Source organism: Uloborus diversus, chromosome 1, assembly GCF_026930045.1.
Source record: "Uloborus diversus isolate 005 chromosome 1, Udiv.v.3.1, whole genome shotgun sequence".
Classification (NCBI taxonomy): Eukaryota; Metazoa; Arthropoda; class Arachnida; order Araneae; family Uloboridae; genus Uloborus; species Uloborus diversus.
In genome coordinates this window covers 31386578-31530756 of record NC_072731.1, presented here as the reverse complement: position 1 = coordinate 31530756, position 144179 = coordinate 31386578, and the positions used below count along the sequence as shown (strand labels likewise).

Here is a 144179-nt window from a genome sequence, read left to right as displayed (position 1 = left end):
AAAAAATATGGAATGTTGGGGGGAAATCTAAAGTCTTCAAAATGCAATGCTTTGGAAGCCCCTCCCCTAGCCAAAACTACTCGAGAGTGTCTCAAATCTCGTTTCCAGGGCTTCAATTTCAAAATTCCAGGGGACCTTGCCTTATAACAATATTGAAAATCGTTTAAGACTGCTTTTTTAAGAAGTTTTGGAAAAATGCCGAGCCTTAGACCTTACCAAATGTGGTCTATAGTAAAGTTTTTTATACTTCAATATTGGAAAAATTGCGAACAAGACCCTTAAACCTCCTTTCTCTAATACCATCGAATTCGACAAAAATTGGATTTTTGAAAACGACAATTGATTAAGGAATTTAGCATGCAGTCCACTATAAATAGAGTGAACAGATGCTCCCGTGTAAAATCTGAAAATGAAAAAACTACAATTACAAAATAAAAAAAAATAATAATAATAAGGGGGAGAGCTTTAAACCCCTCATCCCAGTATCAGTAAATACTGCTCAAAAACCTTGTCTTTTAGGACTTCTATTTTGGAATGTTTTTTGGGGAGAGCCTCAGAGCACCCCTTTAACATCATCAAAGTTTGTCGGTAACTACGTTTTGGAATCTCAATTTCAAAAAGTTGGGAGAGGGGTGATCGATTTCGCTCTATTTTTTACAAAATTAGATTGGAAATGTCGCTAAGTCCCTTCCCTTACCCAAAAGTCAAGAATTATGGCCTATAATAACTTTTTTAAGAGTTAAGATTCTAAACATTTCCTCAGAAGTCGTCACAAAATATTTCTCCCCGTAACATCACCAGAGACGGGTGCCCACCTAGGGAATGGAGAGGGGGTCATGGTGCAGACTGCAACCTTGAAATTTTTAGAGGAGGCTGTTTTGCGGGGTATCTTACTCATATTTAGGGGGAGCTCTTGCTTTCGGGAGGGGGGTCCCGGCAATATTTAGGGGGGTGCCCTTGCCCTTAGGGGGGAGGCACCCTTGCGAGAGACACTCTGAACCTGTGTTCTTAAGACTATAATTTCAAAAATTCTCCGAGGGAGAGCCCCCAGACCCCCCTATCAGAGGGAAAATTTTAAGTGTGTCCTCTTAAAATTAGTTTCTGGTTGCGCCAGACATTGACTTCAAATGTGCCAACTCCTCCTGAACTTGTAGAGCACGTGAAGAAACCTCTTGCTCTTTCTGCAAGTGTAGTAGCAAAGGTTTGCAACCAACTTGTAACAAAACTTTTAATACATACTTTTTGGATTATATTAGACATTAGATTTTTACTTACCGTACTTTTTAACTTAAATTTGAATATATTTCAATGCATTTAATATCTGTATTCTTTTTTACTGTTTGTAAAGAATAAGTGTAATACAAAAAATAAATATTTATTAATTTAAAGCAATAGTTCAAACGCATCACAGTCCACCTTAAAAACACTAATTGCAACATACTGACCAAATTTTCAATCAAATCATGTAAGTATTATTATAGATAAGGGCCTTTATGAGAGTATACTGCCGCCTTCTTTGATGATGTCAGTCTAGAAAATGTACTAGATGGGCAGATGTACACTCAAAGTTCAAAATACTTTCCATGGCACCCATTAAGCTTTTGTGTTGAAATATTTTTCCTGCTCAAACTTTCTACAGAAGTGTTGAGCATTTATGAGAGCTACCGGCCACCATCTTTGATGACATCATAGCAGAAAAATATACCAGGTGGAAGATGTCCAACCAAGTCCAAAATACTTTCTAGGACACCAATTAAACATTTAAAAAAAAAATCTCCCTACTCAAATTTTCTTACTCCTGTGCTATCAGATCCTTAACTAATTGGCGAAAATTAAAAGATTAAAAGTAAAGCATCCATATCTGAATACTGAATTCGTTTTCGGAAAAAAAGAGGAGAGGTTTTTTTATTGCGATTTGTGTTACGGTATGTCTCCATTTTGACCAAAAAATTTTTTACATACTGACATGTTTAGTATAAAGTGAATTTTATATACAACTCTTTACAGTTTATTGTAAATATGAAAATACAACTAGATAGAAAAATTTAAAGCAAGATGGATGTGTGTGTATGGGGGGGAGGCGGCATTTTGGAGTGTTGCCCCACCACAGAAACTTCCTAGATCCGACACTGCCCCATTGTCTGTTGTTAATCATTCCTCTCACACCAAGGAACATAATAACACTATGACAACGAATTGACATGTAAAATGATCAATAGTAAAAAATGCTTAAAAGAAATGTACTAGAGATTTAGAAAACAGGTATCAAGAAAGTAACACCCTGGCCATTTGGACACTTTTCAAGATGTTTCAAAGATTGATTTAATTATTTTCAAAGAGTCTAGAATAATTAAAATTATTTAAAAGACTTCATTTGCATATTCCAGTCTCTGAAATTTTAATAAATAGTGGTATAATTTTACAAAATTGTTCTAACTATTACAACAATTTTTTTTTTTCAATAACAAGTAGCGCCGAAAATGAAAAAGAATAAGAGGTACATAGTATTTTTTCCCCTCTTGCTAAACAGATTGAAAGTATGCAGTAGAAGTAAGAAAAAAGCAAGCAAAAACAAGAAATTACAGAATACTGAACTTGGAAATAAATAAATGCAAACTGTGAAACATTTGAGTCACATAAATTTATCTTTAGCAATGCATTACAGAAACCATGATTTTTAAATTTTTGACATTGGATGCAGCCAGGAGCTGAATTTGGCACCTCCCCCCTGTATTTTTTAGAAATGCTAAAATTCGAGATAACTACATTTTAATAGATTTTTCAAAATGTACTTGAAAGTGAAATTTATTTTTTATGTACTTTTCATATTGAATCATGCAAGTTTAAGGAGTTGGGGAGCCCTCAACAAAGTAGGAGCCGTAAACTACATTAGCTTGTTTAACTTAAGTGTAAATCCAACACAAGGTACATTGGACCATTTTTAAAAAACTCGCACAAAAAGAAAAAACTTTGAGTAGAATTACAAAAGCAATATTTTAGCATTAACATTATTTTAGTATTTTAGCATTTAGTGAAGTTGATGAAGACTTAAGTTGTATTGATTTTTCAGAAAATCGAGATGGTTCTGTTGTAAATAACGTAAGAGTAGAAATTGTTTAATTTAATATTTGGTTTAATTTAATATGTGATATTGATCTCTAACCTTAATGTTTCTTCTTCTAAACAGCATAAGTTGGTTACAAAATTGGATAATATTCTTTTTAAAATACTTGCAGAAGTTGTTTTCTTAATGTAGATTGATGTACCCCGGGCCCGTGGCACATTGGTCCACTTCACAAAGTTTTGTTTAAAAAGTAATTTAATAAAAATTAATGAAGTAAACGTTTAGAAACAAATCTGGGATGATGAGAAATATTTGACAAAACTCATCAAAGAAAATGGAAATGCTTTTTTATTTTATTGGTGAGATAAAAAATAAAAAGTAGAAAAGTAGACCAACGTGTCCTGACCTATACCATGAGTTCAAGCCTAAATCTAGAGAGAATCCTGAAAACGTGGCATGTGCTTATATATATTTTTTGAAGGGGAATTCAAACTAATTTTTAAATTAAGATCCCAAAATCTAGTTGATTGTTTTGGTACTGCTCTCAAGACACGTAATTATGATAAAATATGAAAATTTGAAGTTTCTGCTGAATTAATAACATACATTTAATAGCAATTTTCAAAAAAGATACTTGACCTACATTGTGATTATAAGAATAATTCATTATCTCTTCCAACATTTTTTGTACGTGTAACGAAATTATTCATTCATGAAAAGCTTTCTTTTTGATTCAGTTCTGAAATTTTAATGTGCCTCATGCATACAATTCTGGTCCATCCCCATTTCCCACTGCTGGGGACATTCTTTAGGAAATCTTACTGTCTCAGAAATTGTTTTATTGCACCTGGTGACCCACTTTTTTGATAAGTTCCCTGAGTAACGGTTGCTATGTTGGACCGTTGCTAGGTGTTGCTCTTGAATTTTCTAGCATGCATGTTCCTTAAGTGAATGACCCTTTTTGTTTAAGAATTCAGAATGTGTAAGCTTTGCTCCATTTGATCAGGCTGGGCACTCCGGGCATTTTAGATTAGATGTCGCGGGTGGAGTTGTTTGACGTACTCGTTCGCGGTTTCATTTGAGGTGGGACGGGCTATGAAAGAGGAGAAACCAGAGAACATGTGAGCTCTTTTGAAAGCCGTATCTGCTTTTGGACTGTTGTTTCACTTAGAAATTTAATTTACAAGTTTGAAAATTAATTGATTTTTTGCTTTAAGACATGCATTTATAAGTCTTTTTGTTATTATTATTATATTTTTTTTTGCATTTTATGTTCAAGTAAAAAATGATAATCTTAGTGTCATCTTCTGTAGCACATTTGTGAGCTTTTCTTCTATTTTTTTATTGTTAAAATAATGTTTTTGAGTTGGTGCTTTTTTATGTTAGCTCACTAGAGAAAAAAAGAAAGAAAGTTAAAAATATGTATTTTGTGTGGCATTTCCAACTGAACTACACATTTAGTATGATGACTTGATTCTACTGCAGGTTTTTCGCTTCTGTTGCGTTTTTCGCAAATTGCAAAAACACTATCTGAAGCACGAAAATGAAGCAAGTCATTTTTACTGTCTTGCTCAAATAATAAATAAAGAAATAAACAATGCACAATCCAAGAAAGGAAGCAGATGCTGTGATAAGATTTTCAACTAAATCTTATTGTAAATCTTAGCTAAGATGTCTAAATTGCTATATTAAGTTCAGAAACACTTGGTGTTAATGTGCATTATGTCCCCTAAATAGTGCATTGGGGGAGTGGGGGGAGGAGTTGTTCAGTTTTTAAAAGAAAAATATGTAAGTAACTACTGTGTATTTATTTCTTGAAAAGTGTTGTGGATGAACTTTGACTTTAGTTTTCGACTGAAGATGAAACTCATTGAAGCATTTATAAATCTATGTGAACATATATTCCTTAATCTTCAAAATTTAAAATTTTTTCTAAAACTATTTCTTTCTAATTTTAGCTTTTTTGCTGAAAAACTTTGGAACTTGGCTAAAACCCTTTTCTACTGTATTTTGGAAATGTACAGTCAAACCATTCTTTTTAAAGGTCTTATTTAGAATGTATTACTAAATTATGATTATTTTACACTAAGAAGAACATATATTTATGGGTTGGCATTGAAAAGGTTCAAGTTGTAAATTTTTGATTAGAGCAATTTGGTTTTTTGATATATTTTGTAGGTAGTTGAGAAAAGTCAAGCAATGTATGATTTAATGATTTAACTGTTTAAGCGTGTTTTTGCTGATGTTGATTTCAAAGTGTTTGCATCCAGTTATTACAGTTAACTGGATGCCAAACACTTAAATAGGAATTGTTTGTATTCTTTTAGGATTTAATGTTTCATTGCTCTAGTGATTTAAAGACAAAGGTCCAAGCATTTTCCTTGAGTGGGATTGGCTTTTGTTTTTTCTCTTCCCTTTTAAGGGATTTCTTTTGCAGTTTTCATTTTGTGAAGTTATTTTCCATTTTCAGCTGTAGCTGACTTGCTTTTTTTTCTCTCTCCAATCTATATTTGATTCCTGTAGGTGCCATCGTTTGCTTCTCAAAAGGTTTAATTTTTTTTTTCTTGGGTAGGTCAAGTTTGTTTGGATGTAGAGGGAACTGTATGAAAGTAATAGGGAAAGTTTGATTGGAATTGAGTTTCTTTGGAAGTGCTAACTTGTATTTAATAGAGAAGAGTTTAATGCTTTTGGTCTATTTTACAATGGTACAATTGTTTAAACTAATAAAAATACTTTGGTGACTAGTTCTTTCAAAACAAGAATGTTTCAAAAGCCATTTTATGCTCAATTTTTTTATAGACTGAGAAATAATTTGTCTATTCTAATAATTTTCTTTTCCTGGCTCCTAAGATGTTACAATTTTTGTCAGTCTCCAGTCATGGTAATTACATCTAGAAAAAAATTTCAATGCAAAAATTTGAATATATTTTTGTAAAAAAATCTTCTCTTTTTCATTGTCTTATGATTATCATACAATGATAAGTGAACCAGCCATCTCACACTAAAATTTCTTTAAAATCAACTCTGAAAAATAATTTGTCATCTGTAGCGCCTAAAAATTTTATCTGCTGCCAGAGATTTTATAATTTTTGTCGGACTGGTGATAACAATTGCACATTTTTGCAATAAATTTCTTTCTTTATTCTTGTTATTTGTATTTTATTTTTAAACTAGGGTACAAGATAATACAAGAAGAGAAGTATTGGAAACTTTTTGGCATTCAGGGTTGACTGGCTTAGTTAGTATTTCTTATTCAAGGATATCAAGTTCACTTTTACCTGAAAATGACCCATAACTTGAACGTCCTCATATCTCAGTAAATATTTTTTCCATGGTTAGCACAATGCTATTTGTGTAGAACCATACTATGGATAAAAAAAACTCTGTAACTCAATGTGTGAATGTGGAAAGCCAATTAAGTTGACTACTATTTGAGTTATTCCATGACGGTTGATTCTAATAAATTGTCTGAGTTTTTTCCATTTCTCCAAATTTGACTTTGCTGTTGTACTATATATGAAGCAGTATGAAGCAAAGGGATGTAAGTGGACATTTTCAAGTTTTGAGTAAAACGCGTTTAAAGATAACATCCTTGGTAGGCTTTCATTGAAATTGTTTTCTAAATCATGCTGTATAGCAACAACTACCAGGGCTACTAGTACCATCTCTTGCCCCAAGATAGAGGAGGGGTTCACCTACCATGTGTACTGGTTATCTCCAAATTTTTAATTTTGCCACTTTCATCCCATTGCTTCTCACTGCCTCATATGTTATTTCTTTGTTATTGATATAGTTGGCTCTTAACCAACTGCAAATAAATCCATGGAGATCTGGTAGCATATTACTTGGCAAAGAAACAAGGAACAGAAATCTAATGGGTGAAAAAGGTAAAAATAATACATAGAGCACAAACAAACAAGAAAGTTGTGTTGAATCAATAAGTGTTCATTAGAGTTCTGGCAGTTCAATATAGTTTTTGTATTTCACCAAGTGTCTGAGCCTCAGGATCAAAACCTGGGCACTTAAGAAAGTGTTCTGCATCCATGGAATCCACTTTGCAGATTTGACAACTATTTGAGAGTAATATACTTATGAGAGGTAATATAGTGAAGAAGTAGTGCTGATCCTCCAATAACTTCTCTTACTGTCATTATTGATTGTCATAATATGAGCAATGGCTGTGATTTTTCTCTAAAATCCAAGCTTTTAAAAAAAAAAAAAAGAAAAAAGAAAAAAAAAACTTAGAAGGTGAAGTGCAAGCTAAGCTTGCCAAAAAAGGAAACTGTGCAGAAACCATTTTTAAACACTAAGTGTTGTATCTTAGTTACTGTACTAATTTTACTGTGGTAAGTAGTTTTACTTTCTGAAATGTGAAGTTCTGGTTAGTCTTCCTTCATTTAAATCAATTTGTGTTGTTTCTCCTTGTGATGTTGAGCTATTGAGGTTTTACTGTACTTGGCATTATATCTTTAACATACTAACTTATGTACTGGACTGCAAGACGCCTCATGTTTGAAAGGAGGATGGCAGGCGTAATTTAAAAAATGAAAAAAATATCTAACAATGTTGCGACTTTGTAAACAACATTGTATTTTTCATCTAGTCTCAAGCTGAAAATTTTCCAGTACAACTCTTAAATATAATGATAACATTCTTGCAAAAAGAAAAAATCAACTGAGTGTAAAAGTTGAAAGCTGTCCTCCAGTTGATGTCCTGCCAGTGTGCAGTTTTTACTGTTGTTTTGGACACTCAAAAGATGTAATTTTAGACTTATGGGCCACTGACTGTCTGATATCAGAAATGTCACAGATGAGAATAGGATCAAATTTTGAAAAAAGAAAAAAAAAAAACTCTTTGTTTTTCCTTTTACATTAAGCTTTGTAATATATCAGAATTTTAGCAAACTACAAGGATTGGTGGTTTATTTCTATCCTAAAAGAAGAGCATAGAAAATGTTGTTTTCAACTATAAACAGACTGTGTAAGGCAGAAGGGGAAAAAAAAAACACATTGATAATGAAATGACATTTACTGCAAAGCTACAGGGCTGTGATATGTTATAAATTATGAGAGAAAAACAATCAAACTATTGAAAAGAGAAGTCAAAACAAATGGATTACAATAAGCCTATTAATAAATTACCTGATCTGCTTATAATAAATGTTGTAAAGCAGCATTGAAGAACAAATTACAGTACAACCTCAATATCTTGAATCTCTCAGGACGGGGAAAAAATTCAAGATATGGAGTTTTTGAGCTATCAAGGTTTTAAAAAAATTACACTAGAAACTCTCCCAATCATACATGAATGCTATATACATTTATATATGTACTATGGGACCACTTTCAATCACGATCAATAAAGTAGTCTTCAATATTTTATTACATTTGAAATTTTATAATTGTTGAAAGTGCATAGGATGAGATTTCGGAATGAACAACAATTTCAACTTGGTTTTTCACCTAAAAACTAAAAAATTCTTATCTTCAACTAGTAGTTCCCCACATTCAAAAAGTTTTCAGTAGCCATTTTGTAGGAGCTAAAAAATTAGAATAATGAAAATGAGGTTTTCACACACATTTTTCGTTTTCGCAAGAAAACTGACGGGCAAAATCTACCGCCTTTCCTCAAAGTGGACACCATGTTCGAGAGAAATGCACAAAGATTCTAAACTCTGGGAAAAACACAGCACCCCTTTCATATCAACACTCCCCTATTACCTTGCTTCACTCTCCTATTCACAAAATTTCCCAGAAGAGAGATGAAAACGTTAAGCTATTGTCCTTGGAACTGTTTTTACTATAAAAATTACCAAAAAAAGCGACAACTGAAACTTGCTTCTGTCAGAGCCGCCAAGTGCTCCGTTTTTCCCGGAGTTTCTCCGATTTTTATTGCGTACTCCGAAAATCCGATTTATTCCAAAAAACTCCGATTTTTCGACTTTTCTTCACTTTTCGTTTTCAGATGAAATTTCCTTATCCTTGAAGGCAGGAATTATGTACAAACTCAACAAAAGAGAAGACAATTTGATGCTTTGGAAGCATTAGTATCAGGATAAACACTGAGGAGAGCGACGGTTGGAGAACATCAGTTTTTGATCGAGCGTTTCAGCTTCACGCGTGTAAAACATCGCCGCCATGTTTGGTCATTCACGAGATGGACGTCGACGGTGCTAAGCGCCTAAGTTTTCAAAGACAGAGGAGATTTGGGTGTTTTCCTTAACTGAAAAATCATTAAAGTAAAGTAAAATGTGCTACATTTTTTTTTTAAAATATTTTAAATAATTTTCTTGAGAAATGAAAAAAATCATTCTATTTAAAATTTCATCTTATCCTCACTGCTTTGGAAGTTATTGTGCTAAATATTCTCAATTAAATTGTACTTTCATGAGGATTTTAAGTTATTTGTATAGAACAAGTTCAAACATTTCTATCCTAATTTTTGACTTAGTCGCCATATTTGGTCATTTTGTGAGATTTAAGCACTTAAGTCTCTTTTAATGACCTAGTTTCCAAAAACGGAATAAGATGCATTTTGCAATGCAAACTATTGAAAATAATTCAAAATGGGCCTTTTTTTTCAGAAAATTCTTAATTATTTTCTTGAAATATTAAAAAAAAAAAATTTCAGAATATTATTTTATCCTCATTGGTTTAGATGCTAATCTACTACATACTGATTATTTCGTCTAAATTATAGTTTTTAAGGATTATTAATTATTTATAGTTACTTTTTTGCAACTAATTCAAAAATCTATTACCCTTTTTTTTTTCGTAGTCGCCATGTTTGGTCATCCGCAAAATGTAAGTAGACGAGACTATTAATCGCCTAAGTTTCCGAAAATAGAATTGTATATTTATCTCAATACAAACTATTAAAAATAACATACAATGCAAAGAAAAAAATATGTTTTTTTTTTAAAGGGAAATTTTATCTGTATTTGATCCTCATTGTCTTGGAGGCTTTGTAGAAGCTATTTCATTTGAACTGCTGTTTCCTGTTGGCTTCTCATTTATTTATTCTTTTTTTGCAGAAAGATCAGAAACCTATTTTAACTTAAATTTTCCATGTGTAAAAAAAAAGCATTGAATAATACTCTTTTAGAATGTGCTAAGTCCTATTCATTTATTTATTTATGAAAGTTGTAACCCCCCCCCCCCATTTGTATTTCAAAATTTAGCGATAGTGTTGGAAACTAAAGTTTTGGGGTCTAGTGGCCACTTGGAAAATTCCTGAGAATTGATCTTTACTATGAAGTTACATAAGAGCTCTACTTCCAAGCACGAGAAGTAAATTATGTATTTTATTCTTCAATATGTTCTTATGCAATGCATTTTTAATACACGTATATGCATTAAAAAATATTTAAAAAAGAGATTGCAGTTTTATTAAATCAAACAGTTATGTTTTTTTACTTTTCATTATGTAGCTACGTGACGATGCTTTTTTTTTTGGTAAAATAATTTTATTTTAATCTTGGTTGTAGCTTTGCTGAAAATCAAACATGAAAATTCAGAAAAGCATCATAGTGGTGTTTAAAACTTATAGAAGCTTGTGGTACAGAAGGAAGGCTTAGCAATGGCCGCGATTTCTTGCTCCTATTTTAACCCTCGTTGCTCCTATTTTTTCCCTTCATTGCTCCTATTTTTTTTATCTTGAGGTTGGCAGCTATGTTCTGTGCAAAAATTTCGACATATCAAGGGTTTGGAAAAATAAATTTCAAAATAACTATGGAATAGAGGTTTTTATAGAAAATTGTGGGGGAAAATGTTTTTTCAAGACATCAAGGGTTTCAAGATAAGGAGGTTTGAGGTATCAAGGTTCGACTGTACTAGTTTTTATTAAGAAATTTTCTTCCTGAAATCTTTGATTCTAGACTATGATGCATTTTCTTATGTTTCTCAATGATTTATTTTCCTGATTTCATTTTTAAGTATGACAAATTCTTTTAGATATCATCCTCTTTCTCTTTCACACATATGTGTGCTTATACAAATTTTTGCTTTGATGATTAGATTATGGGGTCCTATCTAAATGGCTTAAAATCTTTATTAGATTTGTTTTATAGACAGTAAAAGTTACAACAGTAAGTGAAATTTTTTCACTGGAATGTAAAATTACTTAGAAAGATTTATTTATTTATTGTTTTAATTTTTAGGGCTGAGGTTGCTTTGACCAGGGGAGTAGAAGTTCTTCCATCCATCAACTCCAACTCACCTGTATCCAAACTGGAGAAAAGTAAATTAGATTTTTAGTTATATTTTGATAAAATTTTCTTGAAATTTTGTCAAAAATGCAGTATGCTTATCAATTTAATTTAGCAGGTGGATCCCCAACAAAAGCCATTGAGCCACCCAAGGGCTCTCCTAAAAAGAGGAAAATGCTGAGATTCACTGGTTAGTATGAATTAAGGATTGAAATATTTCTGGTTTTATAATGTAACAATTGCTGCTGATCTACGTTTTAGTAATTCTGATGTGTTTTTCTTTTGATTGAAAATAATACTACTTTTATAGTACGTAAAATAATTCCAAGCAAAGAGGTAACAATAGTTTCAGATTTAATTAATAAAAAAAGAAAAATATTTTCTCTCTTTCTACCCCTGCAAAGTCTAACTGTATATGAACATAATTTGTTTGAAAATGATGATTTTATATCACTGTTTTTATTTTTAATTATGAGAAAAGTAAATACATTCATTCTTGTGTTTTCTGGTGTTTTAATTAAGTACTTGTTATTAATAAATTTATTTTATTAACTAATGCTAAGTATTTATTCAATAAATTTTTTAATGTTTTTTGTTGCCGGCAATTGATAAAATCAAAAGAATATGTTTGGTTCAAGAATAGTGGACTTCGATCCTGGGCCCTCTTTAAGAAATTGCTATGTGCGCCATTGCATGGAAATATTCATTCATATTTAGCAGAGTGATGTCCTTATGAGGGGCACTTGTGATCTGGAGTTTTACTTTTACTCCAGGTTTTTGATTTTGTCTGATCAAATCTGAAATTTATGGATGCACATTTATGTGTATGTATCACACGAATGTCCTAAACTGTTTTGAAAGGTCTAAAACTTTTTCCACAAGTGTTTTCAGGATTTTTGAAATGGGATGTAAATCAGCTCTGATAGTTCAAGGGCAAAGAAGGGCAGCTGTCTACTTATTTTTTTTAATTTTTTATAATATGCTTTTCTCTGTTTAAAAAAGAAAAAGACACCTAAAATAATCAAATAAAAATAAAAGGTTAAATTAAATTATGTTTGACTATTTGAAATTTTTTGCTGCTCTTATGGTATGCTATACATTTTTCTAAGCTTTATTAATAAATGATTTTTTTTGAAGGTGTTCCTAGAGCAAGACCTGATGTATCTCCAAGCCGGTCATTGAAGCCTCTGCACAACGACAGAATCAACGGACTTGCTCAGGCAAAGAAATCCACAAGTCGAATTTTAGATCGTGCGGATCACTTCAAGGCTGTCACTCACTCCAAAAAAGAGCTTGCTTTGCTTTATCAACATAAAGTGATATGGGAGCAAGAATATATGCACTTACAGTACATGGAAGACAGACTTCAGAGAGAAATTTACAACCATTTAACAATATTTGGTCAGTTGGGTTCAGATCAACTTTTGCTGGCTGATAATATAAATTTCATTTTAGAAATAGAAGAAGAGAGAGCTTTTTTCCGAGAAAATGTGGTTGACCCATTGTGGTACATAAGGTAATGAAAAAAATATGTTTTACAGTCCTAAAAAAAATTATTCTCTGGAATTTTTTTAAAATTCAAAAAAAAAAAAAAAAATCCGTTCAAGAGTAAACACCTTGATATTTTAGTAAAAAATTACTATAAAAATTAATTTAAAAAATGTAACTTGCTGTATATTTATAAAACAAAAACTATATTTTTGAGGGAATAAAATTATAAGCTCATTTACATTTTTGTTTGAAATGTAAGTTTGTAATATATTTGACGCTATGTAGGGTCTCCTTTATTCTTTATGAGGCTAGAGCAGGTGCCTTGGGCTGCAACTTCTTAGAGGGATATTCAAGTAAAGTGACTAAGCCTGGATCCAAGTGGGGGTAGTGATGAGAACAAATGCATCTAAAAATTGCAATTTTAAGCCTTTACTTCGAAAATATTCTGAAGGCAAGCGCCTGTCATACTCATGCCCGTATGAGATGTCACCAAAGGTGACTTAAAACATTTTTAAGACTTTAATTTCCAAAAACTTTTGGAAGACAGCTTTTGGAACACTCGAAGCAATTTGTGGCTGGGGGCCCTCCTCTATTGTCTAGCATTGCCAAAGTTAGTGTTAAAACGCATTTTTGAGAGTGAGAGCTCATGAGTTGTCCACCCCTTCCCATTTTTTAAAAAAATCCTAAATTTAGCTAAAAATGCACTGGTAACTGTCACCATAGCTTTGTTTACTTATATTAAATGATATTGACATCCTGATCACTGTTTTCAGAACCTTCCATTTCTTGCTAAACTTGGCAGTGAGTTTTTTCTATATTACTTAAAGTTTTAAATCCAAAATAAAGCCTTATTTTATATTGCTTTTAATAAATCAGCATTGGTGCCCAATAAACTATCATTATTAGTAACTAATACAGGGTGGCGACAGATCAGGGAAATCAGGGAAAAGTCAGGGAATTTTATTAATCAGGGAAAAATCAGGGAAATATCAGGGAATTTTGAAAAAATAACAAAAAAATCAGGAAAAATTGATTTTATGAAGAAAAATTTTTTTTTTGCTTTACAAAATTAAGTTCTCTAATTCCCTACGCATTTTCCGCCAATTATCTGTTCACAAAAAAAAAAAAAAGTAAAATTAATGAGGTGTGATTATACACTGCCGCATATTTGTGCATCTTTTTTCCTCAACGTCAAAGTATTGAATCTTACTTATTAACCACAGGATGAACTTCCTGAGATTGATTCTGTGTCTGTTAGGTTGATTATTTTATCCAGCTTGAAATTTCTTTTTACGCTTTCAATGCTACGTAAAATAAACAACCATACAGGCAAAGAGGAAGCCTTTATTAATGCCTTAGCTCCTTTGCCTTTATTCCATTGTCTCGAAGTAATTAGCATACTGTAATCACGATTTCAAGAAGAAATCTTTGGTTTTTGAATTAATACTATAAAAGCTTAAAAGTTATTACTTCTTCGCGTTTTTAATTTAATTGCTAAAATTGAACTTTCAATAAAAAAAACTTTCTTTTTTTGCCGTTATACTATTTGTTGTCAACGCAGATTATAAAGGTTTTCTTTTCTTCAGACTTAAGTGATTCTTTAATTTTATAACCGAGTTGTATTCTTCTTTTATATATTTTCAAATTAACTAATTGCTTTTTTTTTCTTTCTTTCTTTTTTTTCTTGCATTTCAAAGTTGGTAGTTACAAAAGCAAGCTAAGATTTTTTTCGTTACATACTGAAATCATTTGAAATAGAGTTAACTTGTGTACTTAAGTAAATATCTTTACTTTTTTATTGTTAAAATGCTAACCTATTTTAACCTATGCCTACTATTAAAACCTATATTCTTGATTAGAGAAAAGCTCCCTATGAGTGGATGTCAAATGGTTTTATCTGTTTTGCATAAATATGTCAATTAGTTATATAAGAATAACCACATTACTTTCTATAACTATTCTTTCCCTATTACTTGTTATTCTTGCAACAATTATTATACTGTTTGAAAACTTAGTTCAAAATAATTTCAATTACTTTTTAATTCTACCATAAATACACATACGTTTTTAAGAGTGATTTTAATAGTTTCTTAAAATTCTTATGCTAAGTGGTTTCTGGAAGTAAAGTATCTTTCTATTGTAGAAAAATTTAATATACTGTTTTGTAGTTTTTTCCCCAAAAATATTGACTTGATAAATTTTTTTTTGCCATTTTGTTAAAAAAGTAGCATCTTTTTAAAATATATCTTTAGTTCATTAACTTGACACAACTTAAAACGTTTAAAATACTTCATTTTATACAAACATACAATGGATTTCAAGTAGAGCAAAGAAAGGAAACCATTACCATTGGTAACGTAAATCAGAGAAATTTGGTGAAATTAATCAGGGAAATCAGAGAAAAGTCAGGGAACTTTTTTTTCACAGTTCCTGTCGCCACCCTGTAATATTTGGGTAAAATTTAAATTCGTGATTCTCTATCAGTTTGGTTTGTCTTCGAAACAGAAAGAAAAAAAAAAAGGACAAAACATTTTTATACAAGTTTATTCTTTTTGAAACTTTCACGAAGTATTTTTGAAATTTAGAATGAATTGTTTGAAAATTTAGAACCTATTCTCATGTCAAGTGTTCATTGTTGATGTTTCAAGGATTTGTTCTAGCAAATTTTATTATTTTCATTTTTTATTTTCCAAGGGAAGACCTTCGGGAGTGGGTAAGGCAACATGAAGGATTAAGACCTTTGCCAGAAGCTGCAAGAATTCAGCATTACCAGATACAAAGAGAAGTAAAGGAATTATGGGCAGGTTACAAAGAAATAGCTGATGATTTAGTAAAAGAACAAAGAGATTTGGAACAACAGGTTAAAGAAGGTAAAGTAAATTCATTTGTTACAATAAGGGTTGAGTGAAACCCATTCATATGTTAATATTCTTCTTATCAAAACTGATTTCTTAAGAAAAACATTAGGAGCTGCATTTTCCCTCTAGATATACTTTTCAATCAGCCATATGACAAAAGTATTGAAGTTTAAACAGATTGATCAAAAAAAAAAAAAAAAAAGCATATATATATATATACAAATCCAAATATATATACTATAATTTGAAAAGGTACTCTTTACTAACTTGAAAGGATGCAGCTCCGTTGATCTAGGTTTTAATACAACCATACCGCTCCATTTGCAAATTTTTAAAAAGTCGTGTAATTATGATATATTCCTCTAATTTTGAACAGGATGTCCTTTGAACTTTTATTAGCAAGGGGAAAAAATATTTTTGAATTCTTAATCGAAATATACCTTTTCCGAGGAAATTTTGCTAGAGTCTTAAGATTTTTTGAGAAAATCATATGCTGTAGTAAATAACTATCTACTCTTAATAAAAACGAATCTATTATTTATTAACAATTTCATTTTAGTTCTTTATTATATACAAAACATTATAGTACTATAAAATTGGTTATATCACGTTATGGGACATTTTTGACAGCCCTTTAACTACGTGAGATACACCGCCAGCTCAGTCATTTCCAGCCGAGGACTGCAGTTTCGTGCTTATTAGCACTCATCAACCCGGCATAGGAAAGTGACTGAGCTGGAGATGGAAAACCTCTTAAGGAAGCCAAGAGTGCGAAACAAACTGGTAGCTAATATTGAATTAGCAAACCAGACGAGTGACCAAAGCAATGGTTCGGTTCAACTCGAAGATTGAACGCACGAAACTGCAGTCCTCAGCTGGAAATGACTGAGCTGGTGGTGTATTTCACGTATTTCTGCTTTAGCCCTGGCTAATGGGCGGTAATTTACTGAAAATAGCCCTTTAACTGTTAGTATTTCGAGGAATAATTCAGCCTTCATTGTCCCTAGAACATCATTGCATAACGTTTATAAACATTTCAAACAGCTCTCAACCTCATCTAGAACATTTTGTATTTCTCCCACATAACGCGGATAAGATCAAATGAATCTATATATGCGGTTTCTAACGTTAAGAGCCATGTTTACTACTGCCGAAAATTGTAACACTGAAGGGCAGGTGCAGTCTCACAGACCGCTTCTAAGAATGCAATGAAATTTAAACCAGATGCACTTGCCTAAAGGTACTTTTCTCCGCACACCCCCCACCTCTTAGCCGTAGGCCTTAGGTTCCACCGCCCGGGGGGTCCGCGTAGCGGGCCCCCCGCACGGCTGGGTGCGGCGGTCGATAGTCGTATCATGCTACGGACGTGCTTGATGCTTATTGCGCCGGGGAAGGTCCCCGTGCTGGGCGTTAGCCCAGCTGGGAGTTTACCCCTTGATGTGTGGGTCTTGCTCACCGTGAGATACGGTATATCTCCCCGTACCTCGTTAGTGTGCCATGACCCCCTGCCTAAAGGTACTGATAAGCAAGGGGGGTTTTCAAGATCACAAAACAAAAAGCTATTGCGGAAAAACCATCCATTCGGACTGAAAATAAAGTAGGGGTGATCGGATGAACTTTTGAGTGGTCTGTGAGACCGCACCTCCCCTGGTAAGGGTTAATGAAGAAAGTACTGCTTAAATTTTAGCTAAGCCTAAAAAAAGTTCGAGCTAAAAACGCAAATAACTCCCACCGTATTTAAGTTACAGCATTGAAACAAATTTCCTAGACTGTGGAAAATTCTACCCTTTTCAACGGTATATAATATTAATATGTGCAAGTAATTTTTCACCCCTTTAATAGGCAATAATTGGCAATTTACACGAAATTTGAGCTTAAAAAATTAATTACAAAAAACTAATTTGGATTTTAAAAATAAAACCCTAAGTGCACATTCCCGGGGCTTGAAGTAATTTTGTACAAAATTTCAAGGCTGTAGGTGCTATGGGGTCTCCTTCATGTTCGTTCATCAACGACTTTTTTCCAGAATTTCTTTGAAACCTTACTTTTATTTACTATAAAGAGATATTTTAATATGTATAGTTTTTCTTTAAATTTTTCTGGTTTTAATTGTTCATAATTAGCACTGCCTCCATATATTGCATCAGAAGAGAAGATGATAGCCAAAGGTGTGCCACCTGAATTTCATGAGCTTTATTGCCCTGATCCACAGCTTAAAGAGAATTTAATTGCAGAGCTTACAAGATTAGATGACAGTTATTCAAATAGATTGAGAGACCTTGACAGAAACTGTGATAGGCAGTAAGTTCTCGTTTTTATGAACTTTTACTTGTTTTCCTTTAAAAAAACTATTAGTTATTTATAGTGATATTCCCATCTATTTTTCTGAGAGTATACTCCCAGAAATCCATCACACAATACCTGTATGCGATCATATGCGTAATATGGCATTATATGAAAATTTTTGAAGCTTGAGGGTATACGCTATATGCCTAAAAAATGTTTGAGAGTATACGGCATTTATGGAGTAGACCCTATGGGAACACCACTGATTATTTATACGTCCAAATAGCTTTTTCTGTTTCTAATGACCTTTAGTGCAATTATCTCATGTTAATTCAGTTCCTCTAGTAATAAATTCGAATAAGCTTTGGATTTAACTCTCTTTTAAAAATGAATAAATGTTAAATTCCATTAACTACATTGAAGCACAAACTTTCAAAAATCAAAGTCACTAGGAACTTCTTTTTTACACCAGAAAAATATTCTTGTTCCCAGCTCTAATCAGCACTTGCAAAGAAATATAACAACAATTTCAGCAAAATTTACAATTTTACAAAATTTACAATTTGGTTCATATTTTTGAGAAATATGTTGTTAACTAGAAAAAAGAAAATCTAATATTTACAGATAAAAATTGTGACTTCGGTAATGGCCACCAGCTACAAGCTCAGTTGGCAACCATCTATGGACAGTAGTTTCTAACTCCACTATTTCTTTCGCAAATGACTTTAAAAAATTACAAAGTGTACTTGAAAACATGAATAAAATATCTTCAAAGTTAGAACAAATGATTATTCCTTCTTGGCTAAAACAAATTCATGAATAATATTCAAGTTTCGACTTCCTAAACTGGTTTCCTCCCTCTAAAGCATAATGACACTAATGAAAACTTCAGTTAAAAGTAAATAAATCAATTTAACACTGCTGCTGTAATCATCCGTTTACAAGTAAAATATTACAAAACATTTCTCTGCATTGCCCCCCTCTCTCTCTTCTTGAACTAATGAGAGCACCATCCATGGAATCTTTATTAACCCCCATCAGTGGCGTAGCTAGGGAGGAGCGGAGGGGGTGGTCCGCCCCGGGTGGCACTTTTCGAGGGGCGGCAATTTCACACTTTTGATGCGAAAAAATTTATCCGGTTTCCCAATTAGTGAATCATGCTTTTGATCTTTATATGGAGTCAAAAAAAAAGGTCTTTAAATTCTAAGGTTGTGGTACGACTTTGATAATAAAATTATGCTCAAATACAAAACACGTGTTGGTCTTGTGGACACCTCTGTTTGTTTTTTCTCTTCCTTCATCTGAAGCTACAGACTGAGGGCGGTATCATATTTTTCGGGAAGAGCAACCGGAAGAGCCTTCCTATTCCTTAACGTCACCAAACAGCCCAAAAGTGCAGTTTTAGGCCTTGAGTCTCAAAACATATCCAAAGGATAACGCTCACCACATCCCTTTACATCTCATCTTTTAGCCTAATATTGAGTTTTTAAAATTTCAATATCAACAAACTCCTGAGGACAGTTAAGCCCTGACCCTTCCTTTAACGTGGTTAAAGATAGTCTAATATTTGTATTAAGGACATCAACTTCGAACTTTAAAATCCTCATCGCATCCAATGTCTCCAAAAATAGCTTAGCGTTGGGTTTTAGAAACTGAAATTTCAGACAAATTCTAAGGTAGGGACCCCAAATGTGCATGAACCTAACGTCATCACAGGTGACTCCAAATTTCGTTTTTAGAAATTTCTAAGGGAAGACCGTAAAGCTTTTCTTTTCTCAGAGATGAAGAGCTTAAATGAGCAACAGTTCCAAAAAAGATTTCGAGTGGGAAACCCCCCTCCGAACTCTCTCTCTCATGACGTTGTATGTCAAACAACGGCTAACGTTGCGTTTTTAGGATGTCATTTTCAAAAAGTTTCGTTGGGAGACAGGAAAACCATCTGACTTCCCAACATTTTTGGAAATAGCTGGAAACTTATGCGGTCAAAGATAGCCTACAATTCCATTTTTGAAACTTCGGCATGGTAAAATTTCTCGAGAGCTTGCGTACGTTACATATTCTCTTTGACGTCATCAAATGTAGACTAAAATTGATTTCAAGTTTGAAAATATTTCAGGAGGAAAATCAAATCTTTATTGAAGTGAAGGGAGGCCCTTACACCACTAGATACAGCCCACATTTACGTGCTTTTAAGTTTAGTTGAAAAGCTTTCCGGACAGCACCGCTGAACCTTCCCTAATGTCTTCACATATCCAAAGATAGCCTAAAGTTGCCTTTTTAAGACTTCAGTTTCATAAAATTTCCTGGCGGACTCCCAATTCCCCTAACGTCACCAAAGAAAGCATAAAACTGATTTTAATTTTGAAAAAAAAAAAATCTGGAGTTAGCTCAAAGCTTCTTTTCTGTAAACCGTTACCGAAAATTGCTTAAATTAACAACTTTGACTTCACTTTTGGAATCTTTCGGTGGAGCTCTGAATTCTTTTTTTTTCCCTTCTGCAAGAGAAATAAGAAGGAAAAATTTTTTTTTACATTTTTTCTTTTTTAAAATACTTTTGACTCTTTAATGTATGTACTATCTCCCATCAAAAGGGCGGCAAATTGAGGACCCGCCCCGGGCGGCAGAAAGTGTAGCTACGCTACTGACCCCCATACACACATCTTTTATGCAAACTAAAGAATTTTATTTCTTTTTAGAGCTTGTCCTGGTGGCTGGAATGAACATGACAGTGCAATGTTTGAACATATATTAGAGCAATATCCTTCAGATCTACCTGACAGAAGAGTTTTGTGCTTTGACAGACTAAAAAGAACATTTCCTCACAAAACTTTAGGACACTTGGTTAGTGATTATGTGTGGTTAAAAGTTTTTTTTTTTTACTCATTTTTGAAAAAATAACAATATCATGAAAGAAGTGCAATACCTTTTGGTGTATATGCATAGCTTCTGAACATTTGAAATAATTTTGAGTAAAAAAGTTCATGCTATTAACAGGGGTGCCCACTTCCTTAAGGGCAAGGGTGTACCCCCTAGATATCACAAAGGCACTCCCTTAAAATGAAAAAAATACTCCTTAAAACACCCCCCTAAAAATTTGAATGGTGCAACATGTGCTTTCCCTCCTCCCTCCCCTAAGTAGGCACCCCTGCTATTAAAACAGTTCTTTTTAAAGATAAATCTGATTATTTACTGCCCCTTCAGTATCATTTCTGCAGTTTTTTAGTGCATTTTTTTCTGCATTACTTTAAATAATCTAGAACTAATGAACTCGGCTAAAAAAAAAAAAAACTCCTATTATAATTGATTTAAATCATTTCAAAAGCCAACTGATATTTTAAAAATACTATCACTATCTCCAGCACTGTGATGGCAAATCTTTCTTTACTTTTAAATCTTATTTTTTTCTTGGGTGTTCAGGAGACAAAAAGACGCAAAGGCTAGGTGTAGCATGTGGAACCATAGCCATATATTCTGGGTACTCTTGGCTTATGTAATACATAGTTGAACTGAAAGATACTTTTCTCTTTTAGTCTTTGTGTCTTACAAAACTTAGCAGGTGAAAATGCATAACATAAGGAGTAGTGAGATATAGTCCTGGATCTGACAGTACTTCTGTAGGAAAGTTTGAGTAGAGAGAATTTTTTTCTCCAAAAATGTTTAGTAGGTGTCCCAGAAAGTATTTTGGACTCGGGTGGTCATCAACCACCTGGTTCATTCTCCTGCTATGATGTCATCAAAGATGGCGGTCGCTCGTTCTTATAAATATTCAGCACTTCTGTAGAAAGTTTGTCTCGGCAGAATTTTTTATCAAAAATGTTTAGTATGTGTCCTAGAAAGTATTTTGGACTTGAGTAGACATCCGCCACCTGGTGCGTTTTCCTGCTAAGACATCATCAAAGATGGCGGCCGCGTGCTATCATAAATGCTCATACCTATGTTAATACTTGACCGATTAGCAGAAATGTGCACATTTGGAAATGTTTCCTAAAAATAATTGAAATCATTTTTAAAATTTTTTTTTCTTTCATGTTCAACCATCAACAGCTGATGGGTACTGCTCAAAAATGGTATTCAAGCAGTTGTTTGTGTGAAAAATATTAATTTACCATCCTCACTTAGTCGGACTAACTAATCAACCAGAACATTTGTTATTCGCCCCCAACTATAGCAATAGAGGGTGTTGCTGTTCCAACTTCCAAGTATACATAAGTTATATGATTTGTAGTGAATGCAACAGAGGGTGGATTTTGAGAAAGGTAAAAATGTAAGCATGTGAGGGTATACTAAGCAAAAAGAGTTTGTAGCAAAATGGGAGAAACACAATATATACAGTTTGATAAAATGCATTTCGAGAGCTAACAAATTCTGTTATTTATGTCGAAGATTTAAACATCCACCACACATGATTTTTCCAAGAAGCAAACTCACATATTAGACGCAGAGGTTTTATCAGGGTTTTGATTTATACTATAGAACGGTAACGCATTTGATATGCTTGCTAGTTCATTACACAATGTACTAACAAAGTATTAAACTTATTTAAAACCGGTGAAGGCATGTATTGTACACTTCTCAAAACACAACACCAGTAAAAATCTTAAGTACCATTCATATCCATCATTTCATCGCAACAAAGTACAAAACTTTAGGTGATACGGGGAAAACTACTAAAAAGAAGTCGAACAGTTAATCTCACTACATCATACAAATAGCTCAAGCTAGTTCATATGATATGCAAGAATTATTTCAGTATGAACTATATCTGAAGCCTGTTCATCATTTAATGATAAAACCTCAAATAAAACTGCATTGTGAAAAGGGTTAGAAGCATCTTATGTTAGCACCAGAGATGACAATGACACTTTGTTCATGTCTGACGAAAAAATCTGTTATATAGTGGACGTCGTGAATTCTTTTTGAAAGGTTATGGAAAATGAAAAGAAAATCTTTGATTAAACAGTTTCTGTTTTTTGGTAAGGTGTTGGAAGCATCACAGAAAATATTTTATCGCATTTTTCTTCTTAAAATATCTGAGATAGTGTAGATACAGAGATGCCGTTAAAATCTCTTAAGATGTTCCAATACATGTCCAACTCAGCAGTTTTTTGGGGATCATCAAGAAAGGAACTTATTTCTATTGGTGTTCATTGCCAATACAGGCACTATGTAATACCAGCCACATCATAGATACAAGCACTATGTAATACCAACCACATCATAGATACAAGCACTATGTAATACCAACCACATCTTTAAGACTTTTTATGGTGCTGAAGAAGGTGAGGTATTGTACAACTGTACATCAGGGCTAAGAGCAAATAAACCACCGGGAATAAAATTGTTTGACAGTTCAGGAAGCAAACTTAAAAAAGATGATACATTCAAAACATTTATCTCCAAGTGAGTATCCTAAAATCGTTCTTGTTAGTTCTGATTTGGACAGAATGGTGTTAGTTTATTTTTACTGGACTTCTTTTTGCATTTGAATTTGTGATTCCATGTGACTTTTGGCTGATTATGATATTCACGGAAAAAAGTGATAAAAAGTAATATTCAATGCTTCTAGCCATTCATGTAAAAAAATAATGGCCAAAATCTGGGTCATGATGGCACCTGGCATTAGGCAATTTGACGTGAAATGATCCATTATTAAGACTACAAATTTGAAAATTTTCCAAGCAGCAAACCCGTGTACCCCCCCTTTTTATTCGTCTTTTGCACATTAGCCCCCTTAAAATTTCATTATAACACAAAAGTAGTTGTTTTTGAAAATTGCATGAATTTCTGTTTTCATGTTTGCAAAAAAATTTAATTTTTTTTCTTTTGCGTTTGTAAGGGGGGGGGGGGGGGTGACATCACAAATTACTGTCCCGAATGTCACCCATGCTAGGTATGCCACCTTTTACTTATCTAAGTAAATAATTTGATTTGTCACATTATTCAATTGTGATGGTTCGTTTTTAGTATAATATTGTTTATTTGGAGAAGTATTTTAAATTGCAGAAAAAACCCCCGCTTCATTGGCTAAAGGGCAGGGTTATGGTAAAGTGGTTGCTTGGCACGTTAAACAATGAACTATACAGTTGAAGGATTATTTTTGAGTTTTAAAGCTGCCGTTAATTTTTTATGTGTTTTTGCAAATAGTTTTAAATTCCAAAGAGACTTTAATAGGTTTTTTTTATGTGGATTTTTTAATTCAACAGACTTCTTTAAAATTCTTAGCACAGGCATTGCCGTGCGGGTACTATTAGTTTATTAATAAAACCAGTGTGTAGTTAAGTCTTCTGAAATGACCATTTCTGACTCCTCTGCAGTGTTGGAGAAGGATACAATGAAAAGATAACTAAAATTTCAGAATCTAAAAGAAACTGTGCATCATATAAATGAAATATCTTATCATTGCAAAGAAATTGAGACTGATGTAATGAATGCAATGCAAAAATTTAATGCCAAAATATAGCATTATTCCATTTAAATTATTTTTATTTTCATTGTAAATGAAATAATTCCTGTTTTTTTCCTATCTAGATGTCTTATGAAACTTGGTATCAGAATAATCGTTTTCATAAAGATCGTAGGAAAAAATGCTTAGAAGATTGGGCCCGGGAGAGATGGAGTTGGCTCTTGAGAGCTGTTACAGAAATCTCCCAGGCTCAACAATCTCATGCAGGACACCAACTGAGCAGAGACGAAGCATTAAGGCAGAAATTCAAGTGTGAAGTTCTACGGCAAAGGGTACGTCCAGCTGATATCTTTAACAGTTACAAAGCATGTTTTATTCTCTTTTTTTGTACTGACTTTTTAACATTAACTGAAAGCAGTACAGCAAACTTTTGATTATCGCGACCTTTCACACTTTCAGAAAAATATTTATTTTTTGGCAATGATTAACTGAAAGAAGATAAATGTTCACATTTTAAGCTAACAAGTGCAAAATCTACTTTTAGACATTTTTATTTTTTCTTCCCCTCCCTTCCAAAGACACCAAACACTTTAAAAATATTCCCAAGCCTGTCCAGTTGAAAGTTCATTTTTAGTTTTATGCTACTTACTGCTTTAGATCTACTTTACTTACTAATTTTCAGATCAACACTGCTTAAGTGTGTAAACAAGTGACTAGGCCAGTCTTGAAAGAATCCCCCCCCCCATCCCTTAAGTGTTTTTTGAAGTAACCTAACTTGATCAGTTACAGTTAATCCGATTCCACGATTTGCTCGCGTATGTGTGTCATCCATTCCCAATAATGAGCAATCCTTTTTTTTTTAGCTTTTATGTGCATTTTTTATACACTTTGCTATTGTTTTAGTTGTAGTTTAAGTGTATGCAATTTTTATTGAGTTTTTTAAGCTGTTGCACACAGAAGCATCGTTTTTAAAAAATTTGCAGAATATCCACAATTTTGCCTATCTGCATTTACTTGCCATCCTATTCTGCAGATAATCATAAATTTACTGTAAACTGTAACTTCCACTCATCCTGATCATAATTTTTATCCTTCTCTTAATGTAATCAAAATCTCTACTCCATTGCTTTTGTGATCATTTGAGTGTTGGGAAGTTCCCGCATTTCAGTTAATGAGCTCTAAAAAATTTTATTTTCCTGAAAGTTATTTTTCAAAAACTTTCTTTTTTTAGCTAATTTGTAAAAATATTTATAACTTCTTCATGCAACAAAAATCAACAATTTATGAACAAATTATGTATTTAGGCAAAAAAAAAAAAAAAAATTGAAGCAAATAAAAAGAAAAATTTTAAGGGGGGGGGGGGAGATATGTTTCTGTTCCCTTGCCCCTTAATTGCAAATGATGTTAAATATTTATGTGATTTACATTTACTTATTGTTATTGATTGTTATTTATCAACTGTAACAATGCTGAAAATCCCACAGTAATCACATTGAATAAAGTAACCATATTTGTTACTAAAAGAGGATAGGAAAGAGGTTAAGGGGGAAAAGGGAAGTAAAATTGTATTTCGTAGAGTTTGTGGCATATAAGTAAGGTATTAAAAGAAAATTTGTTCCTCTTTTATGACAGCAATGCTTGAAATAAATTTTGTTTTACTATAAAATTTGGCAAAATCTGTATATTAACTAAAGTAAAATAGTGGAAATGTATTAAAACAACACATTTATTTCTTTAAGGGCCTTCCAGTGCAAAAGTTAAATAAAATGTTCAAATTTTATGTTTTTCTTTATATATATATATATATATTTTATATATATATATACAGTGGCGTATCTAGGGTGGGGCAGAGGGTGCGGTTCGCCCCAGGCGACACACTTTTGGAGGCGGCAATTTTTCACTTTTGACGTAAAAAAAAACCCCAAGTAAGGAAATGATACTTTAAATCTATTACTGGAGGCAAATAAAAAAAACTCCCATCAAACTGTACGGTTTTGGTATGACTACGAGAATAAAAATTGTACAGTTGTACCAAAACATGTTTTTGTTGCCCTTTTTTTTCTTCTTCAGGGCATAATATTAGTACAATAGCTCAATTCTCTCTACCTTTGCCTGAAATTACAGACTGGGAAAGCAGCAGTGAGAAGTCGAGGTGTTTATTTATTTTTTAATAAAGAGGTTACTGTAGATATCCATTTTGGATTATTTATCAAATTTGAGTATGGAGCCCAAGCGCAAATATAAAAGAGGCTCGTGATCCATCTGCAGGAGACCAAAGAGAACCACAAATTATGTTTATAGTCCTTTAATTTAGAAAAATTTCCGGGGGAGATTTTCCAAGATCCGGGAGATTTTTAAAAAAGAGGTTGATATTAGTGATGTGCCAGATCGTTAAAAAAGTAGATTCGCGGATACGGATCCAGATCATTGGTATGAAGATCCGCGGATACGTATACGGATTTCATTTTTTTTAACCCTAATCAACTACCCATACGTAAAATTTGCTACGGAAGATATTCCCCGTTAGGGTAATGGCACTGTTTCTTCAAAAAATGTCATCTACATCATAAATATAATCAAGACTATGATTTACTCTTTAAAGAAATCTCTTAAAGTTGAAGGGGAGATAGAGGAATGGTTCAGCATTACATTAATACTTAAATAGAATGTGAAGAATTATTTCTAGATAGCTTGGTAGATGTAGGATACAGGAGCAAGAGTCTAAAACTGATACTAGAGAGGCTAGAAATATTTTTTCGCATTTTATTTCAGCATAAATGCAGCGCTGACCCATTCCACCTAACTTACCCCGACCAACGAAATAACAGAGCCGGGAACACCTTCCCTAACAGTAAATAGAGAATTTAGCCTCACTTCTTTTGAAGGATGCCGAGAAAACCCAAAAGGAAGAATAACATAAAGACCAAATCAATAACAGAAACCAATTGAAATTAAAAAAAAAAAAAAAACATATCCCAGATTGCCGACCTCATATTGAGATGAATTTCGCAGGACAGAACACACATTGTTACAAATATGAACTGACATCAGACAGAAATTTTAAATCATTGAGCTTTTTCTTCTTGTTTTCTGCCTATGAAATTGCTACCAATCACGAGTATAAAGGTGTAGAATTGCATTTAAAATTTACTGAACAAGATTATAGCTCCTACTGTATATAACTTGGAAGTTCCAAATAAATATCAAACGCAGAAAACTTCATTCTTTCAATTAGGGCCATTATTTTTCAACGTATGGGTTGTTTTTTGCTACCATAATTGTGAAAAACGTTAAGTTGGTTTTTAATTAATGTCTCTGATGATTAAAGTTCTACAAAACGAGGCCAAGCTAAGAACATTTTCGATCAAGTCGCCTTTTCAACGAAAAAAAAGAACTATCAAAATCGGTTCATCTGTTTAGGAGCTACGATGCCACAAATATACCACTTTTAAAACTTATTACCTCTTCATTTTTGAGACGGGGGGATTTGCAAATTGGCTTAGGAAATGATACCTTATAATTTAGATAGGGAAAGAACCTAATTTAAATGGAATTTAAGAGCCTTTTATTCAAATATTCCAGAATTTTTAGAAAAGAAAAGATCTATTTAAGATCCGCTAAAAAAGTAACGGATACGGATACGGGATCTTTATTTTCCCTCTGATATCTGCGGATACAGATATGGATAAATGATAAAATAATTGTGATAAATTGATAAAAATGTGTATTATTAGTTTTTTCAAAAAATATTTTGAAACATATTCATGTCAAATTTAAGATTTTGATAAGTGTCAGTTCTAAAGGACTTGTTTTGCTGATATACTAGATTTTACCAAGAAAATGCATTGCCCAAGTTTCTAGGAATGTTTCTTTGTAACAATGCATCTGTTATTTGTAACAATGCAAATATTGACGCAATAATACAATTCCTGCTACTCTCAAGATAGAACATCCTGTGTTATTTAGCCTGACTAGTCATTAACCTAATGCTCCAAGGACTGAAGAAGTGAGAATATAACAATTTCATTCTGCACCAAAACACAATGTAGTTTTTACTGTACTTCATAGGAATGTTTCAAATCTTTTCCAGCTTTTGATTTTTGACCGGTGTTTATTCTGCATAGCCTTAGGGGGCTAAAACTCAAAATCTATTACCAAATGATGTAATGAAAAAAAGATGGTTCTTTGCCAAACTAAGGAGAAAAGTATGTTATAACAATGACAAAGGATGAAATTTTTTTGTTATTACAATACACAATGAGCATTCTCTAAGAGAGAGAGATTATCATTTGAATAACAATGTCTTTGTTGGTGGTTTCATGTTAAGAGAAGTATTAGCTATTCCTAGATAAAACTTCCATACTTCTGTTGCTATGCTTTGTTTGCATTTTATAATTTTTACTCTGTTTGTCTTGTTCATTTTGAATCACCTAGTATAATTCAACTGCAATTTTACGTAAAAACTTCCTTGGTTAAAAAGTTGTGTACATTTTAGGTGGAACAGTGGAGGAAGGAAAAAGAGAATGAACGTTTACAACAAGCAGAAATGGAAGCTCAGAGAAAATTGGCTCTAAAAGTCGTGCAACAGCGACAAGCTGCCAAAGAGGAATACAGGCGGGAGCTGGCCCGGCAGCGACTGGCGGCTTACTACGAAGAGAGGTTGCGCTTCCAAAAAGAGAGTGAGGATGCTCTTCAACGTCGCATGGAGGATGCGAGAAAGATTACTAAAGATCGTTCCAAGCATGATAAAGAGCGGTAAACAAATAAAGAAAACTTGATTTATTGCGAGAGAGCTATTTTTGAATTTTAAATGATGGGAATTCTTTTAAGTGTTTTTTTTTAAACTTGTTAAATGCTCAATAAGTTTTTTTTTAGATTTTGCAAGAAGTTAGAAATCACAGTTTTTTTTAAAAATATAATATTAAAATGGTGAATTTTACAACTAAATTGTAGTAAAATAAGATCTTGATGAAATGTTTTTTTTTTTTGCTGTTATCATTCAAACTACAGTTGAACCTTCATATATCGAACTTCCACATATCAAAATTTTCTATATATCGAAATGCCAGCAAATTTCTATGTTCTTTACATAGAAAAATTGTTTCTATATATCAAAAAAACCTCTATGTATTGAATTTTTTTTCAAAACATTCAAATATTTTTTTTTCCACTTTAGACTTAGAAAATTATGTTCACTAAAGCTTGCTACGAAACTCATAAGGAATCCGGGGTTGAGGGGTATGTAGATAGGTCGTTGTTTTGTTCTGGAGTTCTTAAATTCCCTCAAGTTTATTTCAAATCTTAGTTGTGACCAGTAACTTTGTAAAATAATTTTCAAGTTATCCCTTTTGTCTCTTAATTATCATTCCTAGTCTTTTTAGCTGCAGAAAAAATCATTCAAGTTAAGCAGATTGATTTTTTTACTTTTCTCTCGATCACATTGTCAAAACGAGATCCCCTAATGTTACGGATCAAGTTGCATTGGCAAGGAATGAATATGTATAAAGGCGCAAAAATGCAATTTCTATTATTTTTTTTATTATTAACTTTCATTTAATCCGATGCTCGTATAAATTAGAAATTAGTTTTCACACAGGAAAATTATTTTTAATTTTAATGTGTTAGGAGGTTTTTAGGATAAAATAATATCGTTTCTATATAGCGAAATTTCTATATATCGAATTTTTTTCCGGTAATTTGCTACTTCGATATATGGAGGTCCGACTGTATTTGCAGAGCCTGGTAAAATTAATGAAAAATAAATGACTTAACTACAATAATTTTTTAATTGAAGATACTGAATTTTGTTACTGAAGTTCTTTTTAGGCACAGAAAAATTACTTCAAGCCAGATTTGATACTTATGAAAAGACTTCCTCTCACAGTCGTAAATTGAAAATCACACTGTTCAAAGTGTCTTTAATAGAGGTGCAGTGGTCATTCATATTTAATATGTACTCTCACCAAAAAAAAAGTGCCTGTCTGAGTGTTGAATAAAGGAAACTTGATAAAGATATAAAATTAATCAATGACAACCCACATCATGTTACTTTAAATAATGCATTGTTTCTTATTTTGATTGTATGCATGCTGAAACTAAAAATCCAGATTTTGAGATATATAGATGAAAGAAATGGCCAGAATCACGAAAGAATGTACATGTGACTACAAAATTGGACCAATCATAGTTTTGCTTTACTATTTTATTTTTTAAACATTTTTTTTCTTCCACGTCTTCTAGGTCATCAAAAAAAAAAAAAAAGCCTGTCTGAGTGTTGGATAAAGGAAACTTGATAAAGATATAAAATTAATCAATGACAATCCACATCATGTTACTTTAAATAATGCCTTGTTTCATATTTGGATTGTATGCATGATGAAGCTAAAAATTCAGATTCTGAGAGATATAGATGAAAGAAATGGCCAGAATCTCGAAAGAATGTACATGTGACTACAAAATTGGACCAATCATAGTTTTGCTTTACTATTTTATTTAATTTTTTTTTTCTTCCACGTCTTCTAGGTTTGGTACCCGTTTTAATAGATCGTATATGTTTTTCTGATTAAGGTCTCAGTCACCCCAGAATCTGGTGGTCACTAGGTTATTGTGTTTGCATATACTAAATACAGTTAGTAACTTAAAAAATATTACTTGTAATGTTCAAAATCTAATGGAATATTTAATTTTGTAAATTAGATTCAAAATATGATATACATGTTATAGGTTTTATACATTGTTTAATTGTATACAACTAAGCCATCTTTGAGCACAGAGATCATGTTCAAATTGTGAATAAAGTGTTTACAATTTTGTGTTAAACAAAGCCACTCTCTCTCTATTAGTAAATTTATGTTACAGAATTTCACTTGTGCTTTCTGCATTTGTAACTATGCTATGAAGCAAATTTGAGATTTTTAGAATCATTTTTATCTTACTCATATGAAGAAAAATTTGGATGGAAACAAATAAATACATTTATTTTAAGTTTTGTCTGTCATCAATGTGTGTTTTTGAGGCTTAAAAATAAAAGCAAATTCACTTGTTGTATTTCTTTAATAAGTTATTGCATAAAAAGTTTACTCAACATTTAATGCAAACTTTTCCAAGAAATAATTATTTTTTCACTGTAATGTTCACTCTCTGACAATAATTCAGGCATAAATTTACCTTTTAAAATAAACATGACTCATTAAAAACAGTTTTAAGAAAACAGAAAAAATCTGCATTAGATTTGCAATCAATAAAATTTTTGTATGAACTTTGTGACTGAATTGTTATAGAAAATAGGTGATGTGTTACATTAAAAAAAATCTTGCTTCTTGGAAAGTATAATAATCTTAAGCTAGAATTTTTATACAAAAATTTAACTATGACAAAGATATATACTATATAACATAAATCTTGCTGCAAAACTCTTAACCGTAAATACTTTTGTAGGATTCTTGAACTGTAATGCCTTGATTTAGGTATTTTTCAGCATATTTTACATGAGGTTTTTTTAAAAAGTTTATATCATCCATTTTTTTTTTTGGAAACATTATTAAATTCAATGTGAAAAATAAATACAAAAAAGTAGAAGTTTATAATTGCTGTGAATCTTTTATAATGCATTTCATATAAATCATCATTTAAAATTTAAGTCTAGTATCGCTCAGATTTCATGCAATGTTTTTAGGGTGCGATATCGTACAGAATTGTTTTACGCAAATCAGAAGGAACGCCGTGAGAGAATGTTAAAGCTTCGTGAAGAAGAAAAATTTCGCCAACAACGTCTTGATCAATTACGAAAACAGGTGGGATAAACAACGTAAGATAATTTTCCTTTTAATAGTTTTTGAAATATAACCTTCAAAGAGTTTAAAGGAATATTGATTTCCAGAATTCTGCATTCATTTATGAAAGTACAAAAATGTTCATATGTACTTTTTTCCATATGGTTATGTGAAAGAGGTTTTTAGATGTATGGCAGAACCTCGATTATTCGTAGTAAATGGGACCAACTGCTTTCAGAAAATCAAAACTTTCAACTATTATGAACTATTTCTTATAAAAAACAGTTTTATAAAAAGAAAACTACAGCATAATAGAAATAATCATTTATTACAATAGTAACATCTACTGTAACCAGAATTCAAATAGAATACCTTAAAAATATATAAAGAAACCTAGAAATTTCATGAACTAAAAGATTGAGTGGCAATTAACAGAGAGTTTTGAAAAAAAGAGAGTTTCGAAGAGTCGGGGCTACTGTATGTAATGTGTACTTTCTTACTTTAAGTCAAATCCATATTTTATTTGTTTTTTCTTTTTTTTTTTGCACAACATGCTATATCTTTAAAAAGTAGAACACAGAAATTAACCACTTTGAATAAAACATAAGGAAATTTTATCTCTAAAAACCTATTAAAGTCAGTCAATTTGATTGAAGAATTGCAAATCAAAATTTCCAAAATTAATTTCTGAGTGAAAGCAGCTTGTTTAATTCTTAACTTGATTTACTTACTAACATATCGGTCATTACATACCAATTGGAAATAATTTATTCTGTGATTTCTCAAAGGAAATCATTTTAAATTTGTCACTGAAAATCAGTTTACCCAATTAGTTTATATATGCACAATGCTTAGCACAGTATTGCTCATTGTCAGTTTTTCTCATAAATGCTTTTCATCACTTACTTCCATAAAAGTGTATTATTTGTTTCTGCTTTTGAAGCTTAAACCTAGTGTGATTCAGAATTTTTGCATTTTTAATGGCCACTTACTATATCTTAGAATGCTATGATTATGTACATCATTGCATTATTAATTGGATATTTCCAATTAATTTTGTACAAAAGAAACACATAGAGGAACATTTCAATTTATAATGTTTTGCATGAAAACCCATTTTATTTGCATGAAATGTTTAGTTATGCCTAGATTTTATGGAACTGTAAAGAATCTGCTCATAATTTGATTCCCTACTATGGTGTTTGTTGAATGGCATTTGAAAAATTGTCTAATGGCTTGAAACATGAGGTTTACATGAGGTTACTTTAAGAAGTTTATATCATCCATATTCTTTTTGGAAACATTAAATTCATTGTCAAAAATAAAGACAAAAAAGTAGAACTTTATAGTTGCTGTGAATCTTTCATAATGCATTTCATATAAATCATCATTTAAAATTTAAGTCTAGTATCGCTCAGATTTCATGCAATGTGACTGATCTTTTGAACTGACCTAATTGCTATTTAAAAAAAATCCTCAAATATTTAATATTTTCTGAACAACTTATTCTGAAACCTCAATATCGTGCAAAATAAGATTTACAGTTCTTAAAAATCCTGATCTTTCATTAGTTTTTTTGTTTTTATTTCGCTTTTGCTTACTTATTTTTTGTACATTAAACAGGTAGAGGTGAGCGATATGCACAACCCCGAAAGAATTCAGCAAGACACTATTGCTTCCCAGGCACGTAAGGAAGCATCCACTGAAGGACTTGCTCTGAAGGCTTTGCACGAACTTCGCACTGTTCTTGATGCCGAGGTAGCTTGCATTTTCAATATCAGTTCATTGTTTTCTGTAGCATGTAGTCCCTTTTGAAAAAAAGAATGTACCGAATATTACATTAATCAAACACTTTAATTTTTGGTAACATATCTTCAGTTTGCAAAGAAAAAGTGAATATTTTTAGAAAATAATTTAAAAATAACTAGTAAAATCTTGTAAATAAATAATAAGAAGAAAGTAAAAACTTTATTCTTAGACAGATTAATAATTTTCAGTCATTGGAAAATATATTTAATTAAATGAAGTTTTTACAAAAGTTTTTTCCCCCCTTGTTTGAAAGCATCTGGTCGATTAATAACTTTTCAACGTAGCATTTACTTTCATGGCAGAATTTACCATTCCAATTTATTCCGAAAATACCAGGGGTGGTAGTGGACTCAAGTAAAATTTTCTGAAGACAGTGTGAAATTATCGGAAATTATAAAGAAGCCCCCCCCTGTAAAAACACTTCAAATGTGCATAGAAAAATCATTCGAATCATTGAAAAAAAAAATCATAAAAAAAATTTTTTTAAAGTAATTTCTCAGTTTTATAATGTGTTGTCAGCCCAAAATTTTTGGTAACCACAATCCAAAATTTTCGAATCACAAACAGCCCTGGAAAATATTTTCCTCTGTAATGCTCTACCTTCAGCATTGCCACAGTCAAGATTTCCCATGCTAGGGATTGCAAAGATTAAGAGCAGCAATCTTATCCAAACTACCACATAAGACTCTTCATACAACACTAATTAGATAGCAACAAGATTAAGATTCCTAACATGACCCTATGGAGAAATTTATCAATTATTTATTTTGGCGACAGGTTTTATCCTTCTGTTGCATAGTTGCTTTTTTTTTTCCTATCATCATCCTCATCAGCCTTCATTAATCCACTGCACGATGAAGTCCTCTACCAAATGTTTCCAATCTGCCTATTTTCTGCAATATTTCTAGCACATTTCTGGCAGAAAACATTCAATAACTCAGTGTTAGCTTTGTCATCTGATTAGGAAACCATACAATAGTGTAATGATGAAAAAATCAAAATATGTTGCAATTGAAAGAAAATAGTCCAACATGTTTCTAAACTCATAAATTTTTTGCATTTGTCTCTCTTTTAGCAAAATATGAGGCTTTTAAAGTTTGCTGAAATTTTAAGAAAAGTAACCAAATTTAGTGGGCTTTGATGAGTAATGGAAGACATCTTTCTCACACTAAGCCGATGGATGTCCTGCTGCATACAGACAGTGAAATCGTGTACCTTCAATGTCTAGCTACGTCTCAAAATTTCAGCAGACTTTAAGTCCTTTTATTTTGATAATTTTTCACAAAGGCAAATTGTGCGGCAACAAAAACCTTCTAAGTGCTTCTTACACCATTTTTGCTGATTTTTATGTGAAATGACCTCCTGAATCTAAACATGATCACCGTTTACCTCCATTACTTTCAACTTTTAAGAAATGCCCCCTCCACCCCTCAATTTATTTCAGTTTGAGTTTCATAGCCCGGTTCTTTTCATTTGGAGGAGCATTATATTGACTAGTAACATTCTTCTAAGGGGCTAAAGAGGTTTTTTTTAAATATTTTTTGTGTAATATCCTTATATATTATTTCTGTAGCCTGTTTTTGGTTTCTACGCCAGATTTTCCTCAATTCTTGATCGATTTCTTTGATTTACGCCTTATTTTAAAGCTTATGGTGCTGGTTACTGACGAAAAATAGACCCACGGTCTAAAAAAATTTTTTTCAGCCGAAAAACCTGTTTTAAAGAACCAGAATGAGGTTTTCGGTTAAACTTATAACTTTAATTTGCGCTATGACCGACAGAGCTGAATAGCTTGATCGGCAGAGCGTTCTCTTCGTAACCAGGAGAATGCGTGTTCGGGCCCACGTCCGAACAATCTGCAGCAAAAAATTAGAGAAATATCGCGCATTACATGAACACTTAATTAAGTGAATAACAACCATGAAGAAATAGAATAAATGAGAAGGAAACGCTCCTTGCTGATATGAAAACTTGAAATGACTTTGTGCGAAATTACTTCTGAGTTAAACGTTTTTTTTTTTCTTTTTAAGCTTTGGCTCTGGTAAGAAAATTAAAGCATTATGTAAGCAAAAATATACAGGTAACAGGTTTAAGATTTCAGACTACAATAGAATTGTTTTTTGTTCAGAAAAAAATAATAAATCGTATATTGAAATATATATTCTTCTAATGAGTTTTTGACTCTTTGTACAAATAAAAAAATTACTACCTCAATTTGAAGGGTAAAATATATATTTTTTCTTCTTTTTGCAAAAAAACAAATAGCCTATCACATTTTTACTACATTCGAAAAGCTACGCTTAAAAAATAGCATAGTTCAATTTATTTTGAATTTTAACCGAGCTGTTAAATGATGAACACGTGCTGCCATCTAAGTTATAACGGTTCAAGGAGCCTGCGGTAACAAATTGTAAAAATTTTCAAGAATAAAAAAATGTTTCTTCAATATCTTATCTTATATATTATTCCCTTCTCATTTTAGAACTTATCAGGCTGGCTAATGAAGAAAAATAGACTTACGGTCGAAAAATCAAGTTTTCGAAAACGCCCCTTGCTGTTTCAAAACCTTGATGCTGCCTGTAGTTCTTAAGCATTTTTTAAAAGCAAAGTTCTAATGCAGTTTTCCATTTTTTACGTCGCTTTCGGCAAAAAAAAAATAGCCTGTGTGTGTGTTCATATTTTAATAAAGCTTAAAAGCACTGGACTTAGTTGTTCGGTTAAATTGATAAGTTTTTTTCGGTAGAGCGTTCGGCTATAAACTATCTAAACTTCGGGCAAGTTTGGGCTGTCTGATATAATATCAAATTTGTATTGGTATTACGCATTACAAGTACTCATAACATACAAACGTAATAAAATAAATGCAGTCTGAATGCTACTTGGTGTTTTGACTCCTTTATGCAGGCTACGGTTATCATTTAGAAAAGTTGACTGTTAATCAAGGGGTGTTCTTCCTTTTTTTTAAGCTTTGACTACATCCAGACCACTCAGCATAATGTAAGCATAAAAAAGTATTAGATTTACCTAAAGGAAATCCTTTTTGTGCAGAAAAACATTTTCATTGTATGCTGAAATGTAGATTTTTCTAATAGCAGCGTTCGACCTTTTGTACAGATGAAAAAATACTACGCCAAATTAAAACTACGAGTTTCACCCAGTAAACCTTTAATTTTTTATTCGCGCGAATACGATATAAAGCATTAAAATTATTATCAACTTCATTAGCAAGAAATCATTTTCTACTCCTCTGCTTTCTGCTGAAATAAAAAAACATTTTTTCTACGTTCGAAAAATTACACTTAAAAAAAGGACTCAGTTCAACTGGTTTTGGTTTTGAATTTTAAGTGTTCGATTAAAAGAGAAACATGTGCAAGCATTTAAGCCATAACCGTTAAAGCAACCTTCTATGTGAAATAGTTCAATATTCAAACATAAAAACACTTATTTTCAATCTAATTTATTACTTCTCTATAATGTTCGTTTCAATCGTTACGTGAGATCTTCGTCATTCTTTAATCAAATTCCATGCTTTGCGAATAATTTTAAATCGTATCATGCTGGTTAATGACAAAACATAGAAGCGTGATCTTATTATTATTATTATTTTTGGCAAAAAGCTTTTTTGCTGTTCTTTACTACGCATTCCTTCAATGAATAGCTTTTGAAAAGGAAGGCGCAATTGCTAGGTTTGTTGGGGTGTCGGGCTGTTAATCAGAATGGCGCCAATTCGAATCCGTGCCAATAAATATCTCTTTACTGTTTCTTTTTTTGCTGTCAGATGCTCAAATGGGCAGGACTGTATTTGCCACAACCTGTTTTTTCACATGCACAATTTTTGCTTTTTCACGAGTCACTACTCAACCACTTTTAATGATATTTATGTTTGAATTGAAAATATGTACGACCAAAAGGTGAGCAATGATCAAATTATCACAACGTTGTATTTAACGAGGTTTTGTTACTGATGTCTTTAAATTACATGCCTTCTCTCTGCGCTTACTTTTTTTTCGGTTCTTCTTCATAATGTTCTTCCTTTGAAATTCTTAAAGAGCGAAATACCTTATGAAACGATTCGAAGCACAGTGCGGAGTTCCGCACGGGTCGACTAGTGTATGATTAAAAGAGTTTAAAACAAAAGTTAAAAATGGTGCAAGTATTAAGAATTGAAAAAAAAAAAGAAAAGGAAGAAATTTTTTTACCAGTTTTCTGGATCCATTATCTAGTTCAAATTCTTCAACTTTTACTTCGTTTGAGGACTCTAAGAGCTATTTTCAGTAGTCACAGGTCTTCAATTGCACTTTTTTCAAAATATAAGTTGTATAAGTTATTGCAATATCAAGATGGTTTTTACTAGTTTTAGTGTTGAACATAGAAATCGAAGACTTAAAAACGCGATTTTTGACCATCTTAGATGGCGTGAAGAGAAGAGATGGGCAACTCTCCCCAGCAGTCATTTTTCAATATCAGAGCTCCAAAAACAATTTTATAGGATCTTCAGTTTTCTAAGGAATGAGAAAGGGAGGTTCGGAGAAAATTTCAGTTTTCGAAATTGAAGTCTTAAACACGCAATTGGGGGCCATATTTGATGATGTTAGGAGAAGACATGGAAATGTAGTTTTAGATGGTCTTCTCTGAAAAAGCTTTGATATTGAAGTCCTAAAACAGCAATCATTAGCCTATTGTTTTAATGATTTTAGAGAAAGAACGGGGTTTAGAACTTTCTCTCGGAAAGTTTTCAAAATTGAAGCTCCAAAAACGTAATTTTAGACAATTAATTGTAATCAGAAATTCATGGGTATTTAACTGGAAAATGTTCTAAATTGTAGTCTAAAAAACGTGATTGTTGATCTTAGGCAGCGTTAAGGGAAGGGATAGAGGAACTTTCCCTCAGCTTTTTGATTTTAAAGTTCTAAAAACGCAATTTTAGGCAAACAACAATGATGATGGGTGGCTTGGAGGCTTTTCTTCGGAAATTTTCCTAAAAAAAGCAATTGTAGACAGTTTTTTTATGACATGAGACGAAAGCATGATGTCCAAACTCTCTCTCAGAAATGTGTTGGTACCGAAATTTCGAAATCGAAAGTTTACAAGGTTTTTTTTTGTGATGTTAAATTAAAGAGAGATGAGGTTCCGTGGTCTTCCATATCTAATTATTCATCGAAAAAAAAAAGTAGCCAAGTTTTTACCTTCACTTTAAGAGGGGAGCTGCACCACTTAGTTGAGGGATTTGAAGTTCCACCATTACAATATTATTTTCACTAACACCCAGGGGTTTGTGAACAACTGGTTGGGGACAAATGATCTAGAAGGTTAGAAAAAACTCATATTTTTGTAGATTTCAAAACTGCTTGTGATTACATTAATAGAAAGTTACTTCTTGAAGTTGGGCAAGGTTTTGTTATCTCTGACAAACTTATAAAGCTTACCATTCTTAAGTTACACACAAGAACTAATATTAAATTAAAAACTGAAAAAAAAAAGCGAATGTGATTGCTGAACTCATATTAAAATGAACTCCACGTGTTAGAACACATAAAATTTAAATTTTTTCTGGATGACATGGAAAAGGAAAGATAATCAGAGCTAATAAAACTTGCTAGTCGAAAAAGCAGAATCAAGATAGAAAATTGAAAATTCTTCTAAGACCGTCATTATATATTGCCAAGGGCAGGTAAAGGGATGTAACTGCAAATATTTCTTTCTTTTTTTGAATTTTTGTCATTCATTGTATGTGAGCTTCATTGTACAATCTTGCGTATTTGGTTTCCGCTGTAAAAAAAAGAGCGATAAAAACATATAATTCCAACACTTTCCTATTATTAGTATTGAATCCAAAACGCATTTCTTCAAATATATTTAAAAAACTAATTTCTACTAATATTTTAAATGTACAATTAAGGTTTCACTACATAATTAAAAAACAATGTTTATTTGTGAGGGTTTTAATTGACACCTTCAATAGTTAGAGTAGCTTCAAATTTCACCTGCGAGTTGAAAGCAATTCAAGAGGCCTAGAGGGATACAAAACTTTGAATGATATAAATAAAGGTGATGGACTGGTGGTGTATCAGGATTCCAAAGCTGTTCTGGAAGCAATTACACATGGGAATTCAAGACTCACACAGGAAATCCACAATCAAAACGAAAAATCATGCACCATGCAATGGATGCCTGCACATGTGGGAGTTGATGGCAATGTGGCAGCAGATAAACTGTCCAAAGAGGCAAGGAATCTAAACAATAATACCAACAACCTGATCACATTACATGATGCAAATGCCATTACCGTATAGACTCAAAGAAAAAAACCATCAAAATAAATCATCAAATATGCGAGATAGATGCTAACAGAGAAATCACAAAGACAATTACCAGATTAAGTACAGGCCACTGTGGCATGAAAATAAATGCAGACAACACCAGGACTTACGTGAAATGTGGAAATTGTCCTGATGAAGAACTTTCTCCAGGACATATTTTCAACTGCCCGGCAATACTGGCACTTCTCCAGAACATTGAAGCTTACCCATTTGATGGAGACCTCTACACTGAGAATTTTGTACTGCTGGCTAGAGTAGTTGCCAAAGCCCACTGATCCATTTGACTTCTTGTTGGATACACCATCACCAGTAGTTAAAGCCATACAAAAAGGAGACCTAGCTAGGAACACTCTGGATCAAGTCTCTTCCAGAAAAAAATAGCAAAATTGGTTCATCTGTTTAGGAGCTAGGGTACCGCAGACATGTCAGACTTATAACCCCTTCCTTGTTGGGGTGGAGGGGGGGGCGGGTAAAAGCTAGGGTGACCTTTCTGAACCAATAGAATTTAAAAATGGGGTTAGACAGGGTGATGTACTGGCATGCCTATTCTTTAGCATTGCTTTAGAAATGATCATTCATGACTCAAAGATAAGCACAAGAGCAACACTTTCTTTAAATCTGTGCATATTTTTGCATTTGCTGTTGAAATTGATAGTATTGCAAGAAATCTTCTGACCTGAAACGAGCATTCCTAGTCCTGAAAAGACAAGCAGGTAAAATGCACCTAACTGTCAACCAGGGAAAGACAAAATAGATAAGTGTGCTAAGATTATGGACTCTGTCACCCACCTACCAATTAGTACTTATAAATTTGAATTTGATGCTTTATTTATTTGTGCACTTCTGAAATACAGAGAATTGGTGCTGTTAATAGATGCTTCTAAGGATTAAAGAAGTGTTTGAAGTCTAATTTGGAAATAGGAAAAGTAAACTAGTAATGTTTTTCATGTTTTATTAGACCAATACTCCCATATTCTTTTTCAGAAACCTGGACAGTGAGAGAATGATTAAAATTATACAGGTGTCTTTGAGTGAGATACTAAGAGCCATCTTTGAAGGATTATAAGTTGATGGTGTTTTTTGGCATATATGCTCAAATTTAGAACTTCGCCATACCTTCAAGGAACATGATGTGATGAAATTTATAAAAGTTCAAAGATTTTTAAATAGGCTGGCCAAAGATTTTTAAATAGGATTAGCTTCAACAGTGAACATTCAACTAGGGGGTCGCTCTAATCTTATATGGATTGATGGCCAAAGGAGGAATTCACCACCTGTAAGTAAATAGCTGGAAGACCATGACAAAGAAAAGATTCTTTAGAAGGCTGAGGCCACTTAGTGCTGTCATGGCAGTAAAGAAGAAGAATTAAAAGTCATGCAAATGTGAACCTGGGCTTAACAAAATCCTTGATCAAATTTAATGGAAACACTGAAGACATGGACAATTCACACATTTAAAAACTGGCATTCTCAACAAGTATGATCAGGGTTTGCCGATATATATCCGATATTTTGATATTTTCAATATTTATTTTTCAAAGTATGACCTTATATAAACATTAGATGTGTTAATCATATTAAAATATTCATTTATTTTTTAAAATAACCAAAAAGCATAAAACTACATTTAGATATCATGTAAATAAATCATTAGGAGTATTCCTTCTTTATTTTATAATCATAAAATTATTAGTAATGAAGCAATTTTATTTTAATATACATTAAAAATACCTAGTTAAAAGTTGGTCAGAAAAAAAGAAAATGTCTTATGGGTGTGTTCTGACTAATGCATATTATTTACTTAAAGTTCATAAAAGTTGCTAACCAAAGAAAAATGTGTGAAGCAGCTACAGCTTAGGTAATTCAATTGAACTTCATCAAAAATTTAAAGTAGTATTTTAACTCTAACATACATATAATCAAAAAATAACATATGCTGCTTTTAAAAAACTTTTTCATGTTTTAATTTTACAAGATGTTTTATATTTATGAAGGTGATACTATGACATTTTTTTGTGATTTTACTAGGCAGATGTATATGTGGTCAGTTTTACAGAGCACATATATATAAAAGTTAGTATACAATGTAATAGCCAGTAACAATACCAGTAATGTTATATGTTATCTCTAATACATTAAATTACCACATTTCAAAAATGATTGTAAACATCATTAATATTTAAATGCCATTCAAAGGTACGTAAATTTTTACATAAAATTTATATTTATGAATATAAATGAGGAAAGAAATGTTAGTTTTAAAATTTATGCATTATGATAATAATATAAGAAAATAAACAACAGTGATTTGAAGAAGCAGTTACTATGAAAAGACTTAAGTTTGCACTGATTGAAAATATCGGATATATATCAAAATATCTGATATATATAAAAATATCGAATATTTTCGAAAATATCATATTTTCGAACCCTGAGTATGGTTCTATTAAGTGTTAAAGATATTGAAATTAATACATTTTTATAACAAGAAAAAAAATTTCATGTAACTCCAAACAAGTGATTTTTATCACAAATTTAGATCAAAACTACGTAAGATTTCTGGTTAGCCACTGCAAAGGTAATCATTTCCATTTAATACACCTTCAACTCAAATTATAAATATTGAAGCATTTAAATTCATTGATAAAGCTATCTGAACTGATATATTTAACTGCTATGGTAAAATGAATTTAATATTGGATTCATTTATATTAATATTTGTTACAGATTTAGGATTTCAAAAGCTTATCCGAATCTAAAGTAATATAAATTTTTTCTCACAGGTGCTTAGAGATCCTCGAGTCAGATTGGAACAACAGCTCCGAGAGGCGGGGCTTCTTAATTCAGAATACGCAAGACATGTTTTATCACAATTGCACCCTCCCAGAGAACCCAGGAAAGATACTGTTTCTTCACTTTTTCTAACAAATGAAGGAAATTCTAGTCAACAATGATATTAAATCTATTTAGTGTTACAAATTGTACAAAGAAATTTAAATATATTTTGTGCTAAATATACAAAATTATCTCAATAAAACTAAAATTTTTACCCTTTGCTATTCTAATTACGTGTTAATTTACCCTAATCATGGTTTTTCTTTCGAACAATTTTATAATAGTTGAAAACAGTATAATAACTATAATAAGTTATAAGAAATACCACCTCTGTAAAACAAGGTACACACAATCAATGCAGAAATGCAGTTTGTAAAAATGCGCTTATAGGAAAGTCAGATTTTTATAAATTAAAAATGTCACTGGTAGATGTCGCCTAGGACCCAAAACATGAGAAACAGGACAGCAGTAAGCTTATTTGTTTCTGCTGTAACAATTGTTCAACATGATCTTCAGAATACGGCATGACACAACTAAGGCAGCTAAATGCAACATGTCGAAATGCATTGGAGAAACTTCCTGAAATAATTTAATTAAATTTATGATCCTGTAAATTTAGAAGTTGATAATTTTATGTTCTATGTAAAGACAATCATCATATTTATTGTTCGATAGGAAGAACAAATAAATATGTTTATTGCTGTCCTGTTTCTTGTCATTCACGACCTCAAATGGCGAAATTTTTAACTCAAAAATTTTTTGGTGCTAAAAAAATCAGACTTCCTAATGAGCCCATTTTTTAAACTGCACTTTAGTATAATTTCTTTGTTTCTTTAAAAAAAATTTTGTGAATTTTAAAAATTTAAATGAACTTTTGTTTTACCTTATGGATACTTTTTTTTCTTCTGATCTTTAGTGGAAAAACCTACTAATAGCTAGAGAGTTGGAAAAATGTGCAAGTAAATTTTGCCCTTTTTCTTATGTGCCATGAGCACACCATATGGTGTAACTCAAAATTGACAAATACAGTGAAACCTGTGTAAGTTGACCACCTGCGGTGCACTACTTTAGTGGTCAACTTATAGAGGTTGAATTATATGATATAGATCTAATTCTGTATCTGAAAATAGCGGTCAACTTAGAAAGGTGGTCAACTTTACAGGTTTTACTGTATGATGAACATTAGTTGGGAGTGTGAAACAAATTAGTATAGAGTGTGATAAAATATATTTTATTAACACAAATACTGTAAAAGGTAAATTATCTATAACATTTTATAAATAATGATTTAATAATAAGTATTCTAGAAAATATCAGGAACAGTGGAATTTAATATACCGAATACCTTTAGTGGAAAGCAAGAAGTTTTGCAGCATTACCAGTATACTGCAATGAGTTGTATCGAGTGGAATGTACATTACATTTTGTATAGTTCATGCTACAGAACTTGAGTCCTATTTTTATTTGGCATATTGTAGAATGAGCAATATATACACATTTATTCCCAATCTAGTCAGAAATGCACCAATTAAAGTCTTGTACTTTGCTCATCACAGATATAATTTTTCAGGAATTTTTCTCTCTCCAACTGTTATGATGAATCCTGCCATTTAAAACTATTATTCATTATCCATTTCTGTGACTGTCGACCATCACATTTTTTTAAGGTTGGAAGAGTGACATCAGAATCGTCTGGTTTGTCGAGGCAGCGCCCACTTTGAGAATGTATAACTGTTTCATCCTAACAATTATAAGACAAATTCAATGTATTAGTAAAATTTTTGAGTTAATCGCAATTTATGATAAAGATAATTCTGATTAATGATAAACATTTTAGGAGAAATGAAAAAATTTTGCATGCTGCACAAGACATTATCAACTCTAATATCCTGAAAAAAAAAACTTAAATACTGCAAAAAGTCAGCAAATTTTACTGAGCTTTGAACAAGCTAATTACCAGAAATGCCCTTTTGAGCATAAGCATTCAGACCAAAAAAATTTTCACCAAGGCCACAGAGTTGGGAAAAAAATGAATAACTCCAGAAATTTTAGAACCTTCGATTCACTCCTTTACTCCAAAATCAGCCTGACTCCGCAAGCACTGGCAAAAGTTGTGGAATTTAGGAAAAAATAACAGAATCTGGAAATTTAATGACTTTTGACTCCCGATTCAGACTCCTTTACCCCAAAATCATCCGGATTCCTTTTCTTCGACTCTGAAGCCTGGATTTTCGCTTACATATCCTAGTGATATAAGAGTGTTAAAACAGTCATCGTAAAACCAGGGGTAAAAAGCTCTAGCTAATCGGAGGACTTTGCGAGTTTTGTACTCATGTCTGTGTTTTATCTGCAAACTTTAATCTACTGATTTTGCTGAGAGAAATGCAAAATGTCATACATCCATTTTTTGCATTAAACCATGGAAATCTTTGAAAATCAAAGTGCCACTTTACAAATAGTACAAAAAACAAACTTTCTGGCTTTACTATTCAAATTGAGACCATTTCAAAGGAATTCACAAATTAATTTCATGTGTATTGTAGGGGTCATTCCATGTCAGTTGATCCAAAGTTTTTTCATCATATTTTTTATTTCTTTGAAATTTGGCTCATTGATTTTACCCTTCAAGGTCATCAAAAGTTCAAATTTTTAGATTTTTAACTCTTTTATTTTTTATTTATAAAACTTTGATTTTAAGAAAAACCCTCTTTTTTTCATGGATGCTTGAACACAAAATGGACAATAACTCATCACCAAATGTAGATAGAAATACTTGGTAAAAAGCATTTTAAAGTAAACTAGTTGCTGTTTAATATATATGATGTGCAACATAACTAATTTTATAAAATATTTCATTTTTAAAAATTTAAATTTAAAATTTGAATTTTTTGGAAAACATATAATGAATTTGCTTAAAAAATTCTCAAAATTTTTTGTGTATTTTATCTTTATTTGTGCAAAATTTTAAGTTGGGATCTCAATGGGATCACATTTTTAATGAATTTTCAAATAGAATTTGACTTAAGAAATAATGATTTTTTCATATTCCATTTAGTTAAATATAGGACTCGACCGATGCATCGGCCTGGCCGATGCATCGGCGCCGATGGTTCAACAATTTAGCCATCGGCATTGGTGGCCGATGCTAACTTGCAGGAAACATCGGCCCATCGGCCTTAAAATACATCGAAAAGCCGATGGAATTGGCCGATGTTTTTGAAAAAAAGGACCTTTGCTGTTTTACTTTTTAATACATAGTAAAGGGAGTTATTATTTTCTTATAAAATTTTTTACTTGAATTTCAGTATGAATATCTATTTTATCACCCCTGAAGGAATTTTTAATTTTGCATTCAGGTACAAACAAGTTAATTATTGCGTCGTTTCTTGCAGCTGGATGTACGTATATATCTCTCATAAGTCATAACTCAAAAATGGTAAACTGTAGAAGGTTAAATTCTCGCATTCGGGGTGTGCGTACGTTCCAGTTGTACACTTCCCTTTTGTTTTCGATCGGGTGCTCTAAAAGCCAGTTTACTCATTTTTTGTGGCTATTAATTACATATTTCAATGCAAAACTACTATAGCGTCTCAGACTGACGATCATTTGGTGATATATTGCCGAATTGGAGAACATGGAAACAAATATGAGATGGCGAAACCGGTTTTTGGGTCATTTTGCTAAATTCCCGTTGAACCGACGGTAATTTTTAATTTTTTGATATTTGTAATAGGAATCACAGTAATGCAGTCTTTTCTGTATCGCTTCGGTGGAGTTACAAGTTTGGGGCCCGTTGAAATACATTTTGGGGCCCTATTTCTCTATCACAGAAGTTGTAAAACATTTATCATAAGCATTTTTGTAACTCCAACGGTGCCCCTATGGTTATGGGGCTTCTCGTGCAATTGCAACATTTGCTAAATTTTAAATCCGCCACTGCACGCCAAAACAAACTCGGGTGCAAGTTTTAAAAGGTTTTTTCTGGCCATGTTTATGATTATTTTGAACTCTATTTTTTACGACTATTTTTTCAATTTCCGAGAACACTTGCGTGCCCCTCCTCCCACTCCCTCAATTTCTGAAATTAAACTCTAGTTGTACTTCTGAGTTGTTTAAAACTAACACCATTCATAAAATTAGAGATTTGTTTTTCAGACTTTATCTATTGGTTTAGAAAGAATTTAGAGCATTAAAGTAACAAACTGATTAAAGACGTTTTGAATGGTGACATAATTCGGAAATCAAAGGGACTTTTGAATTTTTCCTTCGGAAGTGCTGAAGTAGATTCAGAAACTCTTCCGAGGCGTTGGTGGTAGCAGTTCTGTACTAAGAAAATGAGGCCGAAGTTGGTGCCGAAGTGTGAGTTACTCCAAAATCAGAGGGTGACCCCCCCTCCTCCCTCGTCGTTTCAAGCATTTCTTAAATATTTAGCGATTATTTATTTTGGTCAAGAAATGTCATTTTGCGTATTTCTCATACTTGTTTCACCTATATTTCGTAATGCGCCATCTTTTTTGCATCATTAATAGCGATCGATTTTTTGTTCTGTTGTAAGTAACTATTTTTTAGTATTTATAAAAAATCAATGAATAAGTTATTTTCATTTTTTATAGAATAGTTTCAAGGATTTTCTATCATGCAATTTTTTAAATTTCAGAAAATTATTGCTAAATTGAATAATTAATTTGAACTTGTTTGTAAAGCTTCATAAAAGATTAAACAATCATATTGTTCAATATTATGTGCAAACAACAGATCAAGTATTATATTTATTCAGTTATTAACTTAATGCAAATATTGAATTCGTTTATTGTTGCTTCGTTTTAAGAACCTCGCTCTTTTCATGGGTATTTCCTTTTTCAGCAAAACTTATGTCACTGTTATAGATTTTATGAAAAATGCAAACTTTTCTATTCATAAATTTTAAATAAGTACAAAAATATTTCTATTATGATTTAATATTGTAATTTATCTGTTATCTTTTTCGTTTAATTTGATGACTAAAAAATGTCTACGTGCAATCTTTCCAATTTAATTGCGTAATTTGTTGACGGTTTCATAGTTTTATTTTATTTATTTATTTATTTATTTATTTTTTTTGATGGATTAAACAACATAATTTAATGTTTTTTAACTATTTTTAATGTACCTAAAACCATACATTATTACAATATTATTGAAATCTTAGCTAAATGTTCAATTTGAAAAAAAAAAAAAAAAAAACAAATCAATAGGTTATTAAACAGTCTCTTTGTTTTTTTTTTCTTTCTGTTTTTTTTTTTTTGACTGTTGTTCTTTTTCTTTCATCATACAGCTGTTAAAAAAAGGAGAAGCATAACTACACCCTATACAAATTGTACGCAGTACGATCCAAAAGTTCGGGGACAAGCTGCATAAAACCTTACCCAGAATTGTTCACATTACCGAAGCACATCCACCTGCAAAAGGACACCTTGAGGAATTATGTACTTCTGCCAGTGTTCATATAACTTTTGGAATCACTCCTGGGAGCCATTTTTCGCTACCTTCTTATGATGCAGCTTTATCTTCTCCTGACGGAAGAAAGTGGCGTACATGCAAATGTTTTTTTTTGCAGGGAACAGGTAAAAGTCACATGGAGCTAAGTCCGACGAAACCTTATGTAATTTGTTTGCCATATCAGAGTATTGACCAATCGAACCGTGCATCCTCACAACATGAAAGTTGCCTTCGTCCCCACGATGAAGTTAAAGTAGCAGCGCAAGAGGCCTTTTAAGAGGTTGCGAAAAATGTCTTCCAGGAGTGCTTCTAAAAGCTATACGAATGTTGGCAGAAGTGCATAGTCGTCCAAGGCTATTTTGTAGATAATTGTGCTTCGGTAATGTGAACTATTCAGGGTAAGGTTTTATACAACTTGTCCTCGAGCTTTCAGATCATACTACGCACGTATGAGTTTCCAACTTACTATTTCATAACGTTTTTGAGTGAAGAAAGTTTACGCGCATGAAGACATCACAAGGGAATTTGCGATAATTAACTCAGGAGGCGTTCAAAATAGATATTTTGGTCATCTATATATTCTTAGGTACATATGCATGTACAGATGTGCCGAAAAAACTTGTGAAGTTTAAATTGGGTGATCGTAAAATAGAAATTTAGGTCAAGAAATTTGATTTTTCTTTTTGTGATTACGATTCCTTATTCGTAGAAAGGAATTTAAGTGAAATGAATCAATGATCCTTTAAATCCCTGATAATCTTATCAATTTATTTCTGTTTGATTTTTTTTTGCCATCGGCCATTCGGAGGAAAACAATCGGCCATCGGCCGTCTTTGAACAATCCGGCCAACAATCGGCATCGGCCAAAAAATGCCATCGGTCGAGCCCTAGTTAAATATGGGGTTCTCTTACTGGTGATCGTCTGGTGAGTAGTAAGTAAGCATGACTATGCGTGAATTGAGCTGACATGAACTTGTAGAATAGTAAGCCCCGCTCCCTCCCCTGCGTACCACCACTAATTATTTTTTTTTTTTTTTCAAAATTAAAAAAAAAAGTGGTTTGAAAAAGTAATAAGCATAATGAATGCTGCCAAACATCAGTAGTGGCTGAGGCTTATAAATGGGTGGGGAGGAGAGATCACAAACATCAAAAGTCTGGAAAACTTTGACAAATAAAACCAGGGGTATAATCTCAAACATTTTTTAGACATTATGTATGTGATGCATGTACATATTGTGCATAATGGATTACTGGGAACATACCCTTGGAAAAATTGATAAGAACATCACTGAATTGAACCATACTCATTTGCAGCTTTTTTTTTTCAGCAGTGGTAGGGTGAGGGGAAGGGAAAGCAATCTGGAATAAAGCTTAACAACATGGAAAGCTATGCTCAAAGGAGCAAAGTTAGTTTGATCCATTTAATCTGTATAGATATATCTCGTTGCATTATTCTTCCTTACAACAGAAATTTAAAAGAAAACAAACAATAAAGAAAAGAAAAAAACAGCTGCACTCCAGATGTTGTAGTTATGTGTGAACAGACATAATCTGATACTTTGATTTATTTGTAGTTTTGTGTGAAAAGAATGGAAAAACATTAAAACAACATGGGGAAAACACTTTTGCTATGATCTTGGGGCAAACTCCTTTCCTCCTTCCGAAATTGAAGGTAGGTGCTGGGGTAGGGGGATGAAATGAATCATAACTTTCCTTATCAGATATTGAATTAATCAAGTACACTTTGTGAAGTTAGATTTAAAAAGAAACACTTGGTGTGAGAAAAGAAGAAAACATATGGGGTAAAAATAATTCTCAATTCAATCCCCAGGTGAGGCGGGATACTAGTATAGTGTTAATCGTATGTTTGAGTGCATGGGAGGGGGGGGGGATATATTTCGTTTTGTTTTAAAGAACATTTACCACCTTTTAATAAGTTTACTGTTTTGTTTTATTTTTTTACATTTTGAAAACTAAAAAAAAAAAGATTAAAAGTGGTGGTGTGGTGCTGGGGGGGGGGGGGGGCTTACCAATCTACAAATTTATGCCAGCTCATTCCAAGCATAGTCACGTTTACTTACTACTCATTTGACCATCACCCAGTAAGAGAATCCCATATTTAAATAAATAGAATCTGAAAAATATCATTATTTCTTAAGTCAAATTCTATTCAAAAATTCATAAAAATATCATCCCATTGAGATCCCAACTTGAAATTTTGCACAAATAAAGATAAAATACACAGAAATTTTGTAAAAAAAATTCATTATATGCTTTCTGAGAAATTTCAGTTTTAAATTTCAATTTTTAAAAATAATATTTTAAATAAAATTAGTCATGTTGCATATCACATTGAACAGAAACTAACGTACTTTAAAATATTTTTGACCAAATCTTTCTATTTGTATTTGGTGTTGAGTTATTGTCCATTTTATATTCAAGCATCCATGAAAAAAAGAGGCTATTTCTAAAAATCAAAGTCTCATAAATAAAAAATAAGAGATAAAAATCTAAAACAAATTCACTACAAAAATGTGAATGAAAAAATTTGTCAAATTTTGGATCACTTGACATAAAATGACCAGTAGTGTTTTTTTTTTTTCTCAATGTTTAGCAATCAGCCCCGTAAGATGAATTGCAATTCATCTCAAAACAATTCTTGTGATTTTTATTTATTTATTTAATTTTTCTTTCCATGAAAAAAGTTACAACTACATTAACAGAGACTGAAAATCAGAAATATGAGCATCAAATAAATTGTTATTAAAATGGTTCGACAAAGGAAAATAGGTCAAATATGTTGAAAAAAAAAAAGGTGTGACATTTATGGATAGCTCATAACTCCAAAACATGTCAGCAATTTTCCTAAATTTCTACGCTATGATTGTTGATTTTACATCTTTTTAGCAAAGTTCATTCCTTTAGAAAGTTCCAATCCATTTGCTGCTATTTTTGAGAAATAATATTAATATAAATTAAAGCTGGATTCAACAGGGGAGGAAACAAAACCCCGAGAAGCTTAACTTTCATCAAAAAGGAAAAACAACCACTTTTTTAAAATTTAATAAAATGTATTAATTTTGATATGTCTTTTATTTTTACTTTTTTAACGGTTAAAGAAAAAATTTTTGTATAAAAATATCTTTGCAGCATTATTTTAAAGGTAGTACTATTTTATTTCTTGGGTTATTTATTTTTTACGTAAATATTTCATCATATTACAGATGCATATTAGGTTATAACTTTAAATGTTGAAAAGGTAGGTTTGACATTATTTGCAGTTATAGTTATAATTTACAGAATATTGGTTCGATGCTAGAAAGCCGATATTGGTACATGGGAAAATATGCTCATTTAGTTCTGGACAGCACTTCTTGTTTTAGTTTCAAATTCCTAAAAATCTTTTTTTTTCCAAAATCTAGTTTCTTTTTTTCCTTTAAAGCTACAATTTCATTTTGAATTTTCTCAGTAATCTCTTCTATCTCTTTCAATTAAAAAAACAAAAAAATATGAATATGTTGTTTACTCCCTTGACCTAATTTTAAAATTTTGAATCAAATGAGAACAGAACAGTTTGAGTTCTAAACTATTGGTTAGGTGTAATAAATTCATTCAGCATAGTTTCTTGTTCTTAGCAAAAGTAATTTCAATAAAAGAAAAAACAAATCTACCAATTAATTCGCTAAAATTCATTCAAAATAGTTACTTGATCCCAGCAAAATTTCCTTTAAAATAAAAATATTTCATCCAATTAAGCGATTACATTTTCTAATAGATTAATCAGCAAGGCAGCCAATTACTGCCAATTAATCAATGCATTACTAATTTTAACATTTGAAAGTTAAGATTTAGGTCCGTTTTTAAAGGAATTTAGTCCTTTTTTCTTTAGGGACGAACTGAAAACCTGCTGGGAGCAATAGAATTTTTTTTTTAAATCTTGAGACAAAGCAATAACTCAGGAAAAAATTTGGTATATCAGGATAACTACAAAGTCTGCAGTAGTTGGATTGAAACATCTTTTAGAAATATTTATATAGAATTACCTCTTTGTCATACGACCACATTTGATTCCCACCCATTCCATGGCAGCGTAAAAGCTTGACAGGTCCTTCGCTCGAAGCTGCATCCAAACAGTTATCATCAGACATTATTTGCTGTCTCTTAGTATAAGCAAAGACCTGGGAAAAAAAAGTTATTTACATTTGTAATTTCTACAAATTATATATATAAAGAAAGATTACAAAGTCCGCTACTACTTTTCTTTTCCTTAAAAAAAGGTTATGATTAGAATCTGACAAACCCTAGGGGGACTTAAAGAAAAGTGTCTTGGAAACTGATCCTTTCAGAACAAGAATCTTTCAAAAGCTATATTATATTGAATTTTCCATTTAATTCTGAGAAGTAATTTGTCTGGCGCCTACATTTTTTTCTTAGCTTCTAAGATTTTTACTTTTTGTCATCTCTGATTATGATTATTTTTAACAAAAGTTTCAACATCCTACAGCATGATTTTTTTTATTTTAACCATTAAAGCTATTAAAACAATATAAAAGGGTTTCATGGCACCATTTTGTAGCCAATTTTCAACATGGGGTTTGCTTTGTTTTCAACATGCTCATGTACTGCCAAGGATATGAATTAGCCATTTGAAGAAAATATTGTTTATCATTTATTATCTTTTCAAATTAATCTTATAATGAACTTATGATACTGTTTAAAATAAAGAAATCAGAAGATGATAACTAAAAATGATACATTGTACACACTGTTTGAGGGTATAGCACAAGATTTAAAGAAAATATTAAATACTTATCACTGCAATTTTACTTTTTATGTACAATTTGTTAGACTTGTTTTTTGAACACCAAAAATTTAAGGAGGCTGGCAAGATTCCCATTAAATTCTTTAAGGTGTCCTCCTTAAAAACAGTTTAGACAAGAATAATCTCCATTGCAGATTGTCCATCAAAGTCCATACATTGAGCACATAAAGCTGTAAAATGTTTGTTTAGTTTTATTAATTTTAGTGGAATGAAAGTGAGCAACTGGATGAAAAATGAAGCAAGGCAATGAGTGCAAAATTTTAAAAAGTAGGAAAGGTTGAAAGTGTAAAGAAATATTGTTATTTTTGTTCCCTCCCAAAAATTTAATCTCCTTCAAAGCTTAGATAGGAATATCCCAGTTAATAAAAAAAAATATTAGGTACACTTTGATCAAATGTTAATTTAGGTTTATCTGTTTTCTAGTTTTACTTTGAAAGTTAAATATTCTGAAAATTTTTAGCTTTAAATTTTTAAAACATGGAAACAATATTTACAGTTTGCATTCAAGACAGGAAAATAATTGTTAACTTATAATGCAAAGGTTATTGATCATCTTACAGAACTAGAGATATACAGGTAGTTTTTCTGTACTTGATCAATTTCCTCAGACATCAATTCCCTGGTAAAGGAGAAAAAAAGCAATTCCTTTAGTGAAGAAAAAAAGTCCTAATGTTACTTTAGATTATTTGGCTACTTCTATCAAAATTAACCCTCCTGGCGGCGAGCCCGAACATATTCGGAATTATATTTTTATATTAAAAGCAGCAGGATACAAATATGTTCGAAAACTTTTTCGTAATGAAAACGGCAAGCTAAGAATATATTCATGGTGGCTTTTTCGCTTCTCCCCATAGTCACTCCAGCGTGTTAATTGGAGGTGTGGCAGAGTCTCTTGACTTGAATGGGCGGCATGTTGCTATTTGACATTGACGATAGCCAGTGTGGTTTGTACAACCTTGGAATTTTAAAGACAAAACAGAGAGCTAAAAAATGAACTTGAAATCGTTTCCAGTAAAGTCAAGTTTTTCCCATCAAGGATTGCAAAGAGGGGTTTATTCTGTCTTTCAAATGAAATCTTTCTTTTTCAACTTTCTTTTATTCTAAGAATACACAAAAATATAACTAATGAATCGTAAAAAATTATACCATAATACGCGAAATTAGTATCAAGAAATTATTTATGCAGTAAGGAATGCACAAATTTAATTATAGATAAAAATGGTACCGGGAAATCCTGATTTTACGTTTCTCAAGGGACTGGATTAAAAAAGCAGAAAAGGAAACATTTTGCTTATTTTAGAGCTTTTTTTTTATCTCCTCCCATAGAACTCGTAAAATGCAGGAAATTCATGAATAAAAAAAACTTTCTTTCCTGGTTAAATTAACGCTATTAAAATACAGAAAATATGAATAAAAACCCCCTGAAATGGGGGGGGGGGAACGTAGGCTCCGGAGACAAAAGATCGAGGTTTACTGTATAAAAAATTGTAACTTAAAAGGAAAAAAAAACCAAACTATTTTTAAAAAGATGAAACAAAAGTTTAAAAAAATAAAGTAACTAAAGGAGTTCAATTTAATATCATTGGCAGTAGAAGAAGAGACTTTGGTGAGCCCCCTTTTTGATGATTGTTTTAATATTTTAGGGAGCAATACCCCTATAAGTCTCCCTAATTGCTACAGATGTTCATGTCTTTTAACTATTTACTAGTGATGTGCCGGATCGTTAAAAAAGTAGATCCGCAGATACGGATCTGGATCATTAGTATCAAGATCCACGGATACGGATCTCTTTTTTTTTTAAACCCAATTCAACTATCTAAGTGTAAAATTTGATACGGAAGGTATTGCCATCAAAATAATGGCAGTTTCTTCAAAAAAGTTCAACTGCACCAAAAATATAATCAAGACTATGATTTACTCTTTTAAAGAAATCTCCGTTAAAATTGAGGGAGAGTTGGAAGGAATGAGCCAGCGCTGCATTAATGCTTAGATGGAATGTGAAAAATTATTTCTAGCTTACTCGTCTAGATGTAGGATACAGGAGCAAGAGTGTAAAGCTGCTGCAGAACAGGCTAGAAATAATTTTTTGCATTTTATTTCAGCATAAATGCAACGCTGACCCATTCCACCGAACTTACTCTGACCGACCAAATACAGAGTCGGGAATACCTTTACAAATTGTAAATAGAGAATTTAGTCTCACTTTTTTTGAAGGATGCGGAGAAAAACAAAAATGAAGAATAACAGAAACCCCAAATCAATAACAAAAACTAATATTAAATTAAAAATTAAAAAAAACAAAACGTGTCCCAGAGAACCAACCTCATAAAAAGATGAATTTTGCAGGTCAGATTACACATTTGTTAACAAATATGAACTGATAGCAGTAAAAATTTTAAATCATTGAGCTTTTTCTCCTTATCTTCTGACCATGAAATCGCTACCAATCACGCATATAAAGGCTTAGAATTGCATTTAAAATTTACTTAACAAGATTATAGCTCCTACTGTATATACGTTGGAAGTTTTAAGTAAATATCAAACGCAGAAAACTTCGTTCTTTCAATTAGGGCCAACATTTTTAACGTACGGGTAAATTTTTACTACCATAATTGTGAAAAACGTTATGTCGGTTTTTAATTAATATCCCCGGTAATTAAAGCTCAACAAAAACGAAGCCAAGCTAAGAACACTTTCAATCAGGTCAACTTTTGAAAGAAAAAAGAACTATTAAAATCGGTTCATTTATTTAGGAGCTCGATGCCACAAATAGACACACACTTTTAAAACTTATTTCCCCTTCCTTTTTACAACAGGGTGGGGGGGGGAGGGGTATACAAATTGGCTTCTGATATGATACTTTATAATTTAAATAGGGAATAAAACCTAATTTAAACGGAATTTAAGAGTCTTTTATTTAAATATTTAAAAAATTTTTGAATAGAAATGATCCATTTAAGATCCATCAAAAAAGTAACGGATACACGGATCTTTATTTTCCCTCGGATATCCGGGAACATCACTATTTTTTACCTCTCTAGTTCCTCAGAAAAATGTTAATGGCTAAGAAATGCTACATTCCATTCGAATAAAAATAATGACTTTCCATTCTTGGCAAATATATTTAATAACTTTTAAGTTCACTGCTGGCTAATACTCGTTTGATAGAACAGTATGTGAGTACTGCTTTCGTTTCAGAACATTGTTTCTCCAAAATCTAATTAACTTTTCATTTCAACTTAATTAACTGTAAATAACCACTCAAATAATTCAGCAGAAAATGCGTTAGAAGAAAACAACATGATACAAATAGCAAGAATTCCCAACATGTGGGGGAAATTATATTACGTCATTAAATCTGATGAAATATGAATGACATTACATCATATTTCACTCTGTTATTCTCCTACTTTATTACATATACAATATTTTAGTTTTATCACCATTGTGACACATGACAGTTGTCTTTTTAACCATAATTTAGTTTTTAAGTTTGCTTAATTTAAAAAAAAGGCTCCTTAAAATGCAGAAACATGTGCCTGCAACTCCTATTTCTATTTTTGCATTTTTAATATTGTTATTGTGTTTCCCACTTATCGCACAAGTGTAAGCATTTTATTTATAATTCGATGATTTTTGTTTTTCTTTATTCAGTTTCATTAGGAGTAAAAGCTAAAGTTAATATTTTCCATAAAGTTAATATGTTCATATTTAATTACCAAAAAATGTGAATTTTCACCTTTTTCTTTTTATTATATTTTAAAAAATATTTTTCTAGTGTTATTTTGGGGCCAAAATTGAATTTATTGGTGTAATTATTATATTGGCAGAGTATTGATTAATAGTAATATTATATTTCCATGTAAGTTCAGTTTCCTCACATTTTAGTAACTATATAATTTAAAAAAACAAAGTTAAAAAAGGTATGGCATTAATAGGGTTTTGAATGCCTGGAAACTAAAATGCGCATCAAAGCATTCTTGAAAATTGTAGACGCTTTACATATAATGTGAATGGTTACTCACACAACGATTTAGACAGTTTTTTTTAATCATTTTGCAGATACTAGCGAGGGAGTAAGTATAAGGAATAAAGTTATAAGAGAACTGATATCATGACAAGTATGATCTGTACATATAAAATAGCTTGTCCTGACTGACAATCAACGCACAGCCAAAACTACTGAGGCTAGAAAACTGAAATTTGGAACATAGGTTTATTTTACAACGTAAGCACATGCTAAGAAATGATTTCAAGGTCGAACCAGGCATTAAAAAATTCAAAATTTTACAAGGGTCACGAACATCCCAGCCTAGAGATGTAAAATTTCCGGAAATTTTGAAGTGGTGGAAAAAAAAAACGGTTTTCTCGGGAAAAATTGGAAAAAATTGATGTTTTTATGAATAAAAAAAGGATTTCTTAATAGCTCTGTTTCTTGGACCATATAAAGGGTTAAAAGCATTAAAAAATATATGCAATCTACACATCTTCTTTTTCTGCTTGACAGAAGTACACATAAAGGTAAGTTTAATTAGAAAAAAAAAACTTTTTGTTTTATACTGAGAGCTTTCTTGGTTAAACACCAGAAATAAGTCAAGTCATATTGGGTAAGGTGTATCTAATCATAAAAATTATTTTATTTTAGATTGCCTTTGAAACTTGAAATAATAATTGTAATTTTTGACTTTCAAGCATTATTGATATTGCTTGGAAGAAAAATAAGTGTGATTTCCCTTCCTTACAATGTAACTTTACTCTCAATGTAACGTTACTGAAAACGAAAGCAATTGAGTTTTGATTTTTCCAAATTAAAAAAATCGTTTGGTTTTATTTTTATTTCTAACAGAAACCCTAAACCAAAACTGCATAATGGTTTCTAAAGCTGAATCAAACTTAAGCTGGAGTTTCAGTTTATAATTAATAAAATGTTTTAGGGTCATTTGATCAGGAACTTTTTTTTTTAATTCTGAAGAAAAAAAAGGCCTCTGAATCTAATATATGGACGAGCCAAACTTTATAACACAATATCTCAGCTTGAGCTCAGCTGCAGATTCCATTTTTGTGCTTAGCACAGCAGTATGAGGCAAAAAAAAAAAAAAAAAAACCCTCATATAAAGATTGCATTATCGAATGAAGTAAAGTAATTTCATTTAATGAGTGTCTTGTTTATTTTTGTCTCCCACTTTATTAGAAAATAATTTGCAATACATCTCCTAGTTTATGCGTTGTTTTTAGATTTTTTACAATTTTAAGCAAAAGACCTATTTTAAAATTTTTTTAACCAAGTAGAACTACATTTTGTTTGCTTGTTTTGTGCCTCGGCTAAGTGTATTTGATGCCGTATGCAGCTTCAAGTGGCGTGGAAATGGTAGTCGATGTCCGAAAAGCGTACAAAAATGAACAATGAACATTTCAGTAAATCATTAGGTCATCCAAAAGTGAGTTCAATGAAATCCTTTGGTTTCCATTAGAGAATGGGAATTGGTGACAGATAAGTGCGACTAAGGGCAAAAACAGCTCAAACAGTAGTTTTACAAGTTCCAAAAAGTTCAGGCATTCGAATGACTCCAAAGATGCCAGAAATGTTTGAGAGGGGCCGCAAGTCCACGTTCAAAGAGATACCTTTCACTGATTTACCGTTGAACCAGCTCATAACCCCCAGAACAACAGGATTTGGTCTATAGACATTCCAAGTACCTTAGAAAATGTTAAACATCGCCAAAATTCAAAGTCAGGCTTTGTGGAAATCAGCACAAGGGACAAAAAAAATCTTTTTTTTTTTTGTGGAAGAGGAAAATTTCCAAAAAATATTGTTCCAAAACTCAAATGTCTTTTATATGTATACAGTAGAAGACCGTTATAACACCGACCTATATAACGCAATTCTCTATAAACCACACAACTTTTCAGAAGTAAACAACAGATTTTAATGTTTAAAAACTTCTTCTGTTTTATCTTGCAAACATAAAAATTGTTAGGCAAATTAAATTTTGAAACAGTTTTTCATTTTTCCATCTTAATTCAAAGTTTTAAAGTGAAAATTAGTGTTCACAGTAAACAGAAAACACCAGATGGCTCTTGAAAATGCAGCTGTTATGCAAACCATGAAGCTAGCAGAAATGCAGGATAATTCACTTTCTTTTGATTGTGAAACATTTATTTGTGAATAACTAATTGTAATATTGGTGCTTTATTACTCATTGCAGATAAAAACTCATTCTGAAGTGTTAATACATAGAGATATTCTGAATATTAGTTTCAAAATTTGTGAAATGATCTATATAACGCAAAAACCTGTATAATTCATAAGCTGTGGTCCCAAGGTGTGCGTTATAACGGTCTTCTACTGTATTACTCACACAAAGCGCTTTCATAATAGTTAACCTAACGACTTGAACATTAGCACAAATAGCGCAAAGCTTCGAATGAAAATTTTAAACCCTCCCCGAAATTATTTTCTGGTTACGGCCCTGATCTCATTTATTACATTGTATGGCTTGCTTTAGAGTCAAAGGTCTACCATAAACTACACATAAGCTTGGAGTCTCTAAACCAATTGCTTTATAGGGAATAGGATTGAGTGAAGGACTTGCAGCCATTGAATGAAAATTTCAATGAGCAGTTGCACCTCTGTATCACTCCAAAAGGTGTCCAGTTTTAAACCAATTTATTGATTGCTAAAGGTCTTCTCATATTACTATTTTGTGTCTTTTGTTAATTTATTTTTAATAAAGTTACATGGAAAATTGCTTGCCCCGGCTTTTTTGCTGCACGCACCCTGCACATTAGGTTCGCACAGTCAGCAGAAACATAGTTCTGTGATTAAAGCTATTCTTGTTTGTTTGTTTTATGAAAAAGGAAAATAAATTCTTCACTAAGGATATTGGTTTAATTTTTTTTGCAAAAAGTATTAATTGATCTGTATGCAAATTATATTATCATACACCAACTTGCATTATCAAAGTTAGTATTTTAACATACAAGGAGGGGAGGGAGGAAATTGCATCAGAATTTAAGTATGAGAAATTTCTAATCACTTTTTGCTGAATTCACCTTTATTATATCGGAGACCTGTTTTTTTCCGTAATAGGTACGTTACGGCACATTATTAATCTTGACAATTGTTTTTGTTTACCTGATTGTTAGCATGAACGATTAAACCTACGTAGAAACTACTTATTTGGAAAAATCATGCATTATTTTGTTACTGTACTTTTTTTTTCTTTGAACAAGAAATAAAACTTGAAACAAGTAATTTTCCAAATAATTAAACCAAGCTATTTAAAGTAAAAAAGTCCGCCAACTGAAAAACCCAATTAAAGTTATTTGCCAAACAGACTTTAAATGATCCTTTAAAGTATAAAATTATTTGCTAAATGAATAAATTGAGTCATAAATAAATGCGAATGTTCCATTAAAATAGAAATTAGAAAAGACGGAGCAAACATCACGACAATGTAAGCATATTTTAAAAAAATTCTTACATGTCTAACATTTTATAGGGTACGGGATTTCCTTTTTGTCCTAGATGTACCGTGTTTTTTAATTACTTTTTTTTTCTGCAAGGGAAGTTTTGTTTAAATGTTTTTGTTAGAAAGATTAAATCGCTAATCGGCCGGAAACGCTTCGTTCACTAATTGGGTGGGTTACTGTAGTGCGGTCACTTGACAAGTTTGGCGATAAACAGTAGAGTTGCGGGATTTTTTTACAATTTAAAAACTGTTAATGTAATTTAATGTCTTTTTTGTCTATTTGGGAAAATATTGAAATTGCAAGTAAATTTTTTTTTGGATTTTAAAGGGTGTTTACGCATTTTAGAAAAAGAAAATGATTATTATTTTATGTCAGAGAAGGGAGGGGGGGGGGGGTCCTTTTAATCAAGGAGTTTCTTTTTCTTTGATCGGATCGCTAATCAATCGTAGTTTGTATCACTTTCTAATCGGCCGGATTACGGTAGCTGTGTCACATGGCGAGTTTGGCGATACACAATAGATTTGTGGAACTATATTTACTTTTGAAAGCTGCCATTAATATAATGATGGCATTTTTTGTTTATTTGGTAAAACATTTTTAATTGCAAAAAAAAAAACCTTCACTCACAAAAGGGTTGAGTTCCAGTAGCATGGTCGTTTGGTGAGTTAGGGGATAATAGTAGTGGGAAGATTATTTTAAGTTTTAAAGCAACTGTATGTATGATTTAATGATTTGGAAAATTGCTTTGAAATCCAAAGAAACTTTTGAATTGTTTTTAACCGAATGAAATATACTACTTTTCTTTTTTTTTCTGACAACGATCTTTGAATGTCCCCCACTGGGATTTTTTAATTTTTTAGTTAGACAGATGGGATAGCTAATTAGTCGGATTTCGCTTTGCTCACTAACAGCTGGGTTACGGTGGCGTGGTCGCTTGACACGATAAACAATAGAGTTGCGGAATTATTTTACATTTGTAAGATGCTATTTGATGTTTTTTTTCTTTATTTGGTGAAACATTCTAAATTGCAGAAGAAAACAGCTTTACTCGCTAAAGGGCAGGGTTACGGTAGCGTGGTTGCTTGGCGCGTTAAGCGATGAACTATACAGTTGGAGGATTATTTTAAGTTTTAAAGCAACAGTAAATCTAATTTAATGTGTTGGCAGGTAGTTTTTTATTCCAAAGAAAATTTGATAGGTTTTTTTGAAAAGGTGTGTACGCATTTTAGTTAAATAAAAATTATCATTTCACGTGGGGGGGGGGGCGTGTTTTTTTTTTTTTTTGATTTAACGAACTTCTTTTGAATTCTTAGCACGGACATCACCGTGCGGAGATTGCTAGTGTTTATAGAAAGAAAATTTTTTTAAATTGATTTGAGCGATACTTTAAGTCTAATTAAACATATTAAAGAAAAAATGCACAGTTATATCGTAAAAACAAGACCTAATAGACAAAATTAAAGTAATATTTGTTCTCAAAACATAAGTATACAGATAATAAGATCATTAAAATATTGCACCAAAATATTTGTTCCCTTGTCTTATTATTTAGGAAATGCACATTCTAATTTATAAGAAAACCAAAATGCCCTTATGCTTTCAAATAGGCTTAGTATTTCCCCTTTTTTGAAAACTAGTTGAAATAGCATGTGGTAAGTTGCAACTAGGCTGGAAACTGCATTTTAAAGATATTCTTTTGTACTAGCGTTGAAGCAAAGGTGCACTGTCGTTCAATGTCACGAGTCACTAATGAAGCAGAAGAGACTCCACACTCTCTGCGTATTAGCAGGGGGGGAGGGGGGTAATATCCCTTTGAGAAAAGACTGATGCTTTCAGAGGCCTAGCTAGACCCGACTTTCGGGGGGGGGGGGTTACTACTTTTATTTCTTATATATATATATATGTATGTGTGTGTGCATGTGTAAACTTTTTTTAGTATTAAAAAAATAAGAGGGAGGTGAAACTTACATACTTTGGAATGGAATGCCCCAAGTCCGATACTTGTGTCAAACAAAACAAAAGCAAAGAAATTTTTTTATATTTTTCTAATGTTATGGAAAATTTAACTTTTTTTTCTTTTCCCTCCTTTTAATTTAAGGTGAAATTTTCTAGCAACGATCTTGTCAAAATCAGTCAATCCAAACCAATGAGCGTGTTCCGTTCATTTCAAAGTGAGTGCTTAATTTAGAGGCTAACACACATCTACAAAAGCTGGCATCCCTGAAAGCTAATAGATGCTTCCATTTCCGCCTGTAAACTGGATGTTTGACTTTCAATCTCATCGGTGGTCAGACTATAAAGACTATTTTTACTAACTTGATTTGCACTAAAAGTATGAAAAAAATAAAAAAATACTTCTTGAATTATACCTGAAAAAAATGAAATTGCTTTTCATATCGTTATATTTATGTGTTGCTTTTTATGTATTTACATTTATGCTAATTTTAAAGCGGTTAATAAAATCTGAATAAAAAAATTAGGGAAGAAATATAGGCGGTAGAAAGTTATTAGCATAAAGCTGCATACCATCTGTTCTTCTCTCAAGTTTCTATTTTTAATTTTATTAGCTGCTTTAGAATTTACATAAATATCTATTTGAGAGAGCAACAGCAATTTTCGAGTGTTATAAACAGAAGTCTTTTTATTTTCTATTTTTTAATGCGAACCCAGCTAACAGAAATAGTCTAGATTCATTTCGTTTTTTGGCATTTTATTATGCTATGCAGTTTTTCTTTTGAATTAAAATAAAATTATCTTCAGAAGGGTTCGATGGGACTAGGGCTGCTTTGCAGACTGTACTTCGTTTTCTTCAGATGACGTTAACTTTCTCTTTTTAGAGCAATCCTTTTCTTCATTTTCATTTTTTTTCTTTGGGTTTAAAAAAGCTTGTTGTCTGTTTTGCTCGCTTCATTATGCATCAACTTTCACTTAGAATGTAATATTTTAAACAGACTGTACGTTTCTAAAAGAATACTGGATGAAAAATCAATGTGATTGCAACGGATACTCTGGTTAGCAAAGGTCGTTTTGACTATGACCTATGACACACACGAGACCAGATCAACAAAAACCTCGATCGGCTCGAATTCCAGTTTCTGCATCATTTTTGGACTCGAAGCCCAATGATCTTTAAAAAGCAGCAACCAAAAACATTTTCTTCAACTCAGAAACAGAGGAATTGTCTTCAAGAGCTGAGGGGGCAGTGGAAAAAAGGGGGCAGTGGAAATGCGTTCCACGAATAGGCTTTCTAGGAAGATTAACAAAAGGACAGTCGTTTCGCGCACTTTTTGGAAGAAGAATAAATGGGTGAAATTCACAGGTCTGACATTTAAGATGAACATTTCAAGTCCATGGTTAAAGATCATTCAGGTTAAAAGCCATTTCGCTGGATTAGTACTGTTCTTTGGTTGCTCTCTTTCTTAAAATTCTGATTCCTTAGAAAACCGAAATGATAGGAGTAAAAAGAAAGTATAAGATTTTTTCAAGTGATGAAAAAAGGAAAATCGTAGAATATTGGCCAAGTTAGATTTGCAGCAATTGCTAACCTTAAGAGGATAAATAATGAATTTAAAAAGAAAAAAAAATCAGGAACCAAAAAGCAATAAGACTTTTTCTTGAAAAAGATATGCTTAGTTTCTTATACTGTCAAAATGATTCCTTAAACTTGCAATAAAGCATTTAATAATGTAATAATAGAATAAATACCTAACAAAACTAATACAGAGGAATTTTAATCAAGAGTCCACATTGTCTTTAGTATTGATTTCAAACTTTCACCATCCTATTCCAAATTTCTATAAAATTTCTTAAAGCCCCTCTATCTCAAAACCTCTTTATCTCGATTTTTTTCTTTCCTGTAAAATTCGAAACATACAGATTCGACTGTATGCAATATTCCCACTGCGCCACTCATAAAATTAAACATATTTAGCAATTTACAGACATATACGTGGATTTAACAAATCAATCTCATTTCTAAAGCAAAGTGTCAAATTTTAGTCAATTATCAAAAAATTGTCGCAGCAGAGGGAGGTGTCTATATGCTTGAGGAGCAGGTTTTCAATGGCTTTGGGGGGGGGGGGGAGCGAAGTGAATTTTTGACCTTTGTTACTCAGAAAAAAGTCATTTTGATTTTTTTTTCTTTTTCTTCTTTTTTTTCTTTCTCTTCTCTTTTCGTTTTCTCTTTTTTTTAAGAGACAAACGTTTCGGGGGGGGGGGGGGTTGTCCCCAACCCCCCTAGCTACGCTCCTGGATGCTTTATGGGTCCACGTGGTATTTCAGTGATGACACCTATCAGAATTTCTAGATAAACATGGTGGCCACCTAGGAGGTTAAGTAGGTTAAAAATCTTAATAAAAGCAGGAAAAAAAAAAACTTAAACTCACAATTTTTAACAAATTTACTAATCACAAAGATAAAATTTGTTTAGATATTAAAACATTTGTATTTATCAATATAATTAATAATTAAATTTATACTTGAAGTATTTACTTACAGTGTATTATTTTTATCATTACTATTTCCTAATTAACAGAATTTAAAGCAAAGACCTTATTTGTAATTGGGTTCTTGCCCTTTTTTCAGTTTCTGCTATAGTTTTTTCCATTGTCTCCCGGCAAAAATACCTTGGCAAAATAAAACTTTAAAATCTTCCTCTCTTAAAAAATTTGAATTTTAACTCCTGAACTCAAAAAAAAAAAAAAAAAAAAAAAAATACTTATCTCATTAAAATTTACAAAAATCAGAAACTTTCAAGAATGGAACTAACCGCATGGACTTTTGAATGACTTCTATCACATGTACATCACACAGAGTATTGCAACTGAAAATGAGTAGATATGTTTTCCCTCTCCCTTAGTACTGATAGTGTTCAAAAAATTGCCTTATAAATCCAAAACCAATGATTTTCAGCTTGAACTTGTTACTCCAACAAGTACAACTAAAATACATAACATTTTTACACATTCAAAGATATGCAATACAAAAAGCATTAATAAAAAAATTAATATTTTTTGCAACCACTTGCTTTTAAAGGACAAAACTCACTTGATTTCCACCTAATCCATGACATGTTCCCATTGCTACATTTTCACCACTTTTTCTACCAAAAGTATCTAAACAGTTAGCAGTCTCAGCATTTTTGACCTAAAACACCAAAACAGAGTTACAGAATTAGCTTTAAATTACTGTTAGAAATTTTATGTTAACATATCTGTTAATCGTAAGAATTAAAAGCCATTCACATGATTACAGTCTGACTTGATATATCACATCGTCCCCACCCGTCCATCCCTAATTCGGCGGAAATTTCATAGAGATGTCGACATGCCCTTTGAAACTAACACATGCTTATTTTCATCTTCAACAATCCTAATCATGATGATTTAGGATCTCTCTCTCTCTCTCAAAAAAAAAAGGCACTCCAAAATCACAGAGCAGATTTGCTAATCAAATTGCCATGTTTAGGCTAAGCTGGCAGAAAAATTTATTACACTGAAGGCCTGAAATTCTGAGAGCTTAAAGTACTTTTGGTTGTTGATAGGTTCAGTATTTTAGGAACTTAAGCTCATTAGCTTTTGGGTAGCACGCATGTAAACTCATTACAAAATGTGGTGAGGAAATTTTCCCCTGAATTTTAAGTTGCCACAAATTTTGAACAAAAAAAATCAAAAGAACCATTAGCAAGTACATAAACCCCCCTCCCTCATGCTATGCTTTTTTAATTGTCGTGTTCTCTCTGACGGGGGGGGGGGGGATAGAATGTAATTTTTCAATTTTAACTGAGGAACAACATTGAAAACAAAACATTTTCTGGTAAGAAAAAATCTGCTCTTTCTTATGGTGCTAACCTCAGTAGCAGAAATATTGTGACACTGCGATATATGTTACAAATTCTTGAGAAAGTCTGCAGACTATTTCTTAGTTGCTGGCACAAAAAAAATAAAAATAAAAATAAATAAATAAAATAAAGAAAATATAATCTGAACTTTCCATTGAGCAAAGATTTGTATAGTATTTCTGGGATATTTTAATCCACAGGTAGCATGTACTTGCATTTTTACCATGTTTTTATCAACTCGGTTTGGTGTGTCTGTTCAGGTTAAATTTTGTGATTGATTATTAACCAACTTCCCTATAAGCTACACTTGAAAATTTGAACATAGTTCAGAATCGGATGACAATGTAAAAGAATAAGCGTGAAAGGCTCAAAGTGTTTAAAGTCTAATTTGAAGATTATCAAACCTCAGAAAAAAGCTCTTATCTATACAAAATGAATACACTATCATTTTAAATTTGTTGGATGACAATGTAAAAGAATAAGCGTGAAAGGCTCAAAGTGTTTAAAGTCTAATTTGAAGATTATCAAACCTCAGAAAAAAGCTCTTATCTATACAAAATGAATACACTATCATTTTAAATTTGTTATCATAGGAAAGCCCATAAAAAAACTACTCCAGAGAATAATCAAGTTTTGGATGACAATTAAAAAACGTGAAATAACTATTTTAAAATGATTGTAAGCAAAATTATTTGAAGTCTATACTTCATTCAATACAATATATTGTACTGAATAATTGTCACCAATAATGAGTTTTTAATATAGCAAAATAAACGTCAATTTTATTTTGTGATCTAAATCTGTCTTGAGCAGCTTGGCACCAATACATGAGCTTGACAGCCCAAGGAGATAAATGGGGAAAGACAATTTGAAACAATGGCAAATTAGTATATACGAGGCACATTATAGATTTGCAAACTTTCAACGTAAATGCTGGACACATGACAAAATGTAAATAAAATGTTAGGTTGAGTTGCGACTTTTTAGCTGATCCAAGTATTTAATATTGACTAGAACAATTCAAACACACTACTAAAAAGCAAAAATAATTAATGAAATAAAGTTTTTAAAAGTGAATTAAAAAGTATAAAATATTTTTTTTTATCAGCTTCATGTAGATTTAAAGTCCTACAGATTCAGAATTTTTTAGACAGTCTGGAAAATTTATGGTTGTGAGTTTTTAATAGTTGTCAAAATACTTGTAAGCAAGGCAAAACATGGGGCGCATGTGCTACAAAATTATAAGTGTAAAGGATAGCTCTCAATGAGAAAACTTACACATCAGTTTATACTATTTGCAGAGTGATTAAAATTGCTAGTTAAATTACAAATGCAACTATTGTCTGTTGTGTGCAGCTCATTATTCCCTTCAAAGCTTACAAGTATTTTGTTAGGTATTAAAAACTCACAATTACAAATTTTCCAGACAATTCGTTGCACAAATTCCGAATTTATATGGGGCTTTAAATCTACATGAAGAATAGAAAAATTATTTTATACTTTTTAGCTCATTTTAAAAGCATGGGATCTTAAATTTTTTCTAAATTCATTAACTATTTAAGTTTAGCATAGCATTTTATTTTTTAAGGATTTTACGGGACACATTTATACTCTACAATTAATCTAGCGTTGGTTTATTTTCGAGTATTTTTGAGATTTGCGATTTGCCTTGCAGATTGCTGAAAGAAATTTTGCTGCCGGTTTGCAAACGTAGCAAAAACTGAAAGTGGCAAATTTGAGTTACAGTGCATTGAAAAAGGGGAATCCTTAATGTGAAGAATTTTGATAACCGAATTGAATGGCAATGAGTTTCACAAAACTACTACTTATGCTTTGCAAATGACAACTTAAAATCGAGGAATAAATTTCCTCACCACATTTTGTCTCGATCCATGTGTTTCTCCAGGGAGATTAAAGAAGCTCTAAATTATAAGCAAGCGGCTTTTCGTCAGTTTAAGGAACTGGTCAGAGTGCAGATAGACTTCAGCATTGTAAGGCAATACGAAATTTTAAGTATTTGTTATGGATTTGGAAAAGGGAAATGGAGCAAAGGCTAGCAGATAACATTGATGGGAATCCTAAAAGATTTTTTGCTTACGCTAATTCTGAGAAAGCTCAAAATAGTCAAATTTGACCATTTGTTGATGAGCATGGAAATTTAATCCAAAACGATAGGGATATTGCAAATGTTCTAAATAACTTTTTTTCCAGTGTGTTTAACCATAACTGTATCTCAACAGTTGACACTAGTAAAACACAAGCTATTATGCAGCTTGAGGATTTTGTGTTTTCCAGTGAGGAGGTTCTATTTCAATTGAGAAAAATTAAAGCAACTAAAGCTACGAGACCAGATAATATTTATCCAAAAGTTTTAGTTGAATGTGGAGAGGAATGAGTGGATGTTATTTTAAATATTTTCAATGCTTCTTATAACTCAGAGACAGTGCGAGATGACTGGAAACTGGCTAATATAATGCTGCTCTTCAAGAAAGGGTCTAAAGGTAATGCTGGGAATTATAGACCTATAAGTCTGACTTCAGTGGTTTGTAAGATTTTCGAAACTTTGATCAAAATTAATATTATGAATTTCTTAGAGGCTAATAGTCTGTTGACTAGTTTGCAGTATGGGTTCAGGAAAGGTAAATCGTGTGCTACTAATTTATTGCATTTCTACTTTTTTTTTACGTTGGCTTAATATAACAAAAAGTGTGTGAAGGTTGTTTATATTGATTTTCAAAAGCTTTCGATAAGGTACCGCATGTTGCTCTTAGCAAATTAGCTGATATAGGAATAGGAGGAAATTTTTACTTTGGGTTAGAAATTGGCTGACTGGAAGGAAACAAAGAGTAGTTGTGAGGGGAAATCATTCTAAATGGAGTGATGTTTTAAGCAGGGTTCCTCAGGGTTCAGTTTTAGGGCTTCTCTTGTTTATTATTTATGAATGACATCAATGAGAATATTTCTGGAAGCATGAATTGTTTTGAGGATTGTAGAAAATTAATTAAAGGTAAAATAGCTTCAAGAGGATTTAAATTATAAGTGGGCGGATAAGTGGAGTATGGCAGTTAATGCAGGGAAATGTCAAGTGCTACACTTAGGTCATAGAAATAAGCGTACAAGTTATCGTTTACAGGGTTCAATCATTAGTCAGGCAGAAAATGTTATTGATCTGGGTATCTTAATAAATCAGGACTTCAAGTTTAGTCAACAGTGCAGCATTGCAAGTAACAAAGCCAACAGAATGCTTGGGTTTATCAATAGATCTATTTCAAACAAATTTAATAAGGTTTTTCTGCCTTTATATAGGAGTTTAGTAAGACTCCATTTGGAGTATGCTGTGCAATTTTGTGGCCTTATCTGAGGAAAGATATTTGTGTATTGGAAAGGGTTCAAAGAAGGATAACTAGACTAGTAAGGGGACTTTCAGATTTAGATTATGATACCAGACTTAATAGGCTTAATATGTATAGCCTGGAGCAAAGGAAGATCAGAGGGGACATGATTCAGTTGTTTAAATTTATCAAAATGAATGATGTTAATGGATAAAATTTTTGCACCAAAAGCAGGACGAGGGGTCACTGTTTTAAGCTATTCAAGTCTCCGGCTAACCTGGAAATAAAGAAAAACTATTACTTTAGTAGGGTTGTGGGCACTTGGAACAGCTTACCGGAAAAGAGGTGGTAATGAGCAAGGGGGTGGATAGCTTTAAGAGGGCCATTGGTCTTCATTGAGGACTAATAAATTGACTAGGACCAGCCTAGCTAAGCCAAGAGCCTGTTGCTGGTCGTCACATTTGTATTTGAATTTGAGTTTACATTCATGCTACACAAAAGTTAATGAGCCTGAAATCACAAAAATACTAGAATGGATTAACAATTAAAAGTACGGAATGCTATTAAATTTTAGGCCTCTAGTGTAATAAAATTTCCTGCAAGCTTAACCTGAGAATCGCAATTTGTTTCACAAAGTTGCTTAGCCATTCTGGAGCACTTTATTTGAGGGATCCTAGATTCTTAAGATTTGTATCTTAGAAAATGAAAATTTGCATTACTTTGTTTAAAAAACATGTCGACACCATAAAATTTCCTCCTAATCGGAGATGGTCAGCCAGAGACCACTAGGTCACTTGACATGAACTGACTCAATGGTAAATGATTCACTGAAATTTAGAATATTTTGCATAAAATTAATTTTCAAAGTACTCTTGGTTTGCATTTGCAAAGGAAAAGAAATTTCTGCCAGTAGATGATTGGAAACATTAATATTCCACTTAACACAAGAACGACTGAAGTTTGCAGTATATCCAGAACTACTGAAAGGGCCAGTGTGGCCCCTGCCTGATGTTCGAGTGAATTCTTAAAAAGTTTGTTCTTGGGTGAGTCCTCATGCTACATGCCTCTCCTCTAATGACTAAATAAGAACTGAATCCATAATAATTTCTGTGGTGTTGTCTCTACACACCAAGATATTAAGTGTTAGCTTCTCTTTCAAAGAGCAATTCCTAGAGTCTGGTTGGTGAGCAGTCAGCAGTATATTGCATTTGAAATTCCAACCGATCGCAAAAATATGAACACGAAGAGAAAAATAGTGTGAATAGCACTTTTTCATGCTACAGCGAGTAGGATAAAGGAAAATTTTTCTAAGTTTGCTGAAAAATACCACAGTGGGGCCACTATGGCTTCTATTGTCTTTCTAGGCATAAGGTTCAATATTAACACTTCTATGAGGCTAAATACATGATTATATAAGCCTAAAATAGGGTCATATTAGAAAAAATCAGAAAGCTTTATAGTTTTCAATTTATTGAAAAGCAAACTATGCGAGGGGCCAACCAGGCCCTATCCGTCTTTCTAGAGTTAAACGTGCACAAAAATGTCAAAACATTACCTAATGTCAACTGCATCATGCACAAAGAAAGTGTTTTAGAGCATTTAATTACCAAAATAACTATATATAAAGATAAAAAGGAACCAAATTTTCAGAAAGGGCATAAGTCAAATGGATCTCCATAGGACTTATGCCCTTTCTGAAATAATCAATTCAAGTGCACTAAATAAAAAAATGCATAATGAATGTAGTAAATAAAAAGTCAATATCTATCCTGTAGATGACTTGAGACTTTATGGTCATTAAATGAAGGACAAAATGGTTATTCTCTGGAATGAAATATGATCACATTTATATCAAAACCATAAAATTTTAGAAGTTTCAAAATATTTCAATGAAGTTATGCTTTGCTCTGATATTTTAATATGATGGTAAGGGGAAAGGGATTACTGATACAAAATAAAAGAAAAATACCTCTCCCAAATAGTAGTAATCCAATGGCATTTGAGATTCAGGATAAATATTTTCTAAAAACCATCTGAAGCTCTTGCATTTCAAATCCTTTCGAAGTTTCTTTCTTTCAGTCAAATCACCTATATCAGCTGTCCTAGCACCTAAAATATTCATATCGCCCTTTTGAACAAACAAAAACTCATAGACAACAACTAAGACTAAATCAACAAAGGAGTTAAAATACACTAAATAACAAAAATAGTAAAACAAACTCAAAATGTAGAAAATAAGAGTTTTATTGCAGCCTAAGTACTCTAACCAAAACTTGCAGATTTAATAAAGAAGAATGGGGGGGGGGGATGCAGAGATATTTCAGGGCAGATGAAGAACTTCTGTTTGAAAGAACAGGCATAACCAAAGATTCAAAAACTAATCAAAAGAAGATTTGTAAATTGCACTAAAAACTTGAATCTTACAGCTATGTAGGCTCTATTTTTAAAAGCATATTCAAATATTATTCTTATCTACAGACACTTGTTTACACAGTTTTCTCATCATTTTCATATTAAAATTTAATATACTGTAAAAGAAATACTTTATAACTGTTACATAGAAAAAATATATTTGCAGCTACTACATTAGGCACAAAACTGATAAATATAAAACTGTAAATTGTACTTTATTCAAGAAATATAAAAATATCATGATTTTTTTTATTTATATAATTAAAGGATGTTTAAAAGTGACATTTTGATGTATCAATTACCTGGATTAATTGCATAGTAAAATTCTTTCCATTCATCTAACCACACCTCAGCAAGTCGGGCATTGTTGTGATTAACAATTTTACTTGTTCCTCCAGGAAATGTATATGGTGTAGATTTTCGGAACACGTGTCCCACGTGGGAACATGTTACAATTTCTAGTGAGCCACCACACATCCATATCTGAGAGAAAAAAGAAAGACCCTAAATTTAGCTGATTGCATCTTTAATATCATTTATCTTTTATGGAATGGTCTCATAAAATGCCAAATAAAAAATGCTAAAAATATTTTTAAGTTGTTGATAAAAAACTCGGGTTTTGTAATTTAATTTTCAACAAAATCAGTTTAACAATGTCTATTTGAAAGAACATAGGTATAGTGCCTAGAAAGAGTAGTGTGCCGATCGGCGGGGAAAAAGTGAGGTCAGATCTGAGGAAAACCCAGATGGCGCTGCGGTCGAGGAGTAAATTATGCTCCTCAATCAGACTCGTTTTAAATCAGCGGTTGCATGCTCATTTCGCAGTTTAAAAGCCCCGTTTTTTGGATTGAACTTATTTCTACGCAAAAGACAAATTCTGTAATAAGTGCTATTTGTTACATGGGTGTTCATTTATTTTTTGAAGAACATAAAATTACCTTACGCTAATTTATCTTCAATGAAAATAATAGACTATAAGGGAAAATTCATTAAATACGTAAGGGTGCCGAGGGGGAGGGGGGTTGGAAAAGCCTCTACGTACCTTTGGGGGGGGGGGGGACAAACTCATTCTTATGTAATATTTTCCAAGTCGGTATTTCACATTAGAAATTGCGCAGTCAACAAGTGATTTGGCAGAGATTATGTTCCATTTGCGTATGGAAGGTAAGAAACGTGTTAGGATATTTTTTTATTTGTTTTACAAAGAATGAATAGTGTAAAATATAATAAAGGAATCGCATTATGTATGGCATGTTTTATTTTTAATTAATATTACATCAAAAAAAAAAAATTGTCTTTACAACCTGTCAGCAAACGGTTTTGTTGTCGATAATTATCAAAATAGAAGTGTTTTTGAATCTGACGTTATCATTGTCAAAAAAAAAAGTATTTATGTATTTTTATCTTTTATCTCATATGTAAAATAGCGAAAGAAATGTATCCTTAAAAACTGTAAACAAATGGGGAACCTCCTCGTCCCTCTCCTTTGTCTAACATTGTTTATGATAGCTTTAAAATGTTCTTTTAAAAGGAAGCGCAGCTTCTGAATCTCCCTACCCTTAATCAGGAAACAACATGACAGTGTTACAATTAAAAAACCTAAATAAGTAGCGATCAAAAGAACATTGTGATACATGTTTTTGGACGCAAAGAATATTTTCCCGTTGTCGATGTATGAGATTTTAAAGCCTATGGGAATTTTAAGAAAAGCGAGTCTCGTTGTTCCAAATTTATCGAGTTTCGATGGGGACAGAAATCTTTCTCACGCTCTGTAGATATGGATGTCCTGTCACATGCAGACGAGGAAATCGTCTATGAGAAATTGGTACCTTCAATCCCTCGCCAAGTGTTTAAATTTGCCACTTTTCTTAAAATTTCGGGAGACTTAAATACCTCTTTCTCGATAACGGGGTTACGATAACAAAAATAATTATCAATTTCGTACACAATTTTAAAAAGCTGAAATTTAAAAAACATTTTTTTTTTTTAAATATAACTTACGTGCTCGTTGATTCCGTTTGTCCGAAAGTCGAATGGTCGGTCGCTAACAGTTACCAGGCGTAGTGTTGCTGGAGATTTCCAACCTATTCTCCAGACCTATAAACTGTAGAAGTGGTGCTACCATATATCGAGCCCAAGTCGGGCTCTTTCACATTTAGGAGCCTCATTAGGGGCTGCTTTAAACTCATGCTGGCTACATGAATGGGGCTTGAGTCTCCCAAGTGGCATTAAAAACAACAACAAACTGCGCCCTAAGCCATCTCGATTGATAATACATTTGCCTTAAAATACAAATATCAAATTTTCAGTCAGTTGTGTAAAATTTTGTTTAGAAAACATCCTTGTCTTTGTGTCTACTTCAATAATGATCTTTTTATCGATAATATTATTTTCCACATAATTTTCATTATATACAAAAACTACAATATTTGGAGATTTTTTAAATTTCATACAAACCCAATATTCGTTAGCAAATTAATATGAACAATTTCATTTATAATAGATTTATACGTGGTTATTTCAGTTTCATCTGCGGAAAGATCAAGTTTTATTTTATTCAAACAGGGAACATTTTTCTTAACTACATAATTCCTGATGAACCTTTTCTTTGGTAATATTTTAGTAAAGTATGTTGGCAGACTTGGGAAAATTGTCGGAATTGCCTCATCTTTCAAAAAAGTTTTTCCCCGAGGAATCAAAACTTCCTCACCGTTTATAATATGCTTAAAATGCGTTTCAATAAAATGTTTTTCGAAATGCAGAGCACAAATTGAGCAATATTTATCAAAAACTTTATCTAACCTAGGAATTAACGAGTTCCACTTTAGTTTTTCTTCATCTGCTGGAGCTTTAAAAAGCGTAACTTTTTCCTTGCATGTTTTGTACCCACTTTTGCACCCTGGTATGAAACAAGATGAAGCTTTATTTCTTCCAATGTTCAACTTTGATGCCTCCATTAAAAGCCTTAAACGCTGTTTCATGAAATATTCACGAAATAAAGGTAAAAAAGAGAAACGCGGAACTAAATTGTAACAAAATCCCGCGTCTACTAATGTAAACGCCGCGAAATTGAACGTACACCTCGACCGCACTGCCATCTAGCGGTTTTCATACAATTTGTCTTCAAGAATCGTGGGGAAAAAAGCGCCGGTCGGCACACTACTCTTTCTAGGCACTATAACATAGGGCAATATATTGGATCAATGCTACTGGGGTGTGACATAATTGCAAGTCATGAAAGTTTGAAAATGGGATGCTATTTGAAAGCACTTTATGCATAAGGAAAACCATAATTCATAACTAAATTTTATTGAAATTAGCTACAGTTTTCGAGATAATTTTAACTTTTGAATTTGTAACTAGCACATTTATATTAGAATGGTAATAAAAGAGGCTATGGAGTATTGGATTGCAATCCAAGCTGTATATGACAATGAATATTAAAATGCTTTTGTTACATTTTTAAAAAAGAGATGAAATATTTGTTCTTATGCTTCATTTTTTCCAAAATCAAAAGTGGAAAAACAAATTATCTGTTTTCCAATTTGACTTTAATTTGAATGGTTTGTAGTGGTGTCAGAAAAGTGATATTGAATAAATTGGGTTTTGGTAAATCACAGTTTAATACATGAAATTACTTGTTCACTCTTCAAGTGATGATTTTCCTCTGACTGTCAGAGCAGATTCTCAGTTAGCCTTGTGGGAGTTCAAGTGGTTGCACAATTGGGGTTTCCATTATTGCGCAATTGGGATTTCTCCTTTTGCTGGTGAATTTATGGGTTTCTCACAGAGTATCTTCCCAGTGCCTGAGGGTTGTTAACCCAAAGGAACGATTTTTTTTTCCTTGAGAATCAACATTGTGGAAGATATTTTACATAAACATAAAATATATACATATATACAAAAATAATTGAAAAATTTGAGATTGATTCATATATACAAAAAATCTTTTACTAATATTTTGCAATGAAAAGAAAATATAAGTTATATAAGTTGCTAAGTTTTTTTAAAAATTTACTCGTCTTCCGTATCTGGTGACACATGTTGCAGGTTCGTTTGCAGGTGTTTTATCGATAAATTTTAATTTTGCAGTTACTGGTGGAGAATTGAATTTCTGGGATAATATGAGCCGGTTTAACGCGGTCAAGAGGAACTATTGTGCTTCGACCATTAATGTCTATTGTAATAGTTTTGACCTTTTTGTTCAACACTGTATGAGGACCAATATATGGTTGATATAAACAGGGCCAGATTTAGGGGAGGGCAGGCGGGGCTACTGCCTCGAGGCCTCCACAACAAAGGGGCCCCCACAATAAAAAAAATTTCAAAATATCCTAACTTTCACTGGTCAACAAATTTTACGTTTTTTCTCCCCTATAAATAATAATAATAATAATAATACAAAAAATAAATAGCAGTAACTCAGGATGTATTTACTATTAAAGTGCCGATCGAAAATATCGGATATATATATTTATGTATCAAAATATTCGGGTATATATCAAAGTATTGGATATTTTCGAAAATATGATCCTTTCGAACCCTGATTAGAGGCTTCCACTCCTTAGTTGCCCCGGGGCCTCCACACTTCCAAATCCGGCACTGGATGTAAAGGTGGTTTCACATGATCAACTCTGAGAAAAATATGTGAAGATGATTTTAGTAATTGGATGGATGTAATACTGATCGGTGCAATGAGTAGATGTTGCAACAGGGTTCAGTTGTCTCATTCTGTCACGAAGAGCAGTTACGAAATCCGAATCGCATGCAGGAGTGTCAGTAGGATCAATGATCACAAGGAAGATGAAAGGTTGTGCCATAAACGAGTTCTGCATAAGAAGATTACAAATCTTCCTTGATGGCTGATCAGATACCCAGAAGAATTACGGGTATTAGTTCGGACCATCTGTCGGTATTTTCATGAGCTTTTAAAGCAGACTTTAAATGCCGGTGGAAGCGTTCGCTGAGTCCATTCGGAATCGAATGATAGCTAGTTGTTCGGAATACAACTGGATTCAACATCTTTTATTTGGATATAATATTTGACGAGATGTCCCCAAGCTACCACCAATTTTTAATGTTAAAATTTCACCTTCATAGAACAAAAGTCGACTTTGAAAAGAAACAAATAAAGGGATAGAGAAATATGAAATTAATAAGGGAAAACTTACTGCAGAAAGGATGAATGCTTAGAAAAAATATACAAATTCCAATTCTTGACTACGTTTTAATGTATTAACAGCATTAAATTGTTGAATTATTTGAAAAGTGTTTAAAAAAATAGAAAAAAAAAAAATAAAACAATACTCTAATAAAATTTACAACATTCTTGTTCAAGGTTTGTCTTAAAGTTTCATGATAATAAACTTTAGAAGTAACCCGTAGATGGGAAAAAAATACATGGTAGAACATATTTGCAAACTAAGTGTAAATATATGAGTGTAGTCAGGTATTTAAAGCAATTAAAATGTTCAAATAAAGCTAACCCGAAATGAGAGCTCTAAATTTTCTCCTCCCCAAATGTCCATTCCTTGATCGTATTTACCAAGTTCTTCAAAGAACCCTTTATCGATGGAAAATAATCCTCCAGCCATTGTTGGAGTTCTAAAATATAAAATTCATACAAATAGTTTAAAAGATATCTGTTCTAAATGCTTTCAAATTATCCAAATTTAAGTATGATTATAAAACGGCAAAATATAAAATTACAAATATTCAGAAAAAAAAAATCATGAAGAAATAAATTTGATAAATATTTTCAAGTTAGATATAGAATTTCTTAGTTTTTAAGTGAAATTAATTTGAATTCTGATTATTTTCTGCACGATGGCATGGCTAGATATGTATTTCATAAAAAAAAATAGACTCATGGCAGTAGCACTTTTGGAGTAAAATTTTAGTTATATTTTGGATGGAACCAAGATCATTTTAATTTCTCACTGCCACTCCAGGATTTGAAAATTCACAACCGCACTTCAGCTGATGAGACCAGTTTCCTTTTCTAATCTCTCAGCACGGTGTTATTGGAACCAGGGGCGGATACAGAAAACCATTCGAGGGGGGGGGGGGTCATGCTAAAAAAGGACCCCCTCTCCTGAAGGAACCTACGGCTTTGGGTTCGAAAAATTTATAAACTGCTTGGGGTTCAATAAAAAGCCCCAAATCGGCCAGGTTTAGGGCACCTAGTTGGGAACAAAGATTGCAAATTAGTTTTATAAGCAATGAAACATAATAGTTTGAATATTTACTTCAAAAAATAATTAATGATTAATTGCTTATATTTTATGCATAAAGCATTTGAACACAATGTGGACGGATGCTGTTGTTGACGGTTTAGGAAAGATGGGAAGAGGGGGTCATGACCCAATGATCCTCTCCTTGTATCCTTCACTAACTGGAACCTGACCTCCTTCAGTAAACAGAAAATTCTGGATAAAAGAGAGCACAGTAGAAGTCCAACTATCCAAACTTCTACTATCCAAGTCATTAATTATGCAAATCGCTTTCAGAATTTCAGAAATAAAGTTAAATAGGAAACTTATTGCAATCTGCAAAATAATGGTTTTGTTAATGCGCTATTTCATCTCCGAAGCTAGTCAAACAGTTTACTTTGATTGAGATATTCAGAAAGCAATGACTTTCATTTACCAAAGGTACAGATTGCTCTACTACAGAGCACTTGAAAGTACGCTTGACTTGTAAAAGTGTTTCCTTTTAATTTGTTTGATTAAAAGCTTTTTCTTTAAAAACAGTCCTCCCCTCCTCTTTTTTCAACATAGCTACATACACTAATTGAAATAAACCATTTTTTATTTTTTGAAAGAAAAAAAAATCATCCAAATTTTTTAATTACTCGAATGGGGTCCGGTTTTAATTAATTAAGAGTTCTATGGTACTCAAAAATAGCTGTTAGGAAACCACAGAAACTTTATTAGATTGCCACATTTACTTACTAAATCATTTACATACTACAGTAAGTGTTACTATTACTGACTGTAAGCAAGAACTTTGTTCCACAAATGCCGCTCGAACAGTAAATACAATGTAAATTCAACAAGACATGTTATAGTAAACTTTAATCTTTATTATAGTATCAATAACACAGTTCCTTTTGTTTCCTTTTTTAATTTTAAACATGAACACATATTCAATAAATTACCGCCAGTAGAATTATGTGCAGTGTTTCAAAATTTAATAGTAAATTGGAGGGGGGGGGGGAGACAAAGAAATGCATGGATAATGTGGTGCTTGCAGTTGCAGTAGAATTTCCGCCTCCAGTGACCATGAAGTGATACTGTTTACTCACCAATAAATAAATAAAATAATTACAATTCAAGGAAATCTATTTTGCTTAAATGATGTTCCAGTTAAAAGAGTTTTGGACAATTTAAGTTCTACAGCGAGTTAATTTTTATTTAAAAAAACATTTCAAGCATTCTGGTTCCTGAATATTTTAAATACCATCACTGCATTGAATTGAGGTAGTAAATTGATTTTAATAAGCTACCTTAAAGGAAGTGTGCGATCTCCTCCTCTTCGATCCACTTCACGTTGAGGAACTCTGTACCAACGAAAGTTAAGTTTCCAGTTGAAACCACCCCAAGTCATATCAGATGCAGGCACATATTCAAAGGTTTCATCACTAATAACATCTATGATTGGGCATACCACACGAGTCCTAGATAAAATATAAGTTAAATTTTAAATTGTTAAACTATTAAAATAAAATATCAAATAAACAGATTTTTCAGGGAAACACAAATTCAATGTTGGCAAGGTTCCAATGATAAGTTTTTGATTAAATGAGTTATTAATTGTGAGAATTAGGTTACATGGAAGCCTTAAATAAGTCAATTTTTTCAATGCACTAAATTTAACAATGGTTTCCCCCAAAAAAGTTTCCCAAAATAATCAGATTTTTCTGAAAAAAAAAAAAAATCAGATTCTCAAAGTCTACAAACAAAATTGGAGAAACTTAGCAAAAAAAGGCAGCAAAATAAAGTTTTGACAGCATTTTTCAATGTACTTTTTAAAATAAATCACAAAATTCAAGGACTAAACACAAATTCTGACATTTTTCAAGATTTTCGAGAATTTGAAAATGAAACTTTTTATTTCAAACAGTTAAAGTTTTTTTTTTTTTTTTTTTTTTTTTTTTAAAGGGTGAACTATATAACAACAGGTCACAAAGATCAGCCTTGCTGGCAACAGGTTGGGCAGCACAGTACTAAATGTTTGCATTATTAATTTACTACACTGAAAAAACTTGTAAAACTAAAGAAAGACTTGTTACCCTCGAGCTTGACATACATTAAAAGTACAAAAATGAATTTAAAAAATAGGATCAGGTTAATACACTAAAATATCTAGTTAGAAATGGCAGAGAAAAAGCCAAATACCTGTCTTCAGCTATTCGGGACATTAAAGGTTCCAGCCATCCTTTTGTACACTCACAATGTGCATCAAGGAATGTAATTACTTGTCCAGTTGTAGCAGTAGCACCAAGTAAGCGAGCTCGAATAAGACCCGACCTTTTACCCGTTCGCATTACCTATTTAAATAATAATAAAAAATTTTAATGCATCAAACTTGTATAAAGAAAAACATTTACAATCACTAATAATTCAAAAATATAAATAAGTAATTACAATTGACACTACATTTAAAATGCAACAGGACACTCTAGAAAAAATAATTAAATATTTTAAATAAGGGATGCATCAAAAAGCAAATTAATGGTTAATGATCATGAGGATTTTTAATACTACAGTTCTTGATTACCGTTTTTTTTTTCTTTTCTATTTGAAAACTTCATTCAGTTTCCAAGAGCAAATTCTCATATTACTATTAGTTAAGTTACATCATGTTAACTAGACATGAAAACTCAAATATTTAGCTATTTTCCTGTATTCAGCAGGCATTTTTAACTTAGTGGCTACTTTTTTTTGTCATTTGTAACCAGGGTTGGCAGGTTTCTGCCAAGGCGGTAAAAACCACTGGTAGAAACCGGTTAAAACCGGCATAGCAAAAATCCCTTTCTGCAACATTTATGGCAGAAACTGACAGAAACTCAAAAAATGACATAAATGCAATTCCTGACATACAATAGAAAATGTATAAGAAAAATAATCAAATATCAACCCAAATACAATTTATTTACAACACTATCACCATTCAAAATCAAATTTTACATTGTTTTCACACTGCAACAGCCTGTAACAAAATAAAAGTTTTGACACTGTTTCTAAACCTAAACAATTTCTCAATGTGTTGTGCACAAAGGAGAAATTTGAGAAGATTCTTTCAATCCCAGCAGAACTAGCTGGCATTATCCTCAAAGAACAAGCAAGATTCACAAAACTTTCATCTATAGCACATTTTTACAAACTGGACCACCATTTGGTAGCTGGAGTAGTTGTTACAACTTGATTGGAAAAATAGGTTTCAGGAAAAGGGGCCGATTTGTTTTGTAAAGCTATGGTATAAGGTACATAATCAGAGTTAATATTTGTGAGTAAAGTTCGGGCACTTTCTTCTTGATTACATGACAAATTTACTCCCAAATACTTTGGATGGAGCATATAAGCGAGTAAATGATTATCAGTAACTGCTTGATTAAGCTCTTTGAGAATAGCTTTATTCAGTTATATTAAGTGTAAAATGACAAGTTTCTGAATTTTAAGAGTTTAATGAAATAAAACAAATCTGTATTTATTTAAATATTTGATATATTACACTTTATATTAAATGCAAACAAAATAATTATAAACAACAAACTGAAAAATTTGTTACTTACAGCATTACAAGGCTAAAACTTCTAACACATTGCAATTTCAACTATGATAAATTTTACTTTGCTTTGGAAATGTCAGTCTTGTTATTTAACATATTTTTAAACTAATTATTAAATAACTATTATATTAAGTTTTTGCAATGACGAAATGGAGTTATATTTTTTATTTTACTTACCTAATTGCCTGTCATTAAGTAATTACTAAAGCTATTAAAAACCTTTTCTAGTTTTTGCCAGTTTCTACCAGTTTCTGCCGGTTTTTACTGGTTATAACCAGTTTCTGCCACTGGCAGGGCAAAAACCAGTTTCTGCCGGCAAAAAGTCAACCCTGTTTGTAATCCCCAGGGGCGGATGGGGCCGGCGGGCAGCCAGGTATTTGCCCGGTGGGCCACTTCCACTTGGGCTGCATTGAATTTTACAATTGAATAGTACAAAAAAATATTCATGAGGTTTTTTTTTTTTGATTATTTAAATATCAATGGCAATTTCATAACTAACCAGTAAAGTCCAAAATGACTTAAGAAACTCGCTGCAGGAAAATTAATATTTAGAGAATTAAAAGAAAAAAACTTTACAAACTTATTCTGTGAGTGATAAGTTCTGTGTGTTGGTAAATACATCGGCTGATGAGATAACTTTGTTGTGTAACTGCCACTAGTTCGTAATAGAGCATCTAGTTCACAGGGAGCAATGAACGCGTCAAGATGGCCGTCACCAGGTGGGAGGGGGGCTACAAACCTCTACCCCAGTTTCTCAGAACTGATGCTGCCAATTTCAATTGAGTGCATAGGCGGATTTAGGACTGAGTTCCTGGGGGGGCAGGATTTTTTTTTTTTTTCTGGAGCAACATTTTTAATTGCCCCCCCCCCCTCCTATGTTTTTGTCTGTTTTCTGTGATGCGTAAGGCCATTCTTTACTTCTTTATGTGCCATTTTCATTACTGTGTGTAATCATGCTGTCCTTTTTAAATTGACCTTAAAAGAGAGGGAGCTGGTATTAAAAGAGTAACACAGTGCTCCCTTTTAAGTGGGATATAGAATATCTCCAGTTTTAGGGGGCCCGGGGGTTACTCCCCCGGAGGAAATAATCTAAAATGGATATAAAACTCTGCATTTTGAAGTCTTATAAGGGTTAATTGGAAATAATAGGCAAATAATTTTTTCTTTTAAGCTTTACGCTTTAAAAGTGCTTTGTGATGCAAGTTAATATTTTAAAAGAAATGGTGCACAGATTTAGAGAATAGGTATCAAGAGAGTACATACTACAAATTTGAACAATTCTTAATTTATACACTTGATAAGAAATAAAATTGAAGCACACTTTGCTTAGGAGTTTCAAAGACTTGTCTAATTATTTTCAAGGTTTGGTTGGTTAGATTGGTTTTTTGGTTCAAGAGCCCTTGTAGGCTATACTACGCCAATTCTTTTCTGGGATTTTAGAACCTATCAATAATTTGCACTTGAGTAGTAGATTATGCACTTGTACAGTATTGTTCAAACTTTGTAAGAAACGGCTGTTTTAAGTTTAAAAGAAAAAATAAACTTTAATTTCCTATTCAAAAAAGAAAAAATCATGATTTTTTTTTTGTTATTAAGATTTTGGAAGATAAGTTGTTACTTTATAAACTCCTCCCAAAACTGGGGGCATTGTCCCCTCCCCCCCTATAAAGCCACCCATTCTCTTCTGAACTATCAAAAAACGAAAAAATAATGATTTTTTTTTTTTAATTTTTGGAAGATGTGTTGTTACTATATTAAGTCCTTCCAAAACTGGGGGGGGGGGCATTGCCCCCCTTTGATCCCCTATAAATCCGCCCATGATTGAGTGGTGGAAAAACAAAGAAAGAAAACATTCTCAGTATTAAAAAAGAAGAAAAAAAAACATGATAGCTTGATAGACGCCGCCAGCTTACTTACATTTTCTGTTTCTTTTTAAACATGTATCAGCATGATAATTACATGAATTTCAAATGAAATCAAAGTATATTATTTATTTTGTAATGCATTGAATACATGCTAAAAATTTTCTGAAGCATAGCTGTTAGTTTTTATTGCCGGCTGTCTCGCATTCCTAATAAACGATTGTCTTTTGTCTTTGCTCTGAATAATTTTTAATGTTAATATAAGAAAAGTTGCATTTAAATCAATAAATCAGTTTCAAAAATTATTTCAATTATGATAAACAAACATCCTATTTATTTTAGTTATGCATTAAAATGTGCAACATAATGCATACAAACTGTATGCATATTAGTTCGCTTTTATACAATACAGTTTTGGCCAGCTCTATGATGGTTAAATCCAGTTTTAGCCGGTTTTAACCAGTTTTTGCCAGTGGCATGGCCAAAATAGGTTTTGCTCGGCCAAAACTACAACCCTGCACTGTAAAGTCTGAAAGATGTCTACCATTACTCACCAAAACTTGCTAAGTTTGGAAACTTTTCTTAAAACTTCGGCAAATTTTAAAATTTATATCTCGATAATGAGGGCAAATAATGTATACATCCAGAAACCTGTTTTACTCTGCTCTTTCAAATGCTACTAATTAAATTTTTTTGTTTTTATTATTAAACTATTGCATGACTTCTTAGTAAGTAAAAACAGAAACCCTGATATATCTGAAACATTTTCAATAAATGTCAAAAGAGATTAAAAATGAATTAATATGATATTTAAACTCTCAAATAATTATTATAAGAATTCAAGCTGTCTTACTTTGGTTGGAATGCTAAGTTTTGATACATAATTTTCTAACTTTCTGCCCAAGTAATCTATTTCAGTAAAAAAAATACAAATTAACAATTTTCTCAGTTTGGAAAAATAGTTTAGTAAACTTAAAAATTGTATAACGAGCATGTTACACATACCTCTTTCACTAGCATCATCAACCAAAATGATTTCAGCTATTAATGATGAAGGAGATGTGCGTATGACACTATAAACTGTTCGCAGCAATGTAGACCATGCTTCATTATGAAAAACAATAACAATACTAGTTGTAGGTAAGAGTTTGGGATACTCTTTCTTCCTACAACTGAAATAGAATAAAATAAATAAATCCATGAGGAATTAAAAAAAAAATATTGCACTGTTAGCTCTTGCATACTGTATAGGTGGTAACTTATACAATATTATAACACTATATTACTGTATAAGTGGCAGTCAATTTAGGTTTAACAACATCAACAATTTATCCTGAAACTATTGGGATGTTAAAGACTATGCAAGAGTTTATACATATCAGTCAAGGTTTTATCAAATACATCATCAACAAAAAAATTGAAAGGGGGGAAAAAAGAGCATGTTTGGGATTGTCCTATAAAAAGTTATGTTTCAAATGCATTTTAACTGTAACATATGACATAAATATTTATCTTTAAAAGTATTGGTGCTCATGTAATATTCATTCAAACATAGACAACAAGGTTCATACACTTGTGGTTAAAAAAATTCCCTGACTTTTCCAGGTATTTCAGGTTATTTCTTAGAAAATTCCAGGTTACTTGCTTCATTCAAAATTAAGTATAAGTAACAATATTTTCAAAATAATCAAAATTGTTTAAAGTAGCAATGGGTAAAAACTGAAACTTTTCCACTTGTGTGGATTAGAAAAAGAAAAAAAAAAATCTCTCTTACAATTCGAGCTTTTTTTTTTTTTTTAACATTTTGTTCAAAATTGTTTTCAGTACTTTCAACTTATTTTAGCATTTCCTTTTGTTTGACGCCACATGTCATGCATATTAGCTCTTTGCTGTAATTGTGCAGCTATCTTTCTCTGTTTTTGGTTTACAATTCTTCTTTTTATTTTCTCATAAGTATATAACACAAAACATATTGATCAAAGAACAAAGCTATTTTTCAGTATAAATATGATTAACTTGTTGCATTGATGGGCAAACCATATAATGCATAATAACGAAAATCACTATTTCTCGCTCATAGGCTGATGCCAATACTCATCAGTTTTGTTTTTTCTTTTGCATATAAAGGATGCTTACATTAAAATTAAAAATTTTCCTTTCTAGAAAACAATTTTTAAAAATTCATTTTTATTGCACATTATTTTTCAATAGTTTACATTGAGATAAACATCCAATGATGTTTCTGTAAATTTATGTCTACTTCCACTGTACAAATGACCAAATATGGCGACTAAGTAAAAAACTTAAGATAACAAGTAGATTTTTGAATTTGAAGCATAAAAGTAGTTATGCATAATTAATAATCCTTCAAAAACTACAATAAAGACAAAATAGTCAGTTTTAAGCTAAATGTTTTAGAGTAAAAAATGTTCCGGAGATAAAATTTCGCATTTTTCCAGAAAATAATTACAAATTATCTGGAAAAAAAGGGGCACATTTTGCTTTGTTGTCAATAGTTTACATTGCAACAAACATCCAATGCCATTTTCGGAAACTTAGACACTTAAAAAGTCTTGTGTACTGCCATCTTGGGAATGACCAAATATGGTGGCTACGACAAAAATTAAGAAATATTTTTTTTTTTAATTTGTAGCATGAAAACAATTTAAAAATAATAAATATTCGTGAAACTACAATGGGGTCGTTTCCAAATTTTCTTAAGTATTTTTTTCTGAAAGAGCATGCTTAAAAACATAAAATCTGATCATTTTTTAAATATTTTTTAAAGTTTAACATTTTTTAAAAATTACTTAAATCGGGGCGCTTTTATTGTTTACGCTTCTGTCTGATGACATCACAAATGATGAAATGCCATTCAGTGTTGCCATTCACAGAGCAAAATATTTATCATTCTTATCATTACTTGCGTGTATTGGCAACGATATGGTTGATAGCAAGCGTAGAGCACAATTTAAATTAGCTTCTTATCATAACGTGGTAGAAAGATGCGCCAAAAAGCATCATTTGTAACGTCATCAAGACCACGCCTTGTTTGAAAAATCAGACATTTTAAAAAATTAATTAAAAAAAACTGCTGGGAAAATAAAAATATTTTCTGGGTCCATGTTTTTTTTTTGCTTATTCTATCAATTTCAGTGACAAATGTACTACTTTTGACTGAAGGAAACAACCCCATTCAGTTGAAAAGTTTTTAGCACATTTGCGTCCGAAGCAATAAGAATAAGATTAAGTTTTAAGAACAAAATTTTTCATTTCTCAAGAAAATTACATATTAAAAAAAAAATTAGTTTGAATTTTGACATCTTGAATTCAAATTATGTTTTTCGCAATCATGAGTGTGTATGTAGGCGTGTGTTTGTGTGTGAGGGGGTATGTGTGTTTGTGTGTAGGGGGTATGTGTACCTGTGTGTAGGCATATGTGTTTGTGTCTGTGTGCAGGCATGAATGTGTGGGTAGTTGTGTGTATGTGTTTGTGTGAGTACGTGTTTGTGTGTGAATGTATTTGTGTATGTGTGTAGGTATGTGTGTGCATGTGTGTAGTTGTGTATGTATGCACGTGTGTAGAATATGGATGCAACCTGGAGACGGCTTCCACTATAGGAGCAGCATCGTGAGGAGCCGGTCGACAGTGATGCTGCAGAGGGTGCTAGCGGGAAAATAAAATGATAGGACACCAAAACAGTCAAATGAAAGCAATAAGCAATCTTGATTGTTCAAAAAAAAACAATTTGCAGCACATTTTGTGTTAATTTTCATTAGTTTGCAATTGAAGAAAACATCCAATTTTGCTTTGTTTTAGGAAACTTAGGCATTTAAGCATGGTGTCTACTTCCATCTTATGAGTGACCAAAACTGGCGACTATGTTTCACGTGTAGCTGAAGTTTTCGATCAAAAAAGACCGATTTTCCCTACCATCCGCAGGCTTGTGCTTCAGAAGCAGTAAATTCTCTCTTCCCCTGTTCAGTTTGTGCATAATTCCTGTTCACCCGAGGAATTTTTTTCTTGGGAACTATTGAGGGGCGAAAATGGCGTCCGCAGAAGTTTTTTTGGGTTGCCATTTTTTTTTAAATTGCCAGCATCACTTTGCCTCAAAACTTTTACAATTCAGGAAACATCAATAAAAACAAAGATTATATCTCATGGTAGAAAATTCCCAGGGAAAAATTGGATTTTTTTTTGGGGGGGGAGGGGTAAAATTGGAAATTTTCCTGACATTTTTAACTAAGTCATTTTCCCTGACAATTCCAAGTTTTTCCAGAGCATACGAACCCTGCACAAGAGGTATTTAGCAGTAAGTTACGGCTTCTAAGCCAGGGCTAGGGCAGAATTACCGTAATTTCCGGTAGATGCGCCGCGGCGCTTACGTGTTTAAAAGTTAAATTTTTTGAAGTGCGGCGTTTCTGCGAATGCGGCGATTGTGATCAACATTTTTTTTTTCACGCCGCTCAGTTTATCATTCAGCCATTCTCCCCTCCCGTTTCTAAAACGCTAACGCAAGCACGATTCCGTCGTTCAAGGACGAAAAACACGGATCTCAACGTTTCCATGCACTTGGCATCTTGCCATCCTCGCCAAACAAGCTGGCCATCTAAAATTCCTTAACTGCTACTTCGACCGGATATTTTGCAAAATTTGAAGATCTTTTTCTATTACCAGTTTAGAAACAAATGATCTTAAGTATTTTTTTATACTAAAAAACTGTTCAAAGCGAGCCGTTTATTATTTTTAAATTATTTAACGCACGACGTTGTATATGCCTTGCGCTAATTTTCTGGAATTTTTGTTCTGAAGAATCTGGCAACACTGCGGAAACTTGTTGAACTTGTCTAGGCAATAGGCATAGTTATTTCCGCAATTGCGACACGTGCAACGTGCTTATTCTTTCTATATTTTCTTGCTCTTGCTTTCGCTTAATTATGGCTCCCAAGCGCTACAAAAGCTACACCGCAAACTTTAAGTTGAGTGTAGTTTCCCGAGCGGAAGTTATCGGAAACAGAGCTGCCGCACGAGAATTCGAAGTTGACGAGCGGTGCGTTCGTCGGTGGCGAGCGGAGAAAAAAGATTTGGAGAGCATGCCCAAATTAAAAAGGGCGAAAAGAACCGGTACTGTCAATCTGCCTGCACTGGAGGACGCACTGGAAAAATGGATCATGAGGCAACGGGAAGATGGATTGCCCGTCTCTACAATTAAGATACGATTACACGCGAAGGTCTTAGCCCGCGAGATGAACATCGAAAATTTTGTTGGCGGACCTTGCTGGTGTTATCGATTTATGAAACGAAAAAAAATTTCAGTTCGTGCTAAAACTACTGTGGGACAAAAGCTGCCAAGCGATTGGGAAGTGAAGAAAGAAACTTTCTTGAGGTACGTTCGTGAAAAAATTGAGGGAAATCAACTTCTTCCCTCACAAGTGTTTAATATGGACGAAGTACCCCTTAGCTTCGACTGTCCACCCAATAAGACTGTGGATTGAACAGGGGTTCAAACAGTGTCCATCACGACTACAGGCCACGAGAAAACCGCCTTCACGTGCGTCTTGGCTTGTGCGGCTAACGGCGATAAGTTAAAGCCGCTCCTTATCTTCAAGCGGAAAACTCTTCCAAAAGGGAATTTCCCTTCCGGCGTAGAGATCTGCGCAAATGAGAAAGGGTGGATGTGCGAAGACGTCATGCATCGGTGGCTTAAAAGAGTGTATCAGCGTCGGAAAGGTTCCTTTTTTCAACCCAAGGGGTTGCTAATAATGGACTCAATGCGCTCCCACGTAATGGACTCTGTTAAAACCCATTGCAAGAAACTTTCAACAAGTTTAGGCATAATCCCTGGCGGGTTGACAAAAATTCTGCAACCTCTAGACATTTCAGTGAATAAAGCTTTTAAGGGTGAAATTTGAAAGCAGTGGGAGAAATGGATGAGCGATGGCCTCCATACTTTCATAAAAAGCGGGAAGATGCGTTCCGCAACATATGAGGAAGTTGCCCAATGGGTAAACAATGCCTGGAATGCAGTTAAAGTATTGGCGATCCTGTCGGAGTTTACTGCGGCAGGAATTTATGAGAAAAGCTCGTCCTCATCAAGTATTCAAAACGATGGTGATGAAAGTGATGAGGATTTAGATGATTGTGACATTGATGATGAACTGTTCTGTAATTATCTTTTTGTGACTGACAGTGAAGAGTCAGACTTTGAAGGATTTTGACGATTATGATTAATATTTATTTATAGTTTTGTATTTATTTTATGATTTATTGATTGATTTATATGTAATAAATGTTCTCTTTCGATATTTCACTGTTTCATGCAGTTTTTGCTTAGTTGTGATTAACTTATATGGATAAAAAGGTAGGTTGTCGATTTTTTTTTTGTTTAATATGATACGTTCTTATCATTCAAAACTTATTTATTATTTACTTTTTGTATCATTTTGTTGCAAAAGCGTGCTTTTTCTAGTTTTTCATATTGTCTAAAGTGTCTTAATAATAACATAATCACATGGTTCACGGCAATTTTAGCCGCGGCGATTACAGTGATGCGGCGATTCTGAGCATTTTTCTTCCCCCCGATAGACTTTTTGGGGGGTGCGGCGATTACGCCGATGCGGCGTTTCTTCCGGAAATTACGGTACATGCCATATACCAGGCAGCATAGCTATCACATCCTGAGACTGCAATTTCGTTTTATTATTTTTATTTAGTTTTTATTCCTCATTTAGGAATAGTGAATAATGGAGTTCAGTCTCTGGATGTGGTAACTGGGCTGTCTGATGTATTGCATGTGTACATAAAAGGCTTTTTTTTTCAAATTGAAAATGTTTCATAAAGCTTTTGCTTCTTTTTTTTTCGTTACTCATTCATAATTTTCCCCCTTGTTGCAATGATAGTTTCAGGACCCTTGCCGAACTACTGCAGTTATAACATTCATCAATCAAAATAGAAAATTTATAATGTATTATATGTGATATGCACCAGTGGCATTTTCATTTAGATTTATTTACTAGCGGAGCCAATTTCAGAGCACATTCAATAATGCCTAAATTTCTTGCCAATATAATGAAGTTTTATCATATAAAAAATCTTTGTTTCCTTACTAGAAAACTAAGCTGAAGAAACATCAATTTGACAAAGTCAAAAGAGATTTTACACAAACCTCTGCATGACATTTTGGAAAAGGTCAACCTTGATTCCTTCAATTCTTGAAAGCAATATATCTCACTGGAAGCAATATATTATCAGAAGGAGTCTATTTTGCAACCTATATGTGCATTTTAAGAATTGGATAAATAAATGTCCTCCAACTGAAATGAATTGCAGACATTTCTTTCTGGACAGACCACTTATCTCCATAGAAATATGTGTTTACTTGTATTGTACAGAAAATTTTAAATAGGTATCAAAATCATTTGCTAACAGTCAAAATATAATTACTGCAGTTGATGTAATACAAAAATAACATTCTAATGACACCAAACATTTCTTTCAAAATAAAATTTCCATATTCAGCAATGAAAGTTCCCTTCTTTTTACTTATATTAAAATTATTCTATTTTTCTGAACATCCCCTTATGTTTACACCTGAAATATCAAGCTCATCAAAAACAACCCTGTTGTAAAAATTTCCATGCCAAGAAAACCTTTAACTTTTCCGGACAAAAATGAAAACCTGCATCCTAAACCCAAAAACCCTCAGCCATAAAAAGTTATGATATCTAGTTTGTCTGCCAAGTATCTGCCAAACTATCATCCTCCCTCTTCTCCTTTTTCATCACAGCTACTTCCATTAGAACCTCCTCCCACCTTCAACTCAGAAATATGGATAGATCTTTTAAATTGTTTACCTTGTTTGGTGGGAAGTTTTTCAAAGTGAAGTGGTTGCTTGATGAGCAAAAAGCTTCCGCCAAACAAGATAAACAATTTAAAAGATCTATTCATATTTCTGAGGAGTTGAAGGTGGGAGGAGGTTCTAATGGAAGTAACTCTGATGAAAAAGGAGAAGAGGGAGAATGATAGTTTGGCAGATACTTGGCAGGCAAACTAGATATCATAACTTTTTATGGCTGAGGGTTTTTGGGTTTAGGATGCAGGTTTTCTTTTTTGTCTGGAAAAGTTAAAGGTTTTCTTGGCGGGGAAATTTTTACAACAGGGTTGTTTTTGATGAGATATCATATCTTTTATATTATTACTTTGTCTGTATTTTTAGAATTGAGACCTTCAAGTTAGAAAATTTTCAATTGAAACAAAGCTGTTTTGTGTTTTTAAGGAACAATAATGGCTAGCCTAATTTTACGTCAAGTTATTTTCTGACTATTAAGATTCTATGTTCATTTTGCGAGAATTGGGCGGTTTAAATTTTATTGCAATCCTTGTATCCTCTCTGTTGCAAAGAAAACTTCTTGGATAATAAAATACTATATTTTAAATTATATTGTTTTCGAGTATTTTACAACTTCACAATAAATTCTATTACAGTTTCTTTATTTGACAGATTATTCAACATTTTCATGAAGGTTTCTTTAAATGTTTTACAGCTTCAGGGCTATTTTAATCTAGCTTTTCACTTTTTGTTTGGTTAAATTTTTTCTTAAATCGTGGATTATTTTACGTTTTATGGGATAATTTTAATTGTTTGGTGATTTATCTTTTTCTTGATAGAAGTCTTTGTCTTGTTTTATACCAAGTTTTGTTTAAAAGTTCATTTAAAAAACGAAATAACGCATGTTATCACCAAGTAAAAAAAAAAACTAAGCCATTAAATATTTCAAATTTGAATGTGTCAGAATATTTATGCAACTTTACTCGATGTCAAACCGCGGATATCCCAAATTTGCCATAGCGAATGTGCATGTTGCGCGCAGACTAAGCTCATTAAAAGTCTTGCTTAAATTAATTGCAAAAAATTTTTCAGCGAACAAATTACTGCAAAGCACGGATATCCACACACGTATTTCATATATTTTCAATTCATTATGTGTTGTTTGTGAAAAATCCATTAATTTAGAAAATAAGCAAACCAATAAAAAAGTGCTATTTTTCGCTTTCAAATAAAAAGTTATATGTGCCGTATTCATATGCATACAGTTTCATATAATTTGTCACAAAAAATATTTTGTAATGGTTTAACCCCCATTTAAAATTTCTTCCCTCCATAAATATATCAAAACTGAAAAACAGGGGGAAGGAAATTTCGTATCGGTAAAACTTTGGGGCGGGGGGGAGGACAGCATTCTAATCTCATTCATTAATTTGTTTCTCTGCTTAAGTATAAACAAACAACATATAATCTGAAAACAGTAAGCCCAATGAGTTAAGTCTGCGCACATGTGCAGTCGCTGTGGCAAATTTGTGATATCCGCGATTAAATGTCTAGTTGCAACTGTTGGATATGTTTTAGTCTAGATTGAATTTCATTTCCTAAGACAACTTTGGAATAACTGTTATATCTGTTCTAACCTTGCAATTGCAGTCCGAGATAAACAAACCCTACGAGCTAAGAGTAAGTACATAAGAATTTAGGGAAAATTAGTGATTTTCAAGCTTCAATTACTCCGGCCCATGATGTCCCTGGGGGTTCAATTTTTGTATATGTACTCAATGGCCCCCCAAGAATATGTGTACAAAAAATCATTACCATAGTCCCCCGGGGGGCTGAGATAGAACCCCGGGAAGTACAATTTGGGAGGTAAAAACAAGGGGGGAAGGGGAGGGGGTCAAATGGCACATCAGTAGGGCACAAGGAATGTGTGTGCGAAATTTCAGCTTGAATCCTTTTTTCGTCTGGGCTGTAGCCCTGTCAAAGAAAGCGAAAACTTTTTTTGAACCGCGATTTTATAACTTTAATACCTTTTCCCCTGAATTGTATTTTGGTTTACGGCATCAGGGGCTACTATAGATTGAGTGTACCAAAAATCAACTCTGGGGGGTCTTCATGAAGCTAAGATACAGAGGGGTGAAAAACCCCAACTTGTTCTGTCGTGTAATCTTGTTCTTGGTCGCTTTTATTTTCTTTCGTCTTTGGCGGTAGATTTGCTTCTGCTGGCTGCTGACGTTTGGTTTCCTTGGCGGGGCGAAACGCTCCCACGTCCCGTGATAATCAGGGTTGGTAAAAAAAAACGTTTTTTTTCAAAAAAACCAAAAAAACCAGTTTTTTGGTTTAAACCAGGTTTTTTTGGTTTAAACCGGGTTTTTTTGGTTTAAATACTATTTGCGAGAAAAATAACTAATTTTCGGAAGGTAATTAAGGTTCTATGTAATTAACAGTTATTCAATAGTCACATTATACGTAATTTCTTGATTAATTAAAGAGATTAGAACAAAATCTTGTAACTAAATTAAATAATTAAAATAGCTTTCTGCGGGGAAATATTGATTGAAATGTTTGACTTGATTAACATATTAGTATGCATGTATATATAGACCCTTTATGATACGAAATACTGGCTTCATTTTTGATTTCATCAAATGAAAGCCAGATTAGGTCTTTTTTTCTACCAGAATTAGACATTCTTTTTAAAACAATATGAGTAAGTAACTTTTGTAAACTGCACAGGTTAGCTAAGGCAAAGCAAATACCAAAATCCCAATTCCAATGACAAAAAGGGTGAAAAAAAACTAAGAATTATCTGCACCCAATAGTCATAAAGCAGCATAGGTGTATAGCCAATCAAAATCTTTTGAGCACACAGAATCCAAAAAAAAAAAAAAACAATGGAGAGTGTAGTTTATATGTGAAGATTTATATATTTCTCAATCAATTTTTACACATACATTTGCATTTTGTTCTGGGAATTTAAAAATTTGTCTTTTAATCTTCCTACATTATAATATAAGGAACTATTATGTATCGTAATATGAAGTATAAATTTTTTTTTAAAATTTGATTCAAAAAATATTATTTGTGTTCACCTGCAGAACAAATCTTAATTTTTAGGTGCAAACAATTAAGTTAGACTGTTGATTACCTTACAAGTCAAAGTTAAAATTCCAGGAAAACGCAAATAAATGGGCAAAAATGTCACACCCCTGCAACAGGAGTGAGCAATATAATGGATTGCATCTACAATAAAAGATTCAATCCTTAGTAAATCTTAACTAATCATGCAAATTAAGCATAATGATGGAAGTTGACTGAAATCTGCTTTATGGCTCAGATATGAAATAAAAAATATATTAATATATTTTTTCAATTAAAGCTTGTAATACATTTTGAAGAAGCAACTTTGCAATTTTAGTATTTATCTCTGCAACTTAGCTAGGAACTTAGCATAAATGGAATTTTACATTTTTCAATATGTGTGGGGAAATCAATGTAATCCTGTAAAATGGATTTTTTTTTGACTTTTTTTTTAAAAAACCATTTTTAAAAAAAACCACATGGTTTAAAAAAAAAACCAATTAGTTTAAACCATAGTTAAAACCATGGTTTAGATCAACGTGGTTTAAACCAAACAACCCTGGTGATAATAATCAAATCATAGAAACTGATTTCAAAAGTCTACAAGTGTTCAACAGAAAATAGTATCTACTAAAAATTACTTATCTTTGATTTTAAGAAAGCAAAGAAATCTAGATAATTAAAACAATCATTTACATAAGAAAATACTAAAAAAAAAAAGCAAATCTAGTAAATTATAATTTTTCCGATGAATTTGAGTATGAACTGGACTAAAAAAAGTTTAATTGATTAAATACTCTATGAATGTTCATGTGCAGAAATGTACATCATAACTTCCACTATCTGATTTTCAACACAAAATTTGAAAATTAGTTCATAAAAAATGCTGATTTTTGAATATGTTAATGCATAGTAACAGATTAAAAAATTTTGTGCCAAAATTCTTGATTTATAATTTTTAGGAGCATCCGTTTTCTTTCTAACTAAATGAGTTAGTAAGGCATTGATTCATTGGATTTAAAAAAAAAAAAAATATTTATATTGTCCTTTGACAAAATGAAGATAATTTTCTCTGCACCAATAAGTCAAGCTGTATTAAAATATTGAAAGTAAAAAACATAGGAAAATATAAGTGTCAAGATTCCTCTTTTAAATAAAAAAATGAAATAAATTTAAAAAAAATTTATCTAACAGATAATGCTTTTAAACAGTTCTCTCTGAAACAGATTTTAGTAATAACGCTATAGATTAAATATAAATGTGCTAAATTTATTAATCTCTAAAAAGCAGATGAAACATCTGGAATCAACCTTAATCCCTCGGTCATGAAATTCTCCTGGTGTCGAGATGCAGGTGTTCAAATTTCAGAACAGAAAAACACAGCCTAGATAAAAGGAAAAGACAAATTCTTCTCAAGCGGATTATGAAATCCATGAATAATACAATTCATGGATTCATAAATTCTTACAGTGTGTTTCCTTAGTTATTAAGGTGGGCAGAAAGTGAAAAATGATATGTTTCCTTTTTGTGCTCTTCACTTGCAGCTATCACATTGAATACACTTTTTAATAAATAAAATGCCCCTTATGCGCCCTATTTGTGTATTTAAGTATGTTTTTTAATTACTATTACGAGTGTCCCAAAAAAATTAATTTTTTTTTGGTCTCGAATTTTGGTTATGTGGAATATTATGTGGAATTCTTTGCCCTAGCACTTGGAGATATCAAGAGAATGGACTGTATACCCAGGGGGTGCCCAACCCATCAAAGAGCAAGGGGGCTTCTAACCCTTCTAAATATCGCCCCCCCCCCCCCCGGAAGTGAAAATTAGCCCTCAATCCTAAAAATTCAAATGTCAGAGTCTGTGATATTACCCCAACCCATCTAGGTGGGCACAATTGGCAGGGCCGTCGCCAGGTACATTCGTTTGGGGGGGGGGGGGTATTGAAACTGATTTTGCTGACCCGACAGATACATACGTACACACACACACACACACACATATATATATATATATATGTATATATATATATATATATATATATATATATATATATATATATATATATATAAATTCAGGGTCTCTGACCAGAATTCGTTACATATTGCAGTCTGGAACATGCAATTGTAGACGTGCTTCAGTGCTACTAAGGGGATGCATTAATTTCGATTAAAGGCAAGATAGACTGCTGTCCTCCGAAAAATTTCTGAAATTGGCATACTAAAAACATGATTTTAGGCTTTGGTTTATATAAGAAGCAAGAGGACCGTGGAATCATTCTCATCTTTTTTTCGCTGGAGTCAATATGCTTTTTTCTAGAAAAGGTGGTTTTCGGGAGTTCTTCCTTAGAAATTTCTAAAAACAAAGATTTCATGCCATCTTTATTGACGCGAAGGAAAGAATAGGGGGTTCGGGGGCCCTCCCCGAAGGTTTTTCGAAATTAAAGTTTTAAAAACACAGTTTTAGGCTATTTAAGGATACTTTTGGGGAAAGGGTAGGCAGTGACGGATCTACATTTTTTTTCCGAGGCGGGGCAAATATCGAAACTGCCGCCTTTATCCATCTTTCAAGTTTTAAAATTGAGTTTCAACGAAAAAAACATAAAAATAGTGTGATTTTGCCGCCTCCTAAAAGTCGCCGCCCTTGGCAACCCCCGTCTCCTCCTCCCCTTAAATCCGGCACTGAGGGTAGGTATTTACAGATGTCCAGTGGACAGTGGCAGATTAGCTAGAGAAAACGGCAGTGAGGAATTACAAAGAATTTTGGAGGAGACATTCTGGAGAAATTCGAAAAAAAGAAAAAGAAAATGTACTTTATCCATATAAAATTTAACACATAAGAACATTTTCTACTCAAAAAGTTTTGTAATATAATGGTGAATTAATTATGTTGTACATAATTTTTGGGGGGGAGGGGGGACCCTCATGGTAATTATTCGTTTTGGTATCTCTGAGTACATTGATTCTAATTGAACATTTCCATGGCGCACAAATAGGGATTTTAAGTATACAAATCAGAGAAATTGCTTTGTGTGGGAGAAAAAGTTTGCAAAATGAGTTATATCATGCTAGGAATGTTAAGCTAGAAAAAGTGGTGTTCGGAGATTTCTGCCCCTGAAGATTCTAAAAATGAAACTTTAGACAGTCTTTGACGATGTTTGGGGGAGTTTAGGCTCAGGAAATTTTTCGAAACTGAAGACTTCAACAGGTGATAGTAAGTCATGTTTGGTTCCGCTGGGGCTCAGGGTCACTCCCTAGGCGATTTCGTGAAATTAAAGTTCCAGAAAGGCAATCATAGACCACTATTGGTGATATTAGGGAAAGGAGAGGGGAATGACATTTTTAGTGTTGTGGGAAAAGAGTGGATTTCATAGACTCTCTCCGGAAATTTTCTGCGAATGATGTTCGAAAAATGTATTTTTACACGATCTGCAATGATGTTTGGGGGCTGCCCCCCGGAAAAATTTTTAGGACTTAAGTCTTGAAAAAAAAATTCTCTAGACAACTTTGATGGATTTGGGTAGCTGTGTAGCCAGGGGAGGGGCCCAGGGACAGGATCGAGGGCATAACGCTTCTAAGAGAGCTTATAATCTTGTTTTTCGGCTTTTAATTTCGGAAGATTTTCGGGGGCGAGCCCCCGATTCCCAAGCAGTTCCGTAATGTTTTCAAAAATGGTTTTCGGGTCTTAAGTTTTAAACATTTTTAGGTAACACCTTCCACTCCTGCCCCTCATCCAACTTAGCAAACCATAGCATTTACAATGTTCTTAGCAGGTCAGCTCCCAAACACCATATTCAGAAATACTGAAGGAGAAAACATGTCAGCATTTCTATCCTCTAGTTAAGAATATAACTCATGCATAAGTTTTGAGGTTATTTATCACTTTTTAAAATACCCAGACTTAACAAATAGGAGTGTATTGGCGTTTTAAACAACTATTAATTAATAATTAGCAGATATAAATAATTAGCATTATCTATAATGAGATCAATTTAGCAATTCAATGAAAAATAATTAATGTGATAATCTCCTTGAGGTAAGAACCTAAGAACCTGGGCCTCTTCCGAAATAGAATCTTTGCAACACCACACGATTTAAGAAAGGAGTATCGGCTAGTGTTTCCCCAAGCGTTATTTGAATTGTAGTTCTAAACATATAGTTTTAAACGTTAAACGACTATTGGTGATGTTAGGAGAAGGTGATACAAAGTGATTTCGATCGAAATTTTTTTGAAAACTGAGATCTTTAAAGTGCCATTGTAGGCCATTTGTGGTAAACGAGGTTCAGAGGCTCTCTCTTTCGACAACTTTCTGAAATTGAATGCCAAAAAACGAAGTTTCAGACGATATTTGTTGATGTCATAGGACCCTCCTGCAGTAAGTTTCTAAAAACGCAACTTAGATTACATTTCATTACCATAAGATAAAAGGAAATAGTTAGGTTCTGCGATTCCTCCGTCCTCCCTCCTAAGCTACTTCCCTAAATCATTTCATTTATTAAAAGAAAAAAAGGTAGGAGATCCTCCTCCAGATTTTCTTTTTAAAAAACATTTTAGCTGTTTTAGTTTTTCACGACGAAATTTTCAATTTTCACTCTAATGTTTTTAATTGTTTAAAGTACAAAATTATGCAACCTTAAAACAATCTGTTAACATTTTGAACTTACAGACTAAGATAATTTAAAGCTTTTATATTTTAACTTGAGGAAGGGTTAAACGTTTAACATTTTGAATACAGGTGGTATTTTTTAGAGATACCCAATAACATACCTTTTTTTACTTTTTTTAAATATCAGAAATCCTGAATCTCTTGATAACTTTCATTTTACTTTAATTTTTTATAACTCATTTTTTAAACACTCATTAGAGTTACTGGTGTGACTTTTCTAGACAAGATTTTGAATCTTTTCCTCTATTTGAAACATATTTACCTTATTTTTGCACGGGTGTGCCTTAGGAAACTATCATGTTTATTTACCTATCGTTTTTTTTTAAATTGAAACTTGTTATGCAATTCTATAACGCTCTGGCTATTCTTTTTCTCTATTGGTTGAAAAAATGTTTGAAACGTATTTCAGCTGTCTTTGGTTTGGTAAATGGTAATTTTAATGATGTTGTACATGTTTGAATGTTCCTAAATAATATTTTTAAATTGCATTTTCTTCTGAAATTTTAGAGCTAAAAAAAAAAACATTCATTTGCCCTCCCCCCCCCCCCTTCTTTTTCTTTTCTTTTTTGAAACTTTTCACAAAAATTTTTCATCCCAGCAACTTACTTAGAACTCTTATTTTTCAATATTTAACGGAAGATATATATATATTTATGTAAATGGAGAAAGATTAAAATAATGCTTTGAAAATATTAGTTAAAATAATCATATTTTTTCTGCTGCATTTCAAAAAGCTTTTTTTTTTCCCTCTCAAATTCGAGTAAAATGCTTTTTCAGATTTTTCCTTACTTGCCACAATGAGAATTATTGTTCATTCATCATGAGAATAAAGTTCAAAAACTTTAACTAGTCTTTTTTTTTCTTTTGAAATTCATAATGAATAAAATAGCTATGCAGGATAGTCTTTCAAATCTTCTGCCAAACTCGGGAGCCGGACAAACTCAATGCACTTGTATCTCTTCAAGGCTCCAACGCCAATAACCTTCTTTTTCCTTCTTCAGGCAGAAAGTTCACACAGCAGGGGCCAGACAGACTGTCCTAAGCACACAACTACAGTTGATCCAACTATTCTCTAATTTTCTCTCGAGCTCCTAGTTCCAGATTCCAGAGAAAGGTTTTTAACAGAAAAGACCCCTGAAGGTCTGACGTTTCTAATGTCACCCCTACACGCGATTACGCCACTCCGTCTCCACGACGGCATTTCTGAGTGTTACAATTGGCGGACAAATGTCTTGCTTTAGTTACACAATAAACTTGTGTGGTTGACAAATAGGCATAACCCCTGCGAGTAGAATACTATTTCGGTTTTTACCCGTAAGCCTAGAAAAAGGGGAAACGGTGCTGAATGTGTATTCAGAAGTTCGTTTCAAAATCAAACACTTAAAAATACATACCAATGGGACTTTGTGTTGTAATAAAATCCTTCTCTCTATTTTAATTTTTTTTTAATCATTTCGGCACCCTATGCATTGCTCCACTTTGCTGTGAATTTTTTTATTGATGATTCAATTTTATAAATGTGTCCACTGTGCATTATCCAAAGCTATCATGTTTCTTAATGTAGTTGTGTTTTTAAACTGAGACTTTCCGTGGGTTTCTATACAGTTTATTGAATAACTAATTTTGAAAAAAATATTTGAATCTTACATCTCGGCTGCTCACAGGTAATCTTAATGTGTGATACAGCTTCGCAGATATTTCTAAATATTATTTTAAGATTGAATTATCTTTTTAAAATTTACAATATAATCACTCATTAGAACTCATGATTTGCATTGTAAATTTGTTAAAATGAGAAAATGTAAAAGAGCACTTCCATTTATCCAAATGCACTTCCATTTAACTTTTATCAAAGATATAGTGAACTTTGAATTCACTCTAAAAGTAAAAATTGCTGATTGTAGCTGAAATTGCCGACTGAGTACAGGAAGGCGGCGCCCATTGGGAGGTCCCAGTGACCTCCATAAAAGTCCTTATTCGGCCAAATTTGTCTGATTATTTGGCAAGTTTTAAGACATTATTGCATTTTTTAAAATTCCTGAATGTCCCTTCTCATGTGTGCATTGCATATCCGTATTTTATCATTCGGAAAATTGAGGATTTTCCCCAAGAATTTAAGTTTGGGGTGTCCCTGGATATAGTGTCGGCAAAATAATACTTTGTTCAAGTAAATGTCGGTAAATTGAGAATACTGTGCAATTAGCAGTCGGAGAATTGATTATGTCTTTCAGGTGGGCTTTGAGATGAATAGTCGTCAGTACGCAAAATATACATGTTTTTTGGTTTTTTCTTCTTCAATAAAAGGTGAAAACGTGCACATGGTCAAACCACATACTACTTTACTCAAAGATTTAGAATACAGAATCAACTGAAAAAGAAAAAATGCCGACTCTAGCTGAATTTTCTGAGTGGACGCTTATTGTCTCGGCAAAATGAGCAGTCGCAAACTAAGCAATCGGCATAGTGTGAGCAATGTAAAACTGAATGTAAACGGAGACACCATTCATTATTTTCTCTTGCGCAAAGTATGAAAAGGTTAGATGTATAACTTTGTATGAATATGATAACTTTTTTTTTTAATTTCTGTCAATTAAAACTTTGAAATTCCGAAACATTGAAAATGCCGACTTATGAACTGATTTTGTCGACTGGATGAAATCACCGGGAGGGTGAGACACCCCCCTCACCCTCCCTACGGCGACGGTCCTGACAATTGGTATACTTCTCAAAACCCCAAAGTAGCACTCTGGAATGATTTCAGTTACTGTCTGTTCTCGAAAGTAAAGACTATCACTCAGAATCATTTCAAAAAGGGGCAATAGGTTGAGGATGGACATTTTCCGCTTGCACTTACTATCTCTGTCATTTTCGACGCTACATTGGAAGAACTGCTAAACACGTTACTTTGCACCTTTTACTTCTGGGTTTCCTTCCCTCTTTTGATAAAATCAGAACAGATCTGGCGCATGCGCAAATTGGCGCTAGGTCTCGGCTAAGGGAAACAAACAGTAAAAAGGGGTGATAGGTTGAAAATAGGCACTTTCCACTCATAATTTTACTTCTCCAATTTTCATCTTTATACTTCCAGGTTTCTACCCCTATTTTGAAGAAATCATAGCAGACCTAACACGCGAAAATTTGCGAAAATTTTCAGCAAAGGAAAGCATAGAATACACATACATACATGGATCATTCTCCAGAAAACGTAACTTTAAAACGCAAATATTTTTAAATTTTGAAACCTTTTTTTTTCTTTTTTTTTCATTCTTACATTAAAGTGTTACCTACTATAAGTAACCATTAACAATGGCCCAGATAAGTTCCAATTATTTTACTAATAAATAAAAATAAATAAAATAATGCCTAGTTCACGGAAATAATAAAAAAAACTTTTAATATTTAAAAATCAAGGCCAATTTGATATCAAAGTAGTAATTTTGTTAATTGTGCAAACAATCAGCTATTTTAATGATTAGTAGGAATATGATATTAAGCTCTCTTAGTTAAAGTACAACCAAATTAGTAGTTTTAAATGTATGTCAAAAAATAGTAGTTAGTAAATTTGAGGATATACTGGCAATTTATAATTTTGGTAGAATGCCTATTACTGATGTATTTCCCCTCCACCATTTATTTTCACCTCAGAAATAATGACACTGATAAGGTCTCTCACAGAGGTGAGGAATTTTCCATTAATATAGGCCTAATAGATACGTTTTTCAAGGAAATTTTTTTTTCTTTGTTGTTACAATCTGCACATGTTAAGCATATGAAAACATGTTCATTTCTTTTTTTAAATTAATTTACATCCCTGAAATTCAAGTTCACGGAGGTGAAAAGTCAGAATAACAATACAGTAAAACCTGTAAAGTTGACCACCCTTGTAAGTTGACCACCTGTCTATGTTGACCGCTTTTGTCAGGAACAGAATTAGTCCTATCTCATATAGTGAAGGAAAACATCCGTAACTTGACCACCTTTCTATCTTGACCACCTGTCTATCTTGACCACTAATGTATGCCAAATTTCGTTTGGAGTATTGTAAAAACCCTTTGTAAGTTGACCACTTGGTTTATTTTATTAAACATTCTTCAGCAAATTATTTTATTTTATTATTTATTCATTTATTATTGCTATTTTTTTTATATATAACTTTCCAAAAATTTTTTTAATGCTTTGATGACAGACTAACATATACTAACTAAACAGCAGCATAAAGCTTATGCTGCTCTTTATTCTCCAAACTTGTTTTTCATTTGTTGTTCTAAATAAGATAGCTTTTTGTACTCTGTTCAATGAAAATAGGTGTCAGTAGAAAAGTTCCAAGTCTTTCCTTTCAGTTGCAATATGTTGTGGCAACACATGAATTGTGCTAAAAAAAGCAGGCCTGGATCTATACGTTTTGGGCCCCCCTGCAGTAAAATGTGTAGGGCCCCTCCCTAGTGGCCAGCTGTGTCTATTTGTAAAGTGAATAAGTCTTAGTGCTAGTTTTTTTCGATTTCTTCTTCAATTTCTAGGGCCGTTAGCCCCTTTAAGGACGCGGACCCCTCGCACCGCGGGTACGCAGATCTGGGCCTGCTAATGGGTAAAGTTACATGTTTCTGGCGCAAGGGATTAAGAGATAAAACAATTTAATTTTGCCTTTATGAACTGGGAGAGTCGCGCTTATTGCTCTTTGTGCTATAAGTTGTACAAAAAAGGCTTGAAAAAGAAAGTTAGTTGAACTTGAGATTAATAAAAAGTATGAAATATTATATTAAAATTAATTGAAAATGGAGAAAGCCAGAGAAAATTAGCCGGTACATATGGAATTTATAAAACTACAGTCTAATATAGTTAAAAACAAGGAAAAAATAACAAAATTATTTGAATAGTATTTTTAATTATTGTTTCACTTTCAATAATGTGGAACAATGAAAGTGAATTGAACAGAAAGAATAAGGGTGAATAACTCAAAAGATGAATACATGGTGCAAGAAATGACAAAAAATTATAATAAAAAAAAATCAATACCGCCCTTTATAAGTTGACCACCTGGCTAAGTTGACCATCAAAGTACTGCACCGCGAGTGGTCAATTTACACAGATTTCACTGTACTAAGTTTTTAAAGCAAAATCTATCTTTTTTTTTTCAAAAATCTAACTTCAACTATGGCTGAAAATAAACAAGTGTCTCCCTTGTATTACGAAAAATAAAATTTGACGTTATTACTGCCATGTGTAAATGAGGAATGGGATTTTGTGTTAAGGTAACGGAGGTGAGAATTTGTGTGAGATGACTTCTTATCCTACTTAAGCAAAATAAAACACAATATTAAAAAATTAAATATACTTAAACAATTAGTATTTGAGACACTAGTGAAAGGATTAATCAATAAATAAGTATATAATTATAATTAAACAAAATATTAAGCAACATAAACAGTCATGCAAGGTGTGTAATATGCCACGGAGGTGAGAATTCACATGTTGTGAAGCAAAAATATACTAAAATAAAAAATTATTAAAAAAATGCTGGCAGGTTTAAATAAATATATTTTTGATGAAATTAAAAACCATTGTTAAATGAATTGTTCTTAAAAGTTTTTACTGTAAAAGGGAAGGGCGCCCATATGGGGCGGGGGCAAGTGGGGGATCAAGCCCCCTCTCCTTTCTTAGAATTTAGAACTTCCTCGCTTTTAGTACTTTGCAAAATGTAAAAACATTTCTTATCTAGCCTTTAATGAATAACTCTAATCTGCACTGAAATCAGTTTCCATGGGGAAAATATTTGAGCCCCTCCCCTACAATTTTGCATATGGGCCCTTGGTAAAAAGCGTGTAGCAGAAAAGTTACATTTTTTGAAGAATGATCCATATATGCAGTTGATTCCGTATTTAATGACTTTCAAGGGACAACAAAAAAATTGTCCCTAAGTAGAATGCATCTTAATAGAATGCTTCTAAAACTACAATGGAGCATCCAGGACCATGAAGAGTCCTCTTTAAATAGAGAAAATCGGTAAATAGAGCGTCATTAAACAGAGAACCAACTGTATGAATATTTAATTGTATTACAATAAAAAAACTAAAAAGCACTCACCCTTCAAGTCGAACATCTAAAAGACTTCTATTCAAGGCAATTCGATCACTAGCAAGCAAATTAAATTGATTCAACTTGAACTTCTCATTTTTGAGAGCTTCCTCTTCTTTTGGAATTGAAACAGCTTTTCCCAACTCGCCAACCCAATGGGCAGGATTTGTTCTGTATTCTAAGAATGAAAAAACAATGCAAAATGCAATGCGTGATGAAATCTACACAAAACAAGCAACAATTTTTTTTTAATTTAAATATACAAATCGGTACAGCAACCTGAATATGGCACTTAAGAATTCAGCAATTTTTCACACATTATTATTACACACATAATTTTTAAACTGTTAACGGGAAATTTAGGAAGTTCACAGAAAAACTGTAATTTTACAACTTTTTTATGAAAGTGAAAATTTTAAAAAGAAGGGAAGAGATTGAAAATGCGTAATTTTCATAGTTTTATGTATAAAAAGATTTCGTTCTCGAAAAAGCAATGTTTCTGCAATTGCATTTTTTTTTTGTAAATTATTGATTTTAATCAGAATTAATATTTAGATTTTTTTGTTATTGTTGTTGCCTTATGTGCTTTGGAGCACATAACACATCCCTTATATGGAACTATGTAATAAGCACATGAAACAAAAAAAATCTAAATTTCTGGGAGGGGCAAGGCACTAATACAATTAACATCGCAAAACAATAAAAACAATGATTACATGTGTGTAAATACACTAATTTCTCAAAGTCAGGAATGGAACAATTGCCCTCTACTACCCGCTGAATGGTGGACCTGTTAAATTCTCACAAAAAGGCATATAATAGGGTGGGGGGGGGGGGGGACACACATTTCAGTCAAAATAATGAAAATGAGCAAAAAAGATTTAAACTAACTGACTGCTTAATTCATATTTTATAAAATTCAACTCCAACTTCTATATTTATTTTAACTGATAGCGGATCACTATTTTTAAACTTTTACCAAGTTTTACCGATGTAAACTTATTTTTTTTCCATTTCTTATATTTTGTTGAATATCAACAAAATTTGTTTCAAATCAACAAACAAAGTTCAACATAATATTGAATTTAAAGACAAAAATTAATATCTATGAAACTTTTTTTTTAATTTAAAGTTTCTAAAATAGCTCTCCCCCCTCCCCCACTGAGAACCTCAATTTAACATCTTCAAAATTTCTTGAAAATTTGAGCACCCCCAATTGTATGTCAGTTTATGAAATGTGACATTTACATGCAATGCATACTATTTAAAAATGTATTCAATTAAGAATTTTTGTTTGCATGAATTCTGATATGGTAAGAAAACTTTCCAAAACAATCAATTTTCCACTTTATTTTATAGAAAATTTTCCATAAAAATGCTGAAAAGTCATTTTTGTAATAAATTTTTTCGTGTAACCAACCCTTTACCAATCAGTTTCAGTTTCATTCAAACAAGAATTACAGGTTATTATTCTAATTTTGGACATGTATAAAATTAAAATTAATATTTTTTTTCTTCAAATAACAAGTCACTACCCAGTTTTAACTCACTAAAAATTTTATGATAACAAGCTGATTTTAGGTGTAATTTAGAAGTTGCATGCATTTTATAAACCAAGCTTTATTTATTTATTTATTTATTTTTGTGTATAAATTCCTTTTAAGGAAAAATAATTGTGTATTAGAGTGCTTATTCCATTAAAATTTTTCTGTAAGAATTTTTCAACTAACGTAGGACCTGACTAAATAAATTCCCAGTTCACAGGTAGGCCTGATCATTCCCAACAGGCCTTGCAAGTTGCAACGAGAAGAATCGAGAAGTTTCAGAATGCTAATCATTGGTTCATTAAAATATATGAAAGAAAAAAAGAAGACAGCAGCATGTAGAGAGTAGCAGTTGAAGGGAAGTCATCTTCAAGGTCGATTTTACTCTAATATGAACTGCCTAAATAAGATTAACAATATCAAAATAAGACATGCATGAAAAATAAATAACTGCAACTTTACCTGGTTCTTCCCATTTCGCAAACTTTCCTTTAATTGTTTTAGAATACTTTGATGCAGATTCGTCTTCATGTTTCAAAGATTTCATCACAACTGTTCTTTTTATACATAAACCATTACTACCATTGCACTCAGTGTAGTACATAAGAACAAGGGCTCCAATCATAAACCACACAACAGATGTAAAGAGAACAATTTTACACGTATAGATACGAAAACACACCATTGTAAGAATTTTAACAAAGCAGTAATAATTTAATACACAGACATTAAGTAGTTCTCAACAATAAAATGGGAAGATAAATAATTTTGAGTAAAATGGAATCATGAATTAAAATTAAGTGAGCCAACCATAACTACTTTGGAATGAATGATGAAGTATCATTGTTTACTCAATTAATGAGTTGTTGAAAGGCATACACAAAGGGAAAATGATATATCTGCAGAAGAGTAGAGCATATTTTCAGCGAGAAAACCTAGAGGAGGAAAAAGATAAACTTATTAATGTAGAGTTTTTATACATTAATACAGTTGATGAGAACAGTGAAGAGAAAATAAATATAGTCAAAACTTTATTTTATTAAAATACTTATGCATTTGGAATTTTTTTGTACTTGTCTATGAGAAAATTCTTAAATAGTTTTATGAGAAAATGCATAATAAATTGGGAAAAAATACTACAAAAGCTTACATTATTTATTTCACTTTATAAAAACAAAAAAGGAAGGGGGGAGAGAAAACTTGCATTTTGGAAGAACTGTTTATTTTGTTTTACAATAAAAATCTTCAATTGATTTGCATTCTCAACCGATTCTCGACCACTTTTGAACTGACCCACTTGTAAAAATTTACACAGTTCATATAACTACTTTCATCAAATACAAATACAAATACAAAAGTGACGACCAGCAACAGGCTCTGGGCCCAGCTAGACTGGTCCTAGTCAATTTATAATCCCCAGTGAAGATCAATGGCCCTCTTAAAACTGTCTACTCCTTTGCTCATTACCACCTCTTCCGGTAAGCTGTTCCAAGGTTCCACTACCCTGCTAAAATAATAATTTTTCCTAATATCCATGTTAGCCTGAGATTTAAATAGCTTAAAACAATGACCCCTTGTCCTGTTTTCAGTGCTAAACTTTAACCCCGTAACAACTTTCGTTTTAATAAATTTAAACAGCTGAATCATGTCCCCTCGGTCTCTTCTTTGCTCAAGACTGTACATTTTTAGCCTTCGAAGCCTGGAATCATAATCTAAGTGGGAAAGTCCACTTATTAGCCTTGTAGCCCGCCTTTGAACCCTTTCCAATACATTAATGTCTTTCTTAAGATAAGGAGACCAAAACTGAACAGCATACTCCAAATGGGGTCTTACCAAACTTCTATATAAGGGCAGAAGAACTTCTTTAGATTTATTTGAAATAGATCTATTGATAAACCCAAGCATCTTATTGGCTTTGTTGCTAGCAATGCTGCACTGTAGGCTAAACTTTAAATCCTGACTTATTATTTCCATGCCCTAAATGTAGCACTTGACATTTCCCAACATTAACAGCCATACCCCATTTATCAGCCCACTCCGTAATATGCTCTAGATCCTCTTGCAGCTGATTTGCTTGTTCTTCATTTTCTACAGTCCCCATAACTTTGACATCATCAGCAAAACAATTCATGTTCCCAGAAATATTTTTGTGAATATCGTTCATAAAGACAATGAACAAAACAGGCCCTAACACTGATCCTTGAGGAACCCCGCTTAAGACCTCACTCCAATTAGAATAATTTCCCCTTACAACTACTCTTTGTTTCCTTCCGGTCAGCCAATTTTTTACCCAAATGAAAGTTTTCCCTCCTATTCTTATATCAGCTAATTTGCTAAGTAGAGCAACATGCGGTACCTTATCGAAAGCTTTTTGAAAATCAATGTAAACAACATCTACAGGCTTCTTATTGTCCAAAGCCATGGTAACTTTGTCATAGAAATGTAATAAATTAGTTGCACAAGATTTACCTTTCCTGAAACCGTACTGAAAACTAGTCAATAGATTATTAGTCTCTAGAAAATTTACTATCTTAATTTTCATCAATGTTTCAAAAATTTTGCAAACCACCGAAGTTAGACTCACAGGTCTATAATTTCCCGCACTCCCTTTAGACCCTTTCTTGAAGAGCGGTGTAATGTTAGCCAGCTTCCAGTCCTCTGGCACTGTCCCCGAATTATAAGAAGTAGAGACGTACCGAGTACTCGGTAACTACTCGGTACTCGGCCTATTCGGCCAATATGCCGAGTACTCGGTACTCGGCCAAATTTTGATCAGATACTCGGCCAATACCGAGTAGTTGCAAAAAATTGAATACATTACAATTTACAAAAAAGCTCAAGCATATATAATTTTCTGCAACCATTTACAATTCAAATTTAAATTTTGAGAATAATGAAGTTTGAAATACTTCAATGAAATAAATCTTGGTTCGAATGTCTCGAAAGTTAATAAAACTTTTTTGTTGAAAATTGTGCAAATATGGAATTTTTGCTACAAACTAAAATTAGTTATAAGATATATAAAAATACCTTAGCTTTAAAAATAAAAGGAAATAAAACAACGTTAGAAGCACAGTGCAGGATCACTGCAGACACGTGTTTTGGCGTTACGAGGAATTTCTTTTTCAATGCACAAAATGTGAGCTCGTTGATTTAAAGGCATCCAGCAAAAGTCGAATTTTTTGTCGTATGCCTTTAGTCTTTAGTTCACATGTTATGCACTGAAAAGACGATCCTTGTAACACAGAAAAACGTGTCTGCAATGTTCCTGCGCATTGTTTTTTTTGCTTTTAAAAATTATTTATGTTTAGCGAACTAGACCTATAATGAATAAATTTGTATAATTTGTTTTAATTCCAACTTGATAAGTCATACCTTTTATTTATTCATTTTTAATTTAAAAAACATTATTTTTGCAAAATTTTGTAGTTAAATTTCAGCAGGAATTTAGTTTAAAAACTATTATATGGACAAGGAGGTCTACACTACTATTTCAATAAGTTCAAAATTCATCGGTGTGTGTCGGTGGTCCTTCTTTCAGCATAATTGGTACTGGGAAACTCGGCCGAGTAGTGAAAGGCCGAGTTATTCGGTAACTCGGTACTCGGCCGAGTAGTAAAAGGCCGAGTACTCGGTACTCGGCCAAAGTGCTACTCGGTACGTCTCTAATAAGAAGCATTGAAAATGTTTGCGATTACATCTGCTAATTCCTCTGCACATTCAACTAAAATTTTCGGATAAATATCATCTGGCCCCGGAGCCTTAGTCTCTTTAATTTTTTTCAAATGAAGTAAAACGTCATCCCTGGAAAATACAAAGTCCTCAAGCTGTACTATAGCTTGTGTCTTGTTGGTGTCAACTGTTGAGATACAGTTATCGTTAAAAACACTCGAAAAAAAGTTATTAAGAACATTAGCAATATCACTATAGTCCTGAATTAAAATTCCGTGCTCATCAACCAGTGGCCCAATATGACTATTTCGAACTTTCCCCGAATTAGCGTATGCAAAAAACCTCTTGGGATTCCTGTTTATGTTATCTGCCAGTCTTTGCTCCAACTCTCTTTTCTGAATCCGTACCAAATACTTAAATTTACGCCTTGCCTTACAATATTGGAGCCTATCTGCACTGTGACCTGTTTCTCTAAACCTATAAAAAGCAGCTTGTTTGTAATTTAGAGCGTCTTTAGTTTCCCTGGAAAACCACATTGACCAAATTTTAGTGTTGACACCCTTTCTCCTAAAAGGAACATGATCCCTAACCGTATTCGCTAGATTTTCCTTAAACTCTGCCCACTGAAGATTCACATCGCTATTGTCCAATCCAGAAGAAAAAACTGCTTTCAAACTCTGCCGAAGTGCCACAAAGTCAGTATTTCTGAAATTGGGCACAAACCTAAAATTCTCTACTTTGTGCATATCAAATTTAATCCCAAACCTAATACTGTTGTGGTCACTATCTCCAATGTGTTCTCCTACACATAACCCCTGAACAGAGCCTTCCATGTAGCAGAAAACTAGATCTAAAATCGCGTCCTGTCGAGTACCCTCGATCTAAGAAACAGTCACCAATAACTTTCAAAAAATCCTCTTCTCTGCTATCACTATGGTAAAAATTATTCCAATCAATTCCTGGATAATTAAAATCTCCCATTATGATGACTGACCCCTTGCTAGAAATGTCACTAATAATACTAAACATCTGTTCGTCTTGACGCTGGCTTAAGTTGGGTGGCCTATAAATATTCCCCAAACGTAGTTTTTTGCCCCTATTACTAATCAACTCCAGCCAAATCATATCAATCTCATTAGGTTTATCATTAATTACCAATTCGTTGCAAATTAAAGTGTCTCTGACATAAAATAAAACCCCACCACCTCTTTTACCTACTCTATCTTGTCGAAACAAATTATACCCAGCAATAGATAATAAATCATCATCACTTTCGGTAGCCCATGTCTCGGTAACTCCAATAATATCCAACCTCTCGTCTATAATTATGCTTTTCAATTCTTCCATCTTGTTCCTAATACTACGAGCATTTGTATAAAAAACCTTAAGTAAGCCCATCTTACTTTTATTTAATGCTGCACGATTGTTTGAATCCCAAGTGTTAAAATCTTTTCTCTTATTAGCCACCCTATTTCTGTTTCTACTAAAATCCCGATAGTTAGTACCTTTCGAATTCTGCTCCTTAAACCATGCCCCCCATTCCAACTTAGTTTTTTGATTCTGAAGCCTCTAAAACCAAACCACTAACCATTTTGACCCCTGTAGAGCTCAGATGTAGGCCATCCCTAGCAATCCAATCTCGTTTACATCTACTCCACACATCAATAAACCTGATACTACGCTTAACGCAAATTTCCTTGAGTACCAGGTTCATACACCTAGCCTGTTGGTTTAACCAACTCCTATGCACTCCATACCTGGGAAGCAAACCAACCACTTGGACATTTGCCGAACAGTTGGTTGCTTTGTCCAACAGGTACTTGTACCAATCATTCAGTCATTCTAGAGAATATTAGCTGGCTTTTTACTTTCCGCGATCAAAAAACGAATCACAGCATGTTGTTCAAACAATGAGGAACTTTCAAGAAGGCACAGCATTGTTTAGCTTAATTTTGTAGTTGTAAACAAAGCAACATTGATCAATCAGCTGATTGGAACTCAGCCAAGTGATGTCAACTTCAGATCCCAAATGTATAAAACTTGTATTACCAAAAGTATTTTCTCCCCACAACAATTTGTCTTTTAAATTAGTGAATAAACCCCTAACAGTCATTTTTCCTCACACCAATTTCTTTTCAATAAGTGAATGACCCCAACAGTCTTTCCCTCACACCAATTTGTCTTTAATTAGTGAATGACCATTGTATATAACAGTGGCGTACCTAGCATGGGTGACATCCAGGGCGATCATTTGTGGTGCCACCTCTGCCCTCCCCCAATAAACTCAAAAAAAGAAAGAAAAACGTTTTACTGTTCTATGCAGAGCCCAATTTCCCAATAGGCAGAGTAGGCAGCTGACTAGGGCGACAAATTTTTTTAGGGGCAGCAAATTTTGCTTCAATTTCATTTTTTAAATTATTATTCTTGAAAATAACACGTCAGTTCCTTTTCAATTTTTTCCAAAACAGCGACATAACCGATCCTAATTTGTCAGCGGCTGTAATCGACCATAAATTGTCAAAACCATAGAAAATGCTGTGTGATAGATTTCCGGTAATAGGTAATCAGTTTCAATTTTGGCTTGCGACAGTGACGGAGTACATCTTCTATAGAAAACATGCACTTTGATCTATACCTTCCAAGAATTTCTTTCCCTAACTAACAAAAGAAGGTCCTTCCGGAGCGCATCAAGAAGAAAGCCTCAGGTAAAACAACATCTGGTTTCTATGTGCAGCTGTGCAGCACTGGAAGGGCTCAGTGACCATTATCTCCTGTGTTTAAAAAAGAGCATTTTATTCCTTTATACCCTTAAGAGTATTCATCACGAAACATTACTTGAATGTTTAAAGAATTGGAAAGTAATTTGGGATTATTACTTTCGCTCAATAGGTTAGGTAAAACCTACTACTTTCGGAAAAGCTTAAATACTGTTTTGTCCATTTATTTGTAGAATTCACTTATTTATAGAATGAATGAAAATTTTTTTTAAATTTTTAATGTGTATTGTTTATTTACCAAAGATGATGCTTTAAAATGCCACAATTTGATAGGTTTAATATATGTATTTGCATATTGAAAAACAAAGTAAGTGAACCGAATGATTTTGAAATTAGTGTTTTTAATTCTCAGTTAATTCTGCGCGGTTACTTTGTAAATGAAAAAATGAAATAAATTCTGTTTTTGTCAATTTAAATGCTGTTTTCACTGTCTTATGAAAATGTTTAATTAAATGCAAAATTTTAGACACGAAAATGTTAAAAGGCAGAATATAATTGTAATAAATAGTTTTTGAAATCATCAAGCTTTTGAAACAAACTAAAAAACAAAAAAAAAATCTTTAAGCTTTGTGTAGATTTAAAGCTTTATAGAGATTCAACATGCCTCACCGATTGACAAAAAAGTTTGTGATTGCAAATTTTATTAGCAATCAAAATACTTGCAATATTTAAAAGGAAAAACATGGGGTGCATGCACTACATGACTATGAGAAATATAAATAATATATACATACATATATTTTCACGAAAATAAAGCTATCAGTGATTTCGCATTTCAAATATTTCGTGAAGTTACTATTAACAGAATCAAAATTTGATTGTAATATATAAAGAAATATTTTGCAAGTCTTAAATTTTTTCTATTACGATCGACGGGCTTGTGAAAATTTTCAGTATTTAAATTGACCTTGGATAAATCACTTAAGTAGAAGGGGGCAGTAGATTTAAAATCTGCCTAGGGGTGGCATGAAGCTAAATTCGGCCCTAGTTCTATTTTAAACATGAAAGTCGTACAATTTTCAGAAATTACATTTGCGTTCTAAAGAAATTTTAAGTGGGCTAATGTACAAAAGACAAATAAAAACAATGAAAACTTTTTATATAACTTGCCCTAGAGGCAAACGTGCAGACCTTCAAAAGGTCAAAAAAGGAAGTAGTGTATGAAATGGCTGGCACCTTAATTAGTTCAAACGTATCTCAAATACAGCGAAAGATAATGTGGTTCAGTTTTTTGGTATGAGTATAACAATATTACTATGATTCATGTAATTTTTATATTGAAAATACCGTAGTTAAAAAAATAAATATCAAAATATCATGATATTTTCAAACTAAATATTAGATATATATTAGGGTTGGTCGATTTTGACTTTTTTTTGAAATCGAAAATACCTGTGGTGGGAAAAGTTGTGTATTGGCATCAAATGCTCGCATAAAAAATTTTTTGGAAATCAAAATATATTTAGATACCCCGCCAGCCCCTTAAAGTTTGGCCAAATATGAAAAACTTGACATTTTTTAAATTTTAAAAAAAAAAATCTTATGTATAATATTTTTAATCACCTATGGTGGGAAAAGTTGTGTATTGACATCTAATGTTCATTAAAAAAAAAATTTGGTAATTAAAATACATTTGTACCTTCTGCCAGGTCCCTGAAATTTCGCTAAATACAGTCGGACCTCCATATATCGAAGTAGCAAATTACCGGAAAAAAAATCGATACATAGAAATTTCGATGTATGGGCAGTTCTCAAAAGGTGGGAGCAAACACAGACCTCGACTTTGAAGCTTCAACACCAAATAACTTTCATTTTAATTAACTCAAAAAGTTTTGAGTTAAATTATAATACTGTATAGAGACAAGAATTGACATAAATTATGGAAAAAATGCTCTTTAAATGCCCTTAAAAAAATATTTTCTTTGCTAAAAGGCGCAATTTTGGACATACCAAAACGTTAACTGAACAAAGTATAATTAAAGAAAAAATTTTTAAAATTATTTCCATACGTTTCAAAAAAAATTTAAAGGTATGAATCTTACACTGAATAATTTTTTGTTAATATTTTACACAAATAACAAAAGTAAAGACAGATTATTCACTTTGTAAACGATTTTAGAAAATAGTAAGTTTGAAATTTGATGCATGTCCAAAATTTACGATCTTTACAATGCTATTTTTTGAGAACTAAGTATATGATGTTTTCATTTTAAAGGTGTTTATCGAGCCTCAGAATCAATTTTTAATTGTTTAAAAGTGTTTTCATAAGCTTTTATGCAGTATCTTAGAAGAAAAATAATTTTTTTTAAACGTACATGTGAGATGTCCAAATGGCGTTACGATCTTGATGCCGATAAATTCTGTCCATTTATTCAAAATTTTTGATAACTACTGTCTTCTAACCTCAATAAAAAAGATAATTATAATGTTATCTTCTTTAATACATTGGTATTTTGCATAATTAATATGTTACACATTGAACAATACATAAATTACAGTAGAAACATGGCTGCTTATGATCGAACCGAAAGCCATTTTGCGCTAAAATCGCCAAGCAAACCTCGTTGGCGAGTTACCAGAGGGGAATTCCAATTTCACAAATGTAGTTTATCGTCAGCTGTACCAGTTTTGGCGACTTTATCACCTGCGCTAGCATTTTTTTCTTTTTTTTCCCCGCTTTTATTATTTTAGAATTCTGTTTCTCTTCTTTCTTTTGGAAACATAATTTAATGATCTCCAAATAGAAATACGAATTTCTTTCTTCAATAATTTCTTTAGACATCATTTTAATCCTTATGACATTAGAAAAAATATTCATTATTAAAACTGATGTCACTTTTTACAATTGTATTATTTTTAATTTGAAGCTTTTTTTTAACCTTGCATCAATTTTTCAAAATAATTCCAAAACTTTATTATAGTTATGTAAGGAGCAGCATGTATAGCCATTCAAGTATTTCATTAATTATCCTCTTTATTATTAAATTGCAAAATTTAAAAAGTAGTAAATAAAATTTTCATTGGAAAAGTTAAAAATCAGATTAACAATTGTCAAAAATGGTGAAACTTACGTTATGATGATGTCCAAAATCCGTTACCTACAGGAAAACAATATCCAAAATCTGTTACCTACAGATTGCTGATTTAATTTGCTAATTAACAATTTTTACAAATACCTGCTGTCTTTTCATGTTCATATATTGTGTTCTAGGTATGCATACTATAGAATAAAATCAAAATTGATGTCAAATTCGAAAATTTTTGAAATTGCTCAAAGTTAACTTTTTTGTTCCCACCTTTTGAGAACTGCCCATATAGAAACGATCTTATTTAATCCTAAGAATCGACTGAAACATTAAAATTAATGCCAATTTTCGTGTATGAAACCCAATTTCTAATTTGTACGAGCATCAGATTAAATGAAAGTTAATAATTAAAAAAATAACAGAAATTACATTTTTGCGCCTTCATACATCTTCATTCTTCGGCAGTTCAAATTGATTCGCAACATGAGGGGATTTTCGTTTTGACAATGTAATCAAGAGAAAAGTAAAAAATCAATCAACTTAACTTTGAGTTTTAATGCAACTAAAAAGAATAGGAATGATAATCAACAGACAAAAGGGATAACTTGAAACTGATTTTACACTGTTACTGGTTACAGCTAAGATTTTAAGGGAATTAAAGAACTCCAGAACGGAACAACGACCTATCTACACACCCCTCAACCCGAAATTCCTTATGAGTTTCGTAGCTACCTTTAGTGAACATAATTTTCTCCCCTAACCTTCATTTTTCATAAGACAAACAGTCTAAAATAGAAAAAAAAATCTACGAATGTCTCGAAAAAAATTTCGATATGTAGAGATTTTTTCGATATATAGAAACAATTTTTCTATGTAATGAACATAGAAATTTGCTGGTATTTCGAAATATGGAAAATTTTGATATGTGGAAGTTCGATGTATGGAGGTTCGACTGTATGTAAAAATTGACTTTTTTTAAAACTTTTTTTTTCATTTCTTATGTATTTTTTTAAAATCATCTGTGGTGTAAATAGTAAATAGTAAGACCCTTTGCTTGTAAACAAAATAATTATCATATCATATAACAAACACCACCCCTGCCAGGAATCTAAGATTGCGCGTTTTGCCTTTTTTCTTTGCAACTTCTGCTTAGTTTTAATTGTCAAAGAGACAGATGGTGTGATTCTGAATGTTTATTTTTCTTCTTCTCTGTGATATAATGAAACTGCTTGAATCACCCACCCCCAGTCTGACAAATCGGCCTGTTCTTGGCACTTAGCCAAGCATGTATGAACCAAATAGAAATCATAACGAAAAACTCAGAGCAGAAGAATTGGTACAGCGAATGAAGTGTTATCAAGCACATTAGACTATTTAAAAACAACCCAAGTATCTACTGTGGATTTAATTGCAGTAGGATCAGATAAAACAGCAGTCAATACTGGTGTGAAAGGTGGTGTAATAAGACTGTTAGAGCTGCATTTAAAAAAGCCGTTGCAGTAGCTCATATGTCAATTGCACGCCAATGAGCTACTTTACGCTATCTGTTACGGCATCTTGATGAAAGCACTACAGGTCCTTTTACATATAATGGTCCTATAGGGAAGCTTCTTGGCACATGTAAGCAACTACCAATTGTCAACTTTAAAAAAATCGCTTTCGATTTGTCAACAGTTGATACAGACGGACTTGGCACTGACCAAAAATACTTGTATCAAATATGTCAAGCAATATGTTCAGGAAATTGTCCAACATCACTGTCCACCAAATCACCAGGAAAGCTATCTCATGCTATGTGGCTTGCAACAGCAAACAGAGTACTTTGTTTGTATGTTGGTACAAAAGAGTCATCGCTGGAAATAGGGACTATCGTAGAATACATTATAAAAGTGTATGCAAAAGTCCGGTTTTTGATTAAAACTGAGCCTTCATGCACAGTCGGTGCACAGCATCTTTGGGAAGTTATCCAATACTCAAAATATCTTAGCGATGATCTGAAATCAGTAGTTGACCCTGTTATATAAAGAAATGGTTTTTTTGGTCATCTAGAAAACCTGCTGATAGCCATGATCAACGGCACGCGACCCTCAGTAAGGAAATTAGGCTACAGAACAATCCTGAAAGCCCAAACTCTTACTAATGAAACCGTTCGTGATTTTGTCATTCCACCTCTAAATTTTCAAGCAAAAGACTATACAGAATTGATAAATTGGCAAAATCGTGTCCTTACACTCCACTCACCAAACATATACCCAATGCGGAACTTGAGGAAGTAGCTGAAACAGGCGACGTTATCGAAAGTGAGTTGTGGAATTTACCATGTCATACACAGCGGTAGAAAGAGCAGTTAGGTTGGTGACAGAAGCATCTTTATCTGTTTGTGGAGCAACACGCCATGATGGCTTTATACGTACAACATTGGCTTCCCGAATATTAATGTCAAAATTTGAGAACAAAGCAATGTATAAGGTGTAAAACTTCTTTTTTTACAAAAAACTCCGAGGTGAATTCTTGGTCATTTTCCCTTAATACTTCGGGAAAATGAGCAAAGAGCTGTTGTAAAACTGTGACGACGGACTTCTGGTACTTTAATCGTTTATACCTATGTTTTAATCCTAAAAAATACTATAGTGTTATTATAGAAAAATAAAGTATAAAAAATGCTTAAATTTTTAAAAAAAAAGTGTTGGATAAAATTTTTGCTTTAAAATGTCAAGATTTTAAAAATTATGAAAATATTACAAATTTCACCGGTTGAGCGGAGCTTGAATATTATTATTATTATTATTACTTATGAGTGAAGAATCTTACTAGGCAATCATTTTCGCTACGGGTGATTAAAAAAAAATCAAACATGAGAAATTTTAAAAAATAACAAATAAATGTCAATTTTTCCATATTTGGTGAAATTTCAAGGGACTGGCGAGGGATCTAAATATATTTTGATTACCAAGAAAAAATTATATGAGCATTAGATGTCAATACACAACTTCTCCATTCCAACATAAAACTATATTTTTTAAAAACCGCATGGTTTTTTTTTTTAAACTAATTGGTTTAAACCAAACAACCCTGATAAATGAACAAGGTTTTGGTTGTTTTTTGGTCAATTTGCCACAGCCTTTGATGCCCCTGGAAAAATTCAGAATGACGGCCTTGCATTGGAAAAGTTAGTTTTTGTGTGGGATACTGAAACAAAAAAGAAATATTTGAACAAAAAAAAAACATTCAAGTTTTTTGTATTATAAATTTTTCAATGCATAATTTTAAACAAAAAATTTCAAAATTTTTTCTGAGTGGGTATACAGTCAAATTTCAATAACTTGAAGTTTATAACTCTAATATTCCTTTATCTTGAAGTTTTCATTGGATCCCAAACTCCTGAGACTGTTGTGGGCACTTCCCACAACTCGAATTACCAATAACTCGAACATTTTAGGTGGTCCCTGGATTTCAAGTTATCGAGAGCTGACTGTAAACTGCTTCGGTTACTCCCACCCCCAAATTTCTGTTTGTTTTAACCATAATCATTTCTACTCTTGATTTCTATCGCAATAAATTTATTTATTGAAAATTCTCTTTTAACCCCTGTAATTTTACAAACAAACACTGCAAAAATATGGGGAGGGGGGGGGGAGAAAAAAACGGTGAAGAAAAAGTCAGGGAAAAAATATTTCTAGAAAAAAGAAATTGACAAAAAAAAGGGGGGGGGGAAGCTTGGTAAAATAACATTAAAAAAATATCATGCTTTTGTATCAGGTTTGTCAATTCTTTTAAAATTTAGTATTCTTTGATAATAACATTTTAGTTAAATATCTTTATGGATCTTTAGTGAGAAATAACTATAACTGCACAGAAAAAATGAAAAGAAAAGCATATAGGTTTGCTTAACACACATTGACTGTGACAGAAATCTATGCTAACATGAGTTTTTAAATATAAAATAAACAAATAAATAAATAAAACCATAATATTTAAGTGCGCACTACATACTGAGCTTTTAAACCAGTCATTTACAGGAATTTCTATTGATTAAAATTAATTTAAGACCGATTAAAAACTTATTTTAAATTTTTAAATTTCTGCATAATGCATGTCAGCTACTTCTTTGTAGTTTATGGGTTTTTTCAGCAAGATTTTGTTTGCAGGCAGACTTTGACACTTGGAGGCTTTCGACAGTTTAAACCAATATTATACCCTTGTCACGTCAAAAATTCCATTTTGACGTCGAAATACCAACCCCATTCAGAACCGAGTTTTGACTAGGGCTATCACCGTCCTATGCACCGGATAGTGGTTTTGTCAGATACCAGACTCCATACATCCTGCCCCTTTTTGTTTGCCGGATCCGGATATCCAGCTTTATAGCTGCTTTTAGTTACATTGCCTGTTCACTTATTGTTATGTAACGCTGTTTCTGTCTTATTATGTTTTTCTATGTTTTGTTTTATAAATCATTTCCTTAAAAAAAATATTAAATACATTTTAAAATATTTTTTAGGACCTCTACATTTTAATGGACAGTGTATTTGAGTAATGCTGCATATAAAATGGAATACTAAAACATTGTGTTTTATTTCTAGAATTTTTTGCAGGAAACAAACTTTAAATAAAAAAATTTCTGCATATATACCCATAGTTTACACTTATAAATCATTATTAGCTTTCATTTTGGAGCTTTTCTGTTTCAGAGATCATTTAAATAAGATTTTATGTGTACAATACTTAAGCCAATTGTAAGCGCAGGTTTCGCGTGAAAACAGGGGATCAGGGGGGTACTCCCCCGGGAAAACTTTCGGAACTACAGTTTAAAAAACACAAATTTGATAATTACTGGTTATGTTAGAGGAAAAAGTATTTCGATCAGAAGAAAATTTTCAAAACTTAAGTCTTCAAAATGCAAATGTCTGCCATCTTTGATTACATCATGGAAAGAAGTTGGTAAGAGCTGCCTAAGAAATTTTAAAAATCCTAGCTTTAAAATGCACTTTGAGACGATCTTTGATGATGTTAAGAACAAGAGAGGTTCGGGAACCCCCCAGCGAAATTTTTTCAAAACTGAAATCTCATGGAATAACTCGTAGAATTTTTTTAAAAATTGTAGCTTAAAACTCTCATTTTTCTTCCATGATATAAGGAACAAAAGATTTATGAGCAGAAAATTTTTCGAAATTGAAATCATAAAAATGCGAATGTAAACCACCATTTTCGTAATGGAAGGAAAGAAGTGAAGTTCAGAGAAACATTCCCGTTATTTTTCAAAATTTGAATTTTAAAAACACAATTTTAGACTGTCTTTGGTGTTGTTGGAGGGGGAGGGGATTCAAAACTTTTGTTCGTAAAAATTTCCAAAAGGTTGTTCAAAAGCTGCTAGTTTAGACAATCTTTGGTGATAGAGGAAAGGTTTGGAGGCCATTCTTGGAAAATTTCCGAAAATGAGAACTTGATCCAAATTTCAGGCAATGTTTAATGATAGTTTCGTTTTTTTTTTTTTTTTTTTTTTCATCAATGAAATAAAAACGAATGTATTAGTTGTTTTATCGCCCCTAAGCGGCATGGACAGGTTTATGAGCCGCATAGGGGGGGGGGGAAATGCCTCCCCCAGTTTTGGGAGGACTTTTAGATAGTAATAACCCACTTTCCAAAGTCTTAAAACGAAAGACCATGATTTTCCCCCCTTTTTTCATTTTTGAATAATTTAGAAAGGAAAATTAAGAGAATAGGAAATGTTCTTTCCTGATGAGAGGGGGGGGGGGGGCGGGGAAACCACTAAACATTAAATACAAATAGTAAAGTTGTCACTGGGGTGCTTAAAATGGGTCTAAAATGATTATTTTGAACTGAAAACCATTTCAGCAAGTATATAAATGGAAATACTGGGTAAACGAGCTATGGATTCACTGCAATACTTAAAAAATCAACTATACTATTATTTTAACAAATTAGAAGCTAAAACAAAGGAAATAAAAACTTTCTCCCCAAAATACGGTAAAATGTAAAAGTTAACACCCTAATCAACGAATTTATGTAACAATGAAATTTAAAAAAAATTTCAATTTTGTCATCTTAAATTCAAATTATGTGTTTCGCAATCAGGAGTGTGTGTATGTAGGCGGGTATGTGTGTGTGGGGGGGGGATATGTGTTTGTGTGCAGGGCAGTGGCAGATTTACTAGGGTGACGGTGGGGGCGACCGCCCCCTCCATAACCATCATTTTCTAAAACCAATAATATAGAATTGAAGGAATTACTGGCTTTCGCTACTAATTTCAATCAAGTACATTCCACAAATTTGCTTTAAATTAAGTTTAGACAGTTAGTGTAGTTGAGGATTGACAGCATTACCCACTTTTTAATTTGAACCGAAGCTTGCCACCCCCCCCCCCCTTTTTTTGAACTTTAATAATTTTATATTTCTATATGTATCTTCCTTTTTCTTCCATAGACTACACTATACTGGTATGATGATACATTTTGCTATGACTTAGAACAGTGGTTTCTATCTAACCCTGGGAGTGATAGCTCCCAAAGGGGAGATTTAACACTTGAAGGGGGCGATAAGTTCATGAGGGGCGATAGGGGGTGATTAGCATTTAAAATACAGGCTAAAGGGGCGGCAATTGATTCCCTACCCCCCCCCCCCTAAATGGTGGATTGAGGGGAGGAATATGGCTTTCACAGTTTTCAATCGCCACCCCCTTGAAAAGAATGTAAATCCGCCCCTGGTGTGGGGGTATGTGTATGTGTTTGTAGGCATGTGTGTTTGTGTCTGTGTGCAGGCATGAGTGTTGGTAGTTGTGTGTATGAGTGTTTGTGTGTGTGGGGCGGAATATGTGTATGTGTGTGTAGGCATATGTGTTTGTGTGCAGGCATGAATGTGTGGGTAGTTGTGTGTAAGTGTTTGTGTGTGTGTATTTGTTTGTCGGTGTATTTGTGTGCAGGTGTATGTGTGTGTATATGCATATGTGTTTGTGTCTGTGTTCAGGCATGAATGTGTGGGTAGTTGTGTGTATGAATAGGTGTCAGTATGTATGCATGTGTGTATGTGTTTGTATGTACATGTGTGTGTGTGTAGTTCTGTATGTATGAGTGTGTGTGTAGGATATGGATGCAACCAGGAGACAGTTTTCGATTTTGGAGCAGCATCGTAAGGAGCCAGTCGACGGTGATGCTGCAGAGCGTGGTGAGGGGAAAATAAAATCATAGGACATCAAAACAGTCAAATAGAAGCAATAAGCAATCGTGATTGCTCAAAAAAAAAAAGGAAAAATTGTCCATCATTGTATAAACCGAAAGTAAAAGCACTATAATCAATGCATTGATTTTTTTTGAAACAAAATAAGACTCTCAGTCCTTAGCAGTTCAAAACTAAATTTCATACATAGTAGAGAAAACGTCTGAATAAAAAAAAGAGAGAGTTTTGCCTACTTCTTGTAAGATCGCTTTACTACCTCATGAAATGCTTATATAACTGTGTTTTCTTTAATGTTTTTAAAAGAGAAAAATATGTAAGCAAAACTTATAATTAGAGCTGTACTTCATGCGCTCAAAAAATCTTCGGCTGGATTTTTTTTTGGAGGGAGAGAGAAAATAAATACTACCGCTGACTGAATAAATTTCAGCTACCTGAGCATTCTAATTAATTGAATAATTTTACTTAGAGGGTAAATACTATTTTACTTACTTTCTTATTACTTTTAAAAAAGTAAGGTAAGTCATAATAATCCAAGTCTAAATAAGTTAATCATTGTCATTATTAAAATCTAAATAATATGTGCGTCAAAAGTTTTGGAAAATTTTGATAACATTTGATAAAAACCTAACACAGTTCGGTAGAATCGTAAAGGTTATTTATAAAACTAGAATAAATGACGAATTTTCGTAAAAGTTACAAAAAATCAAACAAAAATGTGCAGGTAAGAGTGAATTACAACCAGGGTCGAATTTGCCTATAAGTTAAACAAGCTATAGCTTAGAGCCGCCGCTTTAAGGTGAAACCCCTATTCCCAAAAAATTGCATGATTTTTTTCTAAAACAATCATAAGTTCTCGAAAAAAAATATTTTTGTTTTCAAATGCTTCAAAATTTGGAAAAGTATGACTTAACCTTAAATTTTAAAATGTCTAACAAATTTAAAAGGATAAGGGGGAGAAATGTCAAATTCAGCTCCTTGCTGCACCCTGCATCAAAACTAAAAATAATGGTTCTTACATTACTGTTACATATTACTTGAAAAAAAAATTTGTGGCTCGCATGTTTCATATCTTGCTACTTAATTAATCCCGAATGCAGTAAGCCCCCCCCCCCCCAGAAGTTCAGTCCTAAATACATGTATGCATAGTGGTGCTGCTAGCCTGAACAAATGACCCTAAGACCCTTCTTCCCTCTAACCCATCCTTGTCAATGTTCTTTAATTAATGTAATAGAAATTTAAATCTTTAAAATAATAATAAACTTTGAATAATATATTAATTTTTGAAATAAAGTCAAACCCTATAGGGGAGGGGGATTAAAGCCAAAAACCCCCCTTTGTGTATATATCACCGTTTTGCGGTCGGTACGAGAATTTGTGATCTTTTTTTAGTAATTTAACAACGTTATCTGCTTCCACAAATTTGTTTTGGTCAAACTTGCAATAACTCCCTGGGTAGGTGTGGAGTGAGTAGTAATGCTTGAATCGCCATATACTTATGCAGGAGGAATGTTTAAAGCCTTGCCCAATCTAAAATATCTGCTTTGACACTATCATGTTAAAATTTAAGTCTAATATTAAACTTCATCCACAAACTGTAATACAAGTAATTCAACAGTGCCCCTAATACTTTGACCACCCACTGTAGAAACAGAAATCAATGATGGAAACATGAAAAGTAATTACATCAACCAAAAAAATTTATATAAACATGAAATTTTAATTGAAAATTTTCTATTAAGCCTCCGCTTCATGCCGGATAACCCCTACATCTATAATGGATAACTGGCTGGGTATCCTGCAAAAATTTGCCGGATATCCTGTCCGTATCGGAAACCAAGTCCAACCGGATAGTAAAAAACTTAGCCGCACACCAGATATCCGGTGCACCCCTGTTTTTACTGCAGTCTACTAATTTTCATAAAATAATAAAATGTTAGGTACATTCCAATTAAATTAGCTTCATAAAAAATTAATGTGGCTGGTATAACTGCAAGAATTCATGCTTTTTGGTTAAAGCGTGAAATGCTTCATTAGAAAAATAGAAAATGTAGCTGCAATAAGAACTCATTGATATAGAAACCACAAAAAATTAAAAACGACATAAAAGAAGATTCTCTAGATTTATTAAAATAATAGGAGCAATAATTGATGAAATATCTATTCCTAACCATAATACAACATTCAAGCATACGTATTTGGACACGAAAACGGGAACAATATCAAATTAATTATCATACGAAACAATAATTCACATCAGCTAAGTAATCAAACAAACCGGCTTGAATAATCTTACAATGCACTTTCTATCGATTATATGTAATTTTAACAACTAAGTTAAATAACAGAACAGTTTGTAATTGTCAGTAACAAAAATTAAAACATTACCGAACTATAATAGTACCTACCAACAACTTGTAAAATTACGATCATAAAACTCTCGCTTCTGATAATTTATAAGAGAAAATAAAGGTTAATAACCGAAAAAAAAAGCAACACAGGAAAAAGTTATTTTAAGTTTACTAAAACGTCCGCTAGGGAAAATGTTTGGGGGGGGGGGTCAGATATTGTTCTTGAAGAATAGAGATTTTTTTCTTCGGCATATTTCACTGCAAAAAAATGAATTTTATTTTCAAGAACAGTCTATTCATAATGTTCAAGATTCATTTTTGTTTTAATCACTAGGCTTGTTAGCGGGATCGAGTGGAACCCAGAGGGCGTCTCATTCGAGGAAAACTTGACCCAAGCTATAACAATAGGCTAACCGCGGCATTCCAAAGGAGTTGTCCATGGGTTGCCATAAAGCAATTAGCGCCGGGTTGCCAGCTTGGCGTCAATAGTATTATTAGAAATAGTTATAGTTTGATCCAACTGATTGATTTCGATGTCAACCGGAAGTTCCAGAATGTTGTCTTGTTTTTGCTTAACAACATGGCGATTCGTGAGAAATCTACTTGTGGTTTTCTACGTAAGTCGTAAGTATTATGATATTTTCTTAATATAATTGAAATTCAGGCTGAATAGAAAAAAAAAACATATTCTTTCGTAAGCATTTTATTTAAAAATTGTTATTGTGTGTTTTTTTCTGTTTGTTAACCGTTTTCTCTAGTTCAAGTACTAATATGATTAGCCAGATTTGTTACTTATTATGCTTAATCTTTTAAAATTTCATTTTGTCTACTTGTTATTTAAGAATAAATTTTGAGTTGAAATTTGTCTTTTTCCTTTTGACAAATTCAGTTCTTTTTACATATCATTGTATTGTATCATGTAAATTATTGATAGTACAGATTTTGCTGTGTAACTCAAAGATTAAAAAATTTTGCTAATAAGAAGAAAGCTATGAAAATGTTGGATAGAATATTTTAATGTAGATGTGCTAATTTTTTAACTTATTTTGGTATGAATCAATATCACATAAGTAGTACATAGATGTATATACAGTAGAATACCTTTATAACGCCGACCTATGTAACGCAATTCTCTATAAACCGCACAACTTTTCAGAAGTAAACAATAGGTTTTTAAGTTTAAAAAATCCCTTTGTTTTGCCTTGCTAATATAAAAGTTGTTAGGAAAATTGAATTATGAAAGTTTTTCATCTTTCCAGCTTAATTCAAAGCTTTTAAATGAAAATCAATATTCACAGTAAAAAGAGAAAATATCAGATGGCTCTTGAAAATGCAGCTGTTATGCAAACTATGAAACTGGCAGAAGTGAAGGATAATTCACTTTCTTTTAAATGTAAAGCATATTTATTTGTGAATGATTAGTTGTGTTTTAATACTCATTGCAGATAGAACTAATTCTGAAGTGCTAATATATATATTCTGAATATTAGTTTCAAAATTTGTGAAATGACCTATATAATGCCAAAACCTGTATAACGAAAAAGCTCTGGTCCCAAGGTGTGCTTTATTACGGTCTTCTACTGTATTTGAAAGTCATTTTTGTTGTTTACAAACCTAATTAGATTTGAAAAAACATTTTCGTAGCCTCATCTCATCAAAAAACTAACAATTATAGGTAAATTTAATGCACTTATCTTTATACATAAATGGCTACTTCTGTATGTATGTATGTCCAGCGTAATCTTCAAAACTACTGAACCGATTTTAACCATTTTTTCACCATAGATAACTACATTATCAGGGAGCAACTTAGGCTATAATTTATTCCTAAAAATCGTAGTTTAAAAACGTTATGATCAAAAACAGTAAATGTCATGTAATTTCCCCATTAAATGATTAATATAAAACCGATTGTTACAAAAGTTTGTTGCCTAACAACAGAAATATTCAATATTAAAAGTAATCATAATGAAAATTTTGAATAAAGGCTTCTCTGCAGCAAGCATGACATTTATTGCTATCTTAGGATTTTTATCCTCATCTATATACATAAATGACTACTTTTGTATGTATGTCCGGGGTAATCTTAAAAACTACTGGACCCATTTTAACTATTTTTCCACCAAGATAGCTACATTATCAGGGAGCAACTTAGGCTATTATTTATTCCTAAAAAGCTTAGTTTAAAAACGTTATGATGGAAAACAGTAAATGTCATGTAATTTCTCCATTAAATGATTAAATATAAAACCCATTGTTACAAAAATTCTGTGCCTAACAACAGCAATATTAAAAGTAATCATAATGAAATTTTTGAATCAAGGCTTCTCCGGAGCAAACATAAGTTTAAAGCAGGGTTGGCAAAAACCCAGGTTTTTTTTAGAAAGCCCATGGACCCAGGGTTTTTTGGGTTTTATTTAAAAAAACCCAACTGAAGTTGAGTTTTTTTAAATAAAATTTCTTTTAAAAAATTCATCATTTTCTTTTTCATTCAACATTTCTTTTAAAAAAACCCAACTAAAGTTGGGTTTTTTTAAAAGAAATGTGGTTTTTTTTGTCTTTTTTTAGGGAAAATGTGGGGGTACTTGTAGCATATTGTAGCGTAATGTATAGACAAAGTGCAAAAATTGTCTTCGGGTAAAAAAAGCTGGAAAACTAGTTAAAATTCAGCATATTCTGAAGAAAAGTATAAAAGACTACAAAACCCAAGAATGGTGAAGCTTCAGATTTTTTTTAGTTTCCATTATTACCAACAGTTAAGGCAAAGTTACTTCTCGAGTGATAAAATCTATTGTCCGTTTTTAATTACTACATTTTTTTTTTGCATATTACTTTATTGTATATCATTTTGTTATGCAAAACTACTGTTGAACCTCAAGTAGTTTAAATCAGTTTTTACTGAATTCCAGCTTAATCAACACATTTCTTTGAATTGAATGTTGCCTGTTTTTCTACTTCTGTGTACAGAGTAAGAAATATTAAACTTTTTCGAAGATAATGAAAATACTGTACATCCTGTTCTGTTTTCTGTTGACCGTTTGAGAAACCTGTTAATTTCTAAAAATATACCTTGTCGGCTTTTGTCGGATGTCTTTTCATCCATATGCTCATTAATTTTGCATTGAAAAAGGCGTTCCCTGTAACGCCGAAACACGTGTCTGCTGTAATTTACAAATTTGTGCTTCTACTTACGTTGTTTGGTCTGACTTTAATACCTTGTGTTTATTCGAGATTTGTGACGTGTTGGTTTGCAGAAAATAATTCACCTGAAAGCCTTTTAACTAGAGTAGTTTCCTCTGTACAATCTACAAATATTGAGAAAATCAGACGAGACAGGACTCAGTCAAGATAATTTGAGTTATTTATTGACCAGTTAAAGAAAAAAAGTTAAATATATTTATTTAAAATCTTTGAAGTATTTTTTTAATGCTGTTAAGTATTAAGAAATACTATTAAAGTTCAAAATTCATTTTTTGTGTTCATTGTCTGTGATGAAGAACAAATAAAAAAGAAATTTAAATTATGAAAGTATTTAAATTAATTTTTTTTAAACTTCTCAGAAAATTTTAAAAAACCCAAAAGTGGGCTAAATAATGGGTTTTTTTCAAAAAAACCATTGGGTCCAACCCAATTGGGTCCAATTCGTCCAACCCTGGTTTAAAGTCATTTGGAAACTCTACTTTTTTCTACTTTATTTCAAACATTTGGAAACTCTACTTTTTGCACACTTAGAGAAACAGCGCCGACTTATATAACGCAATTCTCTATAAACTGCACAACTTTTCAGAAGTAAACAATAGGTTTTTAAGTTTAAAAAATTCCTTTGTTTTGCCTTGCTAACATAAAAATTGTTAGGAAAATTAAATTTTGAAACAGTTTTTCATCTTTCCAGCTTAATTCAAAGCTTTTAAATGAAAATTAATATTCACAGTAAAGAGAAAATATCAGATGGCTCTTGAAAATGCAGCTGTTAATGCAAACCATGAAGCTGACAGAAGTGCAGGATAATTCACTTCCTTTTAATGGTAAAGCATGTTTATTTATGAATGATTAGTTGTATAATTAGTGTTTTAATACTCATTGCAGATAGAACTCATTCTGAAGTGCTAATATAGATATATTTTGAATATTAGTTTCAAAATTTGTGAAATGACTTATATAACGCCAAAACCTGTATAACGCAAAATCTCTGGTCCCAAGGTGTGCGTTATAACGGTCTTCTACTGTACTCGTTTGTTCTTTATACTTATTGCTATTTTACTTTTATGGGTAAGGAAGAAGCTCGATTTTTAATCGCGTCAAAGCGGTGTGTTTTGAGTTCTTTCAGTTAAAACAAAACGAAAGAAAGTAGTGATTGTTTCTCACAATTATTATTGACCCAGGCAACGCCGGGAATTTTTGCTAGTTAATATATAAGTCTAAAACCTCGCTTGCTCAAGTAGCATCAACAATGTTTTTAAAATTTAGGGCTTACTTTGATATAATCGATATTCTATTCCAAACTCAAATTTTATTATGTACCAGAGGCATGTGCAGAGTTTCAATAATGGGGGTACCACTGCGTCCGGGCCTGTGATTTAAAATAATCGGTGGGAGGGCAATTACTACTCTACTCCTCCCCGTCCCACAATAACATTACTACTGCATCTTCACTTTTTCATTTTCATACATCACTAGGGCTGGGCAATATACCGATGTACCATCATAAATCGATATATATCTACTACCGCAATAACAATATTTAGATTTCTATCTGTTCGATATATCTTTTATAAAGAAAATACGGGACTTCATTACAGAGAAATTAAAATACTGACTTAACAATACGTAATCTTTCATAGCTCTGTGTGATGGGTGAATGTTTGAAGTTTTAAGATGTTTTCTGCATTGTTCAAAGAGTTATTTAATTTTTAACTGTAGTCAAAGGGAAGAATTCACAAGGTCGTCGAAGGTAAATATGGGCCCCTTTGTCAGTAGGTCTTCAGATTTCCTCCCCCTATAGAGTTTTCAAAACTTATATTACTATCATTCAGAGCAGGTTTCTTCCAAGGATCCCTGCTCTCTTTCTGACAAAGCTGACATGACCTCTCATAGGCCCATAAAAGTGAACGTGTATTGGTTAAGAGAGCATCCTAATGCAACAATTAAAAATTAACCAATTGAGGTATCAACACGATTCATAGTTCAAATTAAACATAAACTATTGATATTGAGCTGAATAAAATGTTTAAGAAAAATACTGAACAGAAATATTTTTATTTAAAAAAAAATGAAAAACGAAAAAATCCTAATAAGAATACTTATGTCTCGCATTTATCACACAAGAGGTAGAAAAATTGTAACACCTGGCAGAGATGAATTCAAATTAAAGTAAATTGTCCAAAATAATCGTTTGAAAATGCTTCTTATGTCCATAAGTGTTGGACAGAATGTATAGTTATCTTATCCACGCCAACTACACTTGGATGGTTGCATAAACTGCAGTTTTAATTGCGGATCTATGAAGTAAGACCAAAGATAAACATGAAGCAGAAAAGTACACAACTATCCTGGAACAAAGAGAAGCTCATTTGGGTGCAACAAGACTGAAAAGACATTTTATTCAGTGATGCATATTTATTTGTAATATCTGTCGAAAAAAGAGGAGATCAGGGGCAACCTCAAACAGGGGCAACAACGTTGGAAAAGTATTATATTCAGTGATGAATCATTTTTGAAATATCTGTAAACAAAAAAAGGTGTTTGGGTTTGAGGTTTAAAAGGAAAAGCGTATGAGAAATCTTGTGTAAGAGGTTTTCTCCACTTTGTCACATCCTTCTTGGTTTGTGGGTGCATGACAGCTGCTGGAATTGGGAAGTTATATATATCATAAAATAAAACAATGCGTGATTTCCGCTGTTAATCAATAATACTAAATGATACTTCATCTGAGGCACAGCAGTTACCCATTTAGCGACACATTTTATCTTCCAGCAAGGTTCTACTCCGTGTCACATCTCTAAATCGACTCATAGATTTTAAACAGAAAGAGGAATTTCGGTATTGAACTGGTAAAGCAACTCTGCCAATCTCAATACAATCAAGAATTTGTGGTACCATCAAATCTAAATAAATCCGTTCAAGATCTGGTGCCCGCCAACAAAATTTAGCTTGTTGCCGCATTGAAGAGAGTATGGAAACAGTGTCAGAAACGATTAATGCAAATAGGTGGTAGAATCCATGTGAGAAAAAAGATTAAAGCATCGAATTCAGCAAAAAGAGATGCATTCTAGTATTAATGTTGTTTCTTTTGAAAGTGTTTTCCCCCCTTTAATTTGAATATTCTAATTTTTTGACTCAATGTAAATCTTCATCACTATAAACGTTTGGATTATTCTGTCTAAGATTTTTTTAATTGAGTATATTTGAGATGAAATTCACACTTTAATGTCTAAGAAAGGTAGCATATTCATTTAAATGCCTAATTTGCACTTATATTTGGTTGGAATAAACTTTTTTCCAAAATGTGGGAAGTATTCTATTATTTTGAATTTGAGTTGTATTTCATCGATTAGCTGAAAATGAAACTGTTAAATTTTTTTTTAAATAACTTTATAAATGTAATCATAAAGTGCAAATAATTTTAGGTACAAAGTACAAACATGTTTAAAATTGAGTTTTTAAAATTTCATTTTAATAAAATATCTGAAGAGTTCAAAAATTTTGGATGGTCTCTCCCAAAATGATTGGCTAGATCTGCCACTAAGCTAGAGTGTATATATTGGTAAAGATTAAGAAAAATATAAAAGAGATGAATAGCAACGCACACACATGTACATGCAGTTAGGTAATTTATTGAATTATGCTACAAATATGCCGCACTTGTGTTAAATTTATTTGAATATAAGAAAATTAGGCATGAAGAAAAAAAGGTCAAAAAAAAAGCAATTTAGACTATATTTGGTCAATTAAAGTCATGATATCCGTGGATCCGCCCCTTTCAAAAAGAAAGCACTTATTTAATATTTCTCGTTTCTTATACTTTGCATAAATGCAGTCATTACATTCTTTTGATTTCTGTTATTAAATTACAGTTTTATCTTATGATTAAAAATTTTGCTTCAAATTTCAGAGATTGTGAATGGAGATTACAAATAAGAATGCCTGTAGTGATGACCATTCTTTACATGCTGTGGAGGAAGTTCTGCTGATGATTACGCTATTTCTAATTAAGTGGCGGTAAGTATTCCTTGGCTATAAACTATTCTTAGCTGCAAATAAAATATTAACTTTCATGCAATAAGCAAACAAAAATTAGCTTGTGGATGAAAAGACTTCTTATGTTTTGTTTGATGTCTTCTCAATAATAAGGTCGTTTTTTTTACTTAATTATCAAAAGTCCTTTGTAACCCTAAAGCGTGTGTCTCCGATTCTAGTTGCTATTTGTACCATTTAAATGTTTTTATGATGTTAGCAACTTCTTTTAGTTGTGTAACATCAATTTCTATTTGTACAGAACTTTTCTTTTGCATTTTCTTTACTTGGAAACCAGCCAAGGAAGCTGGGGTTCATAATAATCCCTACTTGCATTAAGACATTCTGAGATCGGTAATATGATCTAAAACTAAAGTCTGTGGGAACAATCTTTTCTCACCCCCTTCGTCTGAACAATACCCTTGTTTTATAATGTCATAGTAATGCTTTTATCATAAGTAATAAAATATGACTTAGTAGTTGTTTGCTATCATGTGCAGAGAAAATAATTTTTGTCACTATAATGCACAGACTAAACAAATGTCAACAAACTATAATGTACAGTACAAATGAAAAAAGGGCTATCTTAATTAAAATAATTAAAAATATACCTAAAACACCTTCAAAAAAGTGTTACAAATATAACTTACATTTTTACCGCAATAGTAACCTTTTTTTAAAACTTTGCTTCTAGTGATCATATTATAAAGTATGTGAGTAAGCATAATTAGTCCATTTGCAAGTCTATAAATCTTTTATGGTACGTTTTTGATCATATTAGTTTTTTAAATAGTATCTGGAAATCCCTGGAGCAAAGTTTAAACCGTATATATACAAATACAAATACAAAAGTGACGACCAGCAACAGGCTCTGTGCCCAGCTAGACTGGTCCTAGTCAATTTACAATCCCCAGTGAAGATCAATGGCCCTCTTAAAACTGTCTACTCCTTTGCTCATTACCACCTCTTCCGGTAAGCTGTTCCAAGGTTCCACTACCCTGCTAAAATAATAATTTTTCTTAATATCCATGTTAGCCTGAGATTTAAATAGCTTAAAACAATGACCCCTTGGCCTGTTTTCAGTGCTAAACTTTAGCCCCGTAACATCTTTCGTTTTAATAAATTTAAACAATTGAGTCGTGTCCCCTCGGTCTCTTCTTTGCTCAAGACTGTACATTTTTAGCCTTCTAAGCCTTCATTTTACTATTTTGAAATACATATTGTGTTCTTGAAAATAATTTGCCAATAGTTCTGTCACTTGATTGTGAAAATACACATACTCTAGTTTGAAATGCAAGCAGTGTGTTCTATACTGACCCTCAGTGCACTGAGATACAAGCCCCTAAAAAGTACACATTTTATCATATTTTGATGACAAAACTGCTCTTTTTTCTTAGCATTGAGCATTAACCATGCATTTAATGAGCCTATTTAATAATTTATATATATCGCTACACAAATTGCTCATAAAAACTATGGTTGAACCGCAGTGCATGGAACCGAGATGCCTCAAACATGACACATTTTCACTTACTTCGTCAGTTTAGCCACCCTTGCCAGGGTCCACTGAAGGTCAGCCATAAAATTTGTGATATATTTCATTTGAGGCACTAAATATCATGGTGTAATCACAAAGATTACTTTTGCTGATGCTCCATGCGCAGACATAATTGAATTATTAAAAAATGTCGATATGTGTGAGAAAAACCCTAAGTTAAGACCAACTTTCAGTGTTTTTGTAGGTCATAAAAAAAATTTTTCTAAGAAAAGAAAAGATATGTGTCTTCTAAAATCATTCAAAGAAACCACTAAAATTTTTTGCAAAATCAAAAATGGCATGATCTGACCTGTCTGACTCTTTTAAAAACTGGCTCTTAATATCGAAAAATATCCAAAAGACCCGTCAAAGCTTCCCAGTTTCGTTAACGTCACCAAAGATAGTATAAAATTGCACTTTTAGAAATATCCGCTTAGGAACACCCAAAACATATTCTTCCTAAAAATTGCCTAAAAAGGATTTTAGTTCCAAAAAAATTTCGGTTCGGAATATTTTTGCGTTTCCCCTATCATTTTCAGATATAGCCAAAAAATCGGTTTTTGAAACAATAGGTGCCGAGAAATTACAGGAGAAAAGCTGAAAGATCCCCTACCATCACCAAAGAAAGCCTACATTTGCATTTTAAACTTCAATTTCGAAAACTTTCGATAGAAGACGATTGAATCTTCCTTCCTCTAGCAACGTCAACAAAGATAACCCAAAATGGCGTGTTTAAAACTTCAGTTTCGAAAAATTTTTGGGAAGAGAACTGATCCTTCCTAAGCTATGGTCACAAAAAATAGCTTCAAATTGATTTCAATTTTGAAAGAATTTTAGGAAAATACTCTGAAATTACTTTTTCCTGAAGTCTTGAAAAAGTTCCTAAAACTGCAATAACATCAATTTCAAGAATTTCCATGCACCTTGAATATGCCCGACTCTTTTGTCCTTGCAATCAAACACAGCCAAAGATTAACTAAAACTTTTTTTACTCCAATTTCGATAATTTTCTGGGCGCAATCCCTCCTTCCCTGACCCCCTGCCTCCCCCTCTTGCATTCTTCTGATGTCACCAAAGACAGGCTATAAAATACGTGACTAGTAAATTTTGGTATTGATTACTTTCTTCGAGTACCTAAGGAGATTCTTACTATTTAACTTTTCTCCCTTTTTATAAGTTCATCATTCTTCTGTTTTTTTTTTTTTTTTAATTAGAACTTGATATAGAAATTTGAAGAAAGATTTATGTGGACGTTGAATATTAGTCAAAATATGAAAATTACTTTTGAGGGGAGGCACATTTGATCTTCGCACGTGGGCGGCTGACACCCTAGGATCGGCCCTGTTGAAGAATCGCAGTAACACTACCAAGGTGCAACCAAAAAATAGTGTTAGGAGGGCACTGCTAAAGAAATCTCGCTTTCGGTGGATAGGGGTGGAGGGCGGTATATTCTCCCCCGGATTTTTTTTTTTTTAATTATAGTCTTAAGAACGCATTTTTAGACGGTTTTTGGTAATGCTGTGGGGAGGAAAAATTAGAGAGGCCTTCTGCTAAAATTTTTAGAAATTGAAATCTTTAAAACGCTATTATAGGCTATATTTGTTGACGTTAGTGTAATGAAAGGAATGGGGCTTTTTGAAGTTCCCTCCGCCTATCTTTTCAAAATTAAAGTTCTAAAAAGGCAGTTTCGGAATAAATTCATTGATGTTACAGGCAGGGCGGTTCTAGGGCTCTCCCCAAAAACTATTTTGAAGTTCAAGTCCTAAAAAACGAAGTTTTAAAGAGATATTCAGGGATACTAGTTGGGGGGATTTAAACGCTCTCCACTTATTTTTCGAAACTAGTTTCTTTCGCTTCTAGGTGTTGCCCATGCTAGGTACGCCACTGTCTACAGATTGTTTTTGCATATTTTTTAGGGGGAAAAGGCCTAAACTATATCTGACCCCTTGGCAACTGTCATATTTGCCTTGTTGACAGCAGTACATGCAAAGATTTGTGCACATTAAGCTTGTTTTGAACATATACCTCTGAAATGCAAACTTATTTATTTGTTTTTTACTTTTCAGTTGTTAATTGGAAACTGACTTGAAGAAATTGAAAAGAAATGTGATAAAGATGACAGCTATTCAAAATTACTGTTTTGTACTTTTGATTGTTGCTCACTTTTAACTCTTAATTGTTGTAAAAAATTTTAACAAAAATTATTGTTGCAAATAAATTTTACTTATTTTTTTCTATATTCTTGTCTATATTTCTTTCTTTTTGAGTCTCCAAAACAACGTTTTTCTTCATGTGAAGTACATAAATAATATAATTTCAATGCTCCATATATGTTTTTGTTTGTACGCTTTTTCTTTTTTTTCTTTCAACAGACAATATCTTTTGACATTTTATACTATACCTAATACCAATTCTTGTATTTGTAATTGTTGCAAATTATTTTCTATTTGGATTGGTATGATCATTAATAAACACATTAGTGAGTAAGAATTTAAAATATTGAGCTATCATATGAAGAAACATTCAAAGAATAATGTAATGCAAAAAAGTAATCATAACTCTGTCCACAAATAAACTTTTCTGTGTTCCAATCTTAAAGATATCATTAAATATTTGGTTCTCAGAAGAATTGAGAAATGGTAAAATGCATTTGATGATTTAAGTTTTAAAAAATAGTTATCACTCGGGTTCAACTGTTGAAAAATGTATTATGAAACATACAAAGCTATTTTAAAGTTCAAAATGTATTTTACTGCAAGTAACAATCCTATATGCAAAATAACATAAGAATTTTGCTTTTTCTTTTCTTCAACAAAATTACTGAATTAAAAGCAGAAAAAGATAATTTATTATTTTTCATAATGTCGATGAAATGAAATAAGAAAGGAAAAATGCTCAGAATATCTTATTGTCACAAAGGTCTAAAGCAACGGTGATCAACATATGGCTTTTTGGGCCTCATCCAGCATGCGAACTAATCCACAAAAGCCACCATGTCCATTTAACCACCACCATTAAGTAAATTCCATAACAATGTTTAAAAAAAAAAGGGATAGGGGTTACTTTGTAAGGAGATTAAATTGTAGAAGGGGTGGGGGGCAATGTGTGATAGGATCTTGTGCGACTGGAGGTGCCATTGAAGGCATTGCTCTCTATAGCATATTTCGTTATGAGCTTTTCCAGGGGAAGGGAGGGGGCAAATAGTGTCACTGCAGTGAAATTATACCACACCAATTCCAAATTGGGTAGTGGTGGAGACCAAAACCACACCAATTTACATTTTATAAATACAAAGGGTTGGCACAAAAGTCATTGCAACTATTTGTTTTCTTGAAGATACCAGCCGGGTTGGAAAATGATATATACAGACAAAAGGACAAGGTGTTAGCTACATGTGTGGACATTAGGGTGTTTATAAAAAAACTTCTTTTCAGCTAGAGTCCAGGACACCCCCTATTTTTCTTTAGACTTACTAATAGTATTGCGCTGTAAAAGTTTTAGCTTCTTACTCAAATTTTAAGAGGGTGCTCAGTGGAGCTATTAATTTAACATTAGCCATAGCACAGAAAAAGAAAAATTTAGAAATTTATTCTCCCCAGCTGTTTTTCTTTTTTGTAAATGTTTTATTGCAATGTATGCATGTTACTAGTGTATATTATAATGTGTAGCATTGTTTTTTCTGTTAAATATATATTTTTTTAGCCTCTTTCCTCATACTTATGAAGTTTGGGGGCGGGGGTCGAGAACCCTCTTTCAGTTGAAATAGGAAGCTGAAATTCTGCCAGTATGTTACTATTTATAAGTCTAAAAATATTGTGGAGTGTCCTGGTATCTAGGAGAAACTTTTTTTTATACATTTATTTTTGAACCAGCTTAGTGGACAATGAATAGTAACGCTAATCAGTGGTGTTCCCATTGAGTATATTCCATATACGCCATATACTCTTAAACATTTATTAGACATATAGGGTATACACTCATGTTTTAAAAATATGTTATATTATGTATATGATCGCATACACATATTGTGCATAAAATTACTGGGAGTATACCCTCAGAAAAACTGACGGGAACACCACTGACACTAATTTATTATGGTAGAATACAGGGAAATATGGCCTTCACGGGGCACAAAGATAACTCAGCACGCATAAAGTTAACATGACAAACCTGGACCAAAAAACCCTCATTGTACTCCCCTACTATTGTAACCACACTCTACCAACGATGTGGGGTGCACTGAATACCATCAGCCTCAGTATTTGGTGCCATGAGGGAATCTGGTCACCTGTTGGCGCACAGCATTAACAATGTCCTCTCTTATTGCAAACCGCCTACTACATATTGGTTTTTTAATCTTGCAAATGATATCTAAGTCACAGGGAGAAAAATCGAGAGTACGGTGGGTGCTCTAATTCTTCCCATCCCCGACGTCGGAGTAGCTGCAGTCCACACTCTGTTTTATGTGGTCTTGCACACGATTCACCAACTGACTGATTTCTCAGCCCTCGCTACGCTACCAGGAGCGGATCTAGTTGGGGGCCATGGCCCCTCCCAAAGCCTTGTGATTGCAGGAGTTCTTTAACCCATTCCATGACCAGCCCGAAAACCCTTAACGCGCATGCCGGAGATACCGAAACGGAGTTGCTTTTTGCTACGTTGTAATAACACTTTTCTCCCCATTTTGCTATCGGTATTTTAATGTTGTTTTTGCTGTTCAGCTTGCATTCGAAAATCGCTTCGCTTTATTTGTTTTTAAGCACTGAATTAAATAGTGCATTAAAATACAAGGTTGCTAATATGTGCTGAAATATTCATACATTTACGCAGTACATAACAGGAAAATAAGAAACAATAGAGGATTGGACGAAAAGAAATTATTTTCATAGCACTAATTATTTTATTGATTTATTTTTCTTTTTGCTTTTATCTCAATCTATCTTTTTTTTTTCTTTTACTGTTAAATGTAAGATGATCTATCTTTCAAAAGGCCTCAACAAAACATTCTTCAAACAATTGACGGATCGATCCAACGTGTGAGCAAGCGAATTGAATGGTCAAAAACGCTTTAAGTGTGGGAATGATTTTCTAAGAGGATAAAAACTATTCTTCGGTGCCTTTTGATACATTGTGACTCTTCAAAACGACCAATAAACGCAGAGACATCTCTTTGCTTTTCGGTTCTTTTATCGTAATTGCGATGACTTTTAAATACCTTCTGAGTGTGCAGATATCAGCTGCTCAATCGTGGGAAGTATTTTAAAGATAAATGATTACAAAAGATCAAAACTTGCGGCTAATCCCCTATTTCCCTAAAGGATACTTTTGTGCATGCAACTAAAAGCCCCCAGCTGAGAGAGGAACAACTAGACCGACCGGGATGTCTTTATTCTCCAAGGACCCTCTTTGCAAACATCCGAGCAAGTTAGTTCCATTCAAAGAATGGTCAGAAGGTTTTAGTGTTTTGTGGTCAACCCTTTCACATTATTTCCTTACAACAAAACAGTTTAGCTCAGAAAGGAATTTCAAAGCAAGCTTTTATGCTTATATGACGGAACATGTCTTCAGAAGGAAAAAAAAAGGAGATCTTGCTTGAAATCGTGTCGGATTTTAAATCTTTTTTTTTTAAACATATTTGGATAAATTTTAATTAGTTTCATAGGATTATTTACTAATTATGGCAATTTGATTATTGAAAAGAAACCAAATATTCAATTTATATTTTTAAAATCTCATAAAAAAAGGTACAATTAAAACATTGGAGCTATTTTAAGACAATAAATAAAATCTGAAAAAGAATAGGAGAAAAGGAATGTTTCGTTTCTTATGAGTAAAGCGTACAGCAAAAGAACTCAAGATATTATCATTTTATTCGTACTGTCGTATCTATTTTATGTTTTACATAGTCAACTTTTACGTATAGTCAATGCGGACGTCATTTTTTTTTCTTGAAATAAAAAATATTCAAAAAAAAATCCATCAAATGGTGCCGCGAATATAAAAAGATATAATTTACGTTTCAAAATATCATGATTTAAAAATAAATAAGTAATAAAAATAATAATAGTATACAAATAAATAAAAAGCGTAGTAAACACATTATAATAAAAAAAAAACATACTCGTACAAAATTAAGATATGTAAGATAATTTTAAAAAATATTGCGTAAAATAAATTATAAAATTTGAGGTTTATGAACAATTTAGTGAAGGATACTTCCGTAAGAAGGTGGATTTTTGATAACAAGAAAAACATATTTCTGTTAATTCGCTTTATTCAGGCATAGAAATATTGATAAACATGTAAGGAAATATTTTCACACTTGTTCATCAGGAGTTCAAATGCCAGAATGCTAAGAAACAAAGCTTCCACGAAAAGATAAAAATATAATGCCTGATTATTTGAAGCATTATAGGCGTCCCAAAGTACTTGAAAAGTTAATATCTTAATAAAATAAAATAAATTACAACAAGTTCCGGGAAATACTATAAGTTACATCCCTTTTGTCTAAGAAAAGAGCTTGATTACCGCTCCCCTAAAAGCTACAGAACCCAACAGAGAAGCGCAATAACAGGGTTCTGCCCCTGGAAGGATCGCCGACACATGTTCGGCCGAAGCAAAAACTGCTAGAAACGCCGTGACGACACAGGATCGTCGAGGGCAGTTAGGAACCATTTTCTTGCGACGAGCCTGAATCGGCCGGGGCAGTATTAACACAAACTGCGCGGCCGATCCTGTATCGGCCGGGGCAAGGAATGGGTTAAGGAAAAAAATATGAGAAGATAACAAAATTTAACACATGTATTTTACTGAAAAAGAAGTATAGGCCTTAATTGGGAGATAAATTATATCCCTATCCTCAAAACAAAACTTTTGTTTCCAAAATGTTTAATTAACTACAGACACTTGGACGATCTCTAAATGCTGCGATTCTCAGAGTATACTTATTGTTCACAAGACCAAAGAGAGCCTAAATTTTCGTTTTTATGGCTTTAATTTCGAAACTAGGAGGAGAACCCCTTTTCCCGTGCCCTTTCACAAATGCCTTGATATGTAGGAAAAAATTGCATTTTTAAGTCTTTTATTTGGAAAAAAATGTCAACGGAAACTAGCTTATCCAGCTCTTATCACTTAACTTACTTAAACAACTTAAATGAATTTTTTGGGACTTCAACTACAAACGAGTTTTGATAGGACCCCCTCCCTCCTTAGTTTATATCGTGATAATAGCTTTAAAAGGAGGTTTTTTGGAGGAGCTGACGACTCTTCCATCCCTTTCTAAAATATGTATAAATATAGTTAAAAATCGAATTTTTAGAGCCTCAAAGGCAAAATATTTCCAGGAAGGAAGGATTCTAAGCACCTTCACACTTCTTTTAATGTAAGCAAACATTACCTAAAGGTGCATTTTTAGGCTGGACAGCTGAAGAGCTAGAAGAGCACCCCTCCTCTTCTAACTTCTCAATGTATAATGACAGAATATTTTGGTTTCTAAGCTTTATTTTCAAAAAGTATTTTCGGGCCAGCTCCCGGCGAAACCTGACCTTTCTCCGTACATCATCAAAAACATACAAAATGTGTTTTTAGTTTCCTAATTTTCAGAAATTACTGGGAAATTTAAATTTTGAAACATTTTCGAGGGAGATTCCTAAATCCACCCCCTCAGTTAATGCCTCGATACCCCGAAAATTGAGTTTTTAAAACTTTATTTTAATAAAATTTCTGGGGAGTTATCAGGGCCCAATTTCTCAATAGGCAGAGTAGGCAGCTGCCTAAGGGCGGCAAACTTTTCAGGGGCGGCAAATTTGCTATTATAATACACATTTTTTGAATTAAATTGTTAGTCTTGAAAGTAAAATATTAGCATTCTTTCATTTTCCACAGAGACAATTTTTCGGGATAAGATATATCTTATGAAAGTCAAATGTTTTTCAATCATGGAATTTGCCGAATCGTCAGCAAAATTTGCCGAATAAAATATTTTTTGGGAGATCACTGTGATCATTTCATCGGGGCGCCTCAGAATGTGAAACGCCATCATTTCTTCATAAGTTTGACAGTTTGAATCTGGGGAACACTTTTTTACGTTTTTTTGAGTCAAGGATATTTTGCTTCTTAAAGGGAGTTAGGGGGCGAAGATTTCAAATTTGCCTAGGGCCGGCATGGAGCTAAATTCAGCCCTAGGGAGTTCAAAAATTTCGGATGGTCCCTCCCAAAATTGTGCGCTACTATATACCAGCTACAACTCAGTGACTAGTTCCTGTTCTGCATATACTCTATCTTTCATGCGATACACATACGATTATAAGCCGTTCATTTATCTACAAGAAAACAAAATAGTTGTCATGGCCCGTACCAACACTGGTGCATCAATTTCTCAAATCCAGGAGGGCAGTTGGCTCCCCTGTCTAAATGATGGACTTGGTGGCAATGTCGGTGAAACATCGACCGATGTTGCAATATCTTCCAGACGTTTTTCAGTAGTCCTGATATAATCAGCCCTTGAGCAGCCGTCTTTGGACGAGATACGAACAATTAACTTTACAATCTAGATGCATCTTTTTGTTTTGAAAACAGAGTTCTGGTTTATTGGTCCTCGTCCAGCCCCTCTTCTTATAGTGAACCTAGAGTCCTATGAGAAAAGGTAGTTTTCATACAGTGGCGCTAAATGAACCAAAAGGCACAGTTGTGTCGTTGCTCCCTTTGACTTTAAAGTCAAAACAAGTAAAGACTGCATAAGGTTCTGAGGAAGAGCTCCTGAAACCTACCGTCCGCCCCTCATCATCTATACAAATATCCTAATGCAGTTTTAGGTCTTCCACTTCGAAAATTTTCGTTTGAGGAGAGTTAGGAACTCTAGGGACAGCCTTCGAACACCGACTTTCTTCTGATATCATTAAAGATCAACTAAAACACACTTTTTTACATCAATTTTAAAAGGATTTCGGTTGAGGCTTGAGGACCGCGTCCTCAGTCTAGGAAGATTGGGCCCCCGCACATTGGGCGCCGTCGATTGGCCTCCGGGAACATTGGGGGCCGAGAACTTTGGGCGCCGTTAACTTTGGGCACAAGAACATTGGGCGCCGAGCATGTTGTGCCCAATGTTCCCGGCATGCACCCAATGTCTGCGGCGCCCCATCTTCCCATTT

At 32.6% G+C, this 144179-nt stretch overlaps 2 protein-coding genes and 1 long non-coding RNA gene across 8 annotated transcripts in view; 2 read left to right on the top strand and 1 right to left on the bottom strand.

Moving 5' to 3' along the window:
- LOC129234525 (coiled-coil domain-containing protein 148-like) overlaps window positions 1-43251 on the top strand; it is a 46954-nt gene extending 3703 nt beyond the window's left edge. The window contains exons 1-12 of one of the 4 annotated variants that reach the window (XM_054868535.1): window positions 4084-4185; window positions 11223-11302; window positions 11389-11460; window positions 12408-12786; window positions 15456-15631; window positions 17743-17920; window positions 20602-20746; window positions 24434-24640; window positions 28804-29063; window positions 31984-32101; window positions 33704-33838; window positions 42993-43251. In XM_054868535.1, the coding sequence (XP_054724510.1) occupies window positions 4160-4185; window positions 11223-11302; window positions 11389-11460; window positions 12408-12786; window positions 15456-15631; window positions 17743-17920; window positions 20602-20746; window positions 24434-24640; window positions 28804-29063; window positions 31984-32101; window positions 33704-33838; window positions 42993-43163 (1947 nt within the window). In that variant the 5' untranslated portion in view covers window positions 4084-4159 and the 3' untranslated portion in view covers window positions 43164-43251. Of the gene's footprint in view, window positions 1-4083; window positions 4186-11222; window positions 11303-11385; window positions 11461-12407; window positions 12787-15455; window positions 15632-17742; window positions 17921-20601; window positions 20747-24433; window positions 24641-28803; window positions 29064-31983; window positions 32102-33703; window positions 33839-42992 lie in introns of those variants that run through there. The other 3 variants (XM_054868534.1, XM_054868537.1, XM_054868536.1) reach the window with 3 other exon arrangements.
- Window positions 43252-44271: 1020 nt separating this feature from the next.
- LOC129234524 (polypeptide N-acetylgalactosaminyltransferase 5-like) lies at window positions 44272-126402 on the bottom strand. Of its 3 annotated transcripts, XM_054868532.1 has the most exons (14): window positions 126318-126380; window positions 113551-113686; window positions 107706-108178; window positions 105709-105877; window positions 85060-85226; window positions 84908-84963; window positions 80800-80951; window positions 79908-80078; window positions 77887-78004; window positions 72703-72883; window positions 71958-72097; window positions 65864-65962; window positions 52566-52700; window positions 44272-44785 (listed from the first exon to the last, which is right to left on the bottom strand). In XM_054868532.1, the coding sequence occupies exons 3-14, from the start codon at window positions 107926-107928 to the stop codon at window positions 44636-44638; spliced, it is 1761 nt and encodes a 586-aa protein (XP_054724507.1). In that variant the 5' UTR covers window positions 107929-108178; window positions 113551-113686; window positions 126318-126380; the 3' UTR covers window positions 44272-44635. The 3 variants fall into 3 exon arrangements, with proteins under 3 accessions (XP_054724507.1, XP_054724508.1, XP_054724505.1); XM_054868533.1 differs by lacking the exon at window positions 113551-113686 and having other exon boundaries at window positions 108063-108178; window positions 126318-126402; XM_054868530.1 differs by lacking the exon at window positions 113551-113686 and having other exon boundaries at window positions 126318-126350.
- Window positions 126403-126794: 392 nt separating this feature from the next.
- Window positions 126795-137233, top strand: LOC129234523 (uncharacterized). The gene is made up of 4 exons (XR_008581548.1): window positions 126795-126884; window positions 130153-130285; window positions 133372-133478; window positions 137097-137233. It is a non-coding gene; the product is annotated as an uncharacterized LOC129234523 (long non-coding RNA).
- The last annotated feature ends 6946 nt before the right edge of the window (window positions 137234-144179 follow it).

What these genes read in the sequence shown, in the direction of transcription:
- LOC129234524 (XM_054868532.1), bottom strand. Translation starts at nt 107,928, where the DNA reads ATGGTGTGTTTTCGTATCTATACGTGTAAAATTGTTCTCTTTACATCT. An exon ending in ATTTAGAGCTCTCATTTCGG is followed by an intron (nt 72,884 to 77,886) that starts GTTAGCTTTATT and finishes TTTTTCTCTCAG; the next exon opens with ATATGGATGTGTGGTGGCTC. An exon ending in TTACTATGCAATTAATCCAG is followed by an intron (nt 72,098 to 72,702) that starts GTAATTGATACA and finishes TGAATATTTTAG; the next exon opens with GTGCTAGGACAGCTGATATA.